Source organism: Ananas comosus, linkage group 25 (assembly GCF_001540865.1).
Source record: "Ananas comosus cultivar F153 linkage group 25, ASM154086v1, whole genome shotgun sequence".
NCBI lineage: Eukaryota > Viridiplantae > Streptophyta > Magnoliopsida > Poales > Bromeliaceae > Ananas > Ananas comosus.
This window is the reverse complement of record NC_033645.1, coordinates 2,375,892-2,513,650: the sequence shown is the minus strand read 5'-3', so window position 1 is coordinate 2,513,650 and position 137,759 is coordinate 2,375,892. Positions and strand designations below refer to the sequence as shown.

General features: G+C 36.8%; 19 protein-coding genes and 2 long non-coding RNA genes across 39 annotated transcripts in view; 8 read left to right on the top strand and 13 right to left on the bottom strand.

The window, feature by feature from the left end:
* Positions 1-7,428, top strand: part of LOC109703527 (cleavage and polyadenylation specificity factor subunit 2) — a 10,220-nt gene extending 2,792 nt beyond the window's left edge. For both annotated transcript variants that reach the window (XM_020224165.1, XM_020224164.1), the window contains 13 exons: positions 1,071-1,165; positions 1,257-1,408; positions 1,684-1,741; positions 1,815-1,922; positions 2,126-2,378; positions 2,854-3,038; positions 3,815-3,910; positions 4,523-4,621; positions 5,381-5,512; positions 5,678-5,722; positions 5,998-6,162; positions 6,572-6,649; positions 6,840-7,428. In XM_020224165.1, coding sequence (XP_020079754.1) covers positions 1,071-1,165; positions 1,257-1,408; positions 1,684-1,741; positions 1,815-1,922; positions 2,126-2,378; positions 2,854-3,038; positions 3,815-3,910; positions 4,523-4,621; positions 5,381-5,512; positions 5,678-5,722; positions 5,998-6,162; positions 6,572-6,649; positions 6,840-6,938 — 1,565 coding nt within the window. In that variant the 3' untranslated portion in view covers positions 6,939-7,428. The remainder of the gene's footprint in view (positions 1-1,070; positions 1,166-1,256; positions 1,409-1,683; positions 1,742-1,814; positions 1,923-2,125; positions 2,379-2,853; positions 3,039-3,814; positions 3,911-4,522; positions 4,622-5,380; positions 5,513-5,677; positions 5,723-5,997; positions 6,163-6,571; positions 6,650-6,839) is intronic.
* On the bottom strand, positions 9,677-17,972 carry LOC109729049 (protein LAZ1 homolog 1). 7 transcript variants are annotated; one of them, XM_020259674.1, is made up of 11 exons: positions 17,731-17,970; positions 16,787-16,940; positions 15,732-16,263; positions 15,479-15,535; positions 14,485-14,593; positions 13,773-13,957; positions 13,609-13,697; positions 11,376-11,631; positions 10,735-10,980; positions 9,991-10,374; positions 9,677-9,904 (listed from the first exon to the last, which is right to left on the bottom strand). In XM_020259674.1, exons 3-10 carry the CDS (start codon positions 15,945-15,947, stop codon positions 10,030-10,032), a joined length of 1,503 nt encoding a protein of 500 aa, XP_020115263.1. In that variant the 5' UTR covers positions 15,948-16,263; positions 16,787-16,940; positions 17,731-17,970; the 3' UTR covers positions 9,677-9,904; positions 9,991-10,029. The 7 variants fall into 7 exon arrangements, with proteins under 7 accessions (XP_020115263.1, XP_020115267.1, XP_020115268.1 ...); XM_020259678.1 differs by having other exon boundaries at positions 17,814-17,970; XM_020259679.1 differs by lacking the exon at positions 16,787-16,940 and having other exon boundaries at positions 9,995-10,374; positions 17,731-17,972.
* On the top strand, positions 20,375-24,166 carry LOC109703562. The gene is made up of 5 exons (XM_020224216.1): positions 20,375-21,680; positions 22,341-22,399; positions 22,700-22,828; positions 23,239-23,374; positions 23,616-24,166. Exons 1-5 carry the CDS (start codon positions 20,976-20,978, stop codon positions 23,949-23,951), a joined length of 1,365 nt encoding a protein of 454 aa, XP_020079805.1. The 5' UTR covers positions 20,375-20,975; the 3' UTR covers positions 23,952-24,166.
* Positions 25,504-27,439, bottom strand: LOC109703607 (sugar phosphatase YfbT). 3 transcript variants are annotated; one of them, XM_020224290.1, is made up of 2 exons: positions 27,259-27,439; positions 25,504-27,029 (listed from the first exon to the last, which is right to left on the bottom strand). In XM_020224290.1, the coding sequence occupies exon 2, from the start codon at positions 26,918-26,920 to the stop codon at positions 25,751-25,753; it is 1,170 nt and encodes a 389-aa protein (XP_020079879.1). In that variant the 5' UTR covers positions 26,921-27,029; positions 27,259-27,439; the 3' UTR covers positions 25,504-25,750. The 3 variants fall into 3 exon arrangements, with proteins under 3 accessions (XP_020079879.1, XP_020079881.1, XP_020079880.1); XM_020224292.1 differs by having other exon boundaries at positions 27,275-27,439; XM_020224291.1 differs by having other exon boundaries at positions 27,124-27,266.
* LOC109703654 lies at positions 30,755-31,794 on the top strand. Its single transcript, XM_020224360.1, has 2 exons — positions 30,755-31,070; positions 31,441-31,794. Exons 1-2 carry the CDS (start codon positions 30,879-30,881, stop codon positions 31,576-31,578), a joined length of 330 nt encoding a protein of 109 aa, XP_020079949.1. The 5' UTR covers positions 30,755-30,878; the 3' UTR covers positions 31,579-31,794.
* Positions 31,720-35,177, bottom strand: LOC109703653 (probable serine/threonine-protein kinase At5g41260). 3 transcript variants are annotated; one of them, XM_020224357.1, is made up of 11 exons: positions 34,929-35,177; positions 34,723-34,835; positions 34,169-34,395; positions 33,922-34,057; positions 33,653-33,786; positions 33,470-33,575; positions 33,262-33,347; positions 32,969-33,157; positions 32,661-32,825; positions 32,304-32,417; positions 31,720-32,210 (listed from the first exon to the last, which is right to left on the bottom strand). In XM_020224357.1, the coding sequence occupies exons 2-11, from the start codon at positions 34,802-34,804 to the stop codon at positions 31,965-31,967; spliced, it is 1,485 nt and encodes a 494-aa protein (XP_020079946.1). In that variant the 5' UTR covers positions 34,805-34,835; positions 34,929-35,177; the 3' UTR covers positions 31,720-31,964. The 3 variants fall into 3 exon arrangements, with proteins under 3 accessions (XP_020079946.1, XP_020079947.1, XP_020079948.1); XM_020224358.1 differs by having other exon boundaries at positions 34,169-34,392; positions 34,723-35,176; XM_020224359.1 differs by lacking the exons at positions 34,723-34,835; positions 34,929-35,177 and having other exon boundaries at positions 33,922-34,071; positions 34,169-34,321.
* Positions 42,337-44,639, top strand: LOC109728924. Its single transcript, XR_002221167.1, has 2 exons — positions 42,337-42,782; positions 44,258-44,639. It is a non-coding gene; the product is annotated as an uncharacterized LOC109728924 (long non-coding RNA).
* LOC109728935 (FT-interacting protein 1-like) lies at positions 49,925-57,676 on the bottom strand. 3 transcript variants are annotated; one of them, XM_020259490.1, is made up of 3 exons: positions 57,530-57,676; positions 57,321-57,438; positions 49,925-53,185 (listed from the first exon to the last, which is right to left on the bottom strand). In XM_020259490.1, the coding sequence occupies exon 3, from the start codon at positions 53,143-53,145 to the stop codon at positions 50,161-50,163; it is 2,985 nt and encodes a 994-aa protein (XP_020115079.1). In that variant the 5' UTR covers positions 53,146-53,185; positions 57,321-57,438; positions 57,530-57,676; the 3' UTR covers positions 49,925-50,160. The 3 variants fall into 3 exon arrangements, with proteins under 3 accessions (XP_020115079.1, XP_020115081.1, XP_020115080.1); XM_020259492.1 differs by having other exon boundaries at positions 57,374-57,438; XM_020259491.1 differs by lacking the exon at positions 57,530-57,676 and having other exon boundaries at positions 57,374-57,523.
* LOC109703516 lies at positions 65,664-67,043 on the bottom strand. Its single transcript, XR_002213977.1, has 3 exons — positions 66,906-67,043; positions 66,287-66,480; positions 65,664-65,915 (listed from the first exon to the last, which is right to left on the bottom strand). It is a non-coding gene; the product is annotated as an uncharacterized LOC109703516 (long non-coding RNA).
* LOC109703515 (oxalate--CoA ligase) lies at positions 66,840-68,931 on the top strand. Its single transcript, XM_020224148.1, has 4 exons — positions 66,840-67,092; positions 67,268-68,315; positions 68,382-68,485; positions 68,641-68,931. The coding sequence occupies exons 1-4, from the start codon at positions 66,883-66,885 to the stop codon at positions 68,848-68,850; spliced, it is 1,572 nt and encodes a 523-aa protein (XP_020079737.1). The 5' UTR covers positions 66,840-66,882; the 3' UTR covers positions 68,851-68,931.
* Positions 72,954-77,908, bottom strand: LOC109703609 (probable LRR receptor-like serine/threonine-protein kinase At1g63430). Its single transcript, XM_020224293.1, has 13 exons — positions 77,518-77,908; positions 77,230-77,371; positions 76,818-76,889; positions 76,595-76,738; positions 76,322-76,471; positions 76,034-76,147; positions 75,887-75,957; positions 75,067-75,312; positions 74,765-74,970; positions 74,556-74,688; positions 73,997-74,154; positions 73,678-73,893; positions 72,954-73,484 (listed from the first exon to the last, which is right to left on the bottom strand). The coding sequence occupies exons 1-13, from the start codon at positions 77,609-77,611 to the stop codon at positions 73,239-73,241; spliced, it is 1,992 nt and encodes a 663-aa protein (XP_020079882.1). The 5' UTR covers positions 77,612-77,908; the 3' UTR covers positions 72,954-73,238.
* Positions 83,281-88,271, bottom strand: LOC109728899 (O-glucosyltransferase rumi homolog). Its single transcript, XM_020259435.1, has 6 exons — positions 87,829-88,271; positions 86,933-87,528; positions 85,851-86,043; positions 84,955-85,019; positions 84,575-84,785; positions 83,281-83,804 (listed from the first exon to the last, which is right to left on the bottom strand). The coding sequence occupies exons 1-6, from the start codon at positions 88,012-88,014 to the stop codon at positions 83,463-83,465; spliced, it is 1,593 nt and encodes a 530-aa protein (XP_020115024.1). The 5' UTR covers positions 88,015-88,271; the 3' UTR covers positions 83,281-83,462.
* On the bottom strand, positions 90,686-97,658 carry LOC109703716 (O-glucosyltransferase rumi homolog). Of its 2 annotated transcripts, none has more exons than XM_020224438.1 (7): positions 97,362-97,654; positions 94,035-94,463; positions 93,453-93,655; positions 92,332-92,524; positions 92,184-92,248; positions 91,757-91,967; positions 90,686-91,295 (listed from the first exon to the last, which is right to left on the bottom strand). In XM_020224438.1, the coding sequence occupies exons 1-7, from the start codon at positions 97,524-97,526 to the stop codon at positions 90,957-90,959; spliced, it is 1,605 nt and encodes a 534-aa protein (XP_020080027.1). In that variant the 5' UTR covers positions 97,527-97,654; the 3' UTR covers positions 90,686-90,956. The 2 variants fall into 2 exon arrangements, with proteins under 2 accessions (XP_020080027.1, XP_020080026.1); XM_020224437.1 differs by having other exon boundaries at positions 90,957-91,295; positions 93,453-94,019; positions 94,399-94,463; positions 97,362-97,658.
* On the bottom strand, positions 99,316-102,841 carry LOC109703652 (tRNA-specific adenosine deaminase 1-like). 4 transcript variants are annotated; one of them, XM_020224356.1, is made up of 11 exons: positions 102,610-102,841; positions 102,403-102,523; positions 102,144-102,328; positions 101,930-102,028; positions 101,389-101,514; positions 101,044-101,216; positions 100,893-100,963; positions 100,651-100,770; positions 100,370-100,457; positions 99,724-99,890; positions 99,316-99,618 (listed from the first exon to the last, which is right to left on the bottom strand). In XM_020224356.1, exons 1-10 carry the CDS (start codon positions 102,800-102,802, stop codon positions 99,771-99,773), a joined length of 1,296 nt encoding a protein of 431 aa, XP_020079945.1. In that variant the 5' UTR covers positions 102,803-102,841; the 3' UTR covers positions 99,316-99,618; positions 99,724-99,770. The 4 variants fall into 4 exon arrangements, 2 of the variants coding, with proteins under 2 accessions (XP_020079945.1, XP_020079944.1); XM_020224355.1 differs by having other exon boundaries at positions 99,316-99,661; positions 99,763-99,890; XR_002213995.1 differs by lacking the exon at positions 99,316-99,618 and having other exon boundaries at positions 100,703-100,770.
* Positions 105,126-107,048, top strand: LOC109729065 (ascorbate-specific transmembrane electron transporter 1-like). The gene is made up of 4 exons (XM_020259709.1): positions 105,126-105,229; positions 105,961-106,009; positions 106,231-106,430; positions 106,590-107,048. The coding sequence occupies exons 2-4, from the start codon at positions 105,976-105,978 to the stop codon at positions 106,887-106,889; spliced, it is 534 nt and encodes a 177-aa protein (XP_020115298.1). The 5' UTR covers positions 105,126-105,229; positions 105,961-105,975; the 3' UTR covers positions 106,890-107,048.
* Positions 107,616-113,575, bottom strand: LOC109729064 (DEAD-box ATP-dependent RNA helicase 8-like). Of its 2 annotated transcripts, XM_020259707.1 has the most exons (11): positions 113,462-113,575; positions 112,990-113,346; positions 111,858-111,918; positions 111,150-111,384; positions 110,696-110,934; positions 109,829-110,080; positions 109,562-109,742; positions 108,971-109,059; positions 108,725-108,798; positions 108,476-108,636; positions 107,616-108,179 (listed from the first exon to the last, which is right to left on the bottom strand). In XM_020259707.1, the coding sequence occupies exons 2-10, from the start codon at positions 113,232-113,234 to the stop codon at positions 108,558-108,560; spliced, it is 1,455 nt and encodes a 484-aa protein (XP_020115296.1). In that variant the 5' UTR covers positions 113,235-113,346; positions 113,462-113,575; the 3' UTR covers positions 107,616-108,179; positions 108,476-108,557. The 2 variants fall into 2 exon arrangements, with proteins under 2 accessions (XP_020115296.1, XP_020115297.1); XM_020259708.1 differs by lacking the exon at positions 113,462-113,575 and having other exon boundaries at positions 112,990-113,453.
* LOC109703471 (acetyl-coenzyme A carboxylase carboxyl transferase subunit alpha, chloroplastic-like) lies at positions 114,164-119,447 on the bottom strand. Its single transcript, XM_020224067.1, has 10 exons — positions 119,046-119,447; positions 118,789-118,863; positions 118,544-118,651; positions 118,293-118,453; positions 117,884-117,998; positions 117,625-117,779; positions 117,059-117,110; positions 116,908-116,976; positions 116,345-116,422; positions 114,164-115,660 (listed from the first exon to the last, which is right to left on the bottom strand). The coding sequence occupies exons 1-10, from the start codon at positions 119,415-119,417 to the stop codon at positions 114,632-114,634; spliced, it is 2,214 nt and encodes a 737-aa protein (XP_020079656.1). The 5' UTR covers positions 119,418-119,447; the 3' UTR covers positions 114,164-114,631.
* On the bottom strand, positions 120,892-122,521 carry LOC109703729 (transcription factor MYB6-like). Its single transcript, XM_020224452.1, has 3 exons — positions 122,028-122,521; positions 121,590-121,719; positions 120,892-121,456 (listed from the first exon to the last, which is right to left on the bottom strand). Exons 1-3 carry the CDS (start codon positions 122,161-122,163, stop codon positions 120,892-120,894), a joined length of 831 nt encoding a protein of 276 aa, XP_020080041.1. The 5' UTR covers positions 122,164-122,521.
* Positions 127,262-128,740, top strand: LOC109703728 (pentatricopeptide repeat-containing protein At3g29230-like). The gene has a single exon (XM_020224451.1). The coding sequence runs from the start codon at positions 127,262-127,264 to the stop codon at positions 128,738-128,740; it is 1,479 nt and encodes a 492-aa protein (XP_020080040.1).
* LOC109703518 (pre-mRNA cleavage factor Im 25 kDa subunit 2-like) lies at positions 128,569-133,571 on the top strand. The gene is made up of 7 exons (XM_020224150.1): positions 128,569-129,486; positions 131,353-131,398; positions 131,750-131,843; positions 131,945-132,018; positions 132,593-132,679; positions 132,795-132,905; positions 133,343-133,571. The coding sequence occupies exons 1-7, from the start codon at positions 129,368-129,370 to the stop codon at positions 133,412-133,414; spliced, it is 603 nt and encodes a 200-aa protein (XP_020079739.1). The 5' UTR covers positions 128,569-129,367; the 3' UTR covers positions 133,415-133,571.
* LOC109703517 (WD repeat-containing protein RUP2-like) lies at positions 134,487-136,311 on the bottom strand. The gene has a single exon (XM_020224149.1). It carries the CDS (start codon positions 135,958-135,960, stop codon positions 134,707-134,709), a length of 1,254 nt encoding a protein of 417 aa, XP_020079738.1. The 5' UTR covers positions 135,961-136,311; the 3' UTR covers positions 134,487-134,706.

Sequence of the window (137,759 nt, the reverse complement as noted above, 5' to 3'; positions counted from 1 at the left end):
TCGATGTCATTCTGTTGTGAGTTAAGTTGCTGGAATTTTTCGTAAAGAATGCATAACTCTTAGGGTGCGTTTGGTTCGCGCTATCTTTTTAAGATTCATAGTAATCCAATAGGAATAAAAAAATATGACGGTGTTTGGCTAAACGTATTAAGTAATCTAGTTGATAATACTAGATTTACTTGGGAATGAGATGCATCCCAAAGTACTAATTTCATTCCTTTGGGGGATGGTGGTTATCCTTATATTAATGGATTGGAGTAATTATAATATGTCTAATCTTTTTCTTTCTTCCCACCCGCTGGCTAGTTGGTATTATTTTTCTTTACACCCTAACCTCATATCTCTCTCTAAACTTATCTTTTTCTCTCTAAACTTCAACTCTTTTTCTCTCTCTAAACTAAGCTATTTCTCTCCCTCTTTTTCTAAAATCTCAACCCTTTCATTCTCTCTAACCTCGACTCTATTTCTCTTCCTATTTCTTTAATTATGTTCTCTCTTTCTAACCTATATTCTCTCTCTCTTTTTTCTAAAAAGATGTTGAAATTTTTTATAGTATTATTTAAAATTAATTTAAAAATAAATAAATTAATTGTATATTTTTCATAATTTTAAATAACATGATTAAATAATATGACCGTATGAACAAAACACCGAAATACTACATTCTTAGTAATAGGATGAATAGGAATAAGATTCTCGGATATCTTTTTACTCCTAGTAGTCTTTCATAGTGCGAACCAAGCACGCCCTTAGTTCTTTGTTATTAAATGCTGAGTAAGTAATTGTCTGTTAAAAGTAGTTATGTTAATCTACTCTTGGCAGAATTACAGCTATAGCTTTGGGTTACATAGTCTAGGAGTTTTGCTTAACAATGCTGAGAACTTAATGCTATATGTTGCATAATAGATTTCAGGCATACATGCAAACGTAATTTTCACAATCAAACTTTATTTTTTCCCTCCGTACTTCTACTCTTCTAGTGAGATATTTCATGTATGCTACTATCCTGCTATTTGTGATCATAATCCTCTACTATTATAGTTGCTAAATAGTGTTTGTTTTTTTTTCAGAGGCAATACTGAAAGCACTGAGGGCTGATGGCACTGTTTTGCTCCCTGTTGATACAGCTGGGAGAGCATTGGAACTTATTTTGATACTGGAGCAGGTGAAATCCATTGTCAAGGTTTCTTTTCCTTTTTCCTTTAGTCTGATAATTTGAGAAAATTTAATAGTGCAGTTTTATTTTAAAATTGCAGTATTGGGATCAGCAGCATTTAAGTTTCCCAATCTTCTTTCTGACAAACGTAGCTACAAGCACAATTGATTATGTCAAGAGTTTCCTTGAGTGGATGAGTGATTCGATAGCAAAATCCTTTGGACATACACGAGACAACGCCTTCTTATTGAAGTAAGCACATGATGCTACCCTTAAAAAAATAATTAAGATCATGCATGCCATATACCCAACGGATCATTTATCTGCCTTTCTAGTTTGGATTGTTTCATATTTTGTACTTTTAATTTAAGAGGCCAATTTCTAGTGCTATTGATGCAGAAACATGAACATCTGAGAACTTGTGTTTGCTAATGTTAATGAGCCTGTAAATTGAGTGTTCTAAACTGCAATTGCATTGTTATCTTGACTGTTGTTTTTTTACTTATTCCCCTTTTGATCTTGTGCAGACATGTAACACTCATAATCAATAGGAATGAGCTAGACAACTTTACTGATGTTCCAAAGGTTAAAACTAATTATCTCTTTCATGTTTGTATTTTGAGGTTTGGAAGCTAATGTGCCTCCTGTACTTCTGCAGGTAGTTTTAGCATCTATGGCTAGTTTGGAGGTTGGCTTCTCTCATGACATTTTTGTTGAATTGGCAACAGATGCAAAGAATCTTGTGCTTTTTACAGAGAAGGGCCAGGTACTTCTTTTGCCTGTTTGTTGATCTATAGTCTTTACATATATAGTCTTGTAGTTGGCAATAGTTAGACTTTTTCGTAACTGCTAAAAGGGCTTCAGCCAATTGATTAGGAATCTTGTTCCAATCTCCTATAGAAATGAAAAAAATTGTCGATATTAACTAACCGCAAGCTCTTTATTTAATCCATGTTTTTGATGTTGTAGTTTGGGACGCTAGCACGCATGCTTCAAGTGGACCCACCGCCCAAAGCTGTAAAGGTTATTATGAGTAAAAGAATTCCTTTAGTTGGTGATGAATTGAAAGCCTATGAAGAAGAACAAGAACGCATTAAAAAAGAAGCCACCCTTAAGGCTAGCCTTGTTAAAGAGGAGGAATCAAGGGTTTCTCATGGATCAGATGCTAATGTTGCTGATCCAATGGTGATCGATGTCAGCTCTTCTCATGTTTCATCCAACAGTAAGCATAGACATATCTGCACTCTTTTAAATTCTCATGTTTCATCCAACAGTAAGCATAGACATATCTGCACTCTTTTAAGTTCGTCGGTCTTGTACTTTGTCAACTTGAACTACTACACTGCATCATGATTGTGGAAATAATTTTCAACATAAGCTGGGTGTAAGCTCTTGTATGTGATACAAGTTTTGTTCCTAAAAATGCTTAGAATTGCCTTTTGGAAGGGAATGAATGAATTGTCTTCCTGATTACTTTGAGGTTCGAATTCCAAGGCATTTAATACGTTGTGCTTGTTCCTTACTAGTCATTACCGGAATCGGGATTTTATCTTTTCTCTCGGGTAAAGAGAAACTCATAACAATATTATTTCTTTTGCATAACTTCTGATCTTTGGTAGGCACTCTCTTCTCTTTAGCATTTGATATAATCTACTCTTCATTAAACATTAACATCTGCATTCTTTTGGACTTTTCAGTAGCCAGCTCACATCTTGGTGGCCATATGGACATTGTGATTGATGGATTTGTTCCACCATCCACCAGTGTTGCTCCAATGTTTCCCTTCTTTGAAAACACAGCTGAATGGGATGACTATGGTGAAGTCATCAATCCTGATGATTACATTAGGAAGGAAGAAGATATGGATCAGTTCTCCATGCTTGTAAGTTCCTACATGCGCATACATGTTGGTAGATGTTGTACTTCACATATAATTTGATGTGAACCACATAGATAGCAATAATGCAATTCATTTTTTGTATGCTTGTTGTTTGAATTTTTTATTTTGTTCTTTTTTCCTCAAATGGGATCTTTTTTTTTTTGTTTGGTTACATCCTACTACGTTTTGAGATCTTTTAAAACATGCTTGCATCAATTCCAGCAACAGCTTGGGGTATCTGTGTATGAAGCTACATTTTGAGATCTTTTTGTAGCCCAGTTTATTACCCTAATGAATGAAGTAGGTAGCTAGCTACCTTTTTCTATATAAAAAAAAAAAAAAACAAAAACAAAAAAGTGGCTTGGGGTATCTGTGTATAAATCTACTCTTTCTGAAGTTGCTTGCACGAATTCTCTTTTCCTCTGTTGTTCCTTTTAACTAAAGCATTTTTGTTTTGTATTAGAAAAAAAAAAAATTGCATCAGTGGTTTCACAATCGGTCCTTTAAGTAAGCAATAAATGTTAAAAGGTATGATGCACAAGTATGGCTTAGGTAGTACATTGAAATTAACTTGTGTGGCAGTACTCAAATACCTTTGATAATGGCATATTGGAACACAAGGAGCCAATGTTGCTTGCTTACTATGATTCAATTGCTTTTATCAGTTTATCTGCATAGAGTATGATCTGCTAGTTCTTTAGTCATAATTTAGTTCGAGTGGTACTATGATTAGATACAGTTTTAATTTGTATGTTGTTTATTTGTTCAAATGTTTTCAGGCCACTGGAGATGGTTTAGATGGTAAGCTTGACGAAGGTTCCGCGCACTTGCTCCTTGATTCAACACCCTCTAAAGTTGTTTCGAGTGAAACGACCGTAAGTCAATTTCCAGTTTCAACTGTAATTATGATATCATCCAAACAAGCATCTGCTTTAATTTTGCCTTCATTTTTGGTATGGGTTGTTCTTTGACGACTATCCTCTCGAATTATGATGTTTCTATCTTTTAAAATATTTCTTGTTTCAAGTCGTCGCTTAGTTAGAGCTCCTTATCTTTCTTGATTTTGATTGTCTTATTAATGTATGAACATGCTGGTCGTTGATGAAGTGCCAGCTAGTTGGCTAACATTTCAGCTAAGTCATTTGATCAACATGACCAACTACGTAAATAATAGATAAGTAGAACCTTCTATTACTTGATTTGCCTTCAGAATATTATTCCGTAGTCTTGTTAAAACCTGCTGGTAGTTGATGAAGTGCCAGCTAGTTGGCTAACATTTCAGCTAAGTCATTTGATCAACATGACCAACTACGTAAATAATAGATAAGTAGAACCTTCTATTACTTGATTTGCCTTCAGAATATTATTATTCTAGACTACATGCTTTGACAGCAGCATTTGTATTCAGCTTCAGAGCTCAGATCTCATAAATTAAAAGTTAATGGTTACATATTTTAAATTCTTTAAGTTTCATTTACTTATTTCAGGTGCAAGTGAAGTGTGCATTGACTTACATGGATTTTGAAGGTCGGTCTGATGGGCGTTCTGTAAAATCTATTCTAGCTCACGTGGCTCCATTGAAACTTGTAAGTTGCTAATCTTGCAGATTGAATTCTTTAGTTATGTTATAGTAGATATACCAGCTTTAACTTAATGTTGCTGTAATTCATATATGATGCTAATTTACGTGGGTTACTGTCATTTTCCTGATGATTGGGTTCTTTAGATTTCTGTTATTCCAGGTACCAATTTTGTATGAGTTAAATTATCAATTGTCAAAGTCTTCTACCAACACTCAACAATAAAATGTTACCTAAAGCATTTGACTCAAAGATGAGAATGCTCAAAAAGAACGGAATAAAAAAAGAAAAAAACAAATTAAACTTCTATGGTCATCAACCTGGCATAAACCCTCTAAAAATTGCTGCCAAATATCTAGTCAAAGCTCAAAACAAAATTAGACAACAGTGGAAGTTGCCACAAATAACGTTTTTAGGCTAGGAGGTGTGGCCTAGCATTTGTTCTATTCGGTCGATTGGATGAAAGAAACACTGCTTAATTAGGGGATCTGTGTTGATCTCAAAGTTCTACCAAAATGAAGAGAGATGGATCTTTACATTCTTCTATACTACTATGATTCAACTTGTTCTTCCACTATGCACAAAAAAAAAAAAAAACTCATTTTCACTTTTCAGAAACCCTTTGCAGATAAACATGGTTGATTGAATGATAATTCAGTATTATCTGAAACTTCTTATGCAACTACAAGTTCATGACTACTTCATTACTTGCTCACATATGCATATCATGATTTTGTTATGAATGTGTCTAACCTTCTCTTCTAGGTTCTAGTGCATGGGTCAGCAGAGGCGACTGAGCACCTGAAAATGCACTGTGTGAAACATGTCTGCCCTCATGTTTATGCACCACAGATTGAAGAAACTATTGATGTGACCTCTGATTTGTGTGCTTACAAGGTATTAATTTTAATTTACTATCTTGCTGTAGTTTGACAAGAAGTTAATTAATTAGCCAAATAACAGTTGGTACGTAGCTTGGAAAGTGTAGGCCCTTGTCTTCTCCCACTCTCTCATTTGCTCACTAACTCCCACCTCTCTGTCTCCACTTGTGCTCAACTACAGGTGCAGCTTTCAGAGAAGTTAATGAGTAATGTTCTCTTTAAGAAGGTAAGTCATAATTGTTGAACAGTTTGAGCATATCTTGTTTTCCTTCTTTTAGGTTTGGTTATACATACGAGGGCTTGGGGATCTTGTTGGTTGTTATATGAATTTTTATGTTTCGCTGGTGATTAGGAGATCTTAACTATTTAAAAGTTCAATTCGCAAAGAAGACAATTGATGAGCATTTACCATTTTATCATTCTAGTTTTCATTTTATCATTCTTGTTTCATATTTAATTGTTAATGCATGATAATCGAGATATTGTGAATACCATCTACAGTTAGGCGAGCATGAGATCTCATGGGTGGATGCAGAAGTAGGAAAGACAGATGACATGCTTACCCTTCTCCCTCTTTCATCAAACCCACCAGCCCACAAATCTGTTCTTGTGGGAGATCTGAAGCTGGCAGATTTCAAGCAGTTCCTTGCAGGCAAAGGTGTCCAGGTACATATTAGTATCTTTATTAAATAATTTTTTTGTTGGTTTCTATCAGTCAATTTTCAGCTGAATATGGTCTTTAGGTGAGAAAGTTTAACTAGTTTCTTGTTTTCTTTAGTAAAAGTTTATAAATTGAGATTGAGAGTGATAATCATTTCTTAAAAAATATGTCGACTTTCCTCAAGTTTGACCTATCCAGATGTTTTAAATAAAGTCTCTCGTAAGAATACAGAAAATGATAGTATTTAGGTGCCAAATCGTATTTATGGTTTGCAGGACTCAGTTATCCGCATGCATACTTAAATTGCTCTGTTGAGGTTCCTTGTATGGTTACAATTTTGTCTTATGAATCCAATTCACTTCAGGCTTGACATATTTTTACACAATTATGTCTTGTGAATCCAATTTACTTAAGGTGGAATTTGCGGGGGGAGGTGCCTTACGGTGTGGCGAGTACGTAACGCTGCGGAAGATAAGTGATTCCAGCCAGAAGGTAAATCATCTATCGCATACTAATTCTGCATATATGCTCCAATCTATATTGCATGTTATTTTTATCACTTATATGTAATCTTTAATCATGGACGCTTTGAACTGTGCCAACTCATAAGCAAGAGTATCATATTCACATGCCTTATTTTCGCCCTTATCTGCTGATATATTAACCTGAACATTGTGTACAGGGTGTTACCGGTGCTCAGCAAATAGCTATAGAAGGCCCCTTGTGTGAAGAATATTACAAGATTCGGGACCTTCTCTATTCACAATTTTACTCGCTATAACTTACCGCAGGGCTGTCACTGTTATTTATAATCCACTCACTAGTTCATGTTGAACAGGTAGGTAGGATTGTTTTCTCCGACTGCACCGCATTAGGCTTTTCCGGCGCCTTTTTGCACAATCTCATTTGCCATTGGCGGAAGCTAGAAACTGGCCAAGAGCTTTGCTAGTTTAATTTTTGTAATAGCATTGTCGTGCCATTTAATTTTTGTTGTTACTTAACATGGAGTGGCTGAAGCTGCCTTTTGTCTACTATGCTTTGCTTCCGTGGCTGGGTGAAGATGCTATTCTTGCAGGGGAGGCGAGTAGCGTCTGATGGCTCGGTGTATATCTAAGAATTAGAGTCGTCATTTCGAGTATACTTATAATTCTTCGCACTTAGTTCGCTGGCATGCGCTCTAATATGTGGCAGGAATGCATCGATGCCTGCAAGGTGTGGTACCAGTGTAGATTTTGAGTTCGTATGTTTTGCATGTCCTTTTCTTTTAGCAATTTAAATTGAGCCATTAATGCCTGTGCATATGCACCAGAACTACCTGAATTTTTGTGCATTGCTGCGAGGCATATCCCTAGAAAATTTTGTTTGTATATATGCTCGTATATATGTTTCGGGAGGATGTAATTAATAATACTGATATTACTGCATAAAACAATGTATTCACTTGAAAAAAAAATTCCTTAAATGTTCAAAAAGGTTTGTTTTCGAAAAGTCTTGATGCAAAATTAGTTTGCGGTGTATATGAAAATTTTACGTGCATAGCAAAGTTTGTACCCTTCTGTAGAGGTCAATTTGCGCATATATAAATATTATTTCTAGACGTGAATGCTAATACACTTAAAGAGGGCGTATATTAAAAATATGCAGGTCGATGTTGGTTTGAAAGACCTTTTAAGCGCTGGCAGAAGTTTCGACATCAGTAACTAGTCATTTTCAGTAAGGTGTTGATGCAAAATACAATTAAGCTAGTATTTTTAAGACAAACATAAATATGCAATGAATCCAAAGATGTTGGAAAAACAAGATAAAAAAATAATGCAGAAAAACAAAAATACCCTCATTACTAATCCAATTCACAGCATGTCGCACTCGCGCGGTGAAACAATACATTCTATTCACTGATGCGATTGGACAATAATTTGAAGTGATGAATATCATTACTACAATTCATAACTAATAAATTTTAATACAGTTCATTGTTATTTCATCACTAACGAAATATAAGTAAATACTATAATGACAAGACAGCATTGCCATCGAATTACTCGAAAAATAATAGCTCATCATTGCTATGTTATAGGACACCATATAATTTTTTAAAAAAAAACTTCAAATACCCCCTTGTAGTTTCACTCTTTCTCACTTTAGTACCATGTGATTTAAAGTGTACCAAGTTAGTACCTGTGGTTTCGCACTTTCTCACTTTAGTACCCTGTGTTTTAAAGTGTGTCAAGTTAGTACCCTGTGATTTTACACTTTCTCACTTTAATACCATGTGGTTTAACATTTCATTAAGAAAAAAATAAAACTACATGGTACTAACTTGATACAAAAATAAAATCACAGAGTACTAATTTGATACACTTTAAACCACAGGATACTAACTTGATACACTTTAAAACCACAGGGTACTAAAATGAAAAAGTGCGAAACCACAGTTTTTTTTGAAGTTTTTCCAATTTTAAATTGTTACTAGAATATATTTTTAGGACGCTTACTCGCACCTGCACACACTTTTACACGAGCACAAGTAGGAACAGATACCTGCACATACTTTTACTTGCATTTAACTAGATGGATGCAGGAGTAAAGCACTTGCCAGCACATAAAACATCCCTTGGTGTAGAAAATCTTTCAACACACAGGAATAATAAAGGATAAAGGTGAAGTAATAAGCACTACGGTATTAAGATCAGTAAGCTAATGATAGTACGTAGAGACAAACCTGAAATAGTTGGATACAAAGAAACTTTTTCTGCAAAGCACAAAAGCATGATTTGCTGCAATTTAAACCAGAAAAAAAGGTGCTCTACTTTCTCTGTTTCTCTTTGTTGCCACAGTGCTGCATGACAAGAAGAGATTTCAACAAGTTTTTGCTCACAATACCTAATGCCTCATTTGGTATTGTTGCTACCTTTTGCTTTTTTGAACTCATTTTCTATGCAATTGAGCATGTACACTTGTGAGTTTATTTGGCAACAAAGAGAAAAAAAAAATCATGTACGAGTCACTTTCCCCCCTTAAAAAGATGCCTTTCTACTGAAAATTAGTATAGCCTACCTAAATAATATTTCATCCTCCAAAGACCTTGATGTAACTTTTTTACGCACTATATCAGGGCATAGTTTGGTAATGTGTTTCCAAAAGCACCCAATTTCTACTTTAAAGAGTCCAAAAAGTTTAAAATTGCTTTCAATGGCTATCACAACCGGAGCATGTAACCACACGCTTCTCTAGTGGCAATTGCCACCACAAATTTATAGCATAAATGGAGGGAAGATCAAAAACACTTTTGGACTTTTTAGACCTCTCAAAATGTAAAACAGAGTGCTTTTGGAAGGGCATTACCAAACTAGGCCCCTAGATAGTAGACATTTAAACACAGGTTATTAATTAATCAAGAACTATGTTCCTCAAATAATAACAAAAAGAAAGAGTCTATTCAGTTTAAATTCCTAATACATAAGTTACATCTCATTATCTAGATCAATATATAGGCAGGTAACATAAAAAGCAGCTTGATTAACTTCAAAAAAGAAAAACCTAGCAAATTATTGTATTAAAAAGAATATGTATTCCTCCTACAAACTAATACAAAATTTCAAAACAAGTTAAAGCACCACTTGACTATACTACCTCAAATTTTCCACATTTTGCAGGGTAAATTTAATTGCTATTGTTCACAGTTAAATATTAGAATGCTCTATATACCTGATATAACCAAAACCAACAGGGAGTAAAGCCAATGCCCTGCAAATAAATATAAGTCAGCAGTTACACCAAATTATAAAATCTTTAAATTCTGACGTAAACCAAATAATAGAACATATGCTTACTAACTGATAGCCATGAAGTCAGTTCATTAGTACGGGAAACTAAGAACATCTGCTGCCTCCGAACCCATATGATCCGCACTCCGGAGTTGCATCTGATTGCCATATATGTGGAGGTGCAAATTTTGAATTCACACGGCGTCTCTTCCTAGTCAATCCACTGTCACTAAAGCTCCCTTCGGAAAGAAGGTCATGTACCTCTGAGAATTCCTTCGACCATGAATTCATAGGAATGAAGTAGCTATCATCCTTGGATTTTCTTCTTCTCCGATTCTCGATCTGCCTCACATTTTCAGATATTTGATGAAGTGTCTCATTAATCCTAGCAATCCCTCGCTCCATTGGTCCCACCACATGAGAAACTGTGTATCTTACATCATCAACCATCTGAAAAAGAACATGTTAAAGAAAAATAATCAGTGGGAAGAAAAAAGATGCTCTGTTTACACTCCTATAAAGTTCTATCTCTTCACATAAACAAGTAGAATTAAACTTTCCTACATACCTCCAGAAGCTTCAATTCAATAGTATGTATGTACTTACAAATCTGCCCAGCTAAAACCTTTTGGAATACAAAAGCAACTTCCTCCCATCAATTCAACGACTTTCCACTTAAGATAAAGAGTATTTTCATAAAAAGGAAGCACTTTTCGAGGTATGTAGATGGAAGTTCAGATTTTTCTGGGACACGTGTGGTGTATGTAAAAGCACCCAAAAAAAAGATGACAAACACATAGGGAAACATACAATTTCACCACTTCCCAAAACCACATCGCGAACGCTTTGTGGGAAACTCAACCGCCTCTCTCTATCATCAGGTTGAACGAGATGCATTTTAGTCAATCTTCCACTCTCTCTAACCTCTTCGGGATCTGGAGGAGCCCCTAACGATGCATAATCAGACATCACAGCAACGTTTCGAATACATCTCTCTCCTTGTTGATAGGGTTTAGCTGGAAATACTTTCAAATGAACCACTGCAGCAACACCCATCTGTTATAAGCAAGAAATATGTGATCGCGTATTGCCGACAAATCACCGGGTAACTGGAAAGAGTAAGTTAACTATCGAACATATGCACTTCTCTTAATATAAAATGTTGATGGCAAAAATGTACAAACACACCATCACAATAGGTGATTAGCGAACGAGACCCTGAACTGGCGAACTGTTTGACCTTACAAAGTATGTTGGAGGGTTGGCAATAACACAACTCCAAAAGGAGAAGGCTCAGTAAAAGAGATTTATACGTAATTACAACCAGGTCAATGGCATCATTGTAGTTTGTAAAGAAGAATCAAATAAAAGAGGAACTCGCCATGAGACATACAAGACTAAATAAAGAAAAGGTGACAGCCGCTGATCTAAGAATTTATTTTCATGTCTACCTCAATGCATATAATATAGTCTTGGATGCCTGTTTTCAGCTCTTGTGCCAGATGGCCTTTAAAAGCCCCTGTGGAGAAAAGCAATGCAACAGCAACACCCTGCCACCATGTTAAGAATACAATAGACTTGAACATCAGGAACTTAGCCAGGGGCTTTATAGGTTCCAACTTCTCTTTTGTGGCAGAATAGAACTGTATAAGGCAATATAAGGCCCATGTCTGGCTGAAATTTAGAACAACTGCCAAATACGGATATCTGCACCACAGAAAAATGCAATTGTTGACCCACGATAACTCACACAAAGCTGATTTTGCTGATATATATATATATATATATATATATATATATATATATATATATATATGTAGAATCAGTCTACTATACTATTTGTAGTACTTAGGAATAATCTCGTTTTGTAGTACTTAGGAATACTATATGTAGAATGAGTCTACTATACTATTTGTGGTACTATAATCTCGTTTTTTATCTTAAAGCGTTCAAATCAACAATCCACACCGTTAAACATGATCTAGAGTATATGAAGTTCTTAGAAATAAAATTTTAATTTTTATCGACATTGTTTACTTAGTAAGTAAATCATGTCAAAATGAACGGTGATAATCAAACCATCTTTAAAATTTGAGGATAGGACTTTTGAATTAAAGATAAAGGATGCTGACCTTAATCTAGATAGTTTAAAGTATTTTCTATCAAAATTTGAATACATTTAGATTCTTCTACACCATTAAACTACAAAATCGCCATGATAGCCATTGAAAATTGACGATTTTGAAATGGTTTGATCATAAAGTCCATAGTAACCATTGAAAATTGACAATTTTGAAATGGATTGATCATAAAGTCCATAGTAGCCATTGAAAATTGATAATTTTGAAATAATTTTGATCATAAAGTAAACTATGTCGAAAAAATATAAAATTGTATTCCTAAAAATTTCAAATACCCTAGACCAGTTTTAACCATGTGGATCGTTAATTTGAACATGCTAAGATTGAAAACGAGACTATAGTACCGGAGCTCCGGTACGATAGATATTATAGAAGCCTAGCTCTCTCTCTCTCTCTCTCTCTATATATAGAAAGAGAGAAAGTTGGGCTAGCATGCTATGGTAGCAAATGGGCTCCGTTGCGACCAATTTGTTTTCGACGATGGCACCTCCAAATCAATGAGTGATGCCGTTGAACATGACCCCTACACTACTTGAAGTATCTAGAAATCAAATTTTATATTTTTCCGATATTATTCTCTTGTGTATCAAGTGTACACAAAAATGAAAGGCTAAAAATAAAAATCCTCCAAAAAGTGCTAATAGGATTCTTATAATCAAGATAAAAAATATAGATCTTGTTTCAAATAGTTTAAAAAATTTTCTAACCAAAATTCAATTGATTTAAATTTGTTTACACTGTTAAATGAGCAAACCCCTCATATCGACCAATAAAATCACAAATTTCGCTACCCGTTGATCATTAGGTCAATATGTCGAAAAGATTTGAAGTTTGATTCTAGATACTTCAAGTGGTATAGATCATGCCGATCGTCGATTTGGACGCGCCATCATCAAAAACAAATCGGTAGAAATGAAGCCTGTTTGCTACCAATAGTATTCTAGCTCAAATATATATATATATATATATATATATATATATATATATATATNCGATGATCGGCTCCATTAGACTTGATCTACTCTATTAAAAGTATTTGGAAACTAAATTTCATAATTTTTCGACATCATTTGGCTAGTGATCAAAATGTCTCAAAATTGATAATTTTAATGGTGGATGTGATGTGTTTGTGAATTTAACGGTGTAAAATAATTAAAATCTAATAAAATTTTTATAGAAAATTCTTTTCACCATTTGAGTAAGATTAGTATCTCTGATCTTAAATTCAAATCTCTTATCATCATTTTTTATGAGATTTTTATTTTCAGCTGTTCATTTTTAGACTACTCGTTTGATAGGTAAATGATGCCGAAAAATTATGAAATTTAGTTTCCAAATACTTTTAATAGTGTTGATCAAGTCTGATGGAACCAATCGCCGATTTGGAAGCCGCATCATTGAAAACAACTTGATAGCATGGAGACCTCCGTGCTACTGATAGTATACCAGCCTAGCTCCATATATATATATACACACACACAATTATGATAGTGAATCAATGAAAATTTTAACTAGAGAAATAAATTAGTGCAGATGATGTTACCCATATTGCCATTCAAACTTCCCTTCTCCATAAACTCCAAAAAGTTCTAGGATGATTGCCAATATAGCACATATCGGCTTAAGTATCATCTGAAAATTTATGCATCAGAAAGGTGATAGAGAAGAGTCAACAATAAGAGCTTTGTGCAAATAAGCGATACTTACATACTGGACGATACCAATTTTTACAGCATAGTAGAAGTCAGAACCAAGATACCAGCTCCTCAAGAAGCAACTCAAAGGAAATGGGTGTCTCACAACTCCATGTTCATATTCAAGATCCAGAAGAGGAGTGCTAGAACTGGTTTCAGTCTGAGACTCCATTAGTTTAATTGTTCTTTCCTCACCGCCTAAAGCAAATCAAATAGCTTCCCAATCAAACAAGATAATTGTTGACACACGACAAAAGAATTTAAGTTAATATGTACAGAAACTACCTGGACTATAAAATTTCAAAAAAAATAAAAATAACATTTCATTATTTTGTATTTAACAACTACATCAAAACTCGGTGTTGTTTGTAACTTTTTCTTAATATTCTCTAACCTAGCAGAATATTTTGTTACTTGATGGAATATTGTACAATGGTTTGTCAGCGAAAATATAAAATTTTGACAAAACCAGAGAGAAAGATACTATAACTAATATTATTGAAAGATAGTGTAACAGAACTCAAATTTTTCTAAGGTACCCAATTTCAAACTGTACTAGAGTGCAAGTACTTTAATGTACATTTTCTCTAGAATTAGTAATAGAAGTAACTTATGTAGGAAAAATAATAACATAATCTAAATGCATACAGGATTATTTCTCAAGGGTATAACAATAAGGACACTAGAACAAAAAGAATGACACCAAAATATTAAGAAGAACATACCTAAACATGCTATCAAATATCTCTCAAAGCAATACATAGCGAACGCCTCATAACAGTCCCGCATAAGTTCACAAATGAATGCAACATTTGAATTCAACAATGAAAAGAACTGCTAAGAGAATCATCAGTTAGAAAAGCTAAAATGCCAAAGATATATAAGATAGATTTAATCCCAAATTCAAACTAATTTAACAGCACAGTTACAAGAAACTTAAGCTCATTCAAAACTGAAAAAATGTCTGAGCCCAAATTTACGTTTAGAATAGATCTACAAATGCAACACTAATTTATGGTATAGGTCGCACTACTGAGAAAGACCCCAAATAAAAAGGAGGGAAAACCAAATGGCACATATTTATAGAATATGTGATACTTGAGAAGACCTTCCTCCTGATACAACTTAAAATGCATTTGAATATAACACTTACCAGAAAAACACTCTCATATCATACAGCCCCCCATGCAGAACAAAACATTTAACAGTCTAAAAGATTACCTATTGCTTAGATGATGATAGCATGAAGTTTTCTTAATATTGCCTCAAGGAAAGACTATTTAGAAGATGTGTCATTTGCAAGGCCATAAGCAATTTGCACGGTGCCACTAACTGATTGATCCCAGAATCTGAGATTAAGCACACGCCCATACATAAAATTTTCGGAAAATTAGAATCAATTAACCACCCCCTGACCCACCCAAAAAATAAAGCGGACACACAAAAAAAGGAGAAAAAAACAAAAATGAATATTTATGAATTATTTTATGAGCACATTAAGAATTAGCAAGGGCCCTGACGGCCTATTTGTAAATAAAACTATATTGTTGCAAAGGAAAACCAATCCAAAGGATTGACAAGCAATCAAAAACTGTCATTACCTTCCTAAGTCCAATAGATATATCCATGACGTCAGCCGTACAAAAAGATAGACATAAACAACTGCTGTAGGAGAAACAATAAATGAGAGTCGTGGCTATAAAAAGTTGATTTACATACCGACTCAACTGCATATACAGGAACCATTAGAATGAGACCAATCAAGAACTTCTGCTCCTGAAATATTCATGAGAACCAAACAAACTTGAGAAGATAGGAGCATAAGATAGCAACAGGTTGCTTTATGTACATTTAAATCTGCAATAGTCTTCTCTTTAAGACCTTTTAATTGAACTGTAACAAAATTAGAACTTCATTTTCTGAAATTCACCAAAAGTTGAAAGACATATATGAAAGGGTAGTAGCAGAATACCTCAGGCTGATTGTAAACAGCAAGGTGTTCGGATATTAGGAATAAGGAGAGAACAAGTGAGACAGCAACAAAAACTCCGGCACTTAAAATTGGCCAGCTCGATAGTACGTTTGACTGACTAACCAAGTAAAAAGGCAACAGTTTCCTGGAACGGCCAAGAGACTCAGCTAGAGGAAGCAACAGCAATAACACAGAGAGGATTTTCTTCCACGCCATTCTAGCAGAACCATTAAATTAGTTACAAAATCCAGCCAATTGAAATCTAGAAGTCTTGGCTTTGGCTCCACTCAAAATTCAGTATGTATGAAAAAGGAAATAAATATTGAATCTTTGCCCTTATTTCTGCGTCAATCTTGAAAAACAGGTATTGCTAGCCAAGATAAATTGTAACTCCAAACAATGTAAAACTGTTCCTTAAAGTATTGGAACTTATTCTAGCAGCCACAACACAATTTGCTAAACAAGCTTATCAGCATTGTGCAGCCCAAGAACCTCAAGCTTTTGACGGATTCTAGGATCACTGGAAAGAAACCTGAAAACAATTAAAACAGCACAATATCCATCAATAAAAATCACTCTTTCCCATGGATGAAACAAGAAAACATCCAACAGAATTTATCACAGATAATCACTAAGGACTGCGAAGGAAATGAAAAGAAAAAGGATAGGTAAAGATAGCAAGATAACTGACCTCAGCTGATTTCTTACTAAAAAATAAGTTGACCATACAAATATCCATGGAAAACAACTGCCACGTGCAAGATGTAAAAATAAAAGGACAATTGTAAAGAATACCAAGAATATTGGCTCCCTGTTTAGAAAAAGAGTATCAACCTACACATGTTTCAATGAATACTGGCTCCCAGCTCATTTGGTGATTCCTCTAAAGAAAGAGTTTTTGATATTTTTATAAATTTTCATGTGCCCTGTGACTAAATCCTCAGTCCTTCACTCAGCTAATTGCTTATCACAAAACTTATAAAATTAATAATAAAATTAAATGGAAATATATTAGTTTTGAACATATAAATATAGTGAATCAGATTTTCATTTACATGTACGAGCTTAATGGCATTGACTGAGCATGGTAACCAGAATGCATGCATGTAGAATTCCAGCCAAACAAAAGTTACTCAAGACTATTTTCCTTGTTTGTCCAACAATTCATCAATTCAACTCGCTAATGAGAGGAGTGTTTTCAGTTGCCACCTGAAGGAATTCCAATCAAATAACAAAACATCCCAAGTTAACCTACTAGATATATTGATAGGACAATAAAAAAAAAAAAGACAACTTCAAATAACTCTTACAAGAATAAAATAAAAAAGAACATCAAGCAATGAGATGAGATAATAGGGGTTAACTAGCAAGTTTGAATTGGTCCGTCGATCCATCATCCTCAGATCAACAATTTTTAAAGTTAATTGCTATCGACTATGATTTCTCAATTCTCGACAGTCAACCTCCCTTTCCATCCTTTTATATACATTTAAAAATTCCCTTGTCTAACCAGGCTACAAAATAAAAAAGAATATTAAAGAGAAAAACGAACACCATCTTCTTCATTTTATGAATTATCAATTTGATGTCAACCCTAACTATTAATTACACAACCTGGGCCACTTCTGAATAAAAAAAATACACCACAACTAGACCTACTGAAGTACGCAGTGTCCCATAATCCTCAATAAACAAGAAAATATAGACAAATCACTCACCACATCAACTAATCCACTTCTTGAAGCCATCCAACCACTAAAATTCCAAACTACAAGAATCACATTATAGACTAATCCGAAACCCCAAGAATTTCCCACACTCAATAATTCCAGGGTCCCGATAAACCCTAGCACCCCAATTTCTAGGGTTTCTGGCGTTCTTTTCCCACCATCGATGACCCCAAACCTCGAGAACACATAAGCACGATCTACACATTCAAATCCAATTGGAATCTAAAGAGGATAAAAACAAATTTAGCATCGATCGAAAGAAAACGCACTGCTAAATCGGATTCGACAAGGATCGCGAGACCTCGGAATGCGATGAGAGCGACGAAGAAACGGAGAGAGCGACTCCTCTCACCTCGCCGATGATGAAAATGGCGAAGAGCGAAGCACGGAAGTCGATTTCCTCCACCACTTCCCTTCTCCTCCTCTCTCTCTCTCTCCCTCTCTGTCCACTCAATTCAAATCGCGAAGTGGATTTTTTTTTTTCCCCTTTTTTCTATGTTTGTATTTATATTCTTTTCTTTGCTTTTGCACCGAGAACGAACACCCAACGACGCCATAAACAAAATAAACCCCAACAAAAAAAAAAATGCGCGTAATTACTTATGGGTACCCGAAAATACCCCAAGACAGCACGGAAAAGGGTAAAATAGTAAATTCGTACAGACCAAGCATTAAATGGGTGCGTTCTTGTGTACGCACACTCTGGTTGTTGGAAAAGGGCAAAAAAAAAAAGAGTCGGTGTAGTACCTGTACCCTTTTAACTAATGCTTTTATATATATATATATATATATATATATAGATGGGATGATCTGGACCGTTCGATGCGGGCCGGGTTCCGCGAGTGAACGATGAGAGATTGAGCAGTGGTTTAATTAGCCAGAGGATCTAAAATTTTAATTAATGGGCTCGTAATTAGCATAACTTTGGATTGGGCTGGGCCGGATCGGGTCGAGCCGGGCCGCGAACGGGCTTTTGGATTTTACTTGAACAGTTGTTAGGAACTGTGGCTACAACGAACATTCTTTTCAAAACAAAGTTCAGTTAGATAAGCTTTAAGGCCCCGTTTGGTTGGGGGGATAAGCGGGGATAACAAAAGTTATCCCCACTATTCCGCCAAACGGGGTGAAATTTGGCCGGGATATTTTATCCCGGTCAAACCTTGCTATTCCCGGTTATCCCGGAATAGAGATTTGCTATTCCACCATTTTGGTGGAATAACACTATTCCAATGCTTAATTTCAAACTTAATTAAAATTATAAATTGAATTAAAACTAAATTATATAAATATAATATGTTATATATTATAATACATTATTTTTATTATAAAATTATTAATTGTACTATATTAATACATATTATTTATATTTAAATATTATAATAAAATTTATAATAAATTATATTTAAATATTATAATAAATTCTTTTTATTAAATTTAAGTTTAAGTAGAATTTTTAAAAAATTTATAAATTTATTATAATAAATAGTTTTTATTAATTGTTCCCACCCCTATTCTTATTTTAAAAATTTAAAAATTAAAAATTTAATTTTTTAAAATTTATATATTATAATACATTATTTTTATTATAAAATTATTAATTGTACTATATTAATAATTATTATTTATATTTAAATATTATAATAAAATTTATAGTAAATTATATTTAAATATTATAATAAATTCTTTTTATTAAATTTAAGTTTAAGTAGAATTTTAAAAAAATTTATACATTTATTATAATAAATTATTTTTATTAATTGTTTCCACCCCTATTCTTATTTGAAAAAATTAAAAATTAAAAATTTAAATTTTTAAAATTTATAATTTATAATCTCAAAATTAAAGTTTATAATTTTAAATTTTAAATTTTATATTTAAGTTTTGATATTTTAATTTGAAATTTAAAATTTGATATTTTATATTTTTCAAATTTAAATTTGATCTTAAATTTAAAGTTTGAAATTTAAAATTTAAAATTTTGAATTTAAAATTTGAGATTTTAAATTTCAAAATTTAAAATTTCAAAGTTAAAATTTTAAATTTAAAAATATATATTTAAAAATTTAAAAATTTAAATTTAAATATAATAAGAGGATAATATGATTATTTTTTATTTATAAAATCTACTATCTTTTTTATTCCATCTTACCTAACCAAACGCTATTTTTTTTATTCCCAGAAATAACCCAATTTTTATCCAAACGCAAAATTGATCTAATCCCCGTTTATACCTCAATTTATACCTATCTCTGGAATAGTCACTTTTTGCTTATCCTCGAACCAAACGATACCTTAAAAGTATAATTAATTGGTCCATGCGTCAATGCTTTGTCATGAAGAAAATTTTCTATTATCTTATGAAAATAAAATGCCAATCATCCTTAATAATAATTCAAACAAATTACATAAATATTATATTTTTACAATAAATCATCTAGTCATGCAATACAAAATAGAACGATTAGCGTTAATAAAGCCAGAATACTACTTCTAAGTGACAATCAACTTCGAATTTGACGTGTCTAGTTACTAGTCTAAATTCTCCAATCAGTGTTTTGTGTTGCAATTAACTTGTAAAATCAAAGTTTGACGTGGTGGCCCATGTCCAGGTTGTTTTCTGCATTTCACACACTATCCTTCAATCATTCGACGTTGTGTGGTTGTCTCTATTATAACAATTACACCATATAAAATATATTTTAAATTGAATTTATTATGCCATATATTATTATAATAAAAAAATCTAACTGTAAATAAACTATATTTTAACAAAATTACTATTATATTTAGATATAAAATTTTATGACCCCGGATCTTGTTATTTTTAAATAAAATAACAATAATAGAAGACTTTCTCCTAATTAACTAACAAAGAAGGAAATGATGCACACGTTTTCGCCCTGCTGTTAAATTCTAGTCCCATGTCACCTCAGGGAAAAAAAAACAAATAACAAATAACGAAAAAAAAAAAAATCTAATGCCATGTAATAATTTCCAAGCTGCAGCACATGCCATTTTTTTTTATTTCTCTTTTTCCGATGCTTTCTCAAAGTGTAAATTATTGGTGATAAAATTCTCGTTCCTTTCTTTTGATTCATACTCGAAAGAGCTTCGATTTTTATACACAGATTCCTCTTCAACACTCCAATCCTCGTTTCTTCTTTTCGAGATCCTATTTTGTGAATACCCGATCCAATCCATCTTATAAGCTTTGATTCCATATCCCCTCAATTCCGAATCAAAAGCTTCAATTTTTGCACAACAATCCTCCCCCTGTCATACTCAAAATCCGATTTTTCCCAACACGCAATCCAATTCACCTCCTTTTGCACAACACCCATTTGTGGAATTTCCCCAGAGACCCCAAATTCACACTTCGATGCCCAAATTGTAGTAGTAGGCTTCTTCTTCTCCTTCTTCTCCTTGTGCTTCTTCTTCTTCTTCTTCTTCTTCTTCTTCCCCACGGGCACAGGCCACAGGCCACAGGCTACAGGACACAGGCCACAGGATAGCCATGTCGCTCGCATGCGGCCTCCCCGTCGTGGAGTGCGTCTACTGCCTCGCATGCGCGCGCTGGGCGTGGAAGCGCTGCGGCCACAGCGCGGGGCAGGAGAGCGCGTCGTGGGCGCTCGCGTCCCCGGAGGAGTTCGAGCCCGTGCCGCGCATGTGCCGCACCATCCTCGCCAACTACGAGGACGACCTCGCGCACCCGCAGTTCGCGCCCCCGGGGGGCTACCGCATAGACCCCGCCTGCGTCGTCCGCCGCAAGAACTACGCGGACACCCGCGGCCGCGTCACCCCCTACCTCATCTACCTCGACCACGACCACGCCGACATCGTCCTCGCGCTCCGCGGCCTCAACTTGGCCAAAGAGAGCGACTACGCCGTGCTGCTCGATAACCGGCTCGGAAAGAGGAAGTTTGACGGGGGTTACGTGCACAATGGCTTGCTGAGAGCAGCTGGATGGGTGTTGGATGCGGAGTGCGATGTGTTGAAGGAATTGGTGGCCGAGTACCCGACTTACACGTTAACTTTCGCCGGGCACTCGCTGGGGTCCGGCATCGCGGCGATGCTCGCGGTGGTGGTGGTGCAGAACAGGGACAAGCTGGGCAATATCGAGAGGAAAAGGGTCCGCTGCTACGCGATCGCGCCCGCACGGTGCATGTCCTTGAACCTCGCCGTCCGGTACGCCGATGTGATCAACTCGGTCGTGCTTCAAGTGAGGATTTTTATGCTCTTATCTTGGTTCTGCAATGTCGATTTAGCAATTATAGCACATTTTCCTTCAATGCACAAGGATTATGGAGTAATTTCGGTAACGGTTTCTTAATTTGTTTGAAGATCCCAGTCTTCATCCCTATCAGTATAAAGATATCTTGCTTTGTGAAGTTCTTTGTATGGTAGAAGTTATGATTCTTAAGTGCTTATGCCTGAACATGTATGGTAACAGCTAGGCACCTATAGTTGAATTTAAAATGGAACATATAGGTGAACACCAACTGACCCAATCAACTGACCCAATTAGGAGATCCAGCAATTTTTTGAAGAAAAAGAATGAAACAACTTTTATTCATTCTAAGCCATTTGAAACTAGTACCCTTGTTTTGATAAAAGTCTATTAAGTGACTGATGTGCAATATTCACTGTCAAAAAAGAAGTGATGTGCACTCTTTTTTATTTCGATTTGTAGATGAGTAGATGTTCTCAGATTCTGTATGTTAGTGGCAATATTCCTTGTTTTTTTTCATTTAATTCTTATATCAATTGTGACAATTAGAAGAGCTTGACGATGTCCAGATTGAGATATGTTTTTGTCATTTATCATTTGCTGCTATCCCGTGACGGCACGATGATCTGATAATTATCATTTTGACTTCAGGATGATTTCCTGCCTCGCACAGCTACTCCTTTGGAAGATATTTTCAAGTCAATCCTCTGGTAAACTAGTGGCAGATATCGTCGTTGTTCAATTTCATATATAAATTTTATGCAATACACTGTTAATATCACAGTAGGATTAGCGAACCAAACACCATAAACTGATAACCGGGGTGGAGCAAAACTAATTCACAAATTTCATACTACACATTGATATCTACTACAAGCTTCTTGTTTGTGCTTTTCTATACTAAGTAGAGTGTTCTATACTAAGCATAAACATGATTCATGTTATTTTTCCTTCTGGGGTCGCAAGGTTCATCGTATTCAAACTTGAATGATCTCCTCTTTTTTGGGCAGCTTGCCATGCTTGCTATGTTTGAGATGCATGAGAGACACATGCATACCAGAAGATGTTCTGTTGAGAGATCCAAGGAGGCTCTACGCGCCTGGTCGACTCTATCATATTGTCGAGAGAAAACCATTCAGGTACAAATTACTCATGTATTTGTCATAAACTTTGACATAGACTATACCACAATACTGCGTGACTGATAATATATGACTTGACTATATAAAGTCAGTTAGCTATAGCTCCATTCTGAATAATTACCCAGAACATCCTTCTCGAACTAATATTATACTCAACACTTTTGCATAGACCAAAATATTTCCGGCAATAATGTAATACAATGGTAATCCTTTCATCCATTGCCACTCATTCCTGATCGTTTCAGCTCTTCAAACAGGAGTGATAGAAAATGAACAGTGATGTGTGCTTTTGCAATATTTTTATGCTATTGCTGGCTATAATCACATTGTAGAATGTTATATTGGTACTCGTCATCCTCTTAGGCGAAAATGAGTGAACAATTTTGTATATATATGATTGTCTACAGATGTGGAAGATATCCACCAGTTGTTAGAACAGCAGTGCCAGTTGATGGTCGGTTTGAGCACATTGTTCTTTCTTGCAACGCCACTTCCGACCATGCCATTATTTGGATTGAGAAAGAAGCTCAAAAAGCCTTAGATGTAAGCCTCTCTTTCTTCATTCTGATAATTCTCCAATTTTTTTTAAAAATAAAAACAATATTTTGAGGTTAGTTACGTGTTCATTCTCATAGTTTTAATTGTCACTTTATAGTCTTGCGCTTGATTGTGTAACAACTAAATTGAAATGCGGGTCAAATTTAGTGACTAAGTTTGTAATTTCACCAGCAATCTTTCACAGATTTTGTGAAACATCCATAACTTCCTTTATATCCATGTGTAGTTGATGCTCGAAAGGGAACAGATAATGGAAATACCAGCAAAGCAGAGGATGGAGAGAAAGGAGACGCTACGGCGAGAGCACATGGAAGAGCACAAGGCGGCACTTCGGAGGGCGGTCACTTTGGCCGTCCCCGATGCCGAGTCCCCATCGACGTATGGTACGTTCAGCGAGGACTCTAGTGAAAAAGGATGTGAGAGTTCTCCGGCCTCATCTCGGAAAAGCGGACAGAGAATGAGCTGGGACGAGTTGATTGAGCGAGTGTTCGAGAAGAATGAGTCGGGGAAAATGGTACTAAGACAGTCGCTCTCTCCTGGTGATGGTGAATCTTTGACGTAGATTACCATTCGGTAGTTGTTGTAAAATTAGCTGTTATTATTAATCAGTAACACATTGATATTTTTAAGAGGTGATTTTTTTTTTTCTTTTGAGTGTTTTTGTGTGATGAAATGCTTGAGTGTTGTGGTAATGGAAGTAGTAATTTTGTCTGTGTAATTGATGAACTTGATTTTGAATGGCAAATAAAATGCTATCTAGAATTTGTGCTAGTAAAACTCTGCAGCTATTTCATTTTTCTTGCACCATGTGAATCCCTTTAAGCTTCAAAAAATCGCTATTACTGCATGACAAAGTCATATCCATACATCTTAGTAAAATGAATACAATGATAAATGGATTGGTCATTTGCAAATTATATAACATATTTTTTGGCAACCACAATATTAATAGTAACTGCAAGGCAAAAATTGCATTACTAGTCCTATAGTTTCTCAATTAGAGTAGGTGCTCTCAAATATATTTTGAGATGTAAATTCGTATTACGGTACTTTTCCAACTTCTCATCATAATTATTTTTAGAGCATCATATGCTCCAATTATGATCAAATTATCCACAGGAACAGATCAGTAGACCTCAATAATGTTATTATTCATTCTATAGAAGTTGCCTAATACCTCAATAATCAAATTACCAAGTAGTAGCCTAATATTTGATCAATTATTCAATGTACAATTGGACCTATTTCAATAATCCTAAAAAGTCAATGATTACACTACTTATATCATGTGCATTGTATTTCCGGTTTCGTCTGGTACAAATTTCCACAGGCAAATTGTAGTACTATGCATCAAATTTCAAAAAGCTTCATTCAAAGTTGATTCAAACATACATTACAAATAGAGTAAATTATACATCATCATCTATAAAAATAAGCTGAATAATGTGCCTTCTAAGATTTATAGAAGCTAAAAGAATACCAAAAATTAACTTTGACCGCTTACACACATTTTTAGTATCCATCATTATTGCATGAAACAGTGCCAAATGGATAAAACTTAAGGAATGAGAAGCTTATTCAAATGAAAGAAAAAATTTACTTGAAAAAAAATTAGTTTCTCAACCAATGGGAGAAGCACATACATTGTTTATTTCAAAAGCAAACCCAAACTAAAATTAGTAGAATTCTCAACTTATTTTCATAGAAGTTGTCAGCTTCTTTAACCACAAAAGTTTTTAAGTTCACTACAAAAGCAACAAGAAGAACAGCTTTTCCCCATTCAAACATCAAAAAATAAAAAATAAAAAATAAAAAAAATCCAGTAGCTATTTTTCTCGAAAAGATAAGTACCTTACTGCTACAAATTAACAGTCACAATCTAATTCATTCGGCCAGCCATTATGCTTCCAATGACAAATCCAAACACCGAAACACACAAACAAAAAGTACTACAATATACACAAGAGATAAACAAATTGTGATCTGATTAGAAGGCGAGATTAAAAGGCGAGATTAAAGCTCTACTAAAGAGACCGTTTTGCGTAAAATTTTCACAAAACAAAGAGACGCTTCAACAGAATTAGAGTTGCAATATCATATATAGACACCAATCAAGAACAGATCCCTATAAGTATCCGATTTTCAATTAGAAAGTATGTAAATGATAAATACATTTAAAGCACAAAGGGAAGCCCAATGCGACCACCACAATCCAATTCATTTTCCTACTTAGTATCATCCAATATATACAATCCTAAAAGGAGGCATTTTAGGCAACAATTTACAGATTAAAATTACAGGCCCCAACTTTGTGACTGTACATAAACTATATGATTCGTACTAAAATTAATCAGCCAATTCTTACCAGAATAAATCACGAACTCCGACCGGTTTATACGGAACCGGATCTTTTTCCTCCTCCATCTCCGGTTCAGGTTCGAACTCGGGCGAGTCAATGTCTGCGAGGTTCTTCAAGTCGACCACCGATAGCTCATCGAGCCGCCGAACTACGAGGTCGGCTGCGCTGAGCTCATAGACCGGGTGCTTGCTTGCCACTGCAACGCACTTCATGCGGGCGTCGTGCGCGGCCTCCACTGAAGAATTTGAGTTCCCGAACACGATGCACCGCTCCGGGATAAAATTCAGCAGCTGCGCCGCATAGAGGAACATCTCCGGATCGGGCTTCCCACGGTACACGTCCTCCGCGGCCACGACTGCATTTAAGAATCCCCGCAGCCCGGTGGCGTCGATCGAGTCCTCGAGCACCTTCCGCGGCCGCGTCGACGCCACCGCAATCGGGATCTTGTGGCTAGTAAGAACATCCACGAATTCCTGTGATCCTGAACGTATTTGATAAAATGCACCGCCTATTAGGGTTTTGTGGATCTCCTCCTTCCTAGAAGCCAACCTCCGCATCTCCGCCGGGTCTCGGGACCAGCAGAGCACCTCGGAGATCGCTTGCTCGTTCTTCATGCCCTCGATCCGCTTCAGCACGAACGCGGGGGGAGGCGACTTCCCCTCCTCTTCCGCGAGGAGGAGCCACGCTTGCTTCGCGGATTCGGGGTCGTCCTCGACGACCACACCCTCCCACTCGAAGATCACGCCGAGCCACCCACACCCCATGCGCTCATGGCGAAGCAAAGGATTATGGAGGCTAGGGTTATCGGCCCGGTTCGGAGGGGGCCACAACCGGGTCGGGGACGACGACGACGACGACGACGACGCGGTGTCAATCGGGTACTCGAGATCGCGAGGGATCCCGCGGTAATCTCCGCCGCGGTGCGCCTCCTTGGTGAGCTCCATTGCTAGGGACTTGATAGCGTAATCCGTAGCTCGGACATGGCGATTCCTGGGGATCGATCTCGAGGGGGAGGAGGAGAGGATCAAGCGTTGGCCATGAAAACTGGTGGAGGGGATTCGACATGGGACGATGAATCTGGGGTTGTGGGGGAGGGATTTAGGCTTCGTCCTTTGATCGAACAGGTGGTGCGCGATGAGGGACGTGCTCGCGCAGATCGAATCGACCACCATGATCGAAATTTTTCGCTTCGCTTCGAATTCTCGGGAGAGATTTGCGGACTTTTTGCGTCACAATTCGATCGGTATCTCTCTTTGCTTTATCTTCAAGGAATTATTCGATCTATTATAAAAAAAAAAGGAGGAGGAGGTTAAATTAGTACCAACATTTTTTTAAAAAAGAGAAATGATAAGAGTCCAAACACAACCCAACGTACCCAAACAAACGTATCAAAATCCATAAGCGAACAAAGTTTAATCCAGTTGAAGAACCCGTGTTGATTTATATTTATAAATAAATATATATAGGAATTTGTTTTTTTTTTTTAATCACAAGGAAAGAAGAATGGAACCTCGAGAGACACCGACCGTCGAAAACGCATCAAACGGCTACGAGATGAACAGTGTCGTAACGCAATCGACACGGATCAAGAGAGAGAAAGAAGAAAGGGGAAAGTTGAAGAGGGTATGCGAAGTTTCTTCGCGAAGCAGCCCTTCTTTGTCGACCATGTGTTTTTTTTTTTTTTGTTTTGTTTTTTTTGCTCTCTCGGATTCGGAACTCTCGGATTAAAAACCACCGTTGATCGTGGTAATATTGATGGGCAGATACTGACACGTGTCGAAATCAGAGCGACACGATGAGATTCTTTGGTATGTGAGGAGACACAGTGTAGACCCCGTTCCTTCATCCACGGAGTGGGGGATAACAAAACTTAACTACTGCGAGAAGGGAAAGATTCATTGAACGTGGTCAACGAAGTTTATAACTAAGTTTAACTAAATTTAATAAATATAAGATTTATTTTTAGTAAAGAGTTTAGTTATTAATATTAATGACATCAATGTTGAGCAATTACGTGAATAGGATTACTAATTTTAGTTTAAGATCTATCTCCATTATCTTTGGATGGAAATAGTGGGAATACAAGGATTATCTATTGAATAATATATTTCTCTTCTATTTTAGAAAATTATTTGTTGGGAACCCGATGGATCATCCGTAATATGCTACCAACAAAGGTGCACGAAAAATAGAAAAAACACCGAACGAACGGTAAAAGAAATAAATGCAGAAAGAAGAAACCAAGATTTACGTGGTTCGGCAATTGTCTACATTCACGGAGAGAACGAGAGAGATGTATTCCACTATATGAAAAAATAGAAGTATAAGCTTACACCTTATGTCTTTTCCGGATAAAAAATCAAGAGTTTTATGGTGAATCCCACCTTTCTCTTGTTCCAACGAAAACTCCAAAAAAATACCGAAAAAAACTTTTCATAAAATCGAGAAGACCAATTTAGAAAAGTATAGAAACGCTAACCAAATTATTTTATGTTGTTGCTTCGAAGAATCCGAACCGCTCAGGCAATTGGTCAAGAACTGCCGTTCCGCCGCCAACGTCAATCCGTCGAATGCGAGCAACCTCCCTTCTCTTGCTACCGTACGGACGGAGTACCTTAATTAATTAGCTATGCAACCGGATGCTAATTAATTTGCCTCTATACCCGTAGCCGTACATGCCCTCAATAACCTGCCACCTTTATAATTAGTTTCTCTAATTAATTTTGGCCACCACACGGCTATATATATATATATATATATATATATAGAGAGAGAGAGAGAGAGAGAGAGAGAGAGAGAGAGAGAGAGAGAGAGAGAGACTAGGCTACTATTAGTAGCAAAATTCTATTGTTGCTATCAGTTTTTTAACAGTTGGATCAACTCTTTTTATTATTTCTAACCATTGAATTAAATACTATAACCCAGTGGGGACCACTCAACCCTAGGGGGACCATTCAACTCTAACCGACTAATATCATCCTGACCCTACAATTTTTCATCCAAGGGTTAAAAACTTGATAGCAAAAATAGCGTTTTACTATTAATAATATTCCAGCCTAATTCTATATATATATATATAGAGCTATATGCATTAGAGCAATCCTACTCTAATTCAATGTGATCATTGAATATAAAGTCTTATATGGAAACCAATCCTAGTCCACTTAGAATTCCAATTTAAATTAGGATTCATCAAAATAAATTCTCATGAGATCCTTTTTTCTTTATTTCGTAGACCCGGTGCATGGACCAAACTAATGAAAAAAAAGGCATATCTTTAACATTACTATCCCAAGCATATTGGAAAATTTTTATCGTCTATAATAGACGTTAGATGCTTTAAAAGGGCTTAACCTAAGAGACTTGGTAGGATTTGAAATCACAAATTTTTGTATATATTGAACATACGTACTAAACGACATTTGGCTGTCCAAAAATTCATATTTACGACATGTAAAATACTGCAGTGAAAAATCTTCTAAAAAGCTTATTTGCAGATCGAAAGCTCTATCCAATTTTCAAAAAGCACTTCTTGGATGAGCCACAAGTCGAAACAACGGATATTAATGAGCGGTACGATATTTAGATATGCTTGAAACAGTTGTCCAATTTTGAAGCTATTAGTTTCGGTGTCTAAATTGCTTAAATACGAGCCACATGAATCACACCGAGCGTAATGTTATGTGTCTATATCTTTCGCGTAGAGTCGTCTAATTAAGCATCACTCCACATCTCAGCAGCCTTTGTCTACTTCTGCAACATGATTGTAGTATTGGATCCATGATATGTATATACCAAACAAGAGTATGGTCATTCAAATGCAGCCCCTCTGTGGAAAAATTGAGAACATGACAAGATCATTATACAGATTTTTTTGCAGAAATTTGATACCTTTATTCTTTCTTATTCATCTTATAGGAGGGGAGTAGGTATGAGATTTTTTTTTTTTTTTTTAATCTTTCCCAGAAGCTGGTTGATCCACTATGTTTGCTCATTTCAGGTCCTACCTTATTGGAGAACCCACAGGATAACAATGTATGGATTCACCGACCGTCCCTAGAGTAAGTAGCAAAGGGCTTGGTGGTTGATATTCGAGACCCAAGTTTGAATCCTAATTGATTCATATTTTTATCTAAGTTTATTTCTAAATGAAATAAGCGAAGCGGGTAGCGTGCTACCTATCTTTCAAAAAAAAAAAAAAAAAACAATGCATGGATCCTGTAGTGGCTATCAAAAAAGAAAAAAAAATCCCGCTTACCTCTTCATATATCAAATGACTTGTTTATTTTAATTTATTTCAAACAAATTAAAAAGTTGTTTATAAGATATACATAATATATAGGTAAAAGTATAAAATACAAGTCATAGAGAATACTAGGTTTACTTGTATATTTTTCACATTAGAGTCCTATTTGGATAAATAAACATCTACATTACAGTCCTATTTGGACATATAAACATTTTGCCCGGACTATCTTTTCTATTTATTAAAGATGTAGTATTTAATAGATGAAAAGTCTGATCAAATATTAATAAAACAACATAAAGTATGCTATTCTGCTCAATTATGAATTCCAAACATGAACAGAAAATTGGCTGAGCTTTGTAGCTTTTAGTGACTTGATTTTGAGTTTAGAAAATAGAACTATCAATTTTTCTATATATATATATATATATATATATTTTTTTTTATTTGTCTTTTTTGTTTTGGTTGTCTTCAATATTTTTTAAGACTGCGTTGCCCAACCCCTATAGCTAAATTTATTTGCTAAATGAATGAAATGAATAGCGCGCTATATTTTTTCAAAAAAAAATACATCTTTCAAAGAGAAAAAAAATAAAATTCGTATAATCNTTTTCAAAAAAAAAAAAACATCTTTCAAAGAGAAAAAAAATAAAATTCCTATAATCCCATAACATAACAAAATTTTTATACTGAATATATTATATAATCATTATCTATATATAGAGGTTTTTCCGGCAACCAAAACAAGAGCCGACATATCGCTCCAAAGGGTCAGGCCCAGAAGTTTAGCCCGGCCCGGTACCGACCCGCAACCTAGCGGGGCCGTTTTTGGTCGGCCCGATCCCTCAGGACGGAGAACGTTCGCGTGTCTTCTTCTTCTTATCATGTCGACTTACTTATGCAGTACGGATCATCGAACACGGCCACAAGCGGAGCGACGTCGACACTCGTGTAAAATGCCGGTGGATCCGAGAACCGACAAGCTGATACGGCGCACCGCCATGGTGGGCTCCGCCACCGCCGCGTACTTCCTCCTCGCCTCCGACTACGCCCCCATCCCCAACGCCCTCGACCCCGTAACATTAACCGATTCTCCTCTTTTTTTTTTTTTTTTTTTTTTCCCTTAATTCGAAACGTTGTTGCTGTAGATCTCTGATCTTATCATGTATGTTAGTATTTATCGTCCGTTGTTCTAATTTTGGATCAGGATTTCGCTGAATCGCGCAGATAATTTTTTACTTGTTGAGCTAAATCCCTGAAGCCTAAACCCTAAACCTTGAACAATACTTTAATCATAGATGGAGAAATTTGACATTTTAGATGCCGAAGTTATGCTAAATTTTATGATAAATTGTGGTCATTGCTGATTATAGTTTCATGTTTTCTAATGTTTATTTCTCCTTATTAATGTCATGATCATCCGATGTTTGTTTTCGTTATTTTCAGATAAAAAAAGCTATAGAATCGGCGCGGTTCTCTGTTAAGAGCTTTATGTTTGGTTCAGATAAGGACGCTCGAGAGGATGAGAAGGAAAATTCAAAGTTCACTAATAGCCCGAAAAAGCATAACAGCTCTGCAGAGTAACGCTAGTGACGAAAAGAACAAATGTTGTGTGTGAAAATGTTCCTTTACTATTGTTTTACTGCACCTTTTGACATGCTTGTAAAAGCTTTCTCATAAGTCCGCTGATATATTCTCAATTGGTTGGAGGATCAGAACATCGAGTTAAGAAACAATCAAACATATTAATCACTCTGGTGCTATACAATACCACATCTCCATTAGCGAGATTTGCGTTTACATCTCACACTATTGCCCTTTATCTTCTTTGAAGTTGCACACTATTTTCTCGCAGCAGAGAATGAAACTTTTTCCTACATCACTTGCCCTATTTTCAACAGTTTTGTGTTCACCTTCCGAAATGCTTGGCCATTTTGTTTCACACACGCAATAGTTGTGTTGTTTCTCCTTCAGTGTTCTCCGTTCATCTTCGTTTCCAGGGATGAGCCATCTTTAAGTGATTCATGAGCCTCGTCTTCGATTCCTATCATGAAGAGGGCGGCGGCCTGGAGATAAAATGCAGTGGGCCACGTCGGAGATACGACTAGTGCCTGCATTGCATCTTTAAGAGCCAGATGCGGCTTTTCGGTCATCAAGTATGATAAGCATCGCCGCGCATAAATAGTTGGAGAAGACATACTCGCAACTTCAATACACTGCAAGGTAGCACGAAACCGTTTATCAGTATTATGCGTATATATTGTTGTCCATTTTACATACAAAGCCAGTAGCAGTGAATGGGAACCAACCTGAGAGTAGCTCTCAATTGCAGTGTCGAAATCCTTGCGCCGAAACGCTGTGTCGCCCTTCTTCTTCGAGTTCATTGATTCTTGCATTTGATCGGTCCACATTTGGAACGACGGCTGCAGAACAGAAACGAAAGGAATAGGTCTACATGAAAACAGTTTACCAGAAAGTTGCCTTCATGTATTGCCTCAAAAGGGAAAACAAGACAGCTATCTAAGTTGTTGTTCGCATTTTGATACATGGAACAAAAATGAGCCTTATGCTTTCAGTAGTAGTCTCTGAGAGAAAATCGGCGCATACGCAAGAGAGGTACAGGCAGATCTGCTATTAAACTTTACGAGTACAATGACTGGACAGACCTCATTTGTAATCCCGTCGTCTTCCTTGTAACCAATCTTCTCTAGAATCGCATGTATAGCCGTCAAATCGCTTCTCGAACAAGCTTCGCCGAGCGGAGAAAGATTCAGCACCTCACACGAAGATCCACATCCGCGGGGCATATCCATTAAAACATATGAAGGTTCCTGCGTTGCACATCCAGCTACTTCTTTATCACGACTCCAACAATAAGGATCGCAATCGATTCTACTCTTCTTACAATAACTTTATACATAACTGAAGTGTTTCGAATGTGCAAAGTTAAGATAGAGAAAGGGTATAGATGTACCTCCAGGTCCTTCTGAAGTCGAGTTAGAGCATGCACCAACGATCTTGCGTTCGGCCGCTCTCGTTGTTCGTATTTTAGACACTTCGAAGCTAAGCAGACGAGCTTTGATCCTTCCTCATTTGAAAATTGCCCTTGTACGAACGAGTCTATCAGCATAGCAAAATTGCAATTTCGTATCAAGTCGAGAGCCTGCAAAACATGTGGAAACAAATCAGACACAACATTCATTCATGATGCAGTAAGGGGAAATATTGAGTTCGCAGAAAAGAACAGTTAGGAATAATATCACATACATGACTAGGAGGAACATGCTTTCCACTTAGAACATCCACCAACAATGTGCCAAAGCTATAGATGACACTTTCAGGTGTAACTCTTCCTACAGATCCAAGTAAAACAATGTCATGTAACGCTTATTTTAATTTCGGAAAGATCACAAGAAAAGCATATACATGCTCGCTCTCAAAGTAGGAACATTTTTGAGTTGGAAAAGATAGTTACCACTCTTCATATATTCGGGCGGTGTGAATGCCAAATTTGTGCTATAACTTTTGCCGTCCCGACTGCTCTTCATCAGGCCAAAACTCGAAAGCCTCGGATTACATTCCTGCATAATATTAATCTGACTGAGACAAGTTTACAGAATGATGAGTGCAGAGAAGAGACGAGCAGCATCGTACTCACGTCATCGAATAAGACTCTATGAGCATTAAGATCGTGATAGAGCGCACGCCCCTTTCGATTGCAATATTGTAATGCCTCAGCTAGATGCACCAACACCCTTAACCTCATCGACCATTTCATTGGTCTCGTATCCCCTATTAAACCGGAAAAAGAAGGGAAAAAAAAAGAAGAAGAAAAAACTCCAGTGTGATGCGCTAGCACTGAAAACTTTAGGAACAAAACATAGCGAAGCATAAGGAGCATTAGAATGGCATAACTCAGTAACTTACAATGAAAAAGGTGCTTTGCAAGAGTGTTATTGGGCATATATTCTGCCACGAGTAGCCTCTCATCACCTTCGCAGCAACATCCGAGCAAATTCGCCAATCTATGGCTCCGAAGCTGACCGACAGCTTTTGCTTCTTCCTGAAGCAGAGAGTCTGTCAGTAAGAGTAGTAAGCGAAATTGCGCGGCCAAAATATCAACCGGAATCATAAAAACAGAAAACCAGTCGGCAATAAAAACAGAACCAAGTACCAAGAACTGCCGCGGATCGGGCCATGCCGATCGAGTAAACTGCTTCACTGCGATCCGCCTTTGCGCATCCAATCTCCCCTTGTATACGACATTCGGAGCCTTCTCTCCTTGCTCTGAGACGATGTTCGCGGCATTGAAACCCAAAGTAGCCAATCTGAGCTGCTCGAAAGAGAACTCCTGGAACGGCTGCAGCTCATACAGCTCACCGTTCTCCTCCTCGCTCTCTGCTAATTTAAGGCCACACCACAATCACCACTCACCGTTTTACGAAGAGTCGGTTGAGTGTTAAGTGAATATTCGGTAAATTATTGTTCGAGTTTCGCTATTGATCTACGAACATTGATTCGTGGCATTCACATAATAGCCACTGCAGTTTTTCTTTATTCTAAGTGACAGAAACCGCAGTCGCAGAGCTAACATTAGAAACCCTCGAAAACTTTGAACTCCTCGAAGGTAACAAAACAAAGTTTAACAACCAATGTTGAACTCACCGAAGGTTTACCGCCTAACGGTGTAGGTTAGCGGAATAGTATGTGTCAATTTCGATAACTCACCTGCACCAGGAGCTTCGAGAACCGCCCTGTTGAACTGCAGCCCCCAACAGCAAAAACGGGCCTTCGACGGCCGAGAACCCATTCCCAGCAATATCAATATCTAGCTCTCTCTCCTTAAATGTATATATCAACGTAGCAACTTAATCAAAACCTCTCTAAATCAAATTAATTGTTAACAAGCTCGATCAATGAATTGAAATTCGTACATGTTCCAATCATGTAGCTTTGCAATGGAAACGTGGGCTCAAAGGTTCAATGAACAGGGGAGGAGAAAGTAAAAGGGATACGAAGCGAGAGATTCGACGGTCTCGTTTGAATTGAGTTTAGAAACACAAGGAATCAAATCTAAATAAATGTAATCCTGAGAATAAATTTATATCGACATGCCGTCCACTGAAATTTGAAATCCTGGAACTACTCTCATGTGTGCGTTACTGTATAAGATAATGTCAATTTTTTTTTTTTTTTTTGAACTTCTTATTTTTTTAATTTGTAAAGTATTATAAATGGGTGGTTACCGTTCCCCAATTGGCGGAAAGGGTTGGTGAGAGCGGGGCCGTATTAGTACGGTCAACCCTCTGGACTCAGATTTTTTTTTAAAAAATTTTTTATTTTAGTTTTTAATTTTGGGACAGGTGGTGCAGAGGAATGCGCCATTGATTGGGCCTGACAAGGCCTTTCACTTAAAAGGCCCATTTTTGTAAAGGCCTAGTCGTCTAAACTATGGGCCTTAGTGGGCCATTACCGGTTCTAATAAATTGGATCACAGACCGTCCCTAGTGACAAAGAATTTGGCGGTTGGTATCCGAGATTCTAAATTCGAATTCTAGTTGATTCATATTTTCAGCTAAATTTATTTTTTTAAAAAATAAATAAAACGAATAGTATGCTACCTTTCTCTCTCTAAAAAAAAAAAGAATATTACTTTTACGACTGTTCGACGCAACCGTTGCTTAAAGTAATTGGTCAATATCCTCAACACTAGGCAAGATAACTTGGATTCAACTCACGCTTCTTGTGAAGATTATTACAAGTAGCTACTTTTACTTTTTAGGCCCTTTGATTTGCAATATTCCTACCATTAAATAATAAATTCTATATGAAGGATGAAAATAGCATACTTTTAAAAGTATTTTAAAAGGGGTATAAAGAGTGAGTTTATTATACTTTTAGAAGCATTGTGGTCTCTATGCTTACACTTTATTTTTTATTATGAGACATTTAAATTGGCGATGGATTTTATTAGACTTGATCTATATTATTTAAAATATTTTAAAACTAAATTTTTATAATTTTTTGATATTAGTGGTCTAGTGATCGAAAGGTCTTAAAATTTAACTCTCAAGTTTAATGGTCGATATAGATTTTGAAAAATAGGAAAAACTTCAAATACCACCTCTGTGATTTCATGCTTTCTGACTTTAATATCATGTGGTTTAAAATATATCACTTTAATATTCTGTAGTTTTATTTTTCTCTTTCCGTTATCTTCTCCGTTAATTTTTTCGTTATATCAATGATAAAGTTAAAACTATACGGTAGTAAAGTGAAAAATATAGTAAATCACAGGGTACTAAAAAAAATATTCAATAAATTATAGGTAGGATATCTTAAGTTTTTTTTTTTTTTTAACGGAGAGTTAACAGAGATACTGACGAAAAGAGAAAAATAAAACAACAGAATATTAAAATGATATACTTTAAACTATAAAACATTAAAGTGAAAAAATATAAAATCATAAAAATGGTATTTAAAGTTTACTCTAAAAAATAAAAATAGTACACTTTGGGATGCATTCCAGCCGGCGGATATATAAATAAGGATATATATTGTTATTCCTTGGACGAAAAACAAGGATTTAAAGAGTTACAAAAAGGCCACTTGAATATTCCTATTAAGATTACTTTTTAATTTCTCAAAGCACATAATTATTTAACCCCTTAATTGTCCCTCTCAGGTCAGCATCTTTCCTCTAACCACTGTTTCCTGCCCTTCGTACATTCTTAGCTTGCAAAAGCAGTTTGTTCGGTGGTAAACAGTGGCTATGAACATGGGTGGAACAGCTCAAATAGGAAACTTCTGATGTGATCTGTTTCCACTTTTCTAGCCCTACTGTCCACAATACTCCCCCAACTTTCTAAAACATTACCGTACCGTCGCTGGCACGAGTGGCAAAAGAGCTTGCTGGTTGGTATTCGAGACCCAAGTTCGAATCCTAGTTGATTCATATTTTCAGCTAAATTTTTTTCTAAATGAAATAAACGAAGCGGGTAGCATCCTACCTTTCTCTCAAAAAAAAAAAAAATTCTAAAACATTTACAAATATTTTACAAACTAGTTCAAAAAATTCTCTATGTTGTTTTGATGCAAAGCATTCATTGTCATATGAATTTCGCCGTACGTTTTAATATTTGGAAACCTTTTCTATCTTGCCAAATTCAACATCGTGCTTATACATTGACAGGCTTAACTCAGCAACTCGTTGTGCCCAGATCGGTTTCTGCTTAGTTCGGTTTACATCCGACTCGAGCTCAAATCGATGACCGATAATCCGGCTCAGGGACCAAACCCTAGCCATCGGGAAACAGCCTAACTTGTTTTAATTGGTTGCCCTAGTGTTGGCTCATTGTTGATTCAAGAGCCATGGTGTTCGTGGAATGGCCCACAGATGATCTCTCTAACCTTTTTCCATTCACATGGGAACCTCAATCAGTGAGTTTGTCTCCAGTCGAAAGACGAAAGAAAAAGAAAGACAATGACAGTTTGAGAGTGATTTTGCGGATTCTTTTTCAGATCAGATAAGCATTTGATAAATTCTATGCACGTCTTTGATCCGAAATGTGTTATAAAATCAGAACAGATAACGGTCCAAAAGAAGCATCGATTCAATATTTCACTTGTTTTGAGCAATTTTTCCACTAAACATCGTAAAGGATCCATACACCAATCGAACCAAACTATCCAAAGGATATTCTAGCATATTGTAAGTTTTGATTTCTCACAAAAATTCCTAAAAAAAAAAAAAATCAATTTATGGTGCATATGGCATAAAGAGTAAGCAGCATATAAAAACAAATTTTATCATGCATATATGATGATTTTTTTCTCTTTTTTTTAATCACTTGTGCTAGAAATGATGGGTTATTATAAAAAAGAAAAATAAATTAAATGTAATTTATAGAAGTTTTGGTGACAATAAAAATTAGAAAAAAAGAAAAATCAATGGATGAGGGTTGAGAGTGAGTGGGTCGCAACAAATTTGAGTGGGAAAGCGAGTGGGGGCCCACATGCACCCCAACGAGGCCGCATGAGGACGTGAGCATAAACCCGTGCGTGGGGACTGGTGGGCCCCACCTATCGTACTGGGTCGTGTGGGCTTTTAGTTTGGTGCCCTTGGATACAAACATTCCACATGACCATTGTCTCACGAACGTTTTCTTTTAATAATTAAAAAGGGTTTAATTTTTTTTTTTTTAATATTGAAATAGAAAAAGCTGTGGCCTATCCCCATGTACGAGTGGCACCTAAGGATCGTCTTGTTTCAAATTTTTTTTTATTCAGATATGTTTTTTTTTTTAAAAAAAATGATACTGATATTTCGAATAGTCGAAATTGTTTTGAGTTGATGATCTTCGCATTAGTTTTATGCATACATGATTTCGTCAGAGATTTGAGATGAGATTCGACGCGTAACGAACCCACAAAGTCAAGGAATGAAACACTAATTTTCCTTCTTGATGTGATGATGATTTCTTATGTGATGATGATTTCTTGTTTGTTTGTTATTTTATTTTATTTTTTTTGTATCAACATCTAGATCTACTATAATTAAGGTTGTCGTACATTGGTTTTAGTTTTATAAGATAATGTTATGGTAATTGAATACACTGATGTAGAAATATAAAGGAGAACGAAAAAAAAAAAACAATGTTTCATAAGAATAACAATGTTGTCGTGCTCGAGGACCGTAGTATCAATTGAGCTAACAAAATTTCTCAGAAATTCATATGGTGAGAACAATTGCAAAACATAAATAACATAAAAGATATGTAAGTGTCGAAAATCTTAACCTAAATCCGAACGTGTCCAAACACAGGAGTAGGGTGCGCCCCCCCCCCCTCCCACTAGGCTATAGACTAAGACCAATACCGTTTCCATTACGGATCTCTCAAAAGTCTCACAGTTTGTGTTTCATTGGTTTCCAAATCACATGATTATTGGGCCTTAAAATTCAAAAGCACTAAAAACCGTAAATGAGTATGATTTTTTTTTTTTGTTTGTTTTCTCTCCCTTAGCTTTGCCTCTGCGGATCGAACAAAACAATTAAGAAGGAAAAAAAATAACGAAAAAGGAAAGATATATAGATATACATGAAATTATCTTTCATGCAAATCCAACACAAAATCATAGGGGATGTCATAATCTTGGATATATAGATGAGCTCTATCCAAATTCTTCATATGAAAAATGCTCATTGATTGCAACACTCACTGGCTTGTTGGTGCAGCCAAAATTAAGCTATGCAATTTTTTTTCATACGTCGCATTTCGTTCGCTATCACGCCATAAATGTATTCGTGTACTCGGAGTACAATTATCTGTATGTATGTAGAGGGCTACAAAATTCAGCAAAAAAAGGAAAAAAAAAAGCCGAAAAGATATTATTCTTCTATTGTTTTCCACGTCTCTTTCTATATAATTGGTTGCGTGTTTACTTACACTTCTTTGATCTTCTAGTTCAAGTACTTCTGAGCGGCATTTTTTTTTTATTCATTATGATCTAAAAATATCTTTGTTTTTTTTATCTCTTTTATTCTTTTGAATTATTTTTGAGTTTACAGCGGTAGGAAAGGACAGTTAAGCTAACCCTAATCTGTTCGTTGAAAGTTACATTATCCTGTTTAGCAGCAGAGTTTTGAAAGAATCATGCTGTGGGAAAATGACCCTACTCCTTTATGTTTGTGTTTCTAGAGCTCACAGTTTGGACCACTTTCGACAACTAAGCTCGCGAAATAACTATAATATCCCTCTTATTATTAGAATGTATTATTGAATAGCACCGGAATTTAACTAATGGCGAAGCTCGCATTTTGAATCATTAATTGAATGGTCTTTTGTGCTTTGACAGGTGCTAGCTTTTTGCAGAAATGTTGTTAATTAATCGAATGCATCAGATCGAAGCTTATAGTAACAACTTTCCGCTGCAGCGAGAAATTGATGCTTTAATTATTGGATTAATGATTTTGCCTTTAGATTTAGTGGAAGCTTGATCATTTTAACTTTTTGCTGGTAATTAATCACAAACTTATGATTCGTTGTGAAAAGAAACTCAACTTTTGCTTCTTAAAATAGCTGTTTTACATCCTAGGCCAAAATAGCACTAAATTTACCAAAAGTGCTGTTTCGGCTAGTAATATGGAATTGAGCTGGAATACTATTAATAGTATTTGGACTCTTTAGCTATCAATTTTTTATCTGTTAAATTTACACATTAATCAATTCCACTCTTTAGATCATACAATTATTATTGTTTTGTGATTTATACATATCGGTAAAAAAAAAAAAAAAACAATTATTATCCTACAGGCAGCAGGAGACAAATAAGAAACATGAATATATATATCTTATGATTTTCATGACATCATGCCTTAATTTGTTAGGTAATTAACATGCATGTGTGTTATTGGACATTAAGTTTAGCGTACGTTGTTCATGTTTTAGAGAAGCTAATTAATAAGTTTGTGGCATCAATAGATGACAAACTAAGATACCGATCGAGCAATCCCATGTGCAAATTAACATATTTACATGTGGGTCGGTCGAGGAATAATAACCCAAACAAGTTGGTAGAGTTTCAAGGGTTTCATCACTTACACTCTATGGTGCAACACGATATTGATCAGTGCCACATTGTGGTACATGTATGTCGCGAAGAAGATGCGAAAACACAGTACAATGACATTGTCAGCAATTAAATTTATGGACTCGGAGTCAGGAATGCAGGATAATATATTCTCTCAAAAAAGATTGTAAATATTATGAGGCTCTAATTTGAAATTTCTACTTCTAACTTATATGTAAAAAATTTGAAAAGTATTTTTGGTGATTACTTTAAACAATATTTTTATATATAAAAGCTTCAACGCAACCTCGATAGGTCTCACTAGCACAGATTCCTTGTTGATTTTTTATATCGATGATCATACGTCTGACCCCAAACCAAAATGATCAGACCTGCCGAGTTAGATCAAATGGAAGTTAAGTAAGAAAATCATCGGTCGATCTGACTGCTGGTCGCCTGAAAAAAAAAATGGTAAACTTTAACCTAGCTCGATTTTTCTCAGGCTTATATTTTGGAGGCATATCTCGACTTGACGAGCGGTTTTGGATCAGATTATATCGCATTTGCCATGCCAGTTAACATAATCTCTAAGAGAGAGAATTAATTTTATGGACCTTTATAGTTTCATAGTATTATAGCCAATTTCAAAAACTTTTGCTTCTAAATAATCATAAAGGTGCATTTGGTTCGCACTATGAAAGATTACTAGGAATAAAAAAATACTGAAGAAGTTTATTTTTATTCATTATATTATTAAGAATGTGATGTTTCGATATTTGGTTCGCACGATCATATTACGCGCGTAGTCATATTATTTAAGATTATGAAAAATATATAATTGGTGTATTTGTTTCGTTAATTAATTTTAGATTATAATGCTATATATTGAAAATTTCATATCTTTTTTGAAAAGAGACAGAGAGAACATAAGTTAGAGAGAAAGAGTATAATTAAAGAAATAAAAAGACAAATAGAATCGAGATTAGAAGGAGTGAGAGAATTAATTAAGATTTTAAAAAAAGAGAAGGAGAGAGAGCTTAGCTTGGAAAAAAAAGGTTGAAGTTTAGAAAGAAAAATATAAATTTAAAGAGATAAATAAGAGTAGAGTGTAAAGAAAAAACAATAACAATTAGCTAGTGGGTGAGATGAAAGAAAAAGATTAGACATATTATTACTATTATCACAATCTATTAATATGAAGATATCCACCCTCTCTCAAAGGAATGAGATTAGTATTTTAAAATGAATATCATTTTTCAAGTAAATTCAATATTATCAACTAAATTATTTAGTGCGTTTAGTGAAATACCTATCATAATTTTTTTATTCATATTGAATTATTAAAGATCTTAAAAAGATAGTGCGAAGCATACGCACCCTAAATTTAACACTAATCGGAAACAATAATTTAGCTCAAATCCTAACCCTACCACCTAACGGGTCAAAATTTGCGTCGATCTTATCTTTTCCATCTCACGTATCTTTTACATCTGTTATGCGGGCCACAAAATTGTTTAGATTATAAGATAAAATTAGTTCTCATCAAATCAAATATGATTGGCTAGGCCATTGAAGCGCGTAATGAGTACAAAAGGGGAGGGCATTATTGTCATTCTACTTGCTTGCTTTCTCACGTCCAACGCGTGAGGCAAAGCAAACCGCAATAGCAACTCCCAGAAGCTCTGCAGCTTTCACCATCCCAACCCCACTCTCCAATTCTCTCTCTCTCTCTCTCTCTCTCTCTCTCTCTCTATATATGTATATATAATATATATATACAGATTATATATATATCTTATGTAATACATATTCGAGCCCTTAACACCTACTTCAATTGAATTATATAAATTCTACAAAAAGGAGAATTAAGGAGGGGGCGCGAAAGAAGGAAAATTCTATGAAGAGGCTCCCTACGGTCACACAGGAATCACCACCGTCGATCAGTCCATTGACCTGATCCTGGTCTCACCGCGGAGTGGCCAAGCCGTAGAAATCGTTTTGTCGCGAAAAGGAAAAGTAGGTTCGAAGACGATCGGTAGCGGTTGGAGAACTCCAAAGGGATCGCATTGATCTCTCTCTTTTTATATATTGATCAAGTGTTGGGTGATCAATGCGATTTCTCTGGAATTTTCCACCCGTTGCCACTTCTCCTCACCCCCTCTCGAGTAACTTTTGTATGTGTGCTCTCATTTTGGACATCTTAGATCCGTTTACACTAGGTACGTTTCTTAATTTTAATCTTCGTTTATTCCTTTTAATTTTTAAAGCATTTTTTTTGGATAATCTTGTAATTAAGTAGGCACGACTAATAAAAAAAAATTTTAAAAAAAGAATTGAATGGGATGCTCAAAATCATACCTTTGATTTTTCTGTGAGAGAATCAAATTATTTGGATTCTGGGAAAGAATATTGAGGGCACGATGTTAGAGTAGGTGGAGTACTCAGCTGTTTTTTTTTTTTAAAAAAAAATTGGTTAATTAAAAATCAATCTGAGTTGTTCTTTATTGGCTTTCGAGATTTCAGGATAATCACATCAACGAATAAACAAATGATAAACAAAGATTTTTTTTTTTATGTTATTAATTCGTAGTGATAGGACCTTTCTATTTTCAATCATAAATTACTTTTCTAGAAGAAGAGGTTTCTTGTTTGGGAAGCTAATCATGGGTTTAGTGATTACCTTATTAGATTAATCCACAAATCTTTTATTAGTATAAATCAACTAGTAGAACTAAACTAAGATGCTACGTACTAATTGTACAAAGTTATCAGTTGGTGGGTTTTCGACTATTAGAAGCATCTCACCCAAACTCTCTCTTTCTCTCTCTCTTTCTCTATTATGAGCCTGGCAACTTCTGTACTTATAAGTTGATTTCGATTATAAAGCTTCTGAATCGATGATTGTACCTTTCAATATAAGCTAAAGGATTTGAAGTATCTAAAATTAGAATTTCATAATTTTTCAAAATTATAATAAAGTATCAAATGAGTATAAAATAAATAGTCAAAATCAAACTATATTCTAAAACATAGTAGATCGGGTTCTTCAATTAATGATCAGAGTTATTGATCTAGATTTAACAAGTGAATAGAATTTTCTATAAAAATTTAATAAATTTTGATTCTGGTACACTATTACACTGTTAAAGTTGTTAATTTTGAAGCAACTTAATCGTAAATTATATGATGTCAAAAATTTTAGAATGTTATAAGAAAAGAAAGAAGAAACTAATATTTGAACATCAATATGTGGAGAACACCCGGAATGCCATTAATTCTAATACATAAGATTAGATAGGCAAATCAAGATGTGTATAGTTTAGATAATTAAGTTCTAAACATTTTTACCATTTTTGATATTAGCTCGGCATAATGGGTCCTGTTTAAACCCGTAGTTGTAAGCTGGACTACTTTAGTTTGTAATTTTGTACTAAACATGATATAAGCAAATGCTATAACCCAGTAAAGTTTAATGAGATAAACCCACATATATTTACCATTATTCTTGCCGAAAAACTTACTAGGTAATTAATTACAACAGATTACCTAATAGTGATCTAAAGAATTGATATTAGGTGACTAGCATAAGAAGATGCTTGGTTAAAAATAATTTTACATCATATCATCTGGCAACACACATTAATTCTTTTTCTGATAGTTTTTTTTTGCTCGGTCAATTTATCTGAATGAGCAGTGCGTAGTCTGTATTCGAATGGTGGATAGAGGCGGTGGAAAATTCTGCGGGGAATTGGGGCTGCAGGTCCAGATAGAAACTGTTAGATGTGTTTCGAAATTGATAATCGACTTTAATTTTGAGGCTCTGACTTATCTACTATTTCGCTGTGTAATCAATTTGAATAATAAGATAAAATAGATGTTTCTAGTATGTAACAGAGGGCTCGGATCGATAGGCCCGCCTCCCGAGGTACGAATTGGATTCAAAATCTGTTAAGAGTTTTTTTTTTTCGCTTTGTCCTGGCGGCGACAGATCGATCAATGTAAATTCTCTCATTTCTCGTTCATAATTTTTTTTTCTGTAAATAAATTTTTACGTAAATCTGTGTATTTTTTTCTTATTTGTTGTTTATCTACTTTATGTTTCGTCACTCCCGTTTCTATTTATGCGCTTGTCGTAACAGTAACCCTACAGTTCATGTACTCAAGAATCGACTATCTAACTTGAGAGTAACTTGAGAGTTATTTGTAGGCCAGATGAATTATTATGGCGGTGGAATGCGAGCTGTAGATTCCCCGTCAAATCAACGTATCCCGCTCTAATTTGATAGTAAAGTTAGAGATTACTTGTTGAGGAATATTTGGAGCTTTATAGGATATCTACAAAAGTACAATTTTTTATTTGGCTTGAGCTAAAAAGTTGAGTTCTAATGGCGAATATTTACTCAAAAGGGAGCGGACACGGGACGCGATTTGTGTGGTATGTGGAGACGATCTTGAGACCGCTGATCATATCTTCGTGAGATGCATTGTTAGCTAAGTATCTACTCATGATGACACTTGTAGGGGGTGAATGAGGAGGAGCTTTTGGGGGGTAGAGATTGATGATAGAGAGTAGTGCGAAGAGTTTGTGTATCTTAACGGCAATTTTGTGGGCAATTTGGCTGGAAAAAAATAAAATGATCTTCAGGAAGTTTGCGAGGACCCAATCCTTGCCGTAAGCAATATCAGAAGGCTGGTGAGATTGTGGGAGGAGCGTGTATTTAGCAGAAAATACAAATAGTAGTCTGGCATTTTAGTGGATTTTTTTCTTCTTTTTTAGTCTTCTTTTGTTCTATTTTGGTTTGATTATTTTTTGTATTCTTTTAGGTTATAGTTCCTTTTCGTTCCGTAGTTTCTCCTTATATCACCTTTTTTCCGTTGCTGTTTTTTTCATTTGTTTGTTCGTTTTTGAAAAACAAGGCTCGGTTGACTAAGTTTACATTTTATATGAATGAAGCGAAATATAGCAGGGCTACTATATTATTATGAGTATTGGGCCCTTCGTACTCATAAGTTATTTTCGATGATGGAGCTTCCGAATCGACGATCCACTCCGTTGAATATGATCTAGAATATTTGAAACTTCTAGAAAATAAATTTTGTAATTTTTCGAAATCATAATAAAGTCCATCAAGCGGGCATAAAATGAAAAGTCAAAATCGAACGATGTCTTAAAAATGGATGATCGGATCCTTCAATTTAAGATCGGAGTTATTGATCTTTATCTAGGTAGTAAATAGAATTTTCTATCAAAAATTCAACCTATTCGGATTCTTTTGCACCATTAAACTAGCAAGTATTCCATACCGGCCGTTAAAAATTGTCAATTTTGTGAACTTTTGATCGTAAGCTAAATGATGTCGAAAAATTATGAAATTTGATTTCTAGATATTTCAAATGCTCTAGATAACGTTTAACGGTGTGGATCGTCGATTCGGAAGCTCTATCATCGAAAATAACTTATGAGTACGAGGGCGATCGTACTCATAAAAGTATAGTAGCCGGACTATATATATATATAGAATTAGGCTGGAATATTATTAATAGTAAAACGCTCTTTTTGCTATCAAGTTTTTAACCCTTGGATGAAAAATTGTAAGGTCAGGATGATATTAGTCAGTTATAGTTGAATGGTCTCCCTAGGGTTGAGTGGTCTCCACTGGGTTATAGTATTTAGTCCAATGGTTAGAAATAATGAAAAGAGTTGATCCAAAGGCTAAAAAACTGGTAGCAAAAACGAGATTTTGCTACTAATAGTAGCCCAGTCCAACTCTCTCTCTCTCTCTCTCTATATATATATATAGCTAGGCTGATATATTATCGGTAGTACAGAGGCCTTCATACTACCAAATTATTTTTAATGATGCCGCTTCAAATTGACGATCGGCTCCGTTAGAGTTGATCTNGGTATGGGTTTATATGGTTCCAATGAACCAACATTAGATTTTGAAAGATTAATTAATCAATCATATCCTGTGTCGTTGGAAATAATATTCTATTTTGGCTTCCTTATTGCTTATGCTGTAAAATTGCCGATTATACCCCTACATACATGGTTACCTGATACCCACGGAGAAGCACATTACAGTACATGTATGCTTTTAGCAGGAATCCTATTAAAAATGGGCGCATATGGATTGATTCGGATCAATATGGAATTATTACCCCACGCTCACTCTATATTTTCTCCCTGGTTGGTGATAATAGGAACAATGCAAATAATCTATGCAGCTTCAACTTCTCTTGGTCAACGTAATTTAAAAAAGAGAATAGCCTATTCCTCTGTATCTCACATGGGTTTCACAATTATAGGAATTGGTTCTATAACCGACATGGGACTCAATGGAGCTATTTTACAAATGCTCTCTCATGGATTTATTGGTGCTGCACTTTTTTTCTTGGCGGGAACGAGTTGTGATAGAACACGTCTTGTTTATCTCGAAGAAATGGGAGGGATATCTATCCCAATGCCAAAAATATTTACCATGTTCAGGCACTCAAAATCACTTTAAGTAAGAAAATAGACTCCTTGTGATTTTGTTGCTGAATTTGTAGTATTCTCTGGACTAATTACTAGTACAAAATATCTTTTAATGCCAAAAATGCTAATTACTTTTGTAATGGCAATTGCAATGATATTAAATCCTATATATATATATATATATATAGTCCGGCTGCTATATTATCGGTAGTACAGAGGCTTCCGTGCTACCAAGTTGTTTTCAATGATGCCCCTTTCAAATCGACGATCAGCTCCGTTAGACTTGATCTATACTATTGAAAGTATTTGGAAACTAAATTTCATAATTATTCGGTATCATTTGCCTATCAAACGAGTAGTCTAAAAATGAACGGCTAAAAATAAAAATCTCATAAAAATGATGATAAAAGACTTGAATTTAAGATCAGAGGTATTGATCTTACTTTAAATAATAAAAAAAAATTTCTATAAAACTTTCATCTGATTTGGATTGTTTTACACCGTTAAATTTACAAATGCATCACATCTATCATTAAAATTGTCAATTTTGAGACTTTTTGATCACTAACCAAATAATGTTGAAAAATTCTGAAATTTAGTTTCCAAATATTTTCAATAGTGTAAATCAAGTCTAACGGAGCCGATCATCGATTTGGAAGCCGCATCATCAAAAACAACTTGGTAGCACGGAGGCGTCTGTGCTACCGATAGTATAGCAGCCGAACTCTATATAATATATATATATTATATTATATTATTATATATATATATATTATATATATATGAGTGAGGCTACTATGCTATCGGAAGCACGGAGCCTTCCGTGCTTCCAGCTTGTGTTTCGATGTTGCGGCTTTCAATCGTCGATCGGCTCCGTTAAACTTGTCTAGAGTATATGAAGTACCTAGAAAATAAATTTTATGATTTTACGATTATCATTACCTAGTGAACGAAGTGGCTCAAAATCAACGACTGAAAATAAAAATCTTACAAAATGTAATAATATGACATTAAAATTTTAATCAAAGATATTGATTTTTTTATATAGTATAAAGAATTTTCTATCAAAATTTCACGTGATTTGGATATTTCTACACGTTAAACTTACAAACGGCTCACTCGGCCATTGAAATTTGTTGATTTGAGCCCATTCGATCACTAGCAAATGATATCGAAAAATAATAAAATTATTTTCTAGGTACTCCAAATACTCTAGATCAAGTTTTAATGGAGCGATCGACGATTTGAAAGTCGCAACATGAAAACGAGCTGAAAGCACGGAAGGCTCCGTGCTTCCGATAGCATAGTAGCCTACTCTATATATAGCCTCACTTTTAAAAGCATCAAGAGAATGGTGCTGTGAGTTTTTTAACCTTGATAGAGAAATGTAGGGTTGGATGATGGTGATAGGTGGTGGTTAGGTAGAATAGTGTTTGATCCAAGGGCTTTAGTAATCAAGGAGTAGCATCCAAGGGCTTAAAACTAATAGCACCAAAGAGTGATACTTGTAATAAGTATTCTAGCTCAATTTAGCTAACTCCTATATATAGAGAGAGGAAGAGAGAGAGAGAGAGAGTTGAGCTGGAATGCTATCGGTAGCCAACTGCGGCTCTGTTGCCACCAATGTTCAATGATGGAGCTTTCAAATCGATGATCGGTACGTGAACATGATCTATTACTTGAAGTATTTAGAAATTAAATTTCAAATCTTTTTTATTATCATTTACCTAATGTCAAAGGGTTTCAAAATTAGTAATTTTAATGGTTGATACGAGGGGTTTTCTCGTTTAACGGTTATAAGACTATCCAAATCAATTGAATTTTGGTGGAAATTCTTTAACTATTATAGAACAGATCTATACTCTCGATCATGATTACAAATTTTCTATATCACCTTTTAGAGGATATTTATTTCAGCATTTCATTTTACGCCCAATTGATGGCAAGAAAACAATATCGGAATTATGAAAATTTGATTTTCTGATACTTCAAGTGTTATTAGATCTTTACACGTACTGATCGTCGATTTGGGGCTCATCATCGAAGCAAATGGGTGACAACGGAGCCGTTTGCTACGATAGTATCCAGCTTAACTATATATATATATATATATATATACTATTATATATATAATATTAATATAATAGAGCAGGGCTGCTGTGCTCTCAGGAGCACGGAGTCTCCGTGCTCCTGAGCCGTTTTCAATGATGGAATTTTCGAATCGACGATCGGCTCCGTTAGACTTGATCTAGCGCATTTGAGTATTCTAGAAAATAATTTTTGCAGATTTTTCAATATCATTTACCTAGTGATCGAAGAATTCAAAATCCATAATTTTTAATGGTTGATATCTGCGTTTTCAAGTTTAACGTGTTAGAAGTATTCAATCAGATGAAATTTTTAATAGAAATTTTTTTTATATATCTACACAAGATCATATATTCTGATGAAATTTTAGTGCTATATCAACACTTTTTATAGGATTTTTTATTTTCAGCCGTTTAAAATTATTGATTTTGAATCCTTTCGATAGCTAGTAAATAATATCGAAAATCGCAAAAATTATTTTCTAGAAACTTTAAATATGCTAGATCAAGTTTAACGGAGCCGATCGTCGATTCGAAAACTCCATCATCGAAAACGGCTCAGGAGCACGGAGGCCTCCTTGCTCCTGAGAGCGACAACAGCCTGCTCTATATATATATATATATATATATATATATATATATATATGAATGAATCTGGTTGTCCAGCTCGATTTTTGCTGGTCAGATTAAACCTAGCTAACTCATAAAACCATGTCTGGTCGCACGCGTGGAACCACCCCGTTAATATATCGCAATTTATACATAACCCTACATACCGAATTGAAAAACAGAAAAATTTACCTTACTGAACCAATCATGCATTCAGAATTGAACAGCAAAATGCATAATAATTGTCCTGATTCCAAAATGTTCATTTTACTACTACGATGTCTCTTACCACTGATACTAACAAATTATACAACCATTAGATCCAAATAACACACGGCTTACATTACGAAAGCAGTTTTAAGAACAATAAAGCAGACATACAGGGACAAGTTCGATGATGGAAACCATCCATCGGTTGCTTATTTACAGCATGCTATCAGTCCGCGCAGGCAGTCGCCGGAAGAAGTTCACCGGCGCCGAGGGCAGCCTGTGGCGGAACCTCGGGTGCCTCATGATGTAGAACCCCACCAGTGCGGCCAAGACCTGGAACGGCGACACGTACAGCACGATTGCGGCGATCAGGCAGAAAAGCACGAAAATCGCAGTGGCCCGCGGGTCCCGCCAGCTCAGCAGCGCCTGGATCCTCTCCCCCTGCGTCGCCATGTCGCCCACCACTGTCTGTATCCTTCCTGCCACGCTCCTCAGCCTGTCGTACCTCATTCTAACCAACTCCGCGCTGCGGCTCGTCGGAAACGTGTCGAACTCCTCGTCCAGCTCGTCGGGGTGTACGGCCTCAGCGTGCGATATTTTCGTGTTCATGTGGGGAGGATAGCGCGGGCGGTACCGGTAGTTCCACAGCCCGATCAGGAACATGTAAAGGAATATTGTAGGGAGTATCAGCTCGGGAAAGCAAACGAGCATTATGAAGAGGACGTGGACCAGTACAGTCGTGATAGGGTTCTTCCACGCGCATACGTCCCCAAACCATTTGCTTGCAGCAAACAGGCCTGAGAAGACGGACATCAGCCTAAAGAAGTTCGCTTTGCTCTTCCGCATGCTCCAAAGGTGAGAGTCGACGTCAGACATGTACTCCACCACTTCCTTTCTTAAGGGCGGCTCCATACGGCTCAGACGGGCAGCGACGATCTGAACAGCTTGGTGGCGCAGCATCTCAAGCTGCATCACGGTTAATGGGCGGGTGTAATGCATCTTTGGCAGCGGAGGACGCGAGTAAATGTATAGCATGTTGATCAATGATGTGGACGAGAAGCGTATGGCAAGGTGGAGCTCGCCCATCTTCTTAACCCCCGAAGGGTGCAGGACCAGAAGTGGGTAAGAGTGTGTGTACACCCGCCCGGTTTCGAGAGTGGAGAGGCGGATGCGGACCTTGCCTATCTTGACATCTTTGTTACCGTTACTGTTTCCGCCCTTTTCGCCAAGTTGGCAATTGTCGAAAACTCCGACAGTGAGGACGGTAGATGGGTCATAGACTTCCCAAGTATACTGCTCGTTGTACTTAGGGCTCAGGCTGTTGATGATCGTTCGGGTTCGAACCCACTTCTGGCCGTACTTGGCCACACAGTACGTATCTGAAGTTCCCTTTCCATCTCGTGTTTTCATAGGATGAAGGCCGTCCGCACTAAGTACACCGAGCTCAAGCAGACCTATTGATGGTTTCCAAAGCTGCTTAGCTGTAGGTCGAAGGTCACTGCTGTAGTGAGTTGACTCGTCAAGAACATGATATCCTCCTTCCAAACAAACACGAAGATGAATTCGACTCGAAAATTTGTCCTTCTTCAACTGATCCACATCAACTATAAATGGCTTCTCAAGGTTAAACCACCGGCCATAGAGAACACGGTCATCGACCCGCTTCTCAATAGATTGCAGCGGTATAATAACACGCCCAATTGTCTCGTCTTTATTAGGACCGACACGATCTTCGACAGAAAGAATGAGGGGATCCTCAAATGGTTCAGCAGCCACAAGCATATGGTCTTCATTCCAGAGCGGATTAAATGTTCGGGCCTGAACTGCCTTTGTCCTCAAAAACTGATTTCCTAATTGGACCTTAACATACACATCAGGAAAACGAGTCTTATCTGGTATAATAATATCTTGGGCCTCAATGATGTTGAGCCGAAGGTACCACAGTCTCGGCGCGTGGTAGACCTTCGACCTGATATGAGCGTTTATGACTGCGGAATCAATTGGTGCCGCAGCATCCGAATGCCATGCATCAGAAAAAGCCTCATCAGCTTGCGTGCCCATCCAAACAGCAAGCATCAACTCACCCTTCGTTTTATCTCCCCTCTTGCCTTCAAGTTTGTACCACTCTGGTGCCAACGGGCTATCAGGAGGGACCCGGGTTGGGATATCATTTAAATCAAACCGCACTAGCCCAACAAAATCGTCCTTCACCAGATCTTTGTCTTTGACCACGACTTCAAGGACTGAGGACTGCATCCGGTCTCGCGAGAAAGCAAAGACTTCGTTCCATTCTGGATTCTGCTTTTTCTCAAAGTGCTTAGTTATTCCCTTGTAGTTACCAACTCTCACTTCCACAAAAGGATCAAGGCTCCCAGATGCGTCCATGGCTGGCAAATCCCGCGCTTTGACCACACGAACAAATAAATACTGCATCTGTTCAACAAGGTCATATGTGCTTGCAGGCTTATCTGCACGTATGACCCGGCCGGCAACAACCCGCCCACCCCCCAAAAATGGACTGGTCTCTTTGAGCGCATAATCAACCGGTTGCTGTGATGCAGCCGAGTACATCCTAACAATTTTGGGCGGCTCAGGTTTCATCTGATCAGTCGCGTACTTCACTGACTGCTCACTAATTGGAGCCGTAGAATGGTGATGGACTTCTTTTGGGACAGTGTGGAACATATGCCTCTTTTCAGACATCCGTTCTTTCGGGGGATCGAATATTGGATTTGGTACTTGAGGAGGATTATTAACTACAGGATCAAAAGATGGAAGAGGATCCGAAGGTCTGATCGAGGGATCATCAGTAAGGAATACTTTTAGCCCCAACTCTCCTTTTACACGGGAGAAGATCCCACGTTTCTCCAGCGGGTAATGCATTACAACAGCATCGGAGAAGGGAACAAAAGAGGTGCCTGCAATCCGGACTTTGCCTAGGAAGGACTTAGAGTGCATGGTTTTGCTTACATTGTAGATATAGGCTTCGAGAGCAAGGTTGGGGAGGTTCTCGGGGTCTGCAACATTGAAATAGAAACACTCATTCCAGACCGGGTTGAGGTCCTTTTCCTTGATGGTGGTGCGAAATTTCTGGCCTTCAAAGTGTAGTTCCACACAGGGATTAGCAGAACCTTGCCCATCCTTGGGCATTAGGTCGTGCGCACTTGTAACCTCCACCCCTAGCTTGTAATTACTCATCTTTGATACAAATGGTTGTGCTAGGTTGAGGAATATTTATCTGATAAAAAAGGAGTTAGAACATGATGTTAGTGGTGATATTGGACATGTGGCAGAGCATATCTAGGATTTCGTAAATGAAAATTGCAAATGAAAAAGAGACAAACATGGAAAGGACCATTAAATAATTATTCATATAAATTTATTTAAGATATAATAAGAAGAATTAGCTATTTAGGCATTTAAATCCTCAATTTAAATTTCATATTAGAATTTGCCAGAGAATATGGATATATGACCCAATTGAGGAAACATTACTACAATGAGAAGCTCGCTAATCTGAGCATTGCAGTCCTGACAATGACTATCAGAACAAAATGACACATAATGCAAAAATGCTATGCCTATAAATAAAGTAGGCAGCAGCAATGTAAATAAAGTATAGGGAGATCATTGTTAGAAGCATGATGTAAGTTCCAGTTATCTTCATGATCTTAAAGTTTGCATTACGGAGGTTCTTGACAGTAAGGGAAATACACAAACTTTTCAACTTTGACAAACCTTGGGTCCCAAAGGTTCCCAAGGTTACTTGAAAAGAAGTTGGTTGAAATAAAGTAACATGTTTTTCAGCTACTATAAAATAATATCGTGCTTAGTGTTGTACTTCAAACTTCCAACAAGCCAGTAATACAAGAAAGACAATATATCCACCTTTACAAGTATACCTCACCTACTAAATTACATTTCAAGAATTAGGCAGGCTAATGACACATAATTAGAACATAAAAATTGGAACACAAGAGTACACTTGATCTTCTAAAAGACGTTTCGAAAAATAGGTACGTTAACCACACAATTGAGAAGATAAATATTAGAATCTATTAACTTATCCACTTTCATATGTAGTTAGGTACAGTTAGGTAGCTTACGAAGTTTCTACATATTCTAAGCATACATATATGCACCTAAACAAGAATCATTTATGATAATGGACGAGCCTGTTGAAAGCACAAAATCCAGTCAATATGCAAAAACCTTCCTCCTAACTCTTCAGAAATCAAATAAGGCAATTGAGAAATCAAATAATAAACTGATGCTCTATACATCTGTTCATTTACTAAAACAGCTTGAGAATCAGAAAGACAACTGTATGATCTCATGCACATATTGGGATACACATCTACCTCAAAATCCCTTTTGCTAGACTCTGCAAAATAGCTGATTTTCAAAATGAAAGTCTGATCTCCAAATCTTGGATGATTAGATTGGTTCTACTCCACAATTTTACACAACCCTGAGCCTATTGGCCTATCCACTAGGTTGCTCGCCCACTAATCCTTATATCACCTCGTACCATGATGATCTCGCATATGCAGTATTTTCTATGCACGAATATAACAAGGTTGTGAAGCATCAGGTCCTTCAAAATTGCTTTCCCTACATAATTCTGCTGATTTCCTTGTTGGCATCAGGAAAGCAATTTTTATCTCAGAGAAAGGAATATGAGTTTTTGACCTTACCTCTAAAGTCGGTAATAGTGCGGTAGCATTTTATCCCCCAACTCCTACCCCCTAAACTCCTACTTTTTTCACTCTTGAAAAATATGCAATTAAATGGACAAAATATTGTAATTGCATATATTTTTTTCTCTCTACGACTTACTGTTCCTGTTCCAAGTGGTTGAACTTACTGACGTAGGGAAAGAAAATATTGTGGTTTCTTTGAAAATGCTTTTTAGTTGCTAGTGCCCTAGACAGAGAAATCCAACCAACCATGTTGTCTTGCCATGCACTTCACCACAATAAGAGAATGCCAAGATCTCAATTCTTATAAAGTGCTGTCTAACAAGGCCAAATTCTAAAAATGTTATTCAGATCAGAATGGTGAATATACATCTAATATATATCTGACTTTCCACCTTATGATTTGATGTCACAACAACCATATATAGGGATGCAAACAGATCCGGGTTGGTGGAGCTCCCGCCCCAATCCGCCCCGACGGGGGCAGTAAATGGGAGAAAATAAACGGATTCGGGGCAGTAAACGGGATAAATTTTACGATCCGAGACGGATTCGGGGCATAAAACGGGAGAAATTTTGACCCGCCCCGAATCTGCCCCGAATCCGCCCCAAAAATCATTTATATTTTACAAAAATATTCCTAAAAAATAATGTATTTACAAAAAAAGTTCAAAATACAAATAAGTTAGTACTCTCATTTCTAATGTTTTTGAAAATTTTGAATTTTGTTTTGAATTGTGATTGATATTTTTGGTTTTTATAATTGATATTGTTAAATTATATATATAATATTATTAATTATTAATTTATATTTTACAAAATATTAATAATATTATAATTTTATAAAAAATATTAGTTGGCGGGGCGGATTCGGGGCACCGGCGGGAGGCGGGTTACGAGGCGGGGCGGATTATGGGATGTATTTTTTAACCCGTCACGGATTCGGAGTGGAAGGCGGGGCGGAATTTTGCTAGTCAGGGCGGGAGGCGGGGCGGGGCTCCCGCCCCCAGATCCGCCCCGTTTGCATCCCTAACAATATATGAGGCATTCTGCACTACAAATAAGCATATACAAATACGCTGCAAAAATTACTAAATATGAAAGCTATATTATCAACAAGCAACACAGAAAACTTGTAAGATAACAAAGAAAGAGCCAGAAGGTACTAAGTGAATCAATCAGTTAAAAAAATAAAAAAATTATAATAGCATGACCCCTTTTGCTGGGGAATTACATGAAGGTTCAGCAATGAAATCAGTAACCAACTGAAATAAAACCATCTAAGATCCAAAGAAACCAATATCATATAGACATCTAAACTTTTGCACATTTGAAGGAAAAGATGAAAAATCTGCTTTGACCAGATCTCTCATAGGAACAAATTCTAGAATTAACGAAGTTGCTTTTCTCAGAACACTTGCACAACCATCAGTTTATCAATCGATAAAGCATGCTAACAAAGATACTTATACAACACATGCTGCCTCAACAAATCAAACACCAGAGAAGAAATAGGTTGAAATCAAAAGAAAAACACAATGTATTGATTGCATAAGCATTCAAGACCTATGGCATAAATGAAAAGAGTTCGTCGACATGACTAGACCTCTTGCTGGAAAACAGAACTCAAAAAACTTGCGGAGTAAACACACTTCTGTAACAGTGCAGAATCAAAGCAGCACGAGGTAGAAGCAAAAGCAAATATTACAATCTCTAGTTTTCATAAGCTGACTGAGCCATAGAATTATTAGAAGAAATGCAACAACTAAGTAGAAGGTCTTTGGTGACAGAGAAAAAGAAAAAGAAAGGTAAGAAAAATGTAAGGATACCCCCTCAGCTAGACACTTGACTATATTTTTCTTGTTAACTTTCAATTAATTTGATTTAGGCTATTTCAATATATTGAATAAGCAATTTTGTCAAAATTAATGACTTCACTCGCTATCGGGCATTGAAATCAACATTTTATTAGTTAGAACACTTGTATAACTACTAAATGTAGTGAAATCCTAAGCTAATTTGATCTGAATCACTTAAATCAAAATAACTGAAAGTTGATGGGGTCTCAGTCTGAGAAAAAATAAAGATCCGAGGACTACTTCAAAACCGGCTATAGTTGAGGGGTCTCCATCCATCTTTACCCAAAGGAAAATAAAATTTGACCAGATTCCAAGCAGAGCAGGTGTAGATTGAAACGTAAGATCGCCTCTTTCTTTATCCCAATTAATCAGATCTGGACGTACAGCATACCACATTAGTTTAAAAATCAAAATAATATACATATTAAAGCAAAGTCGATTAGGGTTCTGTCTCTATCTTTTTCTTTTTCTTTTTTTTTTCTAAATCTTTTGTCCTCCCTTTTGCTTTTGGGGAAGATACAACCTACATTACTAAACAACCCGCTATTCATACTAATAGCGCGATCAAAATAAAAAAAAAAAAAGAAGAAAACCACGATCGCATCATTCCTAGTGATTTAAGCTAAAGAGAACAACTCGAAGAGGAACCACTACACAACAGTCAAAACGCGCAGATCAGAACCCTAAGATGCCGTAGAGCGTCAGAACCACTCAGATCCAATCGTTTCCGCACGAAATAGTAACATAATCCAAAACAAACGCCAAAATAATCGAATATTCCAAAAGAAAACACCTCAAAAAGTAAAGAAAATACCTCAAAAAGTAAAATCCAAACAAACAAAACAGAATCACGAAGGCTTTCTCAACCTGAAGCTAATATTCGCTCGTTAGCTCAATCTGAAGCGAATCCGAACCTCCGAAGCTGGCTCCACCTGTCACAGGGAGAAACTTAATACCTCATCCATGGCAACTAAGGATTCAGGCGAAGCACGGAGAAGAAGAAGAAGCAGAAGATCAACCAACCTCGTGGAAATTAGAGAGAAGGGGGAGGAAGAGACCCAAACGCCATTATCAACAGAGGGAAGGAGACAGCGACTTCGTTTCGGATTGGTGCTCCCTTTCGCTTTTTCGCCCCCTTTTGTATCCTTTCTTCTTAATGAGTGGTGAGTACGTAATCTTTAAACGGGATTATGAGCCGACGCTGCACTTAATTAGCGTTTTAATTAATTTGAATTAAACACGCGAAACGCGCTTGGGAGCGGAGACCCCCACAAAAGCTTGCTGAGTGGACCGAGTGTACCACGTCATCCGAAAGAAATAAACCAGTTGGGGTGGAGCGTTGGGAGGGTGTTGATGTGCAGTTTTAAAGTGGCCGGTCTACAGGACGCGGTCTAGGAAGAGTTTTGTCTGAGTTAACGGGGAAAGTAATAAGTTAATAACTCAGTAGGTGGCGTCAAAGCGGGGGCGAATTTTTAGGTTACTGTTATGAGTACACCGGCGGGCCCTTCCACACATGGCGTGTCAAATGGGACTTTTTTTTATAAATTAATCCTCTAGCACCCGTTTAGTTCAGGATTAACGGATGGAATAACCCTTTAACTTCGAAGTTATTTCCAAACATCTAATTTAGGGATGGAATTACCTCATCCCATCCTACTACTATAACCAAACAAAATATTATTTTACCTACTACCCTCCTTATCCCACCTACTCCAACCAAACACTATTTTATTTATACCTGAACTAAACCCAATTCTCAACCAAACACAAAATTACTCTAACCCCATCTTAACCCTGAACTTAATTCTATTCCTGAAATAACAAGTTTTTACTTAACCTCGAAACAAACGGTGGCCTAGAATTTTAAAATTTGCGAAATGATCTTTTTAAAATTATATTTGTAAAACTAACCTTCATTTTGCCACGTAGGCGTAAGAATAGATTTTTTTTAGAAAAAGGCGGTGAACGATTTACCGCCTTCAGTACTAATGAATTTTTTTTATAAAAGCGGTGAATCGTTCACCACCTTCAGCACTAATATAATTAGTAAAGACGGTGAATGATTCACCGTCTTTTGCTTATTTAATATTTTTTTTATATCCCATATATAATCTTAACAACCACATAAAAACTATAACAAATCACATATAATCTTAACAACCACGTAAAAACTATAACAAATCACATATAATCTTAACAACCTGAAAATCCTAATAATCTATCCATATAATTCTAACAATCAAATACAAATTTTAATACGCATACTAAAAACCTCACTTTTTCCTATTTTTCATCAAACAACCTCACTTTTTTTTTATTTTCCATATAATCCACGTATAATCCTAACAAACTCACTTTTTTCTATTTTTCTTCTAACTTTTTTCTATTTTCCATATAATCCACGTACATAAAAATGTGAGGCTGTTAGATGGGAGATAGAAAAAAGTGAGATTTTTAGAATTATATGAGGATTATTAAAATTTTTATTTAATTGTTAGAATTGTATGGATAGATTATTAGAATTTTTAGGTTGTTAAAATTATATGTGATTTGTTATAATTTTTATGTTGTTGTTAAGATTATATATGGGATATAAGAAAAAATATTAAATAAGCAAAAGACGGTGAACCATTTACCGTCTTTACTAATTATATTAGTAAGATGATGAATCGTTAATTCACTGTCTTACTGAAGACGGTGAACGATTCACCACCTTTATAATAAAAAATTTTCCTCTGCCTACGTAGCGAAAGGAGAGTTAGTTTTACAAATATAATTTTTGAAGGATTATTTCACAATTTTTAAAATTTTAGAGAGTTAGTTTATAAAAAAAGTCCTGTCAAATGACGAATTTATCCCTCGATTTTTTTTTTAAGTTATATATATATATATATATAGAGGATAGGACTACTCTACTCTTATGAGTATAGATTTTTTTGTACTCATAAATTTTTAGCAATTAAATAAAGGCGTGCGTTTAGAATTATAATGATTTTCAAGTAAGATGATAATGGTCTCCTAAGGTTGAATGGGTGGTTAGTTAAATAGTATGATCTAACGGGTGAAAATGATTAAAAAGGTAAATCTAACGGCAGAAAATTTATAAGTACAAAAAAGTTTATAGTCGTAAGAGTATACTCATAAGAGGAGTCCAGCTGGGATACTCATAAAAGGAGTATCCTTATAAGTACAAAGAAATCTATACTCATAAGAGTCTATACAGCTTGGAATACTTATAAGTACAAAAAAGTCTATACTCGTAAGAGTATACTCATAAGATGAGTTCAGCTGGGATACTATCGATAGCACTAAGGGCTTGATGCTATCGAGTTTTCCACCGTTAGATTTAACCCTTTGATCATTTTTATTCATTAGATTATCCTATTCAATCAACCACCCACTCAACCCTAATGGGTCCATATCATCCTAATTGCACATTTCTGAATCCAAGGGCTAAAAAATTAATAATACCGATAGCTTGGTGTTATTGATAGCATTCCAGTCTAGTTCCTCATAAGAGAATATATATATATATAGAAATAAAAAAATTATACGTTGTTTTCACTTTGACTACACCCAAAAACAAAATATTATCTAACTATAATTATTGGCCTAAAGTTTAATTATCTATATATTAAGAATGCACTAAACTTTGATCATTTATGCTAAAATAAAATATTTATTATGTGAAAAATGCATGTAATATAACTAAGTTTCAGCAAAATAAGTAAAGAAGGTGGTAGAATTTCTTATTAAGGGTTGATTTGGTATTGATGTCTATCTAACATTATTAGATAAAATAAAGTCGGGATAAAAGTATATAGGGATAAGGTTCTGCGTTCTCCTGCGGGACCGCAGAAAATATATCATAACCGACTCGTTGCGGTATGCAGAATACAATATTACGTACCGAAACAAACAGAATATTTTTTCATCGTACTTTCTCACCATACGTAAAACAATCTCTCTGCAATCCCAAATGAAGCATTCGGTTTTACTAATAAAATAAAAAAACTAGAGAAAAAGTTTTTTTTTTAAAAAAAAACTTAGTACATAAATGAGAAAAATTTTAAACTAAAAGAAAGCCTTTAATTAAAACTTTTATTTATACTGCGGAAAAGAAAATCTTAAAAACATATCTATCTAACAACAGTTGTCAAATGTTGATGACGTTGAAGATTTTTTAAATATGAAAGAGATAGGAGAACCTTCACACATAAACGTGTGAACACAAAATTCTGGAAAGGGATTTTTCATGAAAGAGAACTGATGAGATCCAGTGTGATCTCAATGAATAAATGCAAAGCAAAAATAAATCTCTAACTGTATTTATTTGTTACCCATAAAAAAATTATACACGAAAAAAATCTTTTTTCTAAATTTTATAAAATAATTTAATTTTATGAAATTTTTGTATGCTAAAAATTAATCGCTTCAAATCATTTTTGAGTCTGTTAATCCAGAATAATTAACGTGTATTTGAGATTTTAATTCAATAAAACTTGTCCTTAAGTACTGGGTAACATTTACTTGTGAGTTGCGACATCAGCATCAATAATATTCGAATCCTAAGCTAGCTAATTAGGTATAACGTGTGACAAGCATCGACATGTTGCTGCTTTTATCCAAATCGTTGAATCCCGCGACCCCCCTATGAAAATTCCACAACATGTGATGCACCCTCAGATAGAGTAAAAGTATTCCAACCATGGCATATTCCTCTGTGCAAGATTTTTCTTTTATTTATCAATCGTTTCTAACACAAGTGGTAAAAAAATTTAATGATTAATAATCAAAGTTTTAAGTTCAAAACTTAATAGCTTCATATTTTCAGCTACGTTCATTTATTATGAAGCAGATAGCATGCAATCATTCTCTCTCTCAAAAAAGAAAAAAAAAAAAATGTTTCCACCTCTTTTTATTAGCTTATAATTAGAAGTGCTGATTTGAATTTTTAGAATCGGTTTTTATTTAACAACTGTATAATTAATTTAGTTGGCAAGGCGCCTTTCTTTAAGAGAGAAGTTGATAGTTAGATCTTGATTGTATGTGTTTGTGGTCTAGTTTAATTATTCTCAAAGGTCGAAAGATCCACCACCTTGCAACAGGTACATTTGTTGGTTGATGACGTAGTAAGTGCCAAGTTTAAGTCACGTTTCAAGCATAAATATGATCTGTGGAAGATTGTAGGGAGATTACATTTTGTGCGTTTATAATGAGAAATATTCAATACATTTTCGTACATAATATCATATTTCGCACATCGCAATACATATATATTTTTTTATCATTCCACTAGAAAATATGAAAGCATATTCATATATGCTTTTGTCTTAACTTTATATTCATATATGCGAGGGGACCCTATTGACTTGCCAGAAAGCGAGGAAAAATATAAATTGGATTTTTCCTCATGTTGCCTCCACAGGGTAATTATTGTATAAATGAAGTTTTATTACACTCTTGAAATATTTTTATAAATTAATCAAAGGTCCCTACCTTACAATTAGTGTCCACACATTAACAACACATAAAACAATTGCCAAGAAATTATAACAATAAAAAATATCATAGTAGAACATTGTTTTTACATGCAGCTGATGTATAAACATAATGATAAGGTTTTCAAGGGCATAATGATAAGGTTTTCAATAGGTATATAAATGAACTCCAAAAGGGTTGTATAATTTCTCAATGTATCACTAATATTCTTTAAAAACAACCTACTTTTCCAAGAGCTCTTATTTCCCACTAGTTTTATAAATATTTTTTTTATCAAAATTATATTTAAAATTTTGTGAATCTAAGAATAATAAAGGTATAAAAAAATTTATACACACATATAGATCATAGGTACTATATATTTTTCACTAGGAAAAACTTCAAAAACCCCGCCTGTAGTGTTGTAGTTTCTCACTTTTGCCCCCTGTGGTTTCGTTTTTATTTTGTCGGTAGCTTTTTCGTTAATAATTTTTATTAAATTATATATAAAAAACTTCAGATACCCATCTAGATTTATCAAATATTCACTTTAGTACTCTTTAATTTTAATTTTATCACTGATTTAAGAAAAAAAATAATGAAATTTATAAGAAAAAGAGAAAAAAGAAACTACAGAAGGGCAAATTGATATATTTTAAACCACAGAAAAGCAAAGTGAGAAACTACGAAACCACTGGGGGACTTTTTAAAGTTTTCCCTTTTCATTAAAAGTTAAGAGGAAAGAGACACATTATTTTACTCGAGTAGCTCGGTGTAATTATTGAAACACAACGCAGGTACAAAAATTGTAAAGTTCAAGCAGCAAAAATAAAAATTATTTATGTATGTCTTCAATAAATCAGATTATACTGACAAGGTGTATACGTGTCATCTTTATTAAAAAATAAAGTTATTATATATATTTTTAATAAAAAATAATTAATTCAGACATGAAAAGAGAGGGGCGGCTACTCATGTTCCACGTGGCGTTGACGCCATCGGATCAGTCACGTCGCACGTGGGCCCAGATCCCTTTGATCATGTGGACCCCACAAGGAATAAATATCTCGTACCATGGCCCTTCGAAGGTTTTGCGAAATTACCAAGACGAGATATCCACGGACCACGTCCACCACGTCACCGGTACACCAGTCATGGGAAAATCAAGTGGGCCGAGTTTGCTCTTGCTTTTATCACAGCTACTACGCATAAAACTTAACAGTATTATTAAGTCAAAACAATTAAGTTATATATAAAAAATACAATAATAAATATTTTGCACTTTAACTGTTCATTTCCTTGTATTTGTATAGCACAATAATACTAGTTTGATATAAATAAATTATTGAATACTGAGACCAGATACTCGTTACGTCCAACATCTTTCTCTTTAGTAGGCATGGGCTCTTTTTCTCATCTCCATTTAAATGTTATGCACGCTCTGCAACAAACATAAAATATAATAGGAATTAAAAGTAAAAATAAAATTGAAAGCAAAAAATAAAATAATTTGTGAAACTTTGGTGGTGCACGGATGATGCGGTGGACCGTGTCCTAGCCCAGCCCACTTCCACGGCAGGGGACGAATGAAGTCTAATGGGCCCCAATATTCGGCTCATTAGCAGGCCTAGCTGCAGATGTATTCAAATATCTTTTTGGATTTTCTTTTTTCCCCCCTTTCTTTTCTAGACTAGACATTTCATTATATGCTGGGATTGGAATTAGAATAAAACTCAAATCTCTCCCAGGGTGCAGGTGGTTTCAATGCACGTTTTGATTAGATACAATTTTATGTGTAAAAAATTTCTACACATGGAATGAATATTCCACTACTCATCAGCAGAAACTTTCTATGTGGCATCTGCATTAGGGTGCGTTTGGTTCGCGCTATCTTTTAAAGATTTCTAGAAATCTAATAAGAATAAAAAAAATATGACGGTGTTTGGCTAAATGAACTAAGTAATCTAGTTGGTAATATTAGATTACTTGGGAATGAAATTCATCCCAAAGTACTAATCTCATTTCCTTGAGGGATGATGAGTATCCTCATATTAATGGATTGGAGTAATTATAATATGTCTAATCTTTTTTTTTCTCTCTACCCGCCGACTAGTTGGTATTATTTTTCTTTACATTCTAACCTCATATCACTCTCTAAACTTATATTTTTCTCTTTAAACTTCAATTCTTTTTCTCTCTCTAAACTAGGCTTTCTCTCTCCCACTTTTTCTAAAATCTCAACTCTCTCACTCCTAATTTCGACTCTATTTCTCTTTCTATTTTTTTTAATTATACTCTTTTTTTCTAATTTATGTTCTCTCTCTTTTTTCTAAAAAGATGTTGAAATTTTTTATAGCATTATCTACAAATAAATAAATAAATCAATAGTATATTTTTTGTAATCTTAAATCGCATAGCTAAATAATATGGCCGTACGAATCAAATACAGAAATTTAACATTCTTAGTAATAAGATAAATAGGAATAAAATTCTCGAATATTTTTTAATTTCTAATAATCTTTCATAATGCGAACCAAACCAAACGCATCCTTAGTGTAATGCAGAATGGCTCCAATATAAGGAAATTTTCCATGCCGATAACTATAGCTTCATTCACAGCCATCGTACAATCCCATGAGTCGAAACTAATGAGTGATCGGAGAAAGGAATTTGCTCGAACAATTCGCGCATCATCACTTTTTGTCAAAAAAAGACGAGACAATTGAGACACAGCTTTAAATTGCAAAAGCACACGGAGCTTCAATTTGATAACACAAGGCTTGTCGCTACCGCTCTTTTCCTACACAAGAAGGTGTACGAATTAATTACCAAGTTGCCATTAGATTAACTTTTGACTCTACTTGTTTTTAGTTTGCCTAGTTCAGATCAGCCTCGTTTGGGCGTGCATTAGTTGTAACACTCAATTATGTATTATTTTGGTGTGCCTAGCGGTAGCGGAAGCATCGTTAGAGAATATTAATCCTAAATTGTCTATATTATATTAATTAGCTCAGAGTTCCATTGGAGCCATAATTAATAATTGAGAATTTGGAATGGTGACGTATCATGACAATAGTTCAAAGCAGGATGTAACAATTATGTTAAATAGTAGCGTAGAATAGACGACAATGTTGGGTTGGGAAAGTTACGGTGTCGTCTCTCCAATCGTAGCCTTTCGTAGACTCCAGAGGCCATTAGGAGTTTACTAAAACGACTCAGAGAACTACATCTACACGAAGCACGCCGCCGATATAGAAAATTTTGTATCAAGAGTAACGCTCTAGCTAAAGTAGCCCTTATACACAGTTATCAGGTAACTTAACATTGGACATCACCCGAACTCTAGTCGAACCCGACTGGACCGAACACCACATGACCCGATTTAATCTAGTCGGACACGTTGGCAAGCAAATCAGATATAATCTCAATTATGATCGGCTCGTGCATTTCAGAATATATATATATTTGACTTTTAAAACCTTTGAATAAATAAAAATACAAAAATTTATATTTATCTTCAGAAGTCCGGCTATCGATGACACCAAACACTTGGTGTTACCAAATTTTCTGCCGTTAGATTTATCATTTTGATCATTTTTATCCGTTAAATTATATTGTTGAACTAACTATCCACTCAACTTTAGAAAATTATTATTATTCCAACCGCGCATATCGCTTCATCCAAAAATTAAAAATTTAATAATATAAATAATTAATTTATTATTAACAGTATTCTAGCCTGGTCCTATCTCCGGATGCGCCAATAACATCATTGGATTGTCTTCTTTTTCATTAAAAAGCTAGAAAAGGTACAAGTGGTGGAGGTTGCAACAGAAAAACGAAGCGCCCGCGTCCAGAAGCAGCCAGAATCCAAAAAAATCAATCTTCCCTGCTCCAGATAATGCCACCACTCCACTTGCAAGGATTTCTGTAGATTCAGTGTATTAGTATACCCCATGCACCACGATTTTCTATCAGCGCTTCACAAGTAATTTGCATGCTTTTGAAATTCTTTTCTTTGTTGACTTACATCATGAGTTCATTGCTTCATATCCGTTAGATTGCAACTTGGTAAACAATAGGATTAGAACAGGATGCAAGATCACGTGAAAATAAAGATGTGTATCATGCCCCTAAAGTAATTTTTTTTTAATAAATAATTAACAAGGGAAAGGATCAAAATGAAATACTTTTTGCAAGGTTTGAAATTACGAGCTTTGAAATTAGAGATCGAAAATAAAACCCGTCCCAAAATTAAGAACTAACTAACGGTGCAATTGAAAATACTGCAGGACTAACAGCTGAGATTAAGAAGGGCGGTACACAGGGCGTAATGGCGCACCAGGTGCACGTACGACTTTCCACGTTCCAGGCCGCGAAGGGACGCACACGTGGCAGCAGCTCGCGGGCCCGGAGGTGGCGCGAGCGCCAACTACCCGGGAATCACTGCTCACCCATCCCTCGCACGCGTCGCAGCACGGCCAAGTCCCCTCCTTCGAAGAAAAAGTACACATCGAAATTATTTCTTTATAATAATATTTAAAGTATTTTTATATCAAAAAGCATATAAATTATAGTAATTTACAACAACAGTAAAATTTTGGCCAGTATTTATTAAATTTATCACTATAAATTAAAATACTAGATACGTGCACATAAANTAATATATATATATATATATATATATATATATATATATATATATATATATTATATTATACACGCGGATCAGCAGGAGATACTCGTCGTCGGTTCCCCTGTGACTTTACTTTCTTAACTGCCTATAAATACCAAACCATATCATCCTACTCCTCAATTCTTTCCGCTCTGCTGCATACCACAATTTGTTTATAGGTTTTTTTTAAAAAAAAAATAGAAAGAAAAATATAAGGAAAATGGCGAACAAGGAAGGGCTCACCCTAACTGGGCTTCTGAAGGAGGCCGCGGAGAAATTCCCCGGCCGGCGCGCCCTCCTCGTCCCCGGCAAGCTCGATCTCACGCACGCGCAGCTCCACGACCTCGTCGAGTCCGCCGCCGCCGCCATTGCTGCCGCAGGCGTCCGCCCGGGCGATGTCGTCGCCCTCACCTTCCCCAACACCGTCGAGGTCCCCCCTGCCACCGCCTATCCTTTTTTTCTTCTTCCTTCCAGATTTCTAGTCTTATTTAATTTTCTTTCGCTAGAATAAAATTTTACATATATTTATATTAAATTGATATTAAAGTTTAATATTAAAAAGAAAAAAAAAAGGTTATTGAGTATCTGCTTGGGTTTCCGTGCAGTATGTGATCATGTTCCTGGCGGTGATACGGGCCCGGGCGGTGGCGGCGCCGCTGAACTCGGCGTACACGGCGGAGGAGTTCGAGTTCTACCTCTCCGACTCCGAGTCGACCCTCCTGTTGACAAACGCGGAGGGCAACGCCGCCGCCGAGGCCGCGGCGTCCAAGCTCGGGATCCCCCGCGCCACCGCCGCGCTCGCCGACGCGGCCGGGCCGGTCCGGCTCTCCCTCCCGGCCCGGTCCGACCCGGAGGCCGCCCTGTTCGGCAACGAGCCCTCCGACGTGGCCCTCTTCCTCCACACCTCGGGCACGACGAGCCGACCCAAGGGGGTCCCGCTCACCCAGCTCAACCTGGCCGCGTCGGTCAGCAACATCCGGTCCGTGTACCGGCTCAGCGAGTCGGACGCGACCGTGGTGGTGCTCCCGCTCTTCCACGTCCACGGGCTCGTCGCGGCGCTGCTCAGCTCGCTCGCCGCGGGCGGCGCCGCGGCGCTCCCCGTCGCGGGGCGCTTCTCGGCGTCGGCGTTCTGGGGCGAGATGCGCGCGGCGGGCGCCACGTGGTACACGGCGGTGCCGACGGTCCACCAGATCCTGCTGGACCGGCACGCGGCGCGGCCGGAGCCGGAGGGGGCTTACCCGCGGCTCCGGTTCGTGCGGAGCTGCAGCGCGTCGCTGGCCCCGGCGGTGCTGGCGCGGCTGGAGGCGGCGCTGGGCGCGCCGGTGCTGGAGGCGTACGCCATGACGGAGGCGGCGCACCTGATGACGTCGAACCCGCTGCCCGAGGACGGGGCCCACAAGGCCGGGTCGGTGGGCCGGGCCGTGGGCCAGGAGTTGGCGGTGCTCGACGAGGAGGGGAACCCGCGTCCGCCGCACGCGCCCGGGGAGGTGTGCGTGCGGGGGCCCAACGTGACCGGCGGCTACAAGAACAACCCGGCGGCCAACCGGGAGGCGTTCCGGCACGGGTGGTTCCACACGGGCGACGTGGGCTTCCTCGACGACGACGGGTACCTGCGCCTCGTGGGCCGGATCAAGGAGCTCATCAACCGCGGAGGTGAGACTTGAGAGAGTTGCCATGAATAGATCTAGTGATCTGATCTCATCGAATTCTGGTGAGCAGGTGAGAAGATCTCGCCGATCGAGGTGGACGCGGTGCTGCTGGCGCACCCGAATATCGCGCAGGCCGTGGCGTTCGGCGTGCCCGACGATAAATACGGCGAGGAGGCGAGTCCTTTTCTTTCTTTTATTATTATTATTATTATTATTATTATTTGATAGAAAATTTTGCGAATTTGAAATTATTTTATATATATATTATTATTATATTAAAAACAAGAAAATCTGAGCCGTCCGTTCGTTTGCTGGTGAATGGTTTGCAGATAAACTGCGCGGTGATTCCGAGGGAGGGGGCGGAGATCGGGGCGGAGGAGGTGGTGAGCTACTGCAGGAAGAATCTCGCGGCGTTCAAGGTGCCCAAGAAGGTGTACATCACCGACTCGCTTCCCAAGACTGCCACAGGGAAGATCCAACGGCGCTTATTGGCCGAGCACTTCCTAGCTCCCGCCAAAGCCATCACGGCCGGGGCATAGATATATGATAGAACCAGCTTTTATTGCTCTCTCTATATTAATAAAAAAAAAAAAATAAAGGTTTCCAGCCATATTTTCTATTGTTGCGTGGTCCAATCAATTATAATGCCTTTTTAATTAAAATTTATCTATTCCATCATATTTTATATAAAAATATTTTTATTATATATTTTTTTTTCTAAAAATAGATATTTTAATTGGCTAGATATAAGCTCATAATAATATGGAGCGACTTCTACACAAAATATTTTCTCCTTTTATTTGAATTAAAAAAAGGAAAAACTTTAAAAACCCCCCTTGTGGTTTCAATTTTTTTCACTTTAATATCCTGTGGTTTAAAATGTATCAAGTTAGTACCCGTTGTTTCTCACTTTATCACTTAAGTATCCTGTGGTTTAAAGTGTATTAAGTTAGTACCCTGTGGTTTTGTACTTTATCACTTTAGTACCCTGTGGTTTTACACTTTATCACTTTAGTTTCTTGTGATTTAAAAAACTATAGGATACTAAAATGAAAAAGTGTGAAACCTAGGGGGGTTTTTGAAGTTTTCCTTAAAAAAATAAATAAGTAATAAAAAATATATATATATAATGAAATAAAATATATAAGGTTTGTCTTTACAGTACTTGTTGCCATCATGATCGGGAATTAAGTACTTTTATATGCTATAAAATTAATTTTAAATCCCGTGCTGTTTTTTTCTTAAAAAAAATTACTATTGGTTTTTTTGTTACAAAGGTTAGTAATTGTTGCCCAAGTTGTCGTTTAAGACGTACAAGGAACTTGAAGCTTCTACCGGGACTTTTCATCTGTTTTCGAAAGAAATATAAAATGCTATTTATTTTATTTATTTTTTAAAAAAAATAAATTTAGTTAAAAATATTAACTAACTTCTGATTTGTTAGATGATAAATTGGTAGAAATATGCAGGAGCTGTGAGATTTATTAGTGAATTAGTGAATTATTATAGACAAGTTAAAAAATAAAAATAATAATAAATAAGAAACTGTTTTCACTGACCCACGTACTCTTTCTAGAATATTGTCGAAGAAATAGGACCTTGATGTTCTGGCAGCCGAGGTTCTCATTCCGGTGTTTGCTTTCTTCCCTGCTCGCGTAGCGAAGTCGGCTTTTCCAACGAACACACTATTTCATGTGGGCTCTGAAAACCCGAACTCGGCCCCACCCAACTGTCTTTCTTTCGCTTTCACCCCCCCTAACCCCCCAAACCCCACGAACAAAAAGACAAAAAAGATTTTAAAAAGGTAGCCTTTCGCTTTCAACTGTTTGTTGTAGGGCACAACTAGCATGATCTCTCACCATCCGAATTTGAATGCGCTCACAAATTAAACTGAAAAATAAAAAAAAATATACCAGCATCAGGCTAATTTTTATCTTAAGCTGGTCCAACATTTGTGTTGGTTTAAATGGATTACCATTAGTCCTGTGGCAGAAGATTAGGTTGGGTCGGATATGTTCGAAATGGCGTGAGGTTGAATTAGTCGAGTCATATTTGAAGTTGTGTAAGACTGATTTGATCGAATCATAATCGAGATCCGCAGAGAGCCATGAACACTATGTCTATACGCTTTAAATGAATTAGTTGCGTATTTCTAACAGCTCAATTTTTTAGAATTAATAACTAGCGTTAACGATCTGACAACTAATATGAGATAAAGATTGCCGATTTAAATGGATCAGCATTCTGCTTTGATTGGGTATTCATTTTACTTTGCTTTTTTTTTTGAGAAAATGTAGCAAGCTACATGTTTCATTCATTAAGCAAAATAAACTAAGCAAACAGGATGAAAGCAGCTGGAGCTTTCTTAAAAATGATACAACAGAAAGAGACGAAAAGGAGATAAAAAGGGAAAGAAAAATAAAACGAAGAAGGAACGAGCGGTGGGGAAAGAGGGAAAAGGGATAGATGACTAAGGGACAGGGATCAGGCGATCAAAGAATATGGTTCTAAGAGGCTAGCGGGAGTTTGACGCGCTCAACCGACCAGGAAGGGGTGGCGAGTTTGGCTCGAAAGATTATATGATTCTTTTCTGTCTAGACTATGAAATAACCTCTTACTCTGATACCATGTGAAATAACCATTGTATGTTAGAAAACGGTGTTTAAATATTTTTATATTTATTGTGAAACAACCGTTGTACTCTAAAAGCTTAAGAGTCTGGGATCGAGACTTTTTAATCGGCCCATGACGTGGGCTTGAATTAAATGGGAGGAAATTAATATGTTAGGAGCCTGGCGTAACTCGAACTCAGGACCTCCTGCTTTGATACCATGTGAAACAACCGTTGTACTCTAAAAGCTTAAGCTGTTAGAGAACGGTATTTATATAATTTTATATTCAACAACAACCTACCAGCTTAATATTTTAATTTGTTAATATTTTAGTTTGTTAATATTTTAGTTTAGACAAAAACCGTCATTTCTGGACGTAGTTCAACCACGTATTTGACTATCCTAAAATCAGTGGGAAGGTGCCCTGAAGCATATGCCCTCGGTGGGAAGATCCCTGAAGCATATGCCTCCACAAACTATTATTGGTGTACAAAGAAAACAATTTTGCTTCATTTATGTAGGAAAAAAAAAAGTTTAATCACTAGTCTTTTGTGCATGTCATAGCTTGTACCATTACCATATCAAGCGATTGGGTGGACCAGGGAAGCTGACACCAGTTGGGTCTCTACATCATTTATTATTTCTGTTGTTGAATTAATGTGTATGAAACACCATTTTTTAGCGGTGTAAATTTTTAGAGAAAAAAAAATTGCTTTATATATGATCATAAATCTTAGCAAACCCTTTCCATTCTTTTAATTATGCAAATGACCCTGCATATTAATACAATTGTCCTTGCTAAGTTAGGTTTTACAGTTCAAAATTTCTCATAAGGAAGAGTCCTTGCGATGGTGGTATCAGATGTGACAATGTCTTCTCTAATCTAATTTAGTCTTTTTGGCCTTAAGAAACTGAAAAAGCATAGAAGTTCTCATTTGGTACTTTAAATTTTATTATTATAAAAGAAATTTGTTGAAAAATTGACATAAAATATTTTTTTATAGATAATATTTTATACAATAATATTACATTTGTGAAACAACCGTTGTACAGAACAGTATTTTAAATATTTTTATATTTAACACTCCCCCTCACGTCTGGGTTCGAGACTTTTTAATCGGCCCATAACGTGGGCTTGAATTAAATGGGAGGAAATTAATATGCTAGGAGTCTGGCGTGATTCAAACTCAGGACTTCCTGTTTTGATACTATGTGAAACAACCGTTATATTCTAAAAACTTAAGCGGTTAGAGAACAGTGTTTTAAATATTTTTATATTTAACAACATTCTCTAGCAAAACACACTCATTAAGAAGAGTCCAGTGATAATAGTAGCTACGAAGAAAGAAATTATTTATTATTTTTTAAAAAATTTTTAAGAAAGAGACTAATTATTTAATTAAGTCCAATGGTACCTACCATATATATAATAGTGGTGGGGAGCAAGAGGAAGCTACTTGGAACCATCTTAAGGTTGGAATGGTCTCTACAACAGGAAATGGTCGTCCCCTTCGTCAACCTCTTACATTTTTTTGGCTTTTACGAGAAATAATATGCAATAATATATACCTGCTCCTCTTTTTAATCAAATTTTTTGACCATATGAATGAGGGCGACAGAGACAGATCGAGTTTTTTTTTTTAGTATATAAATTACTATTCAATGAAATAGATTCTTTGGATCCAAACAAATTTTACTATAATACAAATACTATCCATAATTCAATATTCTTGATGAAATAGGTACATTTTTTATGGATTTTTTTTTTATTTTACTAAAAGTCAATTTTCATTGAGAAGACGTGTTGTACTAGAGGGGGAAAAAGAAAAAGTAGAAGGAAATATGTATAAATCAACTGATTTGCACACTTTTGACTGTATTTTGAGCATTGAGGACCCACTAAAATAAATAAAGAAATTCATATATAAATAAATAAGTACCCAATTTTAAATTAGATCACCAATAATTGATTTTTCTTGATATTGTAGTATAAAATAATAGCAGCAGCAGCAGCACATGGACAATGAGAATAAAACTATTGAAGATGAAGCCACCAGATCTCAATTCCTTAACTTCTGTAACCAATGTTAAGTGTATGGATCAATCAAACTTATACAGCAACTTATTATACAGCAAACCCAGCTTTGCCACACATTCAACTCATCAGTTGTTACCGTCGCAAGCTATTTTAGTACAAACAACAAGGCCAATAAAGGACTAAAGAGGAAAATATTAAAAATAGAAAGGGAAAAAAAAAGAGAGTAAGAAGAAGGTATTTCGTGTGAGACGAATTTACAATGTGGAAGGATTATTAGTTACGACGATAAGGCGAGTTCAGCCCACGCTAAAGGCGAATCTTTCAGCAGGGCAGCTGGTGACAGGTTGATCCCATTCTCCAGAACTGATGCGATAATTTGCATCGACGGCCTCTTGGAAGGGTCGGGCTCGATGCATAGGCTGACCACGCTACATATAACGGCGAGATCGTCGGCTTTCACGTTCTCCAGTTCGGGATCCACCAGCTTTCCTATCTCCTCTGGGTGCTGAAGATATTCTCTGGCCTGTAACAAGTTTAAGATCAATATGTGAGTTAGAAAAAAAAATTTGATGAAAAATTTAACAAATGCACTAGATTGAAATGCAAATACACTACGTGCTTCAACCGTATTAAAATTATACAACGGAAATGCTCGGTTTATCACAGATGGGACCAGAAGATGTAATTTGAAAGTACGAAATTGATAAAATGCTCACCCAATCCTCCAAGCATCCTCCGTCTTTGCAATATGGAGGCCTTCCACTGATCAATTCGAGCAAAATCACTCCGAAAGCATATGTATTGCCTTGGACATCCGAATGCCTTTGCTCTAAGCAATCCACAAAATCACGAAAAGAACCTCCATTTGTAACACAGGCAGAACCCTTCTGATATTTCGAAAAAATCATTTTCCATCTCTCAAAATCAACTATCTGCTTATAAAACAGTTGGGTCAGTACCTCCTTAATTTGGTAAAGAAGCTATGTCAAAGCAGGCAAAAAAAGTAGAACAATTTATACTTGATGGAATGCAAACCTTTGGGGTGAAATCTTCGGTGATGTACACTGCATTTGTGTTCAATTCAGCTATTGTGAACGGAGGCTGCAGCTCTGTGTGAAGGTACCTTAGTCCTTTCGCAATACCCATAGCTACTTTCATGCGCCTAATCCATGATAACTGTGATCCTTCACCATCTAAAAGAAAAAGTAATATGCATCCTTAGGTCCGAAATAAGATGGCACCAATATACCAAAAGAAAGAGTAGGCAAAAATTTAAGAATCCAACCAACTACTATGATATTTGGATATAGGCCCTGAAGTTGAAGTTTTTGGATTTGAAACCCTAACTTAGTGTTGTACGATCTTAGAGAACACAATCAGGCCTCAATTTCCGTAAAATGAGTTTCAGAATACTCTATCATTCCATCAAAATAGTCCCAAATATACTTTACTCCTGATGGCATCTTCTGAAACTGTACAATGCTTCAGTAAATGGTTCATATCGGGAGGAAAAAAAAAGTAGAGAACTAGTTTCCAAATGACCTATAATTGGATGAATTTGTATGCTTAAGCCAAAAGAGTATAAATGACTTACAATGAAGGTGCTCATACAAGGTTCCGTTAGATGCATATTCAAAGACTAGTATCCTTGAAAATGGTTCGCTTTCGTTGCAATAACCAAGCAATTTTGCTACATTCTCGTGATTCAACCTTGCCAGGTCAGCCAACTGAAAGGTAGATCTCCTAATTAAATTTTCGGCATGAAAATAAAATAATTGAAAGCTATTTTGGCCAATAATTTACCTTATTCTGAAAGAAGAATTCGTGATAGCTCGTCCAGTGTTCTTCAGAGAAGCACAGTGCAATAACAGCAATTTCAGGTCCATCCTTCATAGTTCCTTTATATAGTATACTATCAGGAGATGAGCCGATAATGTTGCTGAAATCCTCACAAGCTACTTCAAGTTCCTGCCGACTTAATCTCGGGATGTTTTTCAGGATTTCACTGTCTATTGGCACAAAAATTTGTACAATTTTATTAGTTTCAGCTGCCATTTTGTGATGAAGCACTCAATTTGATAGCCAGTAACAAACTTGGTACTAACCAATAGACATTGCGATGTCCGCCCTCCAATTCTTCGATTTCTTCCAAGGAATTTTTACAGTGGGCTTTAGCTTGCAATTTCCAGCTGCAGTAGCAGCACCAGTGATTACGAAAACAACCACAAGAACACCAGTAGTAATTTCCAGAATCAGAAGCCACTCTGGCTGCTGTAGACTTTGGTGCTTATGCCATTCGTTCGATTGTTTATATTTCTCTTTGCCTACTTGCTGGCTTTTTGCAGAAGAACCTAAGGAAGGGCAACAAATTCTCTTTTCAGTCTATCAGAGACTAGCAATCTGAAAACCAGTAAATTCCTCCATGATAACAGTAGATTTATGAGATCCATCATGTAAAAATGTAAATTTATTTCTCTTAAGTATAAGCATAAGAAGAAGTACATTTGCATACAGTATGCACGTATTACTGATAGATGCGTATCAATTTATTCACATAAAAGGAACGACCTCAATGCACCTGTGCAAAACCTAAAACTCTAGCTGTTACAAGTAAATAAACCACATGATTGCAAATAAGATGAATGATCGAATACTTAGCAAATATACGGTGCCTTTGTGATCATTAGAATTAACATTAACCTAACCCCTAGGCCTTCTATAGTAAATGTTCCATGTTGTTGTGAATAGTAAATGTTCCATGGAGTTTATATTCGAGGGACAATGACTAGTCATTGAAATGTTTATAATGAAGACTTCGCAATTGACTTCGCAATTGTTCATTCTAGTCCCTGGATTTCGGCATATAAAGATGCCTCAAGCAATAAAGACATTAAAAATAAGTGACTTGAGAAGTTATAATGGCACCATTGCAAATTTGAGAAGTGCGCTGCAGGACAGAGTATTCATCTTGGAAGCAGTTTCCTTGGAAGCTCGACCTGCATATAGATCCGAGGAAACTGATGAGTTTCAAATGAAGTATATCTAAGATGACTTAAAATAGAATTTATTTACCTTGGAAGGTACTTCAGACAAGCTGGAACTTTTCCAGCAAAAAAGTTGTACGAGAAATCTCCTACTCTCAAGCGAGCAAAGCGGCACAGGCCATTACCATTGCTGTGATCTAACCTGAATTGTAACAGTTAAAAAATTAATCTGAAATAATAACATAGTACTAACCTACGTATCAAAGATTTGAAATATTTGCCACAGATATTTGCCACAAGAAAAAAAATAGTGAAAGGGTTATCAATTTCCCTTGAGAAAAGCATATATGTATTTTTAAAATAAAAAAAAGATTACATGCTGCTTGAGGTAGTAGGAACATTTGAATTGTTGCTTCCAGGGATTGGCCCATGTAGTCTATTTCTATCTATCCGTAGCTCGACAAGATTATTAAGATTACCAAGCTCGGGCGGTAGACTCCCGGTCAGCGCATTGGAGCGAAGATTTCTGTGTAGGAAAATTTTTTAAAAAAGAAATATAACAAGTTATCAAAAGAAAAAGAAAAAGTAGCCAATGAAGAAGGGTGGGAGGGGGGAAGAAGAGATTTATACTAAACATTTTGCTTCCTACATTATGGTTATGCTCGTCAGTTCGCCAAGCTCAGGAGGGACAGGACCAGTAAGCCAATTCACGCTCAGGTCGAGTACCGTGAGGTTCTTCAACAAGCCAATTTCTTTAGGTATTGTTCCAAGAAGTGAATTATTGTCCAAGTGCCTGTAGGATGATATAAATACATTATTATGTGCTCCAAAAAAAAAGAAGTGAAGAATTAGTATTTAGTAACAGATCATACAGTTCTTGCAGAGAACTCAGTTGTCCAAGTTCAGGAGCAAGAAATCCCTTCAGCGACGAACTCGAAAGGTTTCTGCAGAACCCAAATCCCATTCTCAGATATAAGATAATTAATATGGAAAAATAGTATACAACTTCTCAGGAACACAGAAAACATAATGCTAGTATGCATAAGCTTCTTTGGCACCACTTACACTTTGTCATATATGGGGTTACATTACCTCTAGTACTATCAAATAGTAAAGTAAGAATACTAGCACAATAATTAACAGAATATATAGGAATAAACAGTGTACAGGTAAGGATCCAAACTAAATCCAGTACTACTGATACTGAGCAAAAAAGGGCATAATTGAGATCTGTAAGAGTTGGGGCAAAGTGAGTATTAAAGTTAAAGGAAGGGTTTTTCTTACAGAGAAACCACTAGATCCTGAGATGGTGAGCAAACCACACCATACCAATTGCAAGGATCTCCACCTTGTGCATTCCAATCAGATAGAACCGCAAGTGGGTCTTCAAAAATGGCTCTTTTAAATGCGGCGAGCGCCGAAATTGCTGAAAACAACGCAAATCACATCACAAATTCACCTCTAGAACCAAAATTCCGACCCATCTCCAAAAACCCGCATCCAATTCACCCCCCAAAACGGAACCCAAATCGAAACCCACAAACCCAAAAAACATTAAACATAGTAACATACCCTGGGAATCTAAAGAGGAGTGAGTGGGCACAAGGAGGACGCCGAATTTGATGGCGAGAAGTAGCAGCAGCGGAAACCCAAGTGAGCTCCTCATGTCCACTCTACACTGAAGCTTCGAACTCCCCCATAAAAGAAGCTCCTTTATGGATTAAACTGAACCAAAAACCCAAACCCCCCCAAAAAACTAAGGAAGTGGGGAAAATGGGGAGCGAAAAAGGAGGTGCCTTGGAGGAAACATGGGTTGGGAGAGGCGAAAATGGTGGAAAGGGAGCGCCCACATGGGGCGGAGGTGGAGTTGGTGGGGAGAGGAAGGGGGAAAAGAGGAGAGAGAGAGAGAGAGAGAGAGAGAGAAAGAGAGAGAGGAGTGAATGGGGGAATGTTTCATAGCTCCGAAATTAAATGGAGGGGGAGGGAAGAGAACATTGGACTCCTGTCGCCTTTTCGTTTTCTTTTTCTTTTTTTTTTGTTATTTTTTATTTTGAATATTTTCTTAATTAGAATATTAGGATTTGAATATTAATTTGGCTAGGATAATGCGCAATATCTATATCCAATTACGAGAAAAAAAAATACAGTGACACGTAATGCTAGAAAAGATAGGTTGATTTATGTGTTTGTAGGCTTGTAGCTATCAAATTTTTAATTTTGACATGTATTTTTGTGTGACTGTTGAGTAAATGTAGAGAGAAAAAAAAATGAAAGGAAAAAAAAAAAAAAGTTGTGTGATGGAGAAATTACATATGTGCTTTTTTTTTTTTTTGCACCTAGTTTACTGATTTAATTTAAAATATGAGATAGAATAAATATATTTGAGTTAATGATCTAGGCAATAATTATTCGCGCCCAAATTAGTTTTGAATTTAGTTAGCAAAACTTTGTCAAACTATATATGCCCAAAGTTGGTTCCACAACTCTCTTTTGGATAACATGCTCAAAACCACAGTTACAATTAGCACGGGCATTTTATAGGACTAAATTATATAAAATTCTGACGTCAATACTCATTTTTTCATATTTTTTTTCTGTTATTCAAAAATCTACACTTTATCATCTTCAAAATTAAAAAATATTCACAAGAAAATACGATATGACAAAATGATCAAATTATCTTCATCTTCTTCATCAATCTCCTCCTCCCCAATTTTACTCATTCGACGGTAGAGAAGGACGAGGACGTGTGTCTGGGCATGGACAGAGGGGTGGGCGAGGCGGCAGAGGATGGTATATGTGTGGGCGTGAATGAGAATTTCAAAAGTTTTTTTGGGTATAAAAAATAAAATATAAACGGAACTCTAATGGAACATTGACGGCGGGGGTCAAAGTGAATATTTTTTATTTTTTAAGAGAGCAAAGTGTAAGTTTTTAAATGATAGGAGGAAAAGTGAAAAAGTGGGTATTGGTTGGAAGATTTTCTATAATTTAACCATTTTATAAAATAAAATCTTGATATTTATGCATTTTGTGCATAGAAAATTCCATTTTAAATTGTGGGAAATGTTAGGTATAAGTAGCTTTATAGTTTTCTTAAACAACACAATCAAGTAATATGATTGATAGTGCTTGGCCCCTCCAATGTTGAGCAGAGATTCTCTAAAGTTACTATAGTATTTGAGTAGATAATCCAACTCTCACTTATATAATGTACAAATACGGATATGAATGATGATCTTGCTTAATAATTTAGGGGATCAAAATTAAAATAATTTAAGTACCCATTACATTAATTGATGCTATTTGATTAGATGGAACTTAAAAAAAAAATGTATCAAATCTATTGAGGATTAATTATGATCGTGTGTTGATTTGTTACTCTATATTTGATCCCTAATGCATAGATGACATTAGTACATGACCTTGTAGCAAACTAAACCATTTTTGCAGTGCAAGTATTAAAGTGATAGGTGTTTTTTATTTTATTTTATTTTATTTTTTTTGCCTTTTTACATGGTGTTATTAGTCGAAAGTTGTGTGAGTGCATTTTATGATTTATAATCTCCTCTCCCCAAGATTTGCAAATGTCATCTCTTTGTTTTTTCTTCTTATATCTTCTTAAATAATTACAAAATATGTAAAAGTATTAACTGCAAGGTACAAGGCACATAGTACTTAAATTCAAATGTCTGATCTCAGCCATCAATAATGGAGTAGTTTCGCAGCAGAAAGATCGCGAAACCTAGTAGATCGATGAAATAAATGAAAACACCAAGTAAAATTGTTACATGTACCTTCGAAAGTATTGCGGATATATATGGATATATACTAGTAGATGAGTTAATATTTTGAAAGTCGCATATGGGGATTAGTTTACCTTTTAGATTTTAGACATAATCTCATGTGAGCATTAGTAATGAAGATTTGAAACATTAGTTATTGTCAATTATACTATATATGTTGATTCAGCAACTTGTACTAAGGATACTTTGATATTATGCAACTTCAATTAGTATTATTCTGATTTATTGCAGCTTTAGTTAAGAAACTTATGATGCTTAATTGAGAAGACATTTGAAACTGATGTTTAGGTGACAAAGAATGTGTGACCCATCTACTAAAGAAAATCATGGTAGTCCAAATCAAGGACATATCTGACTAATAAGTGCTTCTTTGCCTCGGCTTTCAGAATATCTTTTCGACTAAAATCGAGATTTGAACTTTGCTTCATTCAAAGATAACTTTGAAGAACCTAAAATGTGGAGGTTTTTGCTGTGTCCAAAAACAAAAATGACCTTTTCGCTTTTGAATTCCGAAAGAAGCAGAAAGTTTTCAATTTCCAAACAAGCCAAGGTTATTCTAAATTAACTTCACAGATCAAAAAGGCTCCAAAATTAAATTTGAAAACTTGGAAGGCTTAGAAAATAGAAAGACTCTCATGTGAATATGAGTAAATAGAATAAAGTTCTCGTGGTCGCAGTGAAGCTTCCTCTCCAGCTCATTACATATCTCACAACCACCGAAAGAAATAAAAGAACTCCGTGGTGTTAACCTCTCTCTTATTAAATTAAAATATAGCAGCGTATTATCAAAGTTGTGTTCGATCTTCTTTAGTTGTACAATATTGCGAGAGGCGTAGTAGTCCCCGTTGGAGCACCGATACTAATCTTAGCAAAATATTGGATAAATAAAAAAGTCTGAAACTTTTGCTAAAGCAGAAACTTGAAATGAAATTACGAGTTGAACTTCTAATTTGGAACTTACTGTTTCTTCTGGAAAGAAAAGCTGTACTAAGAGTGATGTTCACATATTGTTTCTGTTAATAGTGCTACTAAAATTCGATCTTATTGAACAAAGCTGCACCTTATAGAAAGGCCAAATAGATGGTGTAGTGGTCATGATGTTATCATCCATGAAGAGAGAAAGAGAGAGAGAGAGAGAGAGAGTGTGCTATTAATATAGAGAGGTGAAAGCATGTGATGTGAGGCATTTGCCTTTAATTTGGCTCAACAGAGTCAGGAGGAGATCAGCAAATTCCTAATTAATGTTGTCTGGTTCTTTCTGTCCTCATGCATTCATTGTTTCCTGGTTGCATTTTATGATGTTGTTGGCCTTTATGCGTATATAGAGCAGCAGTTACATTATTAATGTCCCAAAAGGTGGTTTGATATTGTGTTCCAGGACACCACAAATATTAAAGGGATTTCACTCGTACTCCAACTATCCAAACACGATCCGGTCCTGACCCAATCCTAACCTAAACCCAAGGTGATCATATATTTAGAGGCACGTGATCGATCGATCAAAAATACGACCTGTTGACATTTAGGATACGAGTACAGGTTTATGTTTCTGTACCGTACGCCACTCTGATTCGATCTGATTTTATGAATGTATGATAGAGTCTTATACTTTGGAATGGTACTTCAAGTGGCCGTTTTTGCATATTACAAGAGAGAGATCTTCTTGTCAATACCATGTAGAACATATCACAAGCAAACGAATATATAAAAGGTAGGAAAATAATCTTAGGTTCTCAACATTTCATGCAAATAAATAATGATGTATTTTGGCCAAGAAAGGGATGCATAATAAGCATAATAGCTTACCTGAATTGGTTGCTTGCTGGTGGACCATTTGGAAGGCCAGAAATGATTTGATCTTTCGAAACGTCCATTTCGACCCTATTTTGGTTGTACAACGAATTAAGCAGCTTCTGAAGTCCTGGGAACCCCTCTTACGACCGGTCCTTTAGATTGGGTTTTTTTTTTTTTTTTTTTATGACTGTTGTATCGTTCTTAGAGGTCCGGGTTGCCTCACTCCTGTAGCCTAGTTCATACTTTCAATGAATGAAGCAGGTAGCTTGCTACCTTTCCTAAAAAAAAATAATGATGTATTAGTATTTCGGCTTCGCGTAATTCTAGCTGTACTTAGAAGCAAACCAACTATAGTCGAAAGCAATAGAATACTGATACATAAGTGAGAGCAAAGAGAGTGATACTACACCCACTGGATCAGGACAGAAAAATTGACAAGTTGTAGGGCCCTTTTGGTAACTAAACAGTGATACTACACCCACTGGATCTTGGTTTCAAGCATCTATGATGCAAGGCATGCACAAAAAAAGGGGACCCATTTGTCACTTTATCTTGTGCTATTAACACATATCCATGTGCTTATGTGACAACATATATTAATACACATCTGAAGATCTCTTTTCCTTTTTTCAGATGATACTCCCTTGGGCTCCTCTCTTGCTAGCTCCTTTGGAACAAATGGTCCCTCATGAACCATCATCACCTTTCACTTTCCACCATAGAAAATTCAAAAGAAAATAAGGTAGATATGTTGTTGCTTTCAATAGCTTGTTTAAATAAAGGCACCATTAACTGAACATTTCGAGTATTTCATTTTGATTTCACAAAAGCGCGAAAATTGCAGGTACGTAGTTGTTCGAACCATGAAAGTTGAAATCAGCTATAGTTTCAATCAGCGGTACATTCGATTGATTTTTCTCGTAATTCTTTTTAATCAAATAAAACAGAATGACTATCGAGTAAGCACAGGTGGCAATCTGTAATTGAGCGTATGCTGTTTATAGGAGGGTCCACATAATCAATGTTGTTAAGTCTCACATCACCGCCCGTAGCTAGCTAATCCCACTTATAGTATTCAATCAACAAACTTTAGGAAATTGGCTACTTTGGAGCTTTCACTAACAATAGTGTTATCTTCTTTTTTACTTGTAACCTTAGCTTCGATACTAAGTTTCTGATCTAACTTTGTTTCAATTCCTATTAGCTTCTAGCTTAAGAATTGGCCAACCAAGTTGGTGTGAAGAGCAAGCATTCGTTCTTGCGGCAGTGAAAAGTTAACATCCCTCTCTTCGTTCGCCATCTCCTCACCTTTGAAGCCAAGGCTCAAAAGTTGGGCTGCTATTTTCTGAGTATGTGACTGTTTCTACTTCATTAACTCACTGCACCAACATTGAGTAGCAGCTAATTATTTCCCCCAAATAATTCACTCGGAGAGTATGATTGAGTGATGACCCACCAACATTGGTAGGGATCATAGTGGGGCGGGTTTAAAGCGCGCGTCACTCTATACCTTACCTGTGTGAAAAATATATATATATATATATATATATAGGGTTTCAAACCCGCTCTCGTCCCATTAACCGCATGTAAAACTCATTCCACCTCAACCGAAACCGTGACAGGTTCAAATCTCTAATGCTTTATATTCTCTACACCTCACTCAGGTCACCCAAATTAACTCAATTCAAACTCCAAGGACTAAATACTCATCAATTCTCCATGCTTTGAGAAGAAATTTAGCCTGTGAGCCTTAAAATTGGCTTATTAAGACAAGCATTGAACTAGCTTATTTGTATTTTTCGACTATAGTTAACCCACATTAGCTTGTACTGTTACTCTACACATTGTGAATCAAAAAAACATTGAACATACATATATTCCTTCCAATATAACTTGCAATTCTCCCCAAATTGTGCTCTAACTATAGCTATTCTCCCACATCTCTACCTGTTTTATTGCCTCGTCTCTTTTCCGAGACATCTCTTCTAGCTCTTTAGGGTCAAATGGAGGCGGAATTGTGCACGGATCCGAATCGTGGACCCATTTCGCCATTGAGTCCATCATGAACGTCTTCTCGAGCCCTTCGGCGGCGCAGGCCAACGATTCCAGGCACAGCTCGGTCGCCTTCTCGGGCACAGTTGGTTTGTACCTCAAGAGCTTTGCGTACTCTGTTAGTAAGTGCAACATGTAGTCATATACGTAGTCCATTTTCACTTCCTCTTGAATGTAGCCGCTTCCCGCCTTTCCTATAGCTTGTGCCTGTTCGATTCACAGGATCAGGAATTTAGGAGTTGCGTAGTTTTGAGGTACATTAAGAGAAACTAAGACATTGATCATAAACAAAAGTACTTATATATATGTTGATATGCTACTGACCCTATACTGAATGAATCAAATTAGATGGTTCTGATCCGAATCCGAACTAGTTAAACCCAAACAAAGACTAATTAGGCCTCAAATTCACCAAACCTACAGCTCTCTACACCTAACTTGACATTGAGCCCTGTATGTTAAGGGGTTGGGTATGATAAGCTTGAGTCGGATGCGCGCGGCCCAAAAAAATCCCTGTGGAACCGAACCCAGGGCTTCTTCCTCAATGGGCTTGTTCTCGGGATAACAACTTTGCTGACACATGGCCATGGAAAATAGGACCTGTTTGGCCAAGCTGCGATTCGCAAACTTGCTGATTTGGTGTAGGTAGCCCTAAAAGGGTTAGAATTTTTCATTCAGCAGGTCAAACCAAACATATACTTTCGAGTCTATTTGGCATGACTAGAGCTTATGCAAAAGTATATTTTTAGTAGAGCGCTAACAATTGTTCTACAAGTTCTCTAGACTCAGTTGCAGCACAAGAAGAGACTTTTGCTTTAGGCCAGAAAGCAAGTGCTTATCTTACATTAGTATAGAAGCTCCGAAACTTTCATTGTCAAACATCTGACTATTACTTCTCGAAATAGAAAATTATATCCTACAACAAGTTTTCTGTTCTGCTATTTATTGTTTCAAGTTTGAAATAAGTGTATGACTACCTCATCTGGGTGGCTGTTGCCCCAATCAACGGCAAACTTGATCGATTGGCACTTCCGATCGGGTTTAATCGGCCAGTAATGGTGACCCGGCATCAATCCCCGCGTGAAGAAGTCCTGGTACGGAGTCGTCACCAGCAACATCGGCGAGTCGCATGCCAAGATGTACTTCTCGCTCACCGACCACGACTTGCCATCAATATAAATCTTATACCTGTACCAAAACACCATGAAGTTCAAGTAACATCCACAACAAAGGTTTAGACCTTTATGAACAGACTATCAAAACCACAAAATGCATTAGGTTAAAAATAAGTTTACTTTAAATATGCACTTGTGTCAAATGATGGAACGATGGGTCTACAAAAATTAAATTAAATTACCTGTATACACACTGGCTAGCTAGGTCTGATTTCTTGAATCCACTCTGGGTCTCACTGTCCCAGTTCTACAAAACCACTACTCAAAAATTAGCTGAAATATAGTTGTACTATGTGTGGAGATAAGTATAAAAGGGCAAAGGTATTATGATACACAAACATTTACGTGAATATTCTCCATAAAATCAGCCATTTACTTGTATGTCTCAGAAAATCAAACTTGATTACCTACTAACAAGAATACCCTCTACAAAAACTTAATTGTTCATGTAAAAAATCAATTTTTTCACGAATTGGATGACCCCCCAAGTTAAGATTAGCATATTTCATAAAGGGTTAGCTTCATACAGCTAAATATATCGAATAGCAAATATATCCCTCTAAAGTTTAACTTTTCATATTTATCCTTACAAATGTCCAATGATACATATGTTTATCCCTTTGATTTGTTACCATTAAAGCACCATTTATTTTTTAATAGAAAATAAGTGAAATAATATTTTTTCCATCACAAATATATCCCTCCAAAAACTCTAATTGTTGTAATTATACAGAAATGTTCTTCCAAAAATCTCCAACGAATATTTTTTTCCTTTCTACCATCACAAATAAAATAAGAGCGGTAAAAAAGTCAATTTACCACATTATTAACTAGGTTTAAGTATTTTATCTATGGTTAACTATATTTGTTTAACGGATTTCTACCGGTATGGGTATATGTGAAAACATTAAAATTTTTACAAGAATCAGATGCTTTAGTAGTGATGGAATCGGATGCTTTAGTAGTGATATAATGGCATCCAAAATATCAATATAATATCAAATAAAAAATTTTGCAGGGGTATGCTGTAAAATGACCATGAAAAGTTGGCTTAAAAGCAAGTTTTTTATGCTGATACCAGTGTAAAGAGCCGAGCATTGTACTCTTGGCCATTGGAGACGTTGCACTTGAGAAGGTCCTCTCGGCTCGGGGAAACACTTGGGTTTCCTTTCCAAAACGCGTAGGGTTCTCTATCTTTCCATTTCACTCTCTCGCTCCCCTTCCTCAGATCCTCTAAAAGTAGCTCCCATGGCTTTATCTTAATCTCCGGCCTATCAAATTCACATGCAAAATATATACATATATTTATTTATTTTCATAAATAACTACACCTCAGGAAATATCACATCAGTTTGGCTAAGATATATATATATATATATTTTACCATTAAAAGTAGAAATGTATATATTGACGTCCTCTTAGGCCGACTCTTTTCCGCTTATTAATATTAAGCAATCACCAGCCTTTCCCAGCACAAGTGGCAAAAAATTTATTAATTTGTATTCGAGATCTCAAGTTCAAAAATTATTATTTGATATTTTCAACTAAATCTATTTGTAAACAACATGAACGAAATAAATAGCATGTTGCTTTTTTTTCAAAAAAAAATATTTGGTAATCCTCGATACTAATATGCCCTAAGTAAGAAAAAATAATTTTTTATAGTTAATTACTTCCGCATGCTGACCGTTCCTAGAGCAAGTGGCAAAAGACTTGATGGTTGGTATCCGAGACCCAAGTTCGAATCCTAATTGATTCATATTTTCAGCTAAGTTTATTTCTAAATGAAATAAACGAAGCGGATAGCGTGCTATCTATCTCTCAAAAAAAATAATAATAATAATAATTAATTATTAATAAATAATATAATGTGATTGATATACAGTGGAATCTCTTCCTCAGTCGACCTATTTACTGCAATGGCTTTCACATGGAGTAGTTAGGAAACCGAGTACCGGCCCAACCAGACCTTCCTGTACCGCAACATTATGTCTCGATATACTTGATAGCGACAAAGGAAGCGACATTAATTTTATTTTAATAGTAATAGTAATATAATAATAATAATAATAATAATAAAGAAGCACAAACAGTACCAAATAATGAAGGAAATAAACAAACAAACAAAGAAACAAATGAACAGATATGTAAATTGCGTACCAGCCCCAGAAGGACCAGTCGGGGAAGACGATGTCGGCGGAGGCGTGGTCCTTGCAGTAGCGGAAGAGCGGCGGCAGCGGCGGCGCGTCGGGGCGGCGGCGGCGGTAGCGGTCGAGGAGGACGAGGGGCGGGTCCTCGCAGTTGAACATGAGGTCGAGGTCGGGGACGCGGCCCGGGCGGCGCGCGAGGAGCTGCAGGATCCCCCACAGCGTGAACACGTCGCGCGTCTGGTACGGCCGCGCGTAGCGCTCCACGAACGCGCGCCCGCCCAGCACCACCAGCCGGAAGTGCGCGAACCGCCGCGCCCCCTCCACCGCCGCGCGCGTGATCCCCTCCGCCCCCCGCCATGCCCGCAGGTCCTCGTGGATGTAGCGGAAGTAACCCGGGCAAGTTTTAGTACCAGCAGCAGTCCTAGTGGTACGTAGTGGTGGTGATCTCGGTGTGCAGGAGAGGTGTTCGACGGATGTCCCATTAGGAGGGCACGCGAAGGAGATGGGGATTCTTTTGGGGTGCGCATGGTCATAGTGGGAGGATATCTGCTTCTCTGTGACTGTACTGCTGCTGCTGCTGCTGCTGCTGGTCTTTAGGAGGAAGGGCTGCACGCGCAGCCAAAACAGATAGAATCAGCGTTTCATTATTTCCTGATGCTCAAAAAATCAATCATAGTTTCTTTTTACATGACTCAATAATTAATCGATCAGATACAAATTCTATCTATAAACTCATCACAAGTGCAATGGCATTACAACTAAAAATTTAAAATAACCATGCCGCTACTGTAGAAGCATTTGCACTTATAGCTCAGTAAAAAAAAACAGAAGAAGAAAAATTCAGAGGTAAGGAAAGAAACTAAATCAAAAGAATCCTGCGACGACGATCGTCATAGAGGTGCATACGACGTGGTCGACCCATCGCGCGGAGATCAAAACGACGAGGACCAAAAGCGCGACGAAGACGACACCGACGCCTTTCACGGAAGAGTGTATACTCTCTACCGCGCTCTTCGCCCTTTCATTTTCAGCTCTGTCGCCGCCGCCGCCACTGTCGACGCCTTCCGACGCCCCAACACAAGTGCTCTTCATGACGAATACTCTATATATCCGAACTCTACTCTTCTCTCTTACAATGATGAGTAGTTTATAATAATCTTGTTGCGAAGATTAATAAGTTGGTTTCTATTTCAGGGGAGAGCATCTTAAAACAGAAATTAAGACGAAGGTGGAAAGCGTGAGGGGACGAGGTGTGGAGGAGGCTAAGCCTAGCAATTTGGGGGGTAGTGTTGACTTTTGAGGGGGACTGTTCGTAACCGTTTCTACTCATTTGACGTCCTAGTTGTCTATATCCTCCCTTTTTGTGCTTCTACGCGTGCACCGCTATTAAATATTGTGGTTTCGTATTTTTTTCGTTAATTTTTTATTAAATTATGTATAAAAAAAATTAAATATTCTATCTAAATTTTATCAAATATTTATTTTAATACTTTTGAGTTTGAACTTTGTTACCGATTTAACAAAAAAAATTAATAAAATCAATAATAAAAGAATAAAAATATAATTACGGAATACTAAATTAATACACTTTAAATTACAGAATAATAAAATAAGAAAATATAAAATTACAGAAGTGATAGTTAAAATTTTTTCTAAATATTAATTCCTCTCCTCTCATTTAGTTTAATAATCTATCTATAGAAAATATGCAACCTTAGTTCACTATACAGGTGCCATTAAGAGAGAGTAGGTGGGAATTGGAGGGTGCGGCCGTGCGGGTGGGGCCCCGGTGGATAGGGGTGAGGGTGGGGCCTCTTTTTTTTTTTTTTTTTTTTTTTTTTTTTTTTTTTTTTTTTTTTTTGTCCCCTCTCTCGCGCAACTATTCTGGACAAAGGGATTTGAGTTTTTTTTATTATTAATCTAATCTAATTTTTTTTCTCTAATTATATAAATTTAAACACATAATTTTTAAATAGTTTAAATTTCATACATTAAATATAAATTTTGATTTTATAATATTAATCACTTAGATGTAGATTATATAATAAAAAATATGAGAGATTGATTTAGTTTAAGTTAATTAATGATTTTAATAAATTTTGGTTTCAAGAATCGTACGAAGTATACGAACTAAATTTGTAAATTAAATGACGCATTCAAATTTTAAAATCAAAATATTATTGACCGGTTCAAATCTAACATATAGAAAGATTGAATTGTTAAAACAAAATTTTGAAAGATTAGATAGTTAAATCAAAATAATTCATAGTTTAGAAAAGTTTTATATATTTTTATTTTGGTTTTAATATCAAATTTTAGTGCCATATTTATAGCCTGATGAGGGATCAATTTTATATTTAAAATTTTTTAAAATATCCAAAATATAATTGGTAGACTTTTAATTTTAATAATTAGGCATTCTAAAATTTATTAGATATTTTAATATATTTTTTCCTCATATGAAATTATTAATTGAACAAAATCGATTAATGCTCAACTCCATTTTCATTTGAATTAAAAATATAAAAAATAGTAAATTACACTTTTGGCCCTCAAACTATATGATGCGTGAAACTTTAGTTCTCGAACTTTCATGCGTTATAATTTTTTGCTCAAATATGAGACATATGATATTTTAGTCCTTCTTTAAATATAATTTATTATTCTTATAATTTTTTTCTTATTTTTTTTATCTTTCTTATATTTTTATTTTTATATTTTTACTACTGCAGCTGCTGCTTCTTTTTCAGTTTCTTGTATGTGTATTCTTTTTTATTCCGAAGGTGCCTACATTAGTTTGTATATTAAACCTGACTTTTCAAATATCTGTGCCATTTTGATTAAGAAGCTGTGGTTACTTAAAAAAGTGTCCTCCTTTTATTTGGTTCTAAGGCAAACTACCATATTTGGAAAAAAATTTCATATTTTATGAAAAATAATATTTTTTTTTTCTAAAAAAACCGAATAACAAAAACATTAGTTTTTCATAAAATTTAGAAAAAATATTAGAACACTTCTTTTTTGTAGAAAAAGCAATTTTTTATAGAAATTTTTTTCAAAAAAACATTTTTTATATTTTTTGCCTAATCAAACAGCCCCTAAAGAGAAAAAAAAAAAAATCCTAAAGTGTAACACTTATATTACTGATTCGATGTCTCCAACTAATCAAAAAACTTTCTTAGAAATCACCCATCCCATTATGATTTTTTTAAAAAATTATTATTCTTTTATCTAAAAAAAAAATGATTGACTAAATATAAATAATGCGGTATAAATATTACAATGTAGACTTCATCTTTAATAGGAGAGGTGTAAGTATTATAATGTACACTTCTTTAATAGGAGGAGAGTCATATGTCCTGAACGCCAATCACGTTCTCTTGATGCGTCTCTATGTAAAGATATAGAATAGAGTGCAACATAAAATTTTAATAAAAGGTCCTAAGATAATAAATAAAGTGAACTTAGACCATTCAAATTGTCGAGATCTGCGCCGCATTGCTTAAAAGGTGGCAACACTTTGACAAATTAAGTTTAGAGAGCTCACCGATCGAACCCAAAACCGACTATCCATAGCGCAAGTGGCAAAAAACTTTGTAGCTGGTACCCGAGATCCCCAATTTGAATCCTAATTGATTCATATTTCCAGCTAAGTTTATTTTTAAATGAAATAAACGAAACGGGTAATATGATCTATTTCTCAATAAATAAAAAAAAAAAAACTCAAAAGCAAAAGAGTTCCAAATAAAATTTGACTCACTGAGACCTCAATCACAAGTTTAACATAACTTTATTATTTTCTGTAAAGCAATATATGTTAATCATTCACATTTGTAAAACAATTTTAGACTTGCTGTTCCTCTACATTGGTTTCATAGACGATATTCTAAATAGCCAAGATGCGAAACTGAAAAATTATGTGCTTGCTCTCAATTCTACTGTAAAAAAGACAAAAAGCTGTAAATTTTGGAAGGGCGAATTATATAAAACTTACTCTTTTTTTCCGGATATAACTAACAATTTTGCTCCGCGGATTATGCTTTTCTCTCCCACATTTCCACTTGTTTTATTGCCTCATCTTTTCTTTTAGATATCTCTTTGAGCTCTTTAGGATCGAAGGAAGGCGGCAACGTGCACGGTTCCGAATCATGGACCCATTTCGCCCTCGAGTCCATCATGAATGTCTTCACGAGCCCTTCGGCGGCGCAAGCCATGGATTCCAAGCACAACTCAGTAGCCTTCTCGGGCACGGTAGGTTTATACCGCAAGAGCTTCGCGTACTCGGTTAGTAAGTGCAGCATGTAGTCGTATACGTAGTCCATCTTCACTTCCTCTTGAATGAAGCCGCTCCCCGCCTTTCCTATAGCTTGCGCCTGTTTTAGTTACAGAGATTAGTAAGAGCAACATTGCAAATGAGACATCGATCACAATGTTACATATGATCTAAACAAATTAATGAACACGGAGTGAACCGCATACACCACAAGAACTTATTAGGATACCTAACACCTATGAAGCACTTTATCATCGTGAATAGCCTGTCGAGAATAGAGCTATGCTCAAACCAAACACCCTCACTTTTTCCTGTTACTTTTTCATTCTCAAAAAGCACTGACAATTACATTTAGGTGTAATGTACCACTTGGTAGGACTCGATGCTCAATTAGATCTAATGTTTCAATGACAACTCAAGTCTAGCATAACCTGTCTCGGATGGAACAAGAAAATCCCGATCCCTGAATGGACTTGAATTAAACCTGACGAACTTAGTAGGCTGGAAATCGTAATTTTCTACAATATCTCGAGTATGAAAAATTAAAACTAGCATGGTTACCTCTTTCTGGTGCTTGTTGCCCCAGTCCACAGCGAACTTGATTGACGGGCACTTATGGTCGGGCCTAATTGGCCAGTAATGGTGACCCGGCATCAATCCCCTCGTAAAAAAGTCCTGGTACATACTCGTCACTAACAGAGTTGGTGAGTTGCACGCCAAAATGTACTTCTCACTCACCGACCACGCCCGTCCCTCAATATAGATCTTATATCTGCAATTAGAGAACATTAGGTAGCCTGACGGTCAGAATAAAACTTCCAACGAAAAATTAGTGAACTGAAGAACGTAGCATCAAAGCATTAAATTAAAATATACATTAAATGATCAAACAACCATACCAAACCATCAAGCATCAATACACTATAAAGGTAACCTTGCGCTTATACAAGGTAAAATGGGAGCAATGGTCGAGTCGGCAGTAAATTACCTGTATAAGCATTGGTCAGCCAGGTTTGATCCCTTGAATCCATTCCGGATCTCACTTTCCCAATTCTACAAGCACCACGAAGATGAGTTTAAACATACTTATGAATGAGACAGGGTGGGTGCGCGATACAACTTTTCATGAAATGTACCTGTGTAAAAAGCCGAGCATTCCACTCGCGGCCATTGGAGACATTGCACTTGAGGAGGTCCTGCCGAGTTCCAGCCACCCATGGGTTGCCCTTCCAGAAGGCATAAGGTTCCCGGTCCTTCCATTTAACTCGCTCGTTGCCTTCTTTAAGATCCACCAAAAGCGGCTCCCATGGCTTTATGTTGACCTCCGGCCTATTAAATCTGAATATCAGATTAAGACTGAACAGATATTGCAGCAAAATTCCAAGAGAGATTTTTGATGCGCACTTGCAAATTGCGAGTACTGCAAAGCCCCGTTTAAGTGGAGCAGCTTGAAAGAGCAGTTATAGTTTTCTAATTTACCCAATAAGTTTCTAATGAAGCTAGCAGTCCAACTCCCCGACAGAAAAGGCTTGTTTGCCACTTCTTGCTTTGGTTGAAGCTCGAGAACAACAACCTGACTTATACTTCTCGGGTAGAAATTAAGCTCTGCAACATGGCAAATTTGGGACATTGGTACTTGTCCTACTCCTTCCACTCATTGTAGAGCCAATTTGGCTTCATTTTTTAAATAACTTTTCTATTATACGAAGCGGCGGCTAAACATGAGCTGCTGTTGTTGTTGGAATGAGTTTCTAAGTCCAACATATCTAAGCTCCAATTGGAAACTTCTAATTCAGCTACAGCTGGGCGACGTTACGACAATTTTTAGTTCTTTCTTACGAAAAAACAAAAAGAGATCTATTTTTGCCGTACAACACTGATCAAACATCATTACCACAAAAGCTTCTCCTATTACATACTTATTCACTTAAATGTGACTCTTTTATGGGTCTTGATTCAAGGTTTCATTATACAACAAGCAATAAATTTCAGGGCATTTTCTCCTTTTGGGCCTCGAAATTATAGGACTCTAAATGTGTTAAATGTTGAATAGAAATATTAAAAGTCCATGTTTTAGGTGTATCGAAATGTCTCGAGCCAGGGTTGAATATAAATATTAAAAACACCCTCCTCCTCCTCCTCCTCCGGTATGATTGTTTCATATAATTTAGCATTAAAAACCCAAAACTACTGAATAATTTTAATCTCACGGCAAAAAATTGGAAGCAAATAGTGAGAGATTTGATCAAATAATTACCAACCCCAGAAGGACCAATCAGGGAAGACGATGTCGGCGGTGGCGGGTTCCTTGCAGTAGCGGAACAGCGGCGGCAGCGGCGGCGCAGAGGGGCCTTCGCCGGCGCGGTAGCTGTCGAAGCGGACGACGGGCGGGTCGTCGCAGTTGAACATGAGGTCGAGGTCGGGGACGCGGCCCGGGTAGCGGGCGAGGAGCTGCAGCACCCCCCACAGCGTGAACACGTCCCGCGTCTGGAACGCGCCGCTGTAGTGCTCCACGAAGGCGCGCCCGCCGAGCACGACGAGGCGGAAGTTGGCGAGGCTCCGCGCCTCCTCCACCGCCGCGCGCGTGATCCCGTCCGCCCCCCGCCATGCCCGCAGGTCCTCGTGGATGTAGCGGAAGTAACCCGGGCAAGTTTTAGTACCAGCAGCAGTCCCAGTGGAAGGGGAGGGTTCGGAGGAGGAGGATGAGGGGGTGGGGGAGGGGGAAGGGGAGGGAGAGGTTGATAATGGTGGTGCTCTCCGGGTGCAGGAGAGGCGTTCGACGGATGTCGCGTTAGGGCAGGTGAAGGAGATGGGGATTCGTGGGNAGGAGCTGCAGCACCCCCCACAGCGTGAACACGTCCCGCGTCTGGAACGCGCCGCTGTAGTGCTCCACGAAGGCGCGCCCGCCGAGCACGACGAGCCGGAAGTGCGCGAGGCTCCGCGCCTCCTCCACCGCCGCGCGCGTGATCCCCCCGCGGCCCCGCCATGGGCGCAGGTCCTCGTGGATGTAGCGGAAGTAGCCGGGGCACGCAGCAGCAGCAGTAGTAGCAGCAGTGGAAGGGGAGGGTTCGGAGGAGGAGGATGAGGGGGTGGGGGAGGGGGAAGGGGAGGGAGAGGTTGATAATGGTGGTGCTCTCCGGGTGCAGGAGAGGCGTTCGACGGATGTCGCGTTAGGGCAGGTGAAGGAGATGGGGATTCGTGGGGACTTTTTGGGGTGGGCGTGGCCACCGTGGGACGAGCTCTCCTCGTTGTTTGTTAGTACGAAGGACTGCGTGCAGAGGAAAACAAAGTGTTACAGGTACCCCAAAATGCCCCTAAATTATATATAGGCTATAAATTTGTCAACATACATGATGTAGGATTTTTTTTTTTCTATTAATTCATGCAAACATTCAAAAATTAACACTATATATTTCACAAAATATTAATAATTTTTAAACAAAAATCAAAGTATTTCAAATTAAACAATTCAAACTTGAATGCGTAAATAAATCATTGCGATCCTATGCTCTAAACTTTTTATTCATATTTTTTTTTTGCTTGGTTATCAAACTTGTAAGTTTTACGTTCATAGTTTCAATGTTTACTATGCTCTAAACCTTTTAGCCTTATTCTAGTTTGATTGGTTCTCAAACTCGAAAGTTTGAGATTCATAGTTTTTAGCATTTTGAAGATTAAACCGATCGTCCTAAGCATATATAGATGGTAAAAAATTTGATGATTGATATATAAGACTTCAAGTTCGAAAATTAAAATTTCGTTTGGTTCTAAGAAGAATAATGAATAGTTATAAATAAAAAATAATAAAAAAATATCTCCCTCTCTCTCGACCACATGGGGAACCTTTTGTACCCGGGCCTTATCCCCCCTCTTGTAGGGGTCCAAACATGGTGCAGTAACTGTAGTTGTTTCACATTTTCAAGGGTAACATACTATTACTATCTCTCTCGACAATATGGGCCCGTTTGTTTTGGTGTAAGTGGAGTGATGGAACTCAAGTTCCATCACTTCCGTTATTTGTTTTGGTGTAAGTGAAAAATATAATGTAACTCAAGTTACGTTAGAGCTCCACTTCACCTACTCTCGACTTCCGGCTCTAAAGTACCGAACTCGACTTCCACCACACTCAACCTTCTCTAAACAATTTATTAAACAGTAAAATCTAAACTCTACTTTCTTTATAATGGGTTAGAATTACTTTATTTATAATAAATTAAGATTATCTTTAAATAATAATAAAAAATTTAATTATATAATAGGTTAAATTTTATAGTGATAAATTTATTACTATATTTAGGAGATAATGGGATCCACTTACTTACATCAAAACAAACAACGGAACTCAAAAAACTAATTTTACCAGCACCAAGTTACATCAAAACAAACAGCAGAAGTGATTGAATTTAACTTTCAGTGGTACGAGTTACGTCAAAACAAACAACAGAAAAATAATCACACTTCAGGAAAACTCAAACACCACTATACTTGACTTACGTTGAATCTACAAATTCGCCAATCCAAACGCCCCCTATGGGGAACTTCTTGTAACCAGGCCTTATTTCCCTCCTGTACCTAATTCAAATATGGTGTAATTGTTTCACATTTTTAAGGGTAACATACTACTATATTATCTCAAAAACAAAAAAATTAAATTCGCCTAAATTTTCTGGGCCAAAAACAGTGGCCAATATCTTCTAGATTCTCTATCACAACTTAAGTCACATCCTATAGGAGAGCACCATTTAAGTCACCATCTTATAGGAAAGGAGTATGTTTGGACTCAGACGCCTGAGTGGTTCACAAGGTCAAGTCAATTAACAAAGTCTTATACAGGTGTTTCCGAGCTTCAAAATAACTCGAAAATATCATTGTCATTTGTCATCGTCAATCTAATGCTACAAAATTATGATCAGAATTTTTTACTAAGAAGTATGAAAACAGGAGCATTTGAAAAGTTTGTTTTTTTAAGCAAGGGATTAACAGATATATCTATTCATAAGCTTCTTTAATATTTTTAGTTTCACTTTGTTGCGTGGTTTTACTGTAACTTCAACTTCAATCGAAACTCAAACTCTTCAAAATAACATAATTGACTCCGGCTCATCCCAAGTCAAAGTCAATTACGGAAAACAAAGAAAAAAAATTATAAAATATTAACTTATCTCTGACGTCTTCAACTTTTAACACTTTCTATTAAATAAACATAAATACGAAAAAAAACTTCAATTTCACAATTATACAAACAAAAGGATGAAGAAAAATAATTTTTTCATGAATTTTAATTCATTCAAAAGTCTACTCCCACCTAAATAAACGCGGTTGTAAATCAATTCACGGCTATTGAATATTAGTCCCAGTCTAAAGTGTAGAGGAATTAATGGAAGAAAAATCAGTGCTCATATGGTGCATGTCATTATCATGAATTACATAAAAGATTTTTCTACTTGATTACGTACATTGACTTTCACTTACGAATGAAAGAAAAATAATTACTGTAACCACTAAGGTGACATATTTTTTATATTCTAATAAATTCCCTTTCTAGAAAATAATAATCCTAACTTCGATTGCAGCATAATTTTGCGGACAATTAATGCACTAAATTTAAATCATCCCAAAATTTAAGGAATCGTCCAAAATATTCTTAACTATCAAAACGATTACGGTGGTTAATTAAGTTAACCTCAATAGAATCTTTTCTATAATTATCAAAGCTCATGCTTCGTATATGGTTTTTTTTTTCAATTTAGAATCTCTCCAACTAATAAGAAAAAACTTCAACAATCACAAAAGGAAAAATAAAAGGAGGAAAAAAACATATATTGTGCCGAAACTTTTACTAATAAATATTCTTTTATAAAACTTCAATATTTATTTTTTTTTTTTCACGATGATGAACAAATCTTTTAACAAGAGGTGAATCCGTTTCTTTCTCTTTTTTTTTTTCCCTTTAAAAGAACACATTTTATAGTTTTGTCTCCCACGTTGCATCATAATCGGTGTGTGAGTTTTTTTTTTTAAAAAAAGGTGCAATTCCAAATAAAAAATAAGAAGAAGAATCATGCTTATTATGCCCATAAATTTATCATGCATGCTTGTTTTTTACAATGAAAATGGTTCGTAAACTCAAAGAGGAAGCTTAAGAAAGAATTTGAGAAGTACTCACAACACGGTCGATCCATCGCGAAGGAATCAAAACTACGAGAAGGAAAAGCGCAACGAAGACGATACCGACTCCTCTCGTCGACGATTTTATAGCGGCTATAGCACTCTTTCTCTTTTCATTTATGGATCCACACATCCCCTCCTCTCCATCAACACAACTCTTCATCTTGCCCAGTACTCCTTCTAAGCGCTCTTTAGCAAGCCATATACATGTGCAGTGCTTTGACTCAAACTCTATTATATTAATAACAACTTAAGGGTATATATATATATATATATATATATATATATACACACATTTAGAGAGAGAGAGAGAGAGTTATGGGATATAATATAAGAATAAGAAAAATGATTAAAAAAGAAAGGGCATTTTTTGATACCTTAAATATTAACAGTTTATCTTCTTAAATAACGTATAGAAGGGGTTCTGTTGCTTGGAAGAGTTGGTTGGACCACGTTGCTCATTTTTTCTCACGAGGACATGCTTTTTATGCGTCATTTTCTTTCCTAGACCGAGTCCACCACAAATTTCTTTTTTGGACCCTTTTTTTTTTAAAAAAAATGTTTCAATATTCCATACCAATACCATCTATTGAGTATTGAATTGAGCTGCTTTTTATTCAAAAATTGTTCTTTTATTTTCAAAATATGTAGCTTTAGAAATTAATGTAGATGATCTGTGGCTATCGTGGTGGACGCATAATGAAGGGAAATAGTTTTAGGGCATTTTGTAATGATTATTCCCACAAATGAGAATTGCATGGTGTTTATGGAATATGGATACGCTGTTCAGAGTGTATCCCATAATTAGATTTTCCACCAATGAGGAGCACATTAGTGTATCTTTGACCAAATTTTAAAAAATTAATAATAATAACAAAAGAACGGCTGAGAAAATAATAAGAAAAGAACGGTTGAGATAAAGAGTAATTGTACGGAATAAACCTTAACTATAGAGCATTTTGATGCAGGCCCCTCGAGTTTTTTTCTTTTTTTTTTGAGTAGTGTCCCTTAAACTTGTAAGATTACGTTTCAGTTTTGAAAATTAATTATATATAATAATATATTAGCAATTGATTAGTTCATATTCAGTCGCTATAAACTCGAATTATTGATTAATTTAGTAAAGTTTTTAAATAATTTGGCTAAAATTATTTAATTCTAAAGATTCAAAAGCTGAGAAGGGGTCGATCTGAAAAAATATATAGTCAAAAGGGCTGTTTCAGACATCACTATAGTTGAGGGGGTCTCATACAATTTTTATCTGCCAAAAAATTTGTGCGCATAAGTCTAAAGGCGAGGATAACTTTCTTTTTAGCGTGCCGTGACCTGCTCTTGACATTTGTCATGCTCTTATTGGTTAGAAAGGCATGACATGTTACTTTGTAGGTTAAAAAAAAAAAAACCCTGGACACCACACCCAGTATTGCTGCGTAGGCAATTTTGAAACCGACTCTCCGCCACCATCATGAAGAAATGTAGATGCGACATTTACATGTAATTTCGTGAGTAAAAAAATTCTACACACTTAATTTATTTCATCAAAACGCGAATACAACTAAGCCAAATTTCCTGCATATCTGAGCAATTGGGAGTTTCTGGCTTCATAATTCGCGCTTTAAGCAACATTTATATACCAAAAACATTTACGAACCATCACCACCACAATTAGAAAATAGCAATGATCCATTACCACAATTAACTGCAGATTAGCAAAACCAGTTTGTGAGATAAGTAGCATGCTATCCGCTTCGTTTATTTTATTTAAAAATAAACTTAACTAAAACACATAGCAAAGGGCTTAATGGTTGGTACTCGAGATCCTAAGTTCGAATTCTAGTTGATTCACATTTCTAGCTAAGTTTATTTCTAAATGAAATAAACGAAGCAGGTAGCGTGCTACCTATCTCTCTCTCAAAAAAAAAAAAAAAAAAAAAAAAAAAAAAAACCACTAGTTTGTGATGATATCATTTTAGTTTGATTCATCTGAATATAAGATTCAAATATATTTAGGTATCATCCATAGCAGCTATTCAGAGAACTAAAATAGTGTGAACATCACTCTTTAACATACTAACAGGTTAGAATTTAGAATTCTTTTTTTTTCCATGTAAAAGGTTTCCCTCTAATAAACTATGTAGTAAAAGATGCTCCCGTTGTACCGATCTTTCTTTCACCCATTCCATTTACCATTTTTATAACAGAAGTGGATTTGAAGAGAGTGTTGGCCACAATGTGGCAGTTAGCGGCGCGAAAATCTGTACGAGCGTCGAAAGCGTCCAGTGATTAGCTTCTAAGAGCCTGAAGTAAAAGAATTAGATAATCTTTAGAAAATATAAGAAAATGTTCGTAAATGAACTAACCTGGGAGGTAAATCATTGTTAATAAGACTAAAGGCAAACCAATGTAGTCATTGTGAATCAACTGAAAAGGTCTCGAATTTTGCTTTTGCAGGCTTCGAGGGCCACGAGTGGAAGAGCGGACCATCTCTTAGCAGTTTGAGAGCAGACTGGTACTCCCGAGCCATGCCCTGCATGGCCAACAGTGGAATCATTACAGATCGTTTACCAAGACAGCTGTTTGGATTATTAGAGATTTCATATGCGGCAATTCACCAATAAAATCTATCACAGTAGATCTCTAGACTTATTTTGGCCGACCGCCGGGAGTTCGTGCAGCATAAGATTGCAAGTAAACTTTCTCCATGGAAGTTGTTTATACCGCATATACAATCTCATCCCTAACTAGAGCATGAAACTTTTATCTGCTGACAGAAATGGAAGTGAACTTTTCTAGCCAAGTAAGACACCTCATCTAAAAACATAGAACTATAGATAGATAGAGCACAAATGCGAAAATAACTTTGCTCCTTTCAATTAATCGTGTCAAAAAATAGCATAATGAAAATAGCAATAAGATTTCAAGTAATATCAATACTTTGAATGCCCATTTTTAACATAAAGGAAAGAAGAAATATGTCTGTCTGGGATCAAAAAAAATAAAAGTTACCTTCAGTTCACGGTAAGATATTTCCTCAGCTTGAAAATGGACACACAAAGAATGTTGTAGTGACAAAAAAGCTTCTAATAGCCTTCTCCTGGCATTACAAGAATTGTGAATATATAAATAAATCTTGCAGTAGTAACTAAGAGATAGACATATCTTTGAAATTTGACTCTCTGGGCGTTAAAAGTGAGTTTCTTAAGCAACTAGATGTAACATAGGTCTCGATGATACCTGCTAAGCACTAACAGCAAGTATGTTCCTAAATAAACAAATAGTAGTCGTACTTGCAGAGTAATGACTCTGTCGAAGGAAAACGTGCCCCTTTAGAAGACGTGCCTTGTTTTCTCCCAGTTGTTCCCAGGACAACTTCATGCAATCCAGATTTATTCCAGCAAACAGAATACCTAATAATACACAAAACAATGAAATTGTACTCCCATCATATGATCTACCAGACAGGAGAATAAGAGAACCAAAAAAAAAAAAAATTGCTTAAGTGCACAAAGGGCATCAAACCATAAACTACCCGCATGTTAAAGCATCACCAGAAGATTGTTGAAATTCTGTTGGAGGAACAGGAGCCTCACAGAAAAGCGGCTGCAGTGTAGCAATAATGATACTTTATGACTTATGAAGTTGTAATTTACACATGAACAGAAAGATCATGAATAGCTGACCTTGTTCACTGCAAAAGGAGTTGGTAATTCATTCTCTAGAATAGCTAAGCGATCACGCAGAGCTCTTCCAAGATCATTTATGATAAAAAATTCAATAGGAAAATCAGTAGATGGTTTGCCCACAGTTATGGTAGACAAATATAATGGTTGTAGAAGGTGAGAAAGCAAAGCTCCTGAAATGCACAAAAAGCAGAATTAACAATGAAATTTGATTAACCTAGAATGCCACTCTAAAACCGAAAACCTACTCCCAGATATGATATATGCGCCACACCAAAATTCAATCTTTGTTTAGTTAATCACAATTAAAAAAAAAAAAAGAAAAAGAGATCTTGAGAAATAAACCTTGGACTCCCACGACATTCCAACGAGTTATTTTATCAAAGCAGCTCATTGACAAGGTTGTATCGCCACGTCCTGGCTTCTTTTGAACCGTCCCAACAACTTCTGGACAACCATTTAAAGAATAGCCTGGAGGAAAAAGAAGAAGTCCGTTGACTAAGAGCGGTTACTTTTGCATCAAACATTTGTTCACTTTTTACATTGGCAAACATGCAACCTGATTGACTAAGAACTCAAATTAGACAATTCTGAGCAAAACGACATTGCATCACACGATAGCAGAAAAATGCAGTTGTCTATGGAAACCAAATTACTGGACAAATAAAGATGCAGTTGTTCTACGAAGTCATATCACTAGGCAACACAAAAAAATGTATCAGCCCTTCCAAATTGCACTCCACATGAAAATAGATTATCCATCAAAAAAAGAAAGAAAGAAAAACTAAATTATGGTCTTTCAACACAGAAAGAGGCCTAGTATAAAATCTTAAAAAATAGATACAAAAATGAATCCTTTACAACAGCAAGGACCAATTTCTCTTACCAAAAGAACCACTAACTTTATTATCATGATTTAACTTTTGTTCTGAAGAAAGAGATCCTACAGATGACGGCGGCAACTGGGAGGTCGAGAAAACCCCACCTGTCATTAAGATCAGCACACTGATATTTGATTGCACATGAACAAATCTATCACTTAGAATTTCTTAAATATGGAATTGAGAAATGGAAGCATAATTAAAAAGAAAAAAACCTACATGGAAGCTGAGTAATGTATAGATGTAAATGCCAACCCTTTTTCATTTTATACTTCTTTTTTTCATAAGAAGAAGAATCCAAGCTAAAAATCGAACTCGGAGACTCTTCACACCCGAAATCGTTCTTAATAACACCCTCATTGCTTCGTGCCGAGCTAAGCCGCTCGATTTCTGAGTAAAAATACCTGTTTGCGCATCGAATTATCAAACGAAAACTATACTAATTTTAAGAGTAGTAGTTGAGATCGATCGATCACACCTCAAGAGCGATCTCCGAGCGATGATCTCCGCGTGCGAGTCGTTGACAACGTCGCCCCTGGGGCTGAGGAGAGATCCCCCGATACACTTGGTCCCGGTCCCCAACGCCACGACGTCGAGATCTTAGAAGAGTCCATGAGAAGAGAAACACGATTAGGGTTATTCAGAAAAAGGGGCCTTAGGGTTTGAGAGATGAGGTGGGGGGTACCGTGGGAGGGGGAGGAGATGAGGAACGCGGCGAGCACCGTGGACTCGCGCCCCTGGGGCTTCCCCTTCTTGGGGAGGGAGCGGTAGAGGGAGAGTGCTGCGTCGGAGACCCTCTCCGCCCATTTGCTCCTCTCCTCACGCCATGGGAGAGGTGAAGTCGAAGGAGAAGAAGAGGACGACGACGACGATATCATTTTTTCTTTTTTTTGGATAATTGCATTATTATTGCTCCTTAATCTTTATCTAATTTTTTTAATTCTATTTTTTCCATTTTATACAATTAAATATCTAATTTTTATTATTTATTTTAATTAAAATTTACTGTAATAAATGAAAAAAGAGTCGGTAATTTTGAAAATATTATTAATGCTAATAAAGACTATCATATATCATACCATATGGAGAGAGTTCTCCACTGACCCATATCTAAGTAAATTTTTTTTTTTTACAGCACTGTAATCTTTTATTTACAAACGTTACCGTCTATATTTACATAATTTTTAAATTATAATTTTTTATTTTGTAACTATTTGTGCTGAAATATTATTAATAATATTTAGATCTTTTTATTATTAATTTATAATTTTTGAATGAAAAATTATAGAATTGAAATGATAGTGATCTCTACGGTTTAGTGGTGGTCTCTCCACGGTTTAGAGGTTTAGAGGTTTAGAGGTTGTCTGTTCCTTTAGAATTTAATGGATGGTTGATAGAATAATATGGAAAAACTTCAAAAACCCCTCCTTGTGGTTTTGTAGTTTCTCACTTTGCCTCCCTGTGGTTTAAAATATATCAAATTGCCTCCATGTGGTTTCATTTTTATATTTTCGGTAGCTTTTTCGTTAATATTTCATTAAATTATATACAAAAAACTTTAGATACCTATCTAGATTTATCAAATATTCACTTTAGTACTCTTTAATTTTAACTTTATCACTGATTTAAGAAAAAATAATAATAAAATTGATAAGAAAAAGAGAAAAAAGAAACCACATGGAGGCAAATTAATACATTTTAAACCACATGGGGGCAAAGTGAGAAACTACAAAACCACTGGGAGGGGGTTTTTGAAGTTTTTCCATAATATTAATCCAAGTTAGAAATAACACTAATCAGAGGAGTAGAATAATCAAACGGTTCATTTCTCAAAAAAAAAAATAATCAAACGGTTCAGGCACGTTAGGAATTTTCATATATGTGCTCCATAAACTTAGCTTTGAATGACAATGCAAAGTTAGGCGCCTTGTTATATATAAATTTATATTTTCTTCTTAGAAAGAAGGACTAAAATGTTTAATGACTAGTGTACGAAATTTATACCACCGAATAATAAGTTGGTTTGATTAAATTATTTAAGTATTTTTAATTTGGTATTTGAATAGGCATTATTCACTAATAAATATGAACTTGGTTGGGCGGAGCTAGGTGGGTCTGCTGTGGAGGATTATAGCCCCCAAATTTTCATAATTTGCATATTAGGCTCTTACATATAAAAAATTTTAAAAATATATTTTTATTTAATTTTAAAAGTATGTTGAGTAATCTGTTTTTTAAAAAGGTTCTTGGTGCTAACATAGTGCTCTCTCAATTCTGAATTTATTTTTACTTTTTTTATTCAGTACCTTCATAACTTCTAATTATTTTAGATAATTTTTTATTTAATTAAATTAAAGGTTATATTAAAATTAATAGCTCTGTCAACTAATAGTCATCAATTGTCACAATTATATTTAGTAAAAATTAAGAAATTAAATTATTCACTGAATTATTATTAGATTTTGTAAATTTCAAAGTTATTTAAGTGAAATAATATAAATAAAATAATTAGAAGTTAAATAAGTATAAATAAAAAAGGAGTAATACTTTTTTACACTAATTATTTAGTTAATATGTTTTCTTATCAAAAATTTGACTAGGCAAATCTTATTTATTTGCTAAAATTTTAATTTGTATGTATTTTGGTCTCATAATTGAATGCTAACTTCGTCCCTGATGCCGCCGCACCTTAAACTAATCATCTATAAATGCTGAGGATAAGAATAATAACTCAATCAAATAAATCCATAGTGAGAAACTTATGTAGAAAAGGGGCCTACGTGTAAAACTCTTATTAAAGATTCTCCCTCTTTATACAAGAGCTTCTCGATTTTTCAAGTTGCTGTTGTCTACGTCAAACACTAATGTTTGGATTTTAAATTGGACCAGTCTCGAACCAGCAACATCAATCACGCATCAGACCGAGAGAGAGAGAGAGAGAGAGAGACAGAATAATCTTTGTTATTTCACTTCTCTTGTTTGAGTGACCTTATCATCAATAGAGGAAACCATAGATGACGAATTTGAAGGTTGATGACTGTGCTCTCGTGAAATTTAGCGGAGGTTAAAGTCTACTTCCCCTTCGGTGGGTGCGCCGTGAACGACTAACCGCCTCCGGACTGCAGGTTCACAGCAGAACGACTGCACCGTCCGGCACCCGGCATGAGACCGGGTCAACCAAGGTCGGGTCAATTNTCGTGTCGCATGCGCTGGCGGCGGCGGCGGCGACGTTGGTGTTGGTGTGGTGCATCCACTTTCGCGGTGGCCTCGCCTACGAAGCCACCGATAAGTCGCTTATTTTTAATGTATGAAAACACCCCAGGTCTTCCTTGCCATCATTCTTATATGTTTTCTGGTTGCCACTTTACGTAAAGATCAATAGATCATAGAGTACAAAAGAGTTGAATGAAAATATTCAGTGGAAATAAAAGAAAAAAAAACAGGCTCACTATCTCAGGATCAGGGCCCAAACTTAAAAGGGCCAATCTAACTAACTGTTTGCTAATTTTCTTTGTTCCTTTCCACTTTTGAAAGTTGCGGGTAGCTAATGTTGAGAAAGGGTCGGGACATAATTGTTTCCTTTGTTGAATTATCACATGTTAAACTTCTGCAAAAGTTACTGTAAGAAAGAGTATGCAAAAAGTATCGAAATAAAGAGATAAAAATTCGAAACAGGAGCAAACTGATTATGAGAGATGATTACACATACTGTTTTAGTATATTTGTTAAATATAAAAATATTTAAATACCGTTCTCTATCAACTTAAAATTTTAAAGTATAATCATTATTTCACATGGTATCAGAGTAGGAGTTTTAGTTCGAGTCATGCCAAGCTCCCAATATTATTAATTTTCTCCTATTTAATTTAAATCCACGTCATGAGCCTACAAAAAATCTCAAGCCCAGATCTCGTTAGCGGGAGAGTTAAATATAAAAAAATTTAAACATCAACCTCTATCAATTTATACTTCTAGAGTACAACGGTTGTTTCACAATATTTACGTATTTTCTTCTGTATTTTACTTCATATTTCAGATTCATCCGGTTGTAATGGTGATCGGATTTATCATCATGGGTGGAGAAGGTAAGTTCTCCAGATAGTTCTAGTTATGTCCCATGTTTGCATGTGGTTTCTATGAACCTAGCTAGCATAACTGTTTTTCTCAAGGAACTACTTTCAAAGCTGCACATACAGTGTTTAAAAACTACAAATATTTCTTATGTGCGAGCTTAAGATTGGAAAGGCCTAAACAGGTATTGCTTTGGCACATCTAAAGTAGCTAACACCAGTAAATGAATTTGCAGCAATAATGAGCTATAGATCTCTTCCTTTGAGTAAAGATGCAAGGAAGAGGATCCATTTGATTCTCCATGCAATCGCTCTCGCACTTGGCGCGTTCGGCATCCATGCCGCCTTCAAGTTTCACAACGAGAGCGGGATCGACAACCTCTACAGCTTGCACTCGTGGGTCGGACTGGGCACAATCAGTTTATATGGTTTGCAGGTGACTAGAAACTTTTATCTGAAATCTTCTTGACAGGCCGAGCTTCCAAAAGCCAGTTTCTGCTTTAGCTCTAACTGGAAGCTATGAACTTCCTAATTTTGAGCAATATAAGTATGATATAGTTTATACTAAGTTCTGTTGTCTCTTTACTTCGTGCAGTGGATTATTGGGTTCTTCACCTTCTTCTACCCAGGTGCTGCAGATACCCTAAAACGATCTGCTATCCGCTGGCACGCGTTGTTTGGGATCTTCGTATTCATACTTGCGGTAGGCAACGCACAATTAGGGTTCTTGGAGAAGCTCACCTTCCTCGAGAGGACGGGGTTCGACAAGTACGGCTCGGAAGCGCTCCTGGTCAATTTCACTGCCCTCGTCGTCATACTGTTGGGAGCCTCTGTCGTGATATCTACCCTCGCTCCAAGCAACATAGAAGAGACCAAGAAAAGTTCTGTAATCTAAATGAGTTACCTGTCACTTAAGTTTCTGTACAGGTTATGAGAACATTATGCTTATGGTTCTGCCGCTCCCCGTCTGCGTAACATGTATTGTGAATGACAATGGTAGCTTGAACAGAAATCACTTTCATTTTGTTGAAACAATTTCCTATTTAATCACAAACAATTAAAGAGAACAGAATTCACATAAAGTGCAAACCAAGATACTCTGCTTTTTACAATAAATAAATAAATAAATTCCTCTTGATACTGTTGATGCGGACTCCGCCAAATTCTGTTTGTATTTGGTTCTAAGTAGAGAATAAATATAATGATATGCTTACACCATGACTAAAATCATAATCCGAGACTATTTCGGAACATACTAGTTTGGGGCAAGATAAGGTTTTAGTACTTCTCAAATATTGCGTGCTGTCTCACAAGATTCAGAAAGTGACCCAAAACAGCATATCCAAACCTAAAAACTCGGAATAATTATGTAAAACTGTTTATCTAAATGATGTAACATATTTACAAGCATATTTCTGCTTCCACAGCAAAACTGCTGTATCATAGGATTCATAGCCAATCTTTTCCTTTATTTAAAGGCAAATTTAGTGCGCTTAAATGCACCAACAGATGGACTTCTCTCTCTTGTCACTTAAAGCTAACAACGCACCCTCTACTGGGCATAGAACAGCATCTTCTTTAAAAACAAATAACAAAGCACAAAAAGAAAAGAGTCACTAAATTTCCCCTCTATTTTTTCGCCAAATAAATTCAATGGATCTATAGATAGTAAGCAAACCAAGATCACTTCGCACACAATAATGATTTAACAGGGCACACTACAGTTTTCCATGCCAGCACTTCCCTTACACTACATCCATAGTCACATGGAGTTACATAAAGAAGACACAACACGACAAAACCAGTTTTTCTTGCACATAGAATATAACTAGATGAAAAGTCAAATCAGGAAATATTTCAGCTCACAAACTAGAAGAAAAAACTTAAATAAGCCATGCACCAGAAGCTTAAGCATTTAGTAGATTTGAGCAATTTACCATCCGGGATGTCAATTGGGAACAGGTGCAATATGTAGATAATTTAAATAATCGGGCCCAACATTACGCAAACCGCAATCTTCCATAGTTTCTGCATGGGCCGTCAGCATCAGTAACAGTACCCAGAACAGAGTATGCAAGTTGATGGGCAATGGAATTCTTGTACCAAGCCAAAACCACACAATATTTCATTTTGTAAGATCCACATCAGATGTCAGAAGAGTTATCTTCTTGACAAGAAATAAGCCCTGAGACAAAGTAACAGATGGAAATTGTCAAATAGATACCTAGCAATATCAATAGTTCTTTAAATTAAGAATAAGACTGCAAAAAAAAAAAAAAAATTCAATTATTATGCAGAAAATGTGCTAATTGATCTGATTTTCAACTCTAGGAAGGCTCAGTAATAACGAAATACAACAATACAAGGCATGGTATGCGCGAAGCATGCACATTAGTTTCTACATCATAGTTTCTACATCATAAATACTGATAGGATACACTCAAGAATTTTGAGTTCAGGAGATTTTGAAGGAACACTTACAAAATTAGCACATATATACAGGAAAGACATCTTATGGGTTGCATTCACCAATACTCTAGATGCAGCAACATATTAGCCTCGATCATCTGCAGTAAATTGCCTGGTCTATCTGTGGAGGAATCTGCTTTATCTCAGTACCAAGCTCTTGCTCTATCCTATACCTGTTAATAAAGTCTCCGAGTTATTATTAGAAAGACATCAAATTAAAGAACAGAACATAGAAGGTGAAAGAAATAATGAAAAGCTTACAAATTAAAACGGTCCTCATATGTGATCAAGTTGACCGCCAAACCAAGGTGGCCGAATCTACCTGAACGACCAACCTGATATATACCAAACAGATACAGTTCTTTTTAGTTTCAATACAAAGCAAGCTACTTCAGGTCCAGAATAACCAAGTATAATTGAAGTGCATAGACTAGTGTTCCGCATGATAAATGATCTACCAAACTTCCAAATTCACTGACCAATAATGAATTATCATCTAATACATACCCTGTGCAGATACGTTTCTGCGTTCCTGGGGAAATCAAAGTTGATAACAACATTAACAGCTTGAATATCGATGCCTCTTGTGAAGAGATCTGACAAAAGAAACATGTGATATATTTTTCATTTGATAATCCAATTTCAGAGCTGTAAATGGCTTGTACGCTCCCCAAATAATAAGAAACAACAATTTGTGCATCCAAATGAGGAAAAAGATATCAAGAAAATCAATTAAGAAAGTACTTAATCTAGACTTATAACTTGCTGCTAACCAACAATCAAAAAATAAATAATCAAAGCTAAGGCTTCCTACAACAACACCAACTTCATTAAACCTATGACTCTCAAAAGGGTAACCATATATAGAGTCAAGGGACTCTACTAGTGAGATCTCAACATCCATAAGAATAAATTTAAGAATAACCAAGAAATGCAATAAAGAAACGCTAGCTAATCAATCAATAGTCCACATAACACAAATGAACACAATCAAACCATACAACAAGCGGCATGATGCAGATATTTTTATAAGAAACACGTCAGCAAACTCTTAGCCATAAACTAGAAGTTGGCATAGTCAGAAAGTGAGATCTGTACCTGTACAAACAAGATTTCTACAGGCACCATTACGGAAGTCATGGAAAACTCGATTCCGGTGGTCCTGCAACATCTTAGCATGGATGTAGAAACAAGAGTAACCCAACTCTGTAATTTTCTTTGCTAAGAGTTCCACTCGATTAACTGAATTGCAGAATATAATAGACTGGTTTATTTGGAGCTACAAATAAAAAACATGAATCCATCATATTCAGATAAAAGATGAATGCCACTTAAAAGATAATCACAACATCAATTAATGCTGACCTTTGAGAAAAGAGTGTTGAGACAGTGAACTTTTTGCCTTTCTTCCACGAAAGCATAAAATTGTGTTATACCTTTTAAAGTAAGTTCATCCATAAGATTAATTATATATGGTTTTGGTAAATAGTTGTCCTTAAAATCTTTAACAGTAACAGGAAATGTTGCTGAAAACATCAATATCTGACGATTTGAAGGGAGAAAACGGATCAACTGCTCAACTGAAGGTTGAAACTCTGGAGTCAGCAGCTTGTCAGCCTGTAACAACAAAAGCCAAGGTAAAATAAGTTCCCAGAAATTGCAAGTCTCATGTATATTGCGCAGCTTTTGTTGATCAACTAGCGTGATGCATACTTGGGTTTCCACCAGTATGCCACTTCAGTCAGCTTGCATCCATTGGAATGAGAATTTAAAAAGTGCCACACCAAACAGTACAAACCATGCTGCATGCCAGAAACTACTAACAACTAAATCATTGGTTGAAAGCACTGCCAGTGCAAATGTTCATATGTTTTTTTTTGGTCTTCACATAATGGCCGCTTAAATACACAGTGCCATCAAAAGAAAACCCACCTTGATGACAAAGAGTTTTCCAACTTCTCAAATATACAATGAAACTCAGGGATTAATTATGTGATCTAAGTTTCCTACCATAAATGTAATAGCTAAAAAGTAATGAAAATCTCACACTCTCAAAAGAAACAACACTAAATTATCATGGACAAAATTCCTCATTTCATTCAAATAAAGTAAGTTTTGTACAAATGACGAAATTATTTATATGAAAGAATTCATAAAATTCATAACATCATTTCTTTAGTAATATCCAACGTACAACATGCTATAACATATAAACTTTGGCAAATGAAATACCTCATCCATAATGAGCATTGAACAATCCTTCAGAATGCAAACTCCTTTTCTTGCAAGATCAAGTATGCGGCCTGGGGTTCCAACTAGTAAATGGACAGGCTGATACAGGCGCATAATATCGTCTTTCAAACTAGTTCCTCCTGTAGTAACCATTATTTGAATCTTCAAGTGTTTTCCAAGTTCCTTACAAACTTGCGATGTCTGAAGAGCTAATTCTCGTGTGGGGACCAGAATAACAACTGAAACATCACATATACTATGTAAGTACATAAACGAGCCATAAGTTAGAATGATAAAGTGCTCAGGCACATATCGCGCAGGAAGAGTAATGTTAATCATTAAATTTGGGTGGGAAACAAATCATATAGAAGGAAAGGGAGACATTTAAGCACAGACACATAGCTGATTTACACTGAAAGTATCTTTATTTTATGCTTATGGAAGGCGACCGAACCTTGGATGACATTATTATCTTGATCGATTTTTTCCAGAGCAGGAATACAGAAAGCAGCTGTCTTTCCAGTGCCATTTTTAGCTCTGGCAAGGATATCACTGCCAGTAAGTGCAATGGGAATGCTCTCTTCCTGAATAGGGGATGGCCTTTCAAATCCTTTTTCATAGATTCCCATAAGTAGTTCCCTCTTCAAAAAATAATCTTCAAATTCATTTCCTTTAGTTGCAGTGACATCCTGAGAAAGGAGGAAAATAATTATCAATGTATAATAGCACATATATAATGGAGTGATATTTCACCATGTAAACATTGAATCTAATACCAAATATCTAAGCACCAAACCCTATTGACAAGTCTAAAACATGAAAACATAATTCATTTTACAAAAGATCATCAGGTCATGATCTCTTGACATGTCAGTCCTATTAAGTAAGATAGGATTGATCCAAACATATTAGCTCGAACCAAAGAACAAGCATAAAATACCATCCTCATAAAGAAAAACATTTTTTTTAGATAGAAAAGGAACCTGCTTATATGGAAGAAAACCACAGAAAATATTGAATGTAATTGCATGCAAATAGTAAAAGTCCTTCCGCATAAAGTCCCGACCAAAGATTTGTATATCTCTAGTTCAAGAAAGTAAAATTGTGATGCATCAACTAGTATCATTTCTCACTATAAGCAAGAAAGAATTAGAGCATATACCTCAGTCTTGTAACGTGTGTCTTGTGGCGGTATCCTCAATTGTGCCTTCCAATCTTGAGAGCTGATATCATCGGGAAAAAACAAAAAAAAACTTTTCTCTTTAAAAGTATGAAATAGCAAACATTTATCAATACAACATGATCATTACAAACAGAGAACGGAAAATTTTGTTCGTAGATAATGGACAGCCTTAGATTTATAATCTCAGTTCAAACTGGTTACCGCAAATGGACCTTCTCAACTTCAGTACATGAAGATACACACGTATTAATAAAAATATATATCAACACGTTATTCAGGTAGTTATGTATGAATTCCAGACCATGGAACAGATCCTACGAACTTATAAGAATCAACCTTTCAGGTGTAAACCAACTCAACAAAGCAATACAAAATAAAACAGACAGAACAAAAGAGGTCCATATCAGCGATCACGGAGAGATAAACTACCACTAGGCCAGATGATCTGTCAGATGAAGTACCCAAGATAGTAGAAGTATATTTACTATCTAAATTAGTCCATGCGAATAGATTCCTCAATTCCTCTAGATTAGACGAATGTGCTTCAAAAATGTAAATTTATTAAAAATGTAACAATGAAATAAGACATCAACTAAACAAGCTGATAAGATGTTACAAATAATCTTCAAGAATGATCTACAGATGATAACACCTAATATATGTATAAGAAGGTTAAGCAAATCAAAAATAAGATGAAGTAAGACTATTACAGTTCAAGGGTGATTCAAAACCTATCACAAACTAGATTAAATAATAGATACCCAGTAAGTAGCAGGTACAAAGGACATAGCTTAGCATTTCATATTTATATACATGTTCATAGGAGCTCAATCATCGCCCAGTTAAAAAGATACGAAGTAAAAGTCATCTAATGAATTATCAGTGTTCTGTATACACAATATATAAATATGCCATTATAGGAAAGGACTTTTGGCTGGTAAAAACAGTAAAGCAAGAATGGTGCAAAAAATGTTAACAAATTTTTCTATAAGTATCAGCATAAAACCACACTAAAACAAAGAAATGCATTCTCTTTCTCAAAGAAATGCATAACCTAAGAAACACTATAGATATAAAAACACATTTTAAAATAATATACAACAAATTAAACCTTGAGTCGATTCCATCAGGTTGAACTGCTTTGGCTACTTCGCTAGGTCCCGAATCGCTTCCCATCTGATTCCTATTTGACACATAATTTCTCGGAACGTACTGCTGCTGCTGACTCTGCGCATAATTCCTCGGCACATACTGCTGCTGCGGATGGGGGTTTCTCGCGTAGTAATTAGGGTTTCCGCCCGTGTTACCCCCACCTGCGTTCCCGTATCCAGGAGGATATCTACCTCGGGGATTCATCAGAAGCAAGACTCAGAGATCAAAGATCTAGGGTTAGATTCGGGCAACTCTACGCTGATCGGGGAATAACTCGAGCCCCAACCCGAAGAAGAGAAGCGGCGGTGCAAGCGATCTGAGGCGGATCGAGGGTTTGGGAGCAAGAGCAGATTATAGAACGCCATTAGAGAAGGGGGAAGGATCGAACACGGGAGAGAGAAAGGGGAGAGAGATAGAGAGGGTTCTCATACCTGGGACGAGGGAGAGGGTTTTCTTCGTGGAGACTCCGCGTGCGAACTAGGTCACCACTCACAAATGAAAGGGAGACCAAAAAAAAATAAAAGAAGAGGGTAAATGACGAAAAAGCCCTCGGCAATTTCGTATCGAGGAGTGATGCATTTATAGGCGAACTCGTCGTGCGGTTGGTGAATCGAAGTGGGGCCCGCAGCTGGCCTAGGATATGTCGGCTTAAAGATACTATTATCGCCTGGAATATTGGTCTACCACGTCATCCGCGAAGACCAGGTAGAAAAAATGGTCTTCAGCTGGTCCATAGACCGGGAATAATTATTGCGTGCACCGTGCTCGACTACAGATTGAAGGAAATTTTCATTTTTTTTTTCTTAATTTTTATATTCTTTTTAAAGTTATACATATATTTTTATTTGCAGAAATACTATTGCAGGAATACTACGGCACCGATCTGATTTGATATAAATATAATTTTCGCAAACCCATAGAAAAGTTACAGAAATATATTCCTATGTGTTCTTTCTTTTTTTACCTACATTACTTTCCCAGTTATTACAGTAATAATATAAATCATTGATAATACTTTGTAACATAATTACATCGTTGAACAAAATCGCAACAGTAATAGGTAACCTGATACCCAAGATCTCCAGTTTTTGGTCCTCCTTTAGGTTTAGAATCCATGAAAGGAAAAAAAGACGAAAAACAAAAACAAGAGACATTTATTACATTTTTTTTCCAAGCATCTAAATATCCAAATACAGATACCAGTCCCTCACATTAACCTCAACAGAATTTGCGATACATGATGTTTTTAAAATTATTTGGTAATCAACAGAATACTACAACCGAGTCCACATAAAAAGGAAATTACAGAAAAAAAAGGTACTCAAGAAGACCTGGTTGTTTTGCATAAAATCCACCCCTCGTGGAATTTTGCGACTTTGGCGCATCTTTTGCTGTTTTCAAAGTTCTGGACTCAAATATTGTTGCATGGACTGAATGTCCATGGTTGAAACTCTAGTGCGCCATGCAAACTCTTTTATTGATCAAAGCAGATTTTAGCCCAAAGTTGCAGAAGCTGAAAAAGGTGGACCATAAATGCAAAATTGGAAAGAAAAAAAAAATACATAGATTCTTTGTGCAAAAACCTCATAAGAACAACGAATTCATCCTGAAGCCTTCCCAGCACCGACAGTCTCCTGCAGCGGCGCATCTGCACTATTTCCATCATTCTCCTCCTTAATCTCTGTCTCAACTTTCCTCTTCAGCTCATTCAGATCTACCGCAGCAGCAATTTCTTCTCTAATCTCCTTGTCCAATTGCTCTATCTTTTCCTTATTCAAACCACTAGAAATCTCTGCCTTTAACTCATCTATTTTCCCTCTCAAGCCTATCATATCAATCACTTTCTCTATTTCACTCTTTATCACTTCATCCGCCTTCTTTAATTTCTTCTCCAACACCGGCGGGGCTGTGGGCACTTTCTTCTTAGTCAAACCGACCACCTCGAGATTCATCGATTTTAGCATCTCTTCTAACTCTTTCTTAACCTTTTCGACCTCCTTTATCTCCTCCTCTTCTAATTTCTCTCCCTTTGCTACTTGTTCCCGTGCTTTTCTCAATATTTCTATCTTGTCCTTCACCTGCTCTTGGAGCTTCTCATTAAGCTCTTTCTTCAGCTTCTCTCCCTTCAGTCTCAGTTCTTGTAGCTTAGATACTTCTGATAACATTTCGAGCTTCTGCTTTAATGCCATGTATGATCCAGGGCGAGATAGGTTATGTTTGAACTCCTGCATAAGCCTATCCACTTTTTCCTTGAGCACAGGACCTAGGGTTTGGTCAGGAGAGTTACCAGATTTGGATAACTCCATCTTAAGGGCTTCTAGCTTCTCCTGCAAGCCCATGGAGATGAAGGCATTCGTCATTTCCTTGTCTACTTCTTGCCTCAGCTTCTCTACAGCCTCATCAGAGATGGTCGGAGCCGGGCTTTTGCCTTTGGCTTCTAGGGCAGCTTTTTTGATATTTTCAATTTCGGCCTCAATGTCAGCTGTTGCTTGAGAAAGATCGGTTTCTTTCTTCTTCATGTTGCGTTTCTTCTCAGGATCCACCGGTTGACCTTCCACGAAGCCCCCGAGAATTCGGAATTTTTTATGCCGATGGCCAAGTAAAGTATCTACATCCATTATTGAGAGCTCCTGACAGCCAAATAGAAGGAATTTTAATGCCAGAATAGGAGATGTACCATCCAGATTTACTCGATATTAGCGATATGGGAACATCAAGCTATTTTATAAACATCAGGATCAAGTAACCAAGATTATTTTTGGGTTCTTATAACAGCGTCTTTTGTAAGAGTTTGAAGTTACAAAAATGTAAAGCTGCAACCATTTCATGTTTGTGGTGCTTTGCTGTTAAATAGAAAAGTTATTACTGCAACTATATCTTCTGTTTTTGAAACCAAAGCAAATTGATGCCCGACATCTTACTGAGAAATATAGAACAAAATAAGCCAGAGATTACAATGATAGACCTTCGTAAAGGATTCAACACTTTTTATAGTCAATAAAAAACTGATTTGAAAGCATCTAATTGCAAGTCCAAGACGAACATTATTCATAATTAAAATCCACACCACGTGCAAAGAAAAACCGTTGCTGCTATGGTAACTGAAATTATTAAACCTCTTGCTTGAAACATTTGACATAGTGGTCTGCTTGAGAAAGGATTTTGGTAGAGTCGTCTACTCTCGGAAAGGAAAGGAGAAGAAAATTAATTGTAAATAAAAGGGTGAAGAAAATAGACGGTAAGAAACTATGCTTTCTCCAAGAATGACCGAATCAATTTTTTCCACTATAAGTAACTTGTAAAACAAGATATACCTCCATGGCCTTTGTAACCATAAGCTTTATCTGCTGAGAAGTCCAAGCTGGATCAGTGTGTGCACCACCTAGAGGTTCCTGAAAATTTTAAGATCATATGTGAACATAACTCACTCTGATAATAACTCAGCAGAACAAATCTTGAACTAGACTAACACTTTCAATGAGAAAGTTCACTTAAATAGCACAGTAATATCTAGCTTTTATACCATTCAAAAAGTATATCAAAGGGTTTCAGGGAAAGATAAAGAAACAAATACAAATATAATCACGAGTTCATGACATCCCAAGCAGCAACAGATGGACAAAGGAACTGAATGAGAAATGAGATCATTCCACTATTTTTTCTGCCCCATTCAAGAGTTAGAAGTCAAGGAGGAGCCTCTTTCTTAGCTTTGTAAGATAGCACTAACCAGATTATAGTTGACCATCACAATTTTGACATAATCCTGAGGATTATTTCACTGGAAATTTCACGTGTGCAAAAGCTCAGAACACAGCAGAGACAACAGACATGCAAAACACACAAGGCAAAAAAAAGTATAATAATGTTTAAATCTTACAGGGATAATTCCATCAGCAATCTGGAGTTTACACAACTCGCCGGCCGTGATTCGTAGCTTCTCGGCTGCCTGAAAAAGTTATTATGGAAAAGATAAAGTAAAACAGAGTTATATCCTGCAACCCATTATAAAGATCAAACAGAATGTGCACCTTCGGAGCTGCTGAAGAGGACTTCCACAAGATTGCAGCACATGCTTCTGGACTGCACAGGACGAAGGATGGCAATAGAAAAATTTTGAGAGTACTCTATAAAAAAAAAAAAAAAAAGTGTAGTGTAGAAGAAAAGCTTCACTTGGCCTTTAAAGGAACAAAACAAACAACACAAGCAATACCCAGAGTGATACTATCAGGCATCCGCAAGGACCAGTAAAGGCGGTAAAATTTTGAAAGCATATGTGGTGACGGCTAAATTGACTACTATAACAGAGTAATCGGAATCTATGACTCTAAGGTCAAACAATAAACACTGTCTCTGTGCACATGAAACAACAAAGACAGCATAAGGTTACTCAGTTTATGCCCCATCCTCCACTATAAAGTTAATAGAATAAGAAAATGAGAAAATTAACACAGTTATATTTCACAGCATATAACCCACACTGCTAGTAGTTTCTGTACTAGTTTATATAGCAGTTTCCACTAGAACATCAAGATTCCTCAAGTTATACATGAATATTAACTTCGTGATACATAAGAATGTTCAAATGTTCAATCACCTGGCAACATAAAAGACAGCATTCTCCAACATATATATCTTATTCGCACAGCCGATAGCAAGAGCTCCACCAGATCCACCTTCACCAATAACAACAGTTACAATTGGAACTTTCAGGCCAAACATAGCCCTTAGGTTATGAGCTATCGCTTCCCCCTGCATTCATTAAACGAAGAAAATGCACTTTCACTGATAATTATCTATCATAGAAACTTAAGGTAATCTCGATAATCAAAATGTAGGCTAAATTAGTGCAACACCTGACCAAGTTCCTCAGATTTAAGATCAGCATATGCGCCAGGCGTGTCGATAAACGTGATAATAGGAAATCCATGGTGATCAGCATACTTCATCATACGCAAGGCCTTCCGATAGCTTTGCAGCAAAAGGTTATATTAGTTAGCTTTGACTATACAAAAACAACAAACAAAAAACCAAAACCCAGGAGAAGAGAAATAATTTGGTAAGAGAATGTCAAAAGCTCAAAAATTGCCATCTCAAGGTAACATCATGAACCAAATCAAATGGATCCAACATACAAAAATACTTCCATTTTATTTCTCCGAGATTCTTAGTCTACAGAGAGAAGATGATAACTCGTTCTGGTAATTGCAATCGAGTGAAGTTCAAATATAGAAATTTTACAGTAACTAAACTATGATCCATTACCCATGTGGTGTAGGCATTCCAAAATTACGCTGAATATTTTCCTTTGTGTTCCTGCCTTTCTGATGACCAATAAACATGTAACTCTTGCCATCTATACTTCCGATACCCGTTACCATAGCAGGGTCATCATAGCCTGCACGGTCTCCATGTAGCTCCACCCACTAAAGGAAAAAATAATGGAAAATATCGATCACAAGGAGAAAACTGCAAGCAAATAGATCATTAACATTAAAAAAAAGAGAGGGTAAAACCTTTTCAGTGATGTTTAAGACATGATCAAGAAATGTTGGCCTGTTGGGGTGACGAGCGATATTCAGTCGTTGGATAGGAGTTAGATGCGTATATAAGTCCTTCAGAGCCTGTGTGAATTAATTAAAACTGACAACATTAGAAAGGATCCTCTTAATTTGGGGTCTCATTCAACTAAGGGGATTCTTTTTCTTCTAATATGATGACAAAAATGTAAAAAGACAAAGTCAATAATTTTGAGGCAAACCTGCTGGTACTTGTTTTCCAACATATTGATTTGATCGCTGAAGTCCAAACCGGTTTCATCGGCCATTTTGCGCACCTGATAATTTAAAAGGATATAAATAAGTACGATCATTAAAAACAACCTGCAGCCTCTAGATTACAGAAGCAAAAGCCAAATTCGATAAGAACAACAGAAGTATCAAAAGACAGGCACATGCAAGATGCTCAAAGTAAAACGAAAAATGATAAACTAAAAACAGCAGCCGAAAATAAACTCACATCCATGATCTTCTTTTCCAGATCAACCAATGGCTTCTCAAAAGCAAGAGTGACAGGCTTTGGTTTCTCCGTAAGAGGCTTAAAATGAGATAGGTAGCTCAAATGCCCACTTTTCAAGTTTGGATCAATGTCATCAGGCCAGGGATAGTCATGCTTTTGTGCCTTTTTAATCCTCGCAAAAATTTGAACGCCATTTCCATTTCTAGCACTAGACCGTCCCAAAGGCTTGAAGAGAACCCCTACAGTTCCACTAAACGGACTTCTTCGCAGATCAGCACCAAAGAAATCATTTCTTAAACGAATTTGTGATCCAGAGACATAACTGCAACTTTCTCCACCACCAATCACAGGTGAATAGGGTAAAGAATTCATCTCTAAAATCCTCGGTATCAAAAACAATTAATTGGCCCTTTGTTGACGCATTCCTGTATCGACAAAATTTCAAAGGAAAAAAAAAATAAAATAGAAAATGAGAAGGATAAGATAAACATCTCACACAGAGCTACACAAAGCAATCCTTAAGAGTTTTTAGGATAAACTGCAAATTTCATTTACTTAAGAAGCTATGTAATGATTTTTTGGATTTTTTGGATTTTTTGGTCAATTAAACGGTGAAAACAGTTTAATCACTTAATTCCACAATTCAAAAACACGAATATCATGAAAGATTAATGGATAATATGAGTAAGACAAAATTGAAATTCCTACTAAAAATTCTATGGAAATTAAGTTCTCATTACAGATAGTTTCTCTAATAAACTCAGATTACTTACTAATTCAAAGATCACGTACACACACAAGCATATAAACCATAAACACTTAATCGTGCTAGGCTTCGTTTAAATACAAGTATAAAAGCTAGCTGAAATTTAGCAAAACGAATCAAAATTCCACGATTATAACCACGAATACTACCTCGATCCATCATAACCTAAAACAACAAATCAAACTCAAATTAAACGAGAGAGAATCCCGAAATCGGAGGAGCCCACCTCGGATTCTCCGTGGGGGATCGAAAAGGGAGGCGGATCGGAGGAGAAATGGAGCTTTCAAGATACCACGACGAGGGTTTCGAAGCTAAAAATTAAGGCTCTACTCCATTAGTGACGCGTATATAAGAAATATAGAAGGGAGAAAAAGAGAGAGAGAGAGAGAGAGAGAGAAAGAGAAAAAAAAAAAGGGCGAAGGTCGGATGGGGAAGAGGCTCGGGGGGCGACGATTACGAAGAAGCACCGGAGCCCCATCATTGGGCGGATGAGTGGGCCCCACTTCTTGTTATCCACGTGGCGTCCATCGGACGGCTGAGATTGATCTTTTAGGTGGGGTTAGGATTGGTGTTTGGCGTTAATGACGTGATCGCGTTGATACGAAGCGAAGGCAATTTGTCTTGGACCGAGCAAAACGGGCCGACCCATCCGACCCGGTTTATCGAATCGGGCCGGTTCGTAAAATCATAGGCCCAAAAAACCGGCCCAACTCGGTCAATTTAGACCGGGCTCACATGTGTATATATATATTCTTCCACAACCCGGCCCAAGTGTTTCTCGGATCGTATTTTATAACATTTGATTTCAATACTTTTCTAACGTTTATTAGTTACTCCAATCAAATCATTTCTACCATTGACTAGTTATCTCCGAATCTTGATGCACCATTTTTTGACTAAACAACCATTTTCGCTATTTTCGAGAACATTTTTGAATATTTCTCTATATTTACACGAGCATTTTCAATATTTATTTATAAGGATATAAATTCAAATTTACATACAAAAGAATATTCAACTCAAATGTCTCCACATTCTAAGATACATGTTTCTCACAATTTGCTTATGTTTATTCGCTAATCAAAAGCATGCATCATAATTTGTGTTGAAGCTACCATAACCCCCTCCCATGAAGAGGAGATCAAAGAATCCGCCTCCGGGAATTTGAACTGCGGCTTCATGCTCATATTCACTGCTAAACTGTTGGTCCATTTGTAAACCTTCATTGGCATATAAACAGGTTGAGCGCGAGCCCCAGTTGATGCAATTCGAGCCGTCGTTTAGGCTCGGTAAGCTCAAGTTGTTCTCTTGATCGAATGCGAGCCAATCGGAGAACAAAACCTTAGGGAGGAGAGCGTCGGCCGCGCCTTTCGATGAGCTGCATTGGTTGCTGCTTGTTGTTATAGTTTGGCCTGAGTCGAGGTTCGACACTTCGAGTGGCTCGGTAGAGAGAGGAGGTGTGATCTTGTTGCTCTCTTCGTCGCGGGGGTTTCGGTTGTGGCCAGTTGAGTCAGCAGATGATATTGTAGAGCTGGAACCAGCCGAGCCTTCGGCTTTCGCAACTCTCTTTTTGAGGTAGGAGTTCCAGTAGTTCTTTACCTCGTTGTCTGTCCTTCCTGGTAAGTGCGCAGCAATCTGCGACCACCTGAATCGTAAAATCACTTAAAATCAGAGAGCCAAATTTTGATTGCTTTATATGATTTTTTTTTTTTTCGGCAACTATTAAATGTAAAACTTGAATCAACAATTTCACTTGAAAACATTTTGCAGCTCCTTACTTATTGCCTAACTGGGCCTGAAGGCTCATAACAATTTGCTCCTCCTCCTGCGAAAAGATTCCGCGCTTTAATCCGGGCCTCAAATAGTTGATCCACCTCAGCCTACAGCTCTTTCCATTTCTTTGCAGGCCTATCACAATCATGCAACTTTGGTTTAAGAAAACAAATAACAAATTATCTTAAGATGTCATAATCGCAAACAACTTTCGAAAACGTGACATATGCAAAACTAGATGATGCGGCTTAACACAAGTAGTATCCTAAGTTTGACACCCTTGTCTCTTATCAAACTTCGACAGCGAAGCGTCAGTTTATGTAAGTGCGCAACAGTAAAGAAGTAGAACTAGTAAGATTAACCGAAAAGGGATGCGGCATAAATATGCGATAAACACAAAGTGCGAGATAATGAAGAAGGAGAGAAATGTAGGAGAACCAAACCAGCTTTCGCAGGAACTGCACTCCAGCAGCTAAGGCCATGGTTAAGTATGTAATCTCTAAGCCTCTGATCTTCTTCGGGCGACCATAAGCCCTTCCGATAGTTCATCTTCGGCTTCTCGCATGTCCTACACCCCATATTTCTCTCTTAAAACAACAAGTCAGGGGTGACACTCAGGACAAAAAGTTCAGCTGTAAGCTTCGAGATGCTCCGACATTTGAGTACAAATTTCTATTTAAAGTGGCAGAAACAGCTCTTCGCTTAACTTGCGACGAATAAAATATGGCTTTGCCAATAAGCACATGGGATTAAAAGAATGAATAGAACTGCGGAATTGGGTGATTATGTCAACTCTCCATTTCTTGAAGCTTTCCTTGTGTCGAGTTTAGCAGAAGATGCTGCTGCTTAAAGATTAACTTATCGAAACGCGAATAGAAAATGAGTCCTACGGAATCCAATGCTCTAAAAAATGAGCTGTTCATCCAATGAGTCCAGATGAAGGGTTGACAATGCTTCATCAATCATTGAAAGGTATATGTCTCTCTCTCTCTCTCTCTTTTGTTTTTTTACTTTCTCTTCTTTTTTTTAATTATTAGCTTCGAGGAGGAATGATAGCTAAGAAACCACTGATTTCCCGCCACTTTTAAAATTCCGGTTGGACAAAGCACATAAAGAATGTGCATAATTTTAAATATTGCGAACGAGGGAACTAAAGGCGCAAGCAAGGGAATCCTCTTCCACAAGGAACACATAAAGAAGTTCCACAAACCGACACTCACGAGATCGATCTTATGAGAAAAAAAAAATTCTTATTCCAAGAAATTAATCTTCATGATCTTTCACATTTCTCTATGCCTACTTACATGTTTTTATGCAAGTTACATTGCCTCATCACTGCAGAATATCGGCGTCGTGGTCAACTCATTCGATTTACCGAAGGTTAAGAAAGATCTTAGTTATCATATGGTCCGGGGAGAATGACAGATGATTTCAGAAACCCTTAAAGGCATAAAATTGTAGGATAATATAGTAATTGCCATGTACTTGGCAAAGAAAAGGAAAAATATGCATGAGAAAGAAGAGATACAGCATAATTTTGTAGGAGCATTTTGCAAGATAACTAAGATTGTTTTCTAGCGTACGCATGAAAAAAGAATCAGAGGTTTCACCCTCAGGAAATGTAAGGGAAAAAAGCTATTGCACTCTCATACAAGTTCAGATTCTTTCGTACAGAAGCCGAATTTCATTCGAGATAACTACTGCAGTACTGCCTGGTTTGTTTAGCTACAAGAAACTGTTTCTTCACGAGTTCATGTATGATGCCTAAATAGTTCAGGAATGATGGTTAAATTCTAGAACATTAAAAAAAGAACTCAAAAGTTCTAGAATGTAGAGAAATAAAGAGTGAAGAAAAAGAGATTTCGCAACACTACTTGATTGGATATGTACTTTCTTTCACCATACCTGTAGTTGAATACATTCAATTTAAAGCGCAATCCAGTATATATTGAGTTGAGATCTTCTAGCAACTTGATGGAGCTTAAACTTCAAAGAAGGGTTGAAAATGGTCCAAAGTAAGTACACAATGATTAGTACTACTCTTCCTCAATGAATTAGAGCTTACACTCTGTTTTAATTTTTTTTTTTAAAGAGTACATAGTGCTGATGCTATTTTCTTTTCTTCTTTTTTTCCCCTTGTTGAAGATTATGCTTAAAGCTCCAATTGCTTAAAGAAGCTACTTTTTTCCTTTTCTCTTCGCCGTTTTGACCTTATTTTTTTGACTGTAAGACACAAAGTGATTCCTCCTGCAATAAATGAAACGACACGAAAATACAGCAACAAGCTGTGCATAATGCTGATCAAATGAATTGTCAGAAAGTGTTGCTCCAATTTCTTCATGAAAATTTTCACGCCGTGAACCTACATAAGAAAAAGGACAAACTCAGAATCAGATCACCACAAGAGAACACTGTTAAATGAAGAAGCACAAGTTGCAGATAAATATAGCTAGTCATGCATGAGCTCATTTACATATCCTATTCGCGCCTGTTTTTAATACACAATTGGTCCTAAAAATATTGGATGTTTCACATGCAATTTGGGGCAATGCTCAATCGTCTAGCATACAACTGTGATAACATTTTCTTTATGTCCTAGTATCCTTATGCTATTACTTTAATGGAGCTAAATGCATACTATAACAATGTGATAAGTTAATTAATCCGCATAAATTAATCATACTCTTTAAACATTTCGATGTTTTGTGAACTTAAATTTGCCGAAGTGCTGCTCATGAGGCAAACACCTACCACATAAAAAAGTATGCATCTGCGACAGTAAGCTGCTTCATTCGTACAAACAATTTATTACATTTATTCATCGATGTTCTATATTGTCGATAACGGTATTATAATGCTACAAGCACACCCCGAATTTCTTGAGTTGAATTCTTGACTTGAATGGCGTTCCGATTTGTTTAAATTAAAGTTAATTCTCATCTAACAATAAAATTGCCGTATGAAAGGAGCAGAGAAACCTCATTCCCTGTTGAAAATAGAATAAGAAGAGATGAACTTAATTATCTGTTGCTTCTGAAGAGAGGTAACAAATAAGTTAAGTTATAGAATATTATTAACATGCATTTTGCTATTTGATTGAACCAAGTAGCATGGAATTAATGCAAGTCAATGTTTAAGAATTCTTAAGACAGCAAGGATGCAACTCTTACAGCAATAAAATATGGTTTACAACTCATTAGAAATACCTACTACGCCAATTCGACGTCCTATTGGCTGTATTCGAAACCAAATCATCGTATTGACGAATACTAAGCTCGAAACGGAACCAAATCATAGTCACTACCAGCATTAAAATGCAGTTTCTTCAATTGAAATGCCGAGTTATGGAAGGAGTAGACCGAAGTGGAGCAGGTGAGGAAAGCCATAAGATTCCCATTTTGCTCCTCTCCTTCGCAGTTGCAGAACTTTTAAATGCTTGTAATTCTCGAGAGTTTGCGTAGTAAATAAGCTCATTTCTTATCTTACTGATAAAGTGCGAACAAAGCGCGTTTTGCAGAAGTCGAAAGCTCAAAGCTTAAGCTAGTAGAGAATACCCAAATTCTGAAAGTAAATCCCAGCAAAAGTATAAAAGCTTAAGCAGCAAATAGCAAACCTAGTGGATTTTAAATAGGTTTACAAGAGACTACGCAAACTCGATTATCTGATCTCCGAAAGATCTTATGATCAAGCACAATTTTGAGCACAATCAATTTGATTTCGGCCTTTCGGGCTACCAAAAGTTTAAACTAATAGAAGAATATTACACTATAACTACCAAAAAATAAAATGTTAAGTAATTTTTTGTGCCGGTTTGCCGCCAAATGCGCAGAATTGAATAGTTAAGCTATACTAGACTTAGCTTCTACACAAAATGTCTAGAAAATTTCCCACCTTAATCTCGTGATTAGATGGGATCTCAATAAACTATAATTTAACACTAATCTATAAAGAAACAAGATTAGAATTGACCTTGTCTTATAGGTGGGCTATTTTATAATAGCAGATTCCGATAAATTCTATAAATAATGAAACTGCTTACGTCTTTCTTTTTTTTAAGAAAAAAATAACATGTTATCTATTTTATTTATTTATTCTTAAAAACAAATTTAACTGAAAATGTGAAATAACTAAACTTCAAACTTAAAATCTCTGGTAACAAGCATCAAATCCTTAACTATTAGTAATATGTCAAATTCAATCTAGGAGTTATAATAATATGTCAAATTTCAATCTAGGAGTTATAGTAATATATGTCAAATTCCAATCTTCGCCCGATCCGCCCTCTTCGGGATGGTAAGTGAGGATCAAACATACTAAAAAATACATTCCGCTCTGCTAAATAAATAAAATAGAGATACAGAATATAATATAATTAACCTCACTTGATAGATTAAAAATATACAATAAGGTTACAATATTTAAATTAGAGGCAATTGTTTATACACCCTGAAAAGTTTCTGACCTTCTAGTTTAGCCCTTTTAGAAGGCTAGTATTGAAAATATCTTTTTTACGTTCTAATCTATTTCAAATATACCCCTACAGTTAAATTCTATTACTAAACCATTAGTAATAGTTGGTATCTGTATGAAATTATTATTTTGCCCTTTTCAATATACTCTTCTACTATTACCGACTTTTCTTATTTACTCTTAAGTTAGCGGTACAAAAAATATTTTGATATTTCTTTTTTGTTCTTAAACTAAGCTTAAACTAAAGATAAAAGAGGCATTTTGATTTTTTTTAAACTCTAGTAAATTTTTAACTCAACGTTTAACCCAAATTAACTTAATAGGGAATAACTGTTTTAGAATAATAAAATATTTCTTAAATTTTGAAGAGTTTATATAAACAATTATTCCTTTAAATTAACACATAATATTATTTTTGTGATTATATCAAAGGGTATTAATATATATATATATTAATCAATATAAGCATAATAATTATTAAATAAATTATATAATTATTTATATAATTAAATTTTGATTTTAATGCTTTGGTAGGGGTGCGCCAGGCCCGAGCAATAGTGCAACACAAGGGCGACGCGCGAGGGGCCCGATAGCAAGCTACCGTGGGTGGGCCCTCCCCCACATAAAAATTAATTTAATATCGAGGTGGGCACATGGCCCACGTATCAGATATTAAACTGATAAGAACAGATACTACACTTGATCTTAGCCAAAAGGCCGAGAAAGGTATGAGTTTTACGATGCACCCACATATCGCTTTTATATCCCGGACGCGTGGTGTGTCGTCAAAAACAGTCGATGTGGGACTAATAACCGAGCCCAAAATGGCCCATATAGGGCAATGGTCCATGGGCTTTGTTGAAGTAGTTGCCATTTTTACATTTATATCCCTTCAAAGTCTTAAAATTATGGCGCCGTCCCCGTTAAATTGTTAATAATCGACCCTCTTTGTTGCTTCACAACAAGCACCTTGTGCGCATCGCCCGTTCACAAATCACGCCGCGTTCACCAATACCTTTCACTTTTACATTATTATTACATGCAACGTTCGACACTTCCCCTCGGCCAATTAATCCCCCACCTCCTTCGCAGCTGCGTCTTCTTCCACCAGCTGAAGCAAATCCATGGCCTCCTCCTCACCTCCTCCCTCTCCCTCTCCCCAACCCTCTCCTCCCTCCTCCTCCGCCGCGCCACCGAGCTCGGATCCATGCCCTACGCCGAGCGCCTCTTCTCCTCGCCCCTCCACCCTCCGCACGTCCTCCTCCACAACGCCATGATTAGAGGGTACGCGCACCACGGGCCCTACGAGAACGCCCTCCACCTGTTCGACGAAATGCCTCTCAGAGGCCTCGCCCCCAACAGTTTCACCTACCCGTACCTCATCTCCGCGTGCGCTCGCCTCGGGAGCTCCGGGTTCGGGAAGAAACTCCATTGCCGGGTTATCAAAGACGGGTTCGACGGTGTTCCCGTGATTGGGAGTTCCCTTCTCAATTTTTATCTAGAATTGGATATGTCCGATGCGCGGAGAGTTTTCGATGGGTTGGCATTGAAATCGGTAGGATTATGGAATAAGATGATCACTGAGTATGTGAATTTTGGCGATATCAATTCCGCGAGGGAGGTGTTCGATGGAATGCCGGAGAGGGACGTGGTGTCGTGGAATGCGATGTTTTCGGGGTATGTGAAGTCCAAGTATGTAGAAGAAGCAAAAGAGTTATTTCAAAGGATGCCGAAGAAAGATATAGTGTCGTGGACGGCGATGGTGAGAGCTTTAGCGGATTCTGATGATCTTAGGGGTGCGAGGAAATTGTTTGATGAGATGCCCGAGAGGAATGTGGTGTCGTGGAATTGCATGCTTGCTAGTTATACCCAGAACGGCAAATTTAGGCAGGCGCTCGATCTCTTTCTTCGGATGCGGTTGGAGAAAGTGGCTCCCGACGGGTACACTGCCGTGTCTGCGTTGTTGGCTTGCGCCCATTTAGGAGACTTGAAGATCGGGAAATGGATACATTTCAATTTAATAAATAGTGGGCTTCAGTTAGAAGCTATAATTGGCACTTCCCTCGTGGAAATGTATTCAAAATGCGGAGATATAGATAGAGCCCTCCTAACCTTCCTCAAGATGATAACGAAGGATGTGTTTTGTTGGAATGTAATGATCAAAGCGCTTGCAATGCATGGAAAGTGCGCGGATGCTATGAAACTCTTCGCCTTGCTGAAAAGAGAAGGCCTCGTGCTCAACGACTATACATTTATGGGCATCTTATTTGCATGTAGTCATGGGGGTTTGGTCGAAGAAGGTAAGAAGATCTTCGATTCGATGGAGAGGGAATTTAGGGTTCGACCGAAGATCGAACACTTCGGGTGTTTGATCGATATGCTTTGTCGAGACGGCCGTGTTGAAGAGGCTAAGAGGGTGATTAAGGAAATGCCCTATAAGCCTGATATTGCTATTTGGGGAGCTTTGCTTGGTGGATGTAGAGTTAGCAATGATGTTGTATCAATCAATAAGGTAATAGAGGGGATTACACAGCTAGAAACAGAAGAGGGTGGGGTGCATGCTCTTGTATCTAACATTTATGCTGGTTCAGGCCAATGGAATGAGGCTGAGAGTGCTAGAGAGAAGATGGAAGATGGAAAAGTTTGGAAGAGCACTGGATGTAGTGTTGTTCTTGAGGGATGCTGATGCAGCATTGTAGATTACTCCCTGCACCAGGTGCCTCTCTACATCAATGCGCGGCAAACTCATCAGTCCATCCTCCGCATCTTATATTTCAATTTTTATCCTATACGGAGTTAGGTTCTTTTGCCCGTTAGGAAATTGAACGGTTGGATTGAAAGTATAAGATCATAACAAAGGTTGAAGGAGACACATCGCAAACTCATCAGATGTACAGTTTCCCGAAGAGTTAACTAAAAAATATCAGTTTATGTCTGCGTTAGGCTCCATTCGAGATTGTGGAAAAATTGCATTATATGCCACGAGAAAGCTGTTTTATGTCAGAATGTAATATTACACCACTACATGCTTTGTTCGCAACTTCATTTTGCCTAAGAGCATTAGATAGCCCTTAATCAATTTGGACTGGTTCAGGCCTTAACTATTAGCCGGTCCACTGAAAAACGTCTTGGGCCTCAATTAGGCCCATCGATGACCTGAACAGGGCTTTAGGCCGGGAGAGCTCATTTTGGGGCCTTCTATCGGCCGAGTTGGGGCTCCTTCCCCTCCCCGCTCTTCTATTTCCAAATTTCCGGAGGTGGGAGAAGGGAGAAGAAGAGACTAGAGAGTGGAGAGGGAGAGAGAGAGAGAGAGATGGTGGGTTCACCGATGGTGAACCTGTACCCCCTCGCGAACTACACCTTCGGCACCAAGGAGCCCAAGATGGAGAAGGACACCTCCGTCTCTGATCGCCTCGCTCGCATGAAGGTCAAGTACGTCCCGCCAAAACCCCTCCTCTCTCCCTCTCTCTCTCTCTCTCTCTCTCGCTCTCTAAAACCCTAGTTATCTTCTTCTCCTCACATTCCAAAAAACCCTAGTTTTTGAGGTTGTGGATACTCCATGTGATTTGTTAGAGCTCTGTAGTCTCGGATAAATCTTGTGAGTGTTTTGTCACCATCTGGGATTGTTGTATATTTGCTTGATTTAACTTAAGAACCATTGTGGTTCCGTTTCAGTCTGGTAAGGAAACAGTGGTTTTAGGGCTATTTTGGCACCAAGTGTTGGATTCGACACGGGATGCTGGGGCAGAGGATGTGAAGAATTCACATGTAAATAGTGTCACATTGAATAATTAATAAAAGAATAAAAGATTTGATATATACTGATCAGCTTACTCTAATAGGCTTGACTTACTTCTTTTTTTTTTTTTTTTTTGTNTTTTTTTTTTTTTTTTTTTTTTTTTTGGTTGGATGAGTTTCATCACATATGTCTAGGGATGTCAATGAATGAGCTGAACACGAGCAAGCTCGTTAAATATTGAGCTGAGAAATACAGCTCATGTTCGGCTTGTTTATTAACGAGCCGAACACGAGCTGGCTCGCAAACAACAAGTTAGACTGTTAGTCTTACTACTAGATAAAAAGTTGAAAAAAAAAATTAGAAAATTAGAATCTTAATCTAATAATTAAAATTCACAAAATATTGGCCTCTTTATATCCAAATAGTAGAATTTGTAATATATATATATATATATATATATATATATATATATAGAAAGAGAGAGAGAGAGAGAGAGAGAGAGAGAGCGCGCGCTTGGCTCCTGTGCTTTTGAAAGCACGGAGGCCTCCATACTTGTAAGTTGTTTTCGATAATGGGACATCCGATTCGACAATCGGCTCCGTTAGGTATGATCTACACTATTAGAGCTATTTAGAAGTCAAATTTTATAATTTTTTGATTTTGTTTATCTAGTGAACGAGTAGCTTAAAAATGAACGGCTGAAAATAAAAATCTTATAAAAAATAATGATAAAAGACTCAAATTTCAAATCGAAGGTAGTATTGTTCTTGCTCTTGATGTTAAGTAGAATTTTTTATTAAAGTTTTATATAATTTGAATTCTTCTATATCGTTGAACTCACAAACGTGCCATATCGGCCGTTAAAATAATCATTTTTGGGACCTTTTAATCACTTGGTAGATGATGTTGAAAAATTATGAAAATTGGTTTCTAAATTAGTTCTAATAGCGTGGATCACACTTAACGGAGCCGATCGTCGAATCGGATGTTCCATCATCGAAAACAATTTTTCAGTTCAGCTCGTTAAGATTTCGAGCTGAAAAATTCATCCCGTGTTTGCCTCGAACTATATCGAGCCGGACATGAGCGAGCTGACCGAGCTCATGTTCGGCTTATTAAAATTTCGAACTGAAAAATTCATCTCGTATTAGGCTCATTTTCTTAAACGAGCGATCAATCCCTAGCTCATTTCGAACCGAACACAAGTTGGCTCACGAAGAACAAGTTGGATTGCCACCCCTACATATGTCGCATTCTTAGATCTACGTGGGTTTGGACTGGACTCAGAAGTCCCTAACAATTGGCATTACAGCGGGTTTTGGATTCTCAACAAACGAATTCCGATCCACTAGTAATGCAAAATGAGCCCGTAATGTGTTTTGCTTTAAAGCTTACACTTCTGCAATGGTCGGCTGTAAATGTTTCATATTCTATATTACTCACTTAATCGCTGGAGAAGTATACTATTGACTCTTGGCGTTTCTCATTTATAGTACTCTTTGGTTGCTCTATGAAGTGTGTAAAGTATTCGACCGCTAACTTGTTTTTCTTGGTGTTAGCTACATGAAAGAGGGGATGCGAACAAGCGTCGAGGCAATCTTACTGGTAACACCTTGTTATCTTAATCATATTTTAGATATTATTGTTTGCTGTCATGTGGACATGTAGTTTGGTAAACGATGCCTGAAAATCTCTTTGAAATTAGTGAATATTTTCTTAGCTACTTTTTTTAAAAAAAATGGTGGTGTAGGAAGGTTTTACTCTCAAAATACTAGAACGGTCTTCATGTGTAATTATACAGAGTCAATCTATGTAGTATATGCGATGTTCATTTTGGACACTTTCCTTTTCCGGCATTTGCCTGTGTATAATACCTTAGATTGACTGTGTGGAAATTAGAGGAAGTTCTTTTTTTTTTTTTCTTACCTGTCCTTCACTTTGCTCTTTGATGTGCAGGTACAGGAGCACAGGCATCCGCATCTTCTGCTGCTACAAATCGGAAATACGTTTTGTAAACTTCCTGGTGGACGTTTGAAGCCTGGAGAAAATGGTTAGTGCTAGATTACTTATTCTTTGGAGTTGTTTTCTTAGGTAATATGAATCAAAAATTTCAAACTAGTATCATATGCCTCATGTGACTGGGCTTCACAGAAATTGAGGGTTTGAAGCGAAAGCTCTGTAGCAAACTTGCGGTCAACTCGCCTTCCTTTTCACCAAATTGGCAGGTAATTAATTGACTATATACTTAATTACACAAGGTTGAATATGGACATATAAGTCAGGCATAATTGTACCACTCTATTTGCTAAGTGGGCTTACATTGATCATCTTAATTCTGATGACAACAGGTGAGATACGTTAGCGGTAAAATAAGGGTAAAAGAGGAATAATAGGGGTAAAAGAGGAATGTTGGTTATTCGTCCAAACATGCTAGGATGTAGGAACGTTTTTTTTTAAATTGTTAACGTTGCCAATGTAACCGTAACAACATTTTGTCCATCTCCATGGCTTATTTAGTGCTGATTAAGAATTCTTATAAAATCCTGCCCATTCGGAAATGATTTAACTTAGTATGTGCAGCATCAAATTTTGGTCTAGCAGAGAAATTTCTTATACAATATATTTCTTTCTTAGACATATTTTTAACATTACTGTACTAATGATATGTCCCATAACCGTTATTCATAATATCTTCTTGATTTATTGAACAACAGATCCGACCTTTCTGTGGACTGTTTTGATTGGATATTCCTGTATATTTTGAGACCTTGTCTGATCGTGATTACCTGTTATTTCCAGGTTGGGGAGTGTGTTGCTGTGTGGTGGAGGCCGAACTTTGAAACGGTGATGTATCCATACTGCCCTCCTCACATCACCAAGCCAAAGGTACTTGCACTCGAAGAGTCAAAGCTTCAGAACCTTTAGTATGGCAGTCTTTCTTTTAGTAGTTTCTTCTCTTTTCTTTTTCCTTTTTAAGTAATCGTTTCCTTATCATATTTAGGAGTGCAAGAAGCTCTTCATTGTTCACCTATCAGAAAGAGAATATTTTGCTGTTCCAAGAAACTTGAAGCTGCTTGCTGTTCCATTATTTGAACTCTATGACAATGTTCAGGTATGGACAATTCTGTAATATTTGTAGTAGAGTCGAGGATATATAGCTTGCAAATGCTGTTTTGTTTTTAAGTAATCGTGGAAAAGTTTTCTGGGCTTGTGTCCATGCACTCTCTGTCACATGTCAATTTTACCTTTCGCTGCTTTTGTTTTCCAATTTACTCAACACACGGTTCAGATACCAGTCAATTGAAACTTTCTAGATTAAAATTTTAATCACAACTAAATTTAGGTGGATGAGACACGTAACTGTCCTATTTTTATGACCAAGTACTTTAAATAGACAACTGTTCATTAAATCAGCCAAAATCAGTTACAGTTATTTCGCAACTCGGTTCCTTCTCCTAGTGGTAAACACTTATACTGTTGATTGTCAGAATCTGCATGTTTGAAAATTTTATTATTTTGTCTGAAACATACAACTTATCATGGATGCAGAGATATGGACCCGTTATCTCTACCATTCCGCAGCAGTTGTCGAGATTCCAGTTCAACTTGATTTGTTCATGAAGCTGCCTCAGGCTTGGATTATGGATTTACTGCTCAGAAATGAAACTTATTAACAGTTAGTTGATGTACTTTATCTTAGGGTCATTTATCAGTTCAGCCATAGGTGACAAGAAAAATGATTACATGCAGCAATTTATTGATATGTTGTAATTGGTCTCTTAATGATGCGACCCCAACTTTCCTTTTTAATAGTTTTCTTTTATTAAAGAAGTTCAAATTTAAATATCTTGTTATTTAGGAATATATTTAGGAATAGGCAGTTATCTTGTTTGGGAATAGATTTATTAGGTATGATTAAGAGTAGTTTAAGGATTTGGACTCTATATAATGTAACCTGGAGTTACAAGAAATAAGAAAGTAATATTGTTTCTTTTTTCTCATATCTTGTCTTCTCTTTCTACCTCTTCTCTCTACTTCTCTACTTCTCAATTCTTTAGGAGGTTCGATCCACTCGAAGCGATCGTTTATCCCTATTGATACGGTAGGACCGTAACACTTAACTGCGAATTCGTTGCAGTCATTAGTTCTTAAACTACACTATATTGGAAACAATCTGTTTCGTTGCTTGCCGTAATTTATGCTGCTTGTATTCTCTCTGAAGTTTCCATTGTGCTAGTGTTTTAGTTGATGGATATGTTGACTCTGGGTAATTCTAGCCATCGTGTTTCGTCGACGAGATGTTTCTTGTATGCGTAGTCAATGTAAATCCAAAATTAAAATCTAATACTAATTATATTGAAAAATTATAGACGCTAGTTAATAGAATAATGTTAAAACTTATGCAGCAGCTTACTTAAAAAAAGTAGATCGCACCTGTGCTCGTCTAACTGCAGGTGCAGGGGGAAGCAGCAGACCCATTTGAGGAGGCGTGCAGTTTTCTTTCCCCACCCAATACTAGCCAGCATTTTCTCCACATAATAAAGCCCCTGACACATCTTATATTCTGGTACAGCTACGTCCACGTGGCTTCTCTCCATCCACCCAAGGTGAACCTCCTGCAGCTTCTCTCGGTTCCTCGCAAACAACCCAAAAATAGATCGAAGCCCATAAACTATTTCCATGCAAAAAAAGAAAAAAAAGAAAAAAAGAAATTCATCTTTCCTGTTAGAATCCGAATTACAAATGAATCATCATATCGAATCCTTCTCAAATCATACAGTGTTCGAAGTTTTAATTCAACTCTTTCAACCAAAATAAAACACCAAAAAAAAGAAAAAAAGAAAAAAAGAAAAAACAAATTAAACCATCATCATCTTCTTCTTTGTCTTTTTCTTTTTCGTTTTTGTTTTTGTTTAATTCAACTCTTCTTTTCTTCTGCAAACGAACACCTGCAGAACCCCATTGGAGCCCCCCGCGACGAGCAACCCCGCTTCATCTTTTCCCAGTTTATAATTATCGCCGTAAACATTGTTGTTGTTGTTATTGTTATTATTATTATTATTATTATTATTATTATTATTATTAGCATTATTTTGTCTCCAACACACGGCGCTCACGAACACCCTCTCCGCGGCGACGTCCCCGGAGCTCCCCCCGAACCCGCGAACCCATATCGGATCCTTCCAACGGAGGTCGTGCACGAACACCTCGTTGGTCTCCGACCCGCTACCCACGAGCCCGGCCCCTCTCCACACCCCCATCCCCACGAAGCTCCTCCCGTTCGCGTGGCCCGCGTAGCGCCTCGTCTCTTTCCCCTCCCGCCAATCCCACATGCGGTGGGTCCCATCCGCCGCCGACGTCACCACGCTTCCCGCGCCCGCGAAGCGCACGTAGGTCACGGCGCGCGCGTGCCCCTCCATGACCCCCGCGGCGCCGCGCCCCATCGCGCGCAGGTCGTACACGTAGGCCTTGCGATCCGCGCTCCCGAGCGCCACCCAGGGGCCCCCGCCGGGGTCGAACTCCACGCAGCACACCGCGCCCCCCGCGCGCGCCACCCCGACCAGCGCCGCCGCGCCGGGGCCGGAGCGCGCGTCCCAGACGTGGGCGCTGCGGTCGTCGGAGCCCGACGCGCCCAGGGACCCGTCGGGCGCGTAGTCCACGCTCCACACCCGCCGCCCCGCGTGCTCGTCGCGCTCGAACACCGCCGCGCCGCCGCCCTCCGCCACGTCGTACTCCGCCACCACGCCGTCGTAGTCGCCGCATCCCACCACGCGCCCCGCCCCGTCCGGCCGCCACCTCACGCTGCTCAGCTTCGCCGGCGCGCACACGCAGCGCGCGCAGCAACCCGCGTGGTCCTTGAAACTCGTCGCCCGCGCCTCACCACCTCCTCCTCCTCTCTCGCTCGGCGACAACAGGCGCTCGACCTCGTACACCCTTATCTTCCTCGCGATCCCCCCCGTGGCGAGGAGCCGTCCCGAGGGGTCGAAGTCGATGGCCCCGATGGCGTCCGAAGCGCCGAGATTCCCCGACGATGACGACGACACCACCGCAGCTAGGTGGAAGTCCCACTCGCACTTCGCTCTCTCCTCCTCTTCTTCTCCTTCATCTTCTTCTTTCTCCACGTAGTGAGAGGAGGAGGAGGAGGAGGAGGAGGAGGTGTTGTTCATTGCCCATGCATAGTGAGAGATCAGCTGGCTCTGTGAGCTAATGGATTGGAAACTAAAAGATTCGGGCTTTTAATATTTTATCATCATGGGGATCGAGGGAGGAGAATATATGGTACCGTGATCGAGTAGGATTAATTTGGCTCCCCCTTAATAATAAAACTTGTTTCGTTGTTCGATCGCGTAGTGTTGGTGCGTGGGCTTATTTTTGCGAGGTGGTGTTAGGATGATTGGTGGGGAAGTGCGTTACGTTACGTTGGAAATGGGAGTTGTTATGGGTCGTCGAAATTGTATTTGGTATATATGTGGTAGTTTAAATATTCGACTAAGACACACAAACTTTTCCTGCGCTATTTAATCCCTTGAGAGTTACGCATGCAAATTCATAAGTTATCTACAAGAGATTATGATATAGATATATGGAGGGCTTGGATGTCATTTAATTATAGGATTATTTAGATTTTTCAAAAATTGTTTGTTTCGTTGCCACGTGGTGTATATATATATAATGTTGCTAAATAATTAAAATACCATTTATAATTCTATTCTTTTCTCTTTTTTTTCCCCGCAGAAGTAGTAGGAATAGAAATGAAGTTAATTTATCTTGAACACTATATATTATTGAATATATGTATATAAGATTTCAAAATATAGTTTTTTTATAGTTTAAGCTTTTAGAAATAAATGATTGTTACATATTCTTTATCATTCATGGTTATACCTCTCATATTTGATTAATCATTCCCAGCTCCTACTATATATATATATACATCTTCATTTAATTCCAGTCTGCGTCTTGGATTTATTAAAATTAAAAAGTCTCGAATCAAAACATGCATGAGATGAAATATTAAATATAGATATTAAAAACTTCGTTTTATTATAGCTTAAGCTTTTGCAGATAAGCATGTTGTTCGTATTCTTAAACGTATCTTATTACGGGTAACAGGAGTCCAAAGAAACCAATGAGAGCATGATGAAAAAGTACCCAAACCTTCATTTGGTGAAGTAAGAACAACTAAATACAACTTTAATTAGTTGCTTGAAAAGAAGGAAAAACAAAAAAACTCACTAATATTCTCTAATATAATCTTAATTAGTAAGTAAAGCATTTCATTTCTGGAGCTTAATTTTAGACCAAAAGTAAACTTCGAGGTGGAAATTTAGTACATCACGCATCGATCGTATTTAATTATTACCTAAGCTGCTTGTTAAAGAGTTGGTAGTAATTACTTTTTTTTTTTTTTTACTTTTTTGTTAGTACATTCAAAAATGCATTAGTGTGAGATTTTATCATACACATTATGATTATTTGTCACGTAAAAAAAAAGAAAAAAAAGGAAGGTACCCAAAAACTCTGAACCACCGACTAACGTAGTAACGTGTTGAAGTGGTGGCCTGTGATGAGCTTGCATGCACCTCTGTCACATAACAACAAAGCTCCTTATAATTATAAATGAAGTATACATGACAAGGCTTAATTCTATTTAGAAATTTAACAAAAAGTTCTTGGATTATTTAAGATACCGCATCATTACTTTTATTTGCTTCCTAACGTGCTTTAAATGCATGAATCGATATCATATATAATATATATCTGTTAAAATTATTTTCAGATTATCTTTTTTTTTTCCCTATCAAATTGATCTCTTGAATAATACACTTAACAATTATGACATAGGTTCACCTCTCTTATTTATTTATTTATTTATTTAATTTATTGTCTCTTATATATGTCAGCATACATAGATTGTCGAATTTATTTCTACTATGCAATTAGTTTTCAAATAATAATATCTTAC

Bases quoted from the DNA above. Each gene is read 5' to 3' on its own strand.
- LOC109728935 (XM_020259490.1), bottom strand. From the start codon at position 53,145: ATGAGTAATTACAAGCTAGGGGTGGAGGTTACAAGTGCGCACGACCTA.
- LOC109703654 (XM_020224360.1), top strand. From the start codon at position 30,879: ATGTCGACTTACTTATGCAGTACGGATCATCGAACACGGCCACAAGCG. The intron at 31,071-31,440 runs GTAACATTAACC...CGTTATTTTCAG, and splicing joins TCCCCAACGCCCTCGACCCC to ATAAAAAAAGCTATAGAATC.
- LOC109729065 (XM_020259709.1), top strand. From the start codon at position 105,976: ATGGTGATCGGATTTATCATCATGGGTGGAGAAG. The intron at 106,010-106,230 runs GTAAGTTCTCCA...ATGAATTTGCAG, and splicing joins TATCATCATGGGTGGAGAAG to CAATAATGAGCTATAGATCT. The intron at 106,431-106,589 runs GTGACTAGAAAC...TACTTCGTGCAG, and splicing joins TCAGTTTATATGGTTTGCAG to TGGATTATTGGGTTCTTCAC.
- LOC109703471 (XM_020224067.1), bottom strand. From the start codon at position 119,417: ATGAATTCTTTACCCTATTCACCTGTGATTGGTGGTGGAGAAAGTTGC. The intron at 117,780-117,883 runs GTGTTGCACTAA...TAATGAATGCAG, and splicing joins AATCTGAGGAACTTGGTCAG to GGGGAAGCGATAGCTCATAA. The intron at 115,661-116,344 runs GTATATCTTGTT...TTTGGCTGTCAG, and splicing joins TGGTTACAAAGGCCATGGAG to GAGCTCTCAATAATGGATGT.
- LOC109703609 (XM_020224293.1), bottom strand. From the start codon at position 77,611: ATGAGGAGCTCACTTGGGTTTCCGCTGCTGCTACTTCTCGCCATCAAA. The intron at 74,689-74,764 runs GTAAATTATTGG...TCTACCTTTCAG, and splicing joins AATTCTTCTTTCAGAATAAG to TTGGCTGACCTGGCAAGGTT. The intron at 73,894-73,996 runs GTTTGCATTCCA...TTTTATAAGCAG, and splicing joins CCGAAGATTTCACCCCAAAG to ATAGTTGATTTTGAGAGATG.
- LOC109703728 (XM_020224451.1), top strand. From the start codon at position 127,262: ATGCCCTACGCCGAGCGCCTCTTCTCCTCGCCCCTCCACCCTCCGCAC.
- LOC109703653 (XM_020224357.1), bottom strand. From the start codon at position 34,804: ATGGGTTCTCGGCCGTCGAAGGCCCGTTTTTGCTGTTGGGGGCTGCAG. The intron at 33,158-33,261 runs GTATGTGATATT...CATGTTTTGCAG, and splicing joins AGCATGTTCCTCCTAGTCAT to GCTCTCGACTTGATACGAAA. The intron at 32,826-32,968 runs GTACATCTATAC...TGTGCAACGCAG, and splicing joins GACTTCAGAAGGACCTGGAG to GAACCTTCATATGTTTTAAT.
- LOC109703517 (XM_020224149.1), bottom strand. From the start codon at position 135,960: ATGAACAACACCTCCTCCTCCTCCTCCTCCTCCTCCTCTCACTACGTG.
- LOC109703518 (XM_020224150.1), top strand. From the start codon at position 129,368: ATGGTGGGTTCACCGATGGTGAACCTGTACCCCCTCGCGAACTACACC. The intron at 131,844-131,944 runs GTTAGTGCTAGA...TGGGCTTCACAG, and splicing joins TTTGAAGCCTGGAGAAAATG to AAATTGAGGGTTTGAAGCGA. The intron at 132,906-133,342 runs GTATGGACAATT...TCATGGATGCAG, and splicing joins AACTCTATGACAATGTTCAG to AGATATGGACCCGTTATCTC.
- LOC109729049 (XM_020259679.1), bottom strand. From the start codon at position 15,947: ATGGCGTGGAAGAAAATCCTCTCTGTGTTATTGCTGTTGCTTCCTCTA. The intron at 15,536-15,731 runs GTATTCTGCTAC...TGAATATTTCAG, and splicing joins CTGTTTACAATCAGCCTGAG to GAGCAGAAGTTCTTGATTGG. The intron at 11,632-13,608 runs GTAACATCATCT...TCTGTGGTGCAG, and splicing joins AAGTTTGAATGGCAATATGG to ATATCCGTATTTGGCAGTTG.
- LOC109728899 (XM_020259435.1), bottom strand. From the start codon at position 88,014: ATGAAGAGCACTTGTGTTGGGGCGTCGGAAGGCGTCGACAGTGGCGGC. The intron at 87,529-87,828 runs GTATGCACCTCT...CTGCGCGTGCAG, and splicing joins CGCGATGGGTCGACCACGTC to CCCTTCCTCCTAAAGACCAG. The intron at 86,044-86,932 runs GTACGCAATTTA...TGAATTTGATAG, and splicing joins GACTGGTCCTTCTGGGGCTG to GCCGGAGATTAAGATAAAGC.
- LOC109703562 (XM_020224216.1), top strand. From the start codon at position 20,976: ATGTCGCTCGCATGCGGCCTCCCCGTCGTGGAGTGCGTCTACTGCCTC. The intron at 22,400-22,699 runs GTAAACTAGTGG...TTTTTTGGGCAG, and splicing joins ATTTTCAAGTCAATCCTCTG to CTTGCCATGCTTGCTATGTT. The intron at 22,829-23,238 runs GTACAAATTACT...GATTGTCTACAG, and splicing joins GTCGAGAGAAAACCATTCAG to ATGTGGAAGATATCCACCAG.
- LOC109703729 (XM_020224452.1), bottom strand. From the start codon at position 122,163: ATGGGGTGTAGGACATGCGAGAAGCCGAAGATGAACTATCGGAAGGGC. The intron at 121,720-122,027 runs GTTTGGTTCTCC...TGATTGTGATAG, and splicing joins TGCAGTTCCTGCGAAAGCTG to GCCTGCAAAGAAATGGAAAG. The intron at 121,457-121,589 runs GTAAGGAGCTGC...TTTACGATTCAG, and splicing joins CAGGCCCAGTTAGGCAATAA to GTGGTCGCAGATTGCTGCGC.
- LOC109703652 (XM_020224356.1), bottom strand. From the start codon at position 102,802: ATGATATCGTCGTCGTCGTCCTCTTCTTCTCCTTCGACTTCACCTCTC. The intron at 101,515-101,929 runs GTAAGAGAAATT...TTTTTCCTCCAG, and splicing joins TAAAGTTAGTGGTTCTTTTG to GCTATTCTTTAAATGGTTGT. The intron at 100,458-100,650 runs GTACGACTACTA...TTGTAATGCCAG, and splicing joins ACAGAGTCATTACTCTGCAA to GAGAAGGCTATTAGAAGCTT.
- LOC109703515 (XM_020224148.1), top strand. From the start codon at position 66,883: ATGGCGAACAAGGAAGGGCTCACCCTAACTGGGCTTCTGAAGGAGGCC. The intron at 68,316-68,381 runs GTGAGACTTGAG...TCTGGTGAGCAG, and splicing joins GGAGCTCATCAACCGCGGAG to GTGAGAAGATCTCGCCGATC. The intron at 68,486-68,640 runs GCGAGTCCTTTT...AATGGTTTGCAG, and splicing joins ACGATAAATACGGCGAGGAG to ATAAACTGCGCGGTGATTCC.
- LOC109703607 (XM_020224290.1), bottom strand. From the start codon at position 26,920: ATGGTGGTCGATTCGATCTGCGCGAGCACGTCCCTCATCGCGCACCAC.
- LOC109729064 (XM_020259707.1), bottom strand. From the start codon at position 113,234: ATGAATCCCCGAGGTAGATATCCTCCTGGATACGGGAACGCAGGTGGG. The intron at 111,385-111,857 runs GTATATGCTCTA...CTCCTTTCTCAG, and splicing joins ACACACGTTACAAGACTGAG to GATGTCACTGCAACTAAAGG. The intron at 109,743-109,828 runs GTCAGCATTAAT...TTTTATTTGTAG, and splicing joins TCAACACTCTTTTCTCAAAG to CTCCAAATAAACCAGTCTAT.
- LOC109703716 (XM_020224437.1), bottom strand. From the start codon at position 97,526: ATGAAGAGTTGTGTTGATGGAGAGGAGGGGATGTGTGGATCCATAAAT. The intron at 92,525-93,452 runs GTAATTATTTGA...CAGATTTAATAG, and splicing joins GATTGGTCCTTCTGGGGTTG to GCCGGAGGTCAACATAAAGC. The intron at 91,968-92,183 runs GTAATTTACTGC...CTCTAATTGCAG, and splicing joins GCTGACCAATGCTTATACAG to ATATAAGATCTATATTGAGG.